The sequence below is a fragment of the Xenopus laevis genome, chromosome 2S (assembly GCF_017654675.1).
Source record: "Xenopus laevis strain J_2021 chromosome 2S, Xenopus_laevis_v10.1, whole genome shotgun sequence".
In the NCBI taxonomy this organism is placed as follows: domain Eukaryota; kingdom Metazoa; phylum Chordata; class Amphibia; order Anura; family Pipidae; genus Xenopus; species Xenopus laevis.
The window spans coordinates 127981902-128102316 of NC_054374.1; the positions used below are offsets into that span (position 1 = coordinate 127981902).

General features: G+C 40.0%; 3 protein-coding genes and 1 long non-coding RNA gene across 9 annotated transcripts in view; 1 reads left to right on the forward strand and 3 right to left on the reverse strand.

Moving 5' to 3' along the window:
- Window positions 1-15722, reverse strand: part of kmt2d.S (lysine methyltransferase 2D S homeolog) — a 93622-nt gene extending 77900 nt beyond the window's left edge. Inside the window, exons 1-3 of the mRNA XM_041584753.1 lie at window positions 15585-15722; window positions 3690-3776; window positions 2722-2836 (exon numbers count right to left, since the gene is read on the reverse strand). Of these exons, the coding sequence (XP_041440687.1) occupies window positions 2722-2836; window positions 3690-3738 (164 nt within the window). The 5' untranslated portion in view covers window positions 3739-3776; window positions 15585-15722. The remainder of the gene's footprint in view (window positions 1-2721; window positions 2837-3689; window positions 3777-15584) is intronic.
- Window positions 15723-51970: 36248 nt separating this feature from the next.
- rhebl1.S (RHEB like 1 S homeolog) lies at window positions 51971-58691 on the reverse strand. Of its 2 annotated transcripts, XM_018248395.2 has the most exons (9): window positions 58548-58684; window positions 57525-57596; window positions 57366-57433; window positions 57205-57287; window positions 56793-56849; window positions 56048-56099; window positions 55754-55801; window positions 54708-54792; window positions 51973-54282 (listed from the first exon to the last, which is right to left on the reverse strand). In XM_018248395.2, the coding sequence occupies exons 2-9, from the start codon at window positions 57543-57545 to the stop codon at window positions 54193-54195; spliced, it is 504 nt and encodes a 167-aa protein (XP_018103884.1). In that variant the 5' UTR covers window positions 57546-57596; window positions 58548-58684; the 3' UTR covers window positions 51973-54192.
- A 179-nt stretch (window positions 58692-58870) lies between these two features.
- Window positions 58871-96059, forward strand: LOC108709818. Of its 5 annotated transcripts, none has more exons than XR_005965899.1 (6): window positions 58871-59584; window positions 63232-63553; window positions 73436-73567; window positions 75417-75484; window positions 83465-83737; window positions 93230-96059. It is a non-coding gene; the product is annotated as an uncharacterized LOC108709818 (long non-coding RNA). The 5 variants fall into 5 exon arrangements; XR_001934699.2 differs by lacking the exon at window positions 93230-96059 and adding an exon at window positions 86440-86840; XR_005965897.1 differs by lacking the exon at window positions 93230-96059 and adding an exon at window positions 86549-86840.
- dhh.S (desert hedgehog S homeolog) lies at window positions 81537-106607 on the reverse strand. The gene is made up of 3 exons (NM_001085792.1): window positions 106302-106607; window positions 83453-83714; window positions 81537-82165 (listed from the first exon to the last, which is right to left on the reverse strand). Exons 1-3 carry the CDS (start codon window positions 106605-106607, stop codon window positions 81537-81539), a joined length of 1197 nt encoding a protein of 398 aa, NP_001079261.1.
- Window positions 106608-120415: the final 13808 nt, after the last annotated feature.

Here is a 120415-nt window from a genome sequence, read left to right on the forward strand (position 1 = left end):
CAGAAAATTAAAGATTTAGAACAAAAATTGCAACTTCTCCCTTAAAACATCTATACGTCAAATACGAACAGTCACGCAACAGAAAAACAACTGCAGTGGACTAGGCAAAAATTCTACTCTTATAGCAATAAGATTGGGACAATGCTAGCCAGGAAACTAAACAAACCAACTAACCATAAACCTCCACCAACCACAATACGTACTTAAACTGGAGTCTTCACTAGTAACCCCCAAAAAATCCTACAAGAATTCTCTACTTATTACTCCAGTATTTATGCAAAACCAGATACCTTTCCATCTACAATAGCCAATAAAATAATATCTTCTCCACAACTTCCCAAACGAACAATACAAACAGAAAACATAGATGCACCTATCACAAGCGAAGACGTATTCAAGAGGTCTAATTTCATACTTCTATTGTTTACTTCTTGATATGCATTCCCAAACTCCCTTATCTATGGTAATGCGGAGGTCTATGTCCCATGCTGTGACATAAGATAAGGAAACCTGGGATAAGATATTGGAAACCACAGCCCACTGTTCTAGAAATATTTCACTAATGGAATGCTTTAGACGCTGTGGTCTAATAGGTACTGTGATGCATATCTGGTGGAACTGCCCAAATATTCAAAGATTCTGGACTCGGATCTATACTAACATATATTCGTTAACACAAGTTAATCTTAGGAAAGATCCTTTAAATGCTCTATTAAATAAAAGGATATCTAATATCAATACCAAGATTTTGATAATTTTATGTTTTTGGCTGCAAAAATTATAATAGTTAAACACTGCAAATCAGTTTGGGTTCTGATTTCACACTTTAAAGACAAGCTGAACTGGATAATGGTTAATGAAAGAATAACCAATATACTTATTGATAAATATGAGAAATTCATGAAAATATGGGAACCATCTTATAGATGTTCCTTCCCAACTACAGGAACCCATTAGATTGTCTGGAAATCACAATGATAGCAATATATATTGGTGTTTATTTTGTCATATTTTATATTTTTTTGGATCAGGAACAGTTAATACTTGGTTATATTTCAAGTATTTCCCTCAACTGTAAGCCCATAGAACTACTATATACCACTACGTTACACAGCCACTGTGTGCCATTGTAGGGATGAACTGCCATTGGATACAGTTGTTCTGTATGAGCACATCTGCACTTTGTCATGTTCTTTATCATGTTCTTGCTACTGTCATATCACAATGATGCACCCATCATGTCGGACGTTTAGCATTGTTTACTTAATATATTACATCTGCTGAGTGTGCACTGTCTTGTCCCATCCCTGCACTATGCTGACCTGCCTTGTAGGAGTTGCATATTTTTGCACTTGCACTTTTTGTCTGTTGTCCGGTACATCTATGTTGAACGTTGTTTAGTTTCACTGTGTACTGTACAAACGTATATGGATGAAATGACAAACTCACTCTTGACTTGAGAATAACTGTTTTATGATATTTAAGGGACCTCACAGAAACCACCCTAGAGCATGTAATGCTCAATAATATTTTCTTATAAAACACAATATGCTGTCAAGAGTTACTTTTGATTTAATTTTCTACTTTTTCTTTAATCGTCCCTTTCACTAGACAGAGACCGAATCTTTTGTTCTCTTCTCTTTCTTCATTTTACCTCTTCATGCAAATATCTGATGATATTACATAAATGTTACAACTACTTTCTCTAAATATGTTAAAACTTAAATAAAAACTACTAAGAAGAAAAAAAGTTAAAATGGGATTTTTTTTGCATTTACATCCCCTTTAACATCACATGAATTTAGATCTCCGACAAGCACTGCACTGGCCTTTCCCCCCCCCCCAAAGACACCTAGGATGATGCTGTGCCTATTGCTGCTTTGCTATAAGTCGGTTAAAGTAGGCAACGAGCACCTGTTTCTCTATGGTTGGAAAGATTGGCGAGTGTGGACTATTCCGTTTTGCCGCACTGCACTGGTACAATGTTTGTTTGCTTCAGAAACTCTATAATAGTTTATATAAACAAGCTGATGTGTATCTGTGGGGACAGCCATTCAAAGCTGGAAAAGGAGAAAAGGCACAGGATACACAACAGATAACAGATAAGCTCTATAGTATACAGTGGGATCCTTCAGAGCTTATCTGTTATCTACTGTGTATCATGTGCTTGAATGGCGATACAGCAACTTGTTTATACAAACTATAGTAGTGATTCTGTAGAAAACACATAGTATAAGTAAAGCCCCCCCCCCCCCTTAATCTTGAAGGCAATGATAAATATCTGTGACAGCTTTCACCCTGGGCTACAAATTATCTTTAAAAATTGCCCCTTTACTGGTGCTGCCCATAGATCGGCTACTGCCTCTATGTTTCAGATGAGGGGTGGGGGTGTTCTAACAGATTAGGCCACAAGCACGGTTAAAGGGGGATAGCCAATCACAGCCCTGCAATCACACAAGCAAGGACATGCTTCAGTTCCCTATCATGTCAATCTAGCTTCTGGTTCATATCCTACAGTACAGAATGCCTCCAGCACTGCTGCACAGCTTGGGAAAGGACGCAACAGGAAGTGAAACAGATGAGGGGAACTAATAGGGTTTTTGCATACATTTTCATTAAATCAACCTGAAACACTACATTTATAAGCACATTCCTGCTTTAAGTTTACTGCACTGGTACATTATTGCATAGCACACAATATGTCTCCTTAAATAGGAGTACCTGATGCATGGTGGGACTAAAGAAGCCGCATCCACGTCAGTTGGATTTGGTTGTTCAGGGTTAATGGGCTCATCCCCTTCTGCTTCACAGGCCCCATCAGAAGCATTTTCATCAGCTAATATACAGAAAGAAAAAGGATAATAAAACATTAGCAGAGACATCATTCAGTGGTTTTCTTAGACAACGGTGTTTAAGACCCTTACCCCTCTGTGACCAAGTCCCACTTTTCATTGGCTCATATTAACTTGCACATATATGAAACTTTAGAAAGTATACAGGACAGTAAATATGCATTCACTCCAAATCTTATCCTAACTGAAAACAAACCACTTTGATATAAACAATAATTATATTTTACCATTTTAATAAAAATTGTCAGTTGCATATACATATGCCAATTGAAAATGAATAGGCATGTCTGCATATAGCAGACAAGTCTCATCACACCACTGCTATTGACAGAACTTCATTTTCCAACTGACTGCTGCTCTGGACAATTGTAGCTGGCTCACCTGCAAGAGGGTTGTTCTGGCTAAAAGGATGCAGGTGAACCAATGAGCAATTTTAAAAGGATTGTAGATCACAAACTTGACTGTTTCACATCATGTTACATTTATATATATATATATATATATATAATATTTTGCATCCCATTTAAGCGAGCGGTAAAAATATTTTAGAATCCAAGCTTTGAAAGCTTTACAGATGATTTGTTGGCTGCTGGCAGGTTGCATCTCAAACAAGGTTCATCTTATTGTGCACAATAAATATAGCAGCGAAGGCCTGAGTGAATATTGCAATGTTGCGAATTCTTTCGCACTTAAAATTTTAATATTCAGTGTTCTAAAACTTGCAACTTTTCGCTCCTCTTTTTATCTTTATTATCTATTTGCAGAAACTAGACACATTAAAGGACATGACTGTGAGCCTTTCAAAGGCTTGTTAACCCAGCAAGTGCATGAACATACCAGATGCTTCAGATTCCTTGTCCTCACTGGATGCTTTTTGTTCATCCATTCCTGTTTCAAATCTATGATCCTCCCGTTCTGGGAGACCTGTCAAAAACAACCATTGCGCAAGAGTTAGACAGAGAGTCGCTTACAAAGATTTTGATAAAATGACATGCATGTCAATGATACTTCAAACCACACCAAAGGGCCTATTTATGAATTTTTCTGGTCAAGTTCTAAAAGGGGAAAAAATCAGAATTTTTAGAGGAAAAAAAAAAACTTGAATTTTTCATGATTAATTATGCTCTGAAGCTGCAAAAAATCTGAATCCAAAAAAAGTCTAGCTAAAACCTCTTAAATTATGCAGAAATCAATGGCAGATGGTCGCTTTAACAATTTGAACATGTTTTTTACCTTCAGGATTCTCGATAATTTTGGGCTGTTTGACATTGGTTTTCATTCGATAATCTGATAAATTTAAGTTGTTGAAGCGACAAATGATTTTGTAGTGACTTTTTCTAATAGATTGATTTGTAAATTAAGGGGATTTGGGTTTAGGAGTCTGGTCGAATTTTTTTTTTTTTTAATATAGTGAGAAACAGTTGAGTTTTAGTAAATATCCCCCCACAACCAAACATTATATATGGAGAAATGCAAAGATTATATGCACTCATAATATTGAGAATGGGGTCAGGAGGAGTGGGTATAAATGACCATAACCACCGTTTACAATTTAATACATAGCAATAGTACTATTGTTAGCTGTAAACGCAATTGCTATTGAAGGCAGTATCTGTTTGGCTGTTCATGTTATTTGCTATATTGTTTCAGGAGTCAGAACTATGAACACAAACATCTGACAGACCTAGAAAAATGTTCTTCTACATTTTCAAGAAACAAAAGCAGAGAACACAAAAGAAGCAAACATTTACTGATTTAATATTCACTGGTCACATGGCCTTACATTTACAAATTGCAAAATTACAAAGGACTAACTCTCAAACAACTAGACTGCAAATGCTAAATATCAGTGTTTCTTAAGATGTTTCTAGTTGGACTTGGCTGTTGTCACTTACAGACTCATTTAAATAGATTATATATACAGATATAAGATAAAATGTGCAATAATTAATAATCTATGAGAGCTATAAATGTGTTGATAACTCAAAGCCCAAAGCACGCTAAACAATAGCAACTTTAACAGCATAGATCATAACTGTTACTCATTACTGTTACAAAGCTGCTGAACCTGTGTGTTGGTACAATAGGCAGCGTATATAAAGTACAGATATATTAGCCATATTCATTTTTGGGCTTTAGTTCTTCTTTAAGAATGTCTTGAGTACACTGTGATAGTGGCTAAGCTGAATGACAGCAAATCTATATCCATTGCTTTCAAAGTGTTAGGTAAGAAGAGGAATAGAGAGAATCACTATGAAATTACTGCCCTGTTCAGTACAAGTGGTTCACTAGAATACCAAGCAATAAATAAAATTGCCACTAATCCGAGGAAAACCAAGCAAGTACAGGTGAAATGTTTGCTGCTGCCCCCAATTCCCTGTATTCGCAGGATATATAAACATATATTCTCACAAAGAATTAAAAGCAGTTTTGTGGATAGGTTACCATATGTAGCTATAAGACCCAGGTGTACCTTAAACCTTCAATCCTGCTAACATGTGTATGGAATTCTAAAAGACAACCTTTTATCAGACAATTATCTATCCAATAATCAGTACAATGAAAATACAGTGAAACTTCAGTGAAACTTCAATTTTACATACCCCAAGTTGTTCCTAGTTTTTGTGGCCCCACCAATATACAATGTTATATTTCTCTGATTTTAAAGCATCATCTCTGGCAACCAGCAAAATGTAAAATGGGTGTTCTACTGTTTATGTATAAACCAGGATTACAATGCAACAAATTAACCCTAGGTGGCCCTTACTGAGGTTTTGTGCAGAACAATCTACACACACTGCAAAGAACAGCATAATTCAGGCAGTTTATTATCAGATAATCTTACCAGACCATAGCAGCGGCCTATGGCTAGTGATAGCAGCAACTTGCTAACACAAGAGCAACCCAGGAAAAACAGACCGTGACTTTTGGAAGGGTCTCAATTGGCAATCCCTTGTCTATATTTAGGCATAAATCCCTAAAAACTTTTGTGGAGACTTTTCTGCACTGATTATATCAGCACTACATAAATAGAAGATGGTAATAAAAATAAAATGGCACTTGTCAACGAGCAGTAAAATGTATGCACATGGAGAGTTTCTGCCTAAATAATTAAGAGTTTGGCAGTCTACCTGCTGTTGCATGCTCTGGACAGGATTGGGATTAATTCTTCTATATGGCAAATTAATTGTATGTGCAGTTAAAGAGTGAGCCATTAAAACATCTGTCAGCTGCTATATGCAGAGCATTTCCCATTGCTTTGAATGGCAAGAGGTGGCAGGCACCATGGTAATCACTGAGCGCAAAATGCCCCGTGTACCACAACCCTAAAAAGCAGATAGGGCAAACTGTTCCCATGAAATGCAGATAAGCGACAAGTATGCCTAGATACCATGTTTTAATGATGTCTTTTCCTTTGTAAAACCTTTTTTGGCAGAACATTTTTTAACTGGACTGCATGTATAATGAGCTCCTCGTTATCTCAAAGTTTAACAAAGGCATTGGTGAAGGGAAAGGTTTACAGAATTGATTTTCTGTTTAGGGTAAGGTCACACTTGGAGATTTGAGGAGCTTTAGTCACCCGGCGACTAATTGCCTCTTCTTTGGGGCAACTAATCTCTCCGAACTGCTTCCCCCCATCTTCCGCCTGCTAGAATGAAAAATCGCCCGCGCATGGCAATCACGGCGCTTCGTTTTCTGAAGTCGTCTCACTACTAATTGCCTCAAAGAAGAGGCGATTAGTCTGTGGGTGACTAAATCTCTCTGAATTTCCCAGTGTCACCTTACCCTTATATAGAGGGAAAGGAGGTACATTTCGGGTGCATAGGGACACACACCTATGTGTAATGAATCTGTATTACCAGTAAACCTAGTTGCACACAGGCAGAAATTTGGCCAAAAAACTGCAGGTGAGACATGTCCAAACTAACTAAACCAGGGAGTTTCTTTTTGTAAAGATTTGCAATTTTGTAATGGACATATGGCATTACTAAGACAATAATAAGGATGATGCAGGATATTTTGTAGCTAGTTTCTACTGTGTGGAGCTCTATCACCCTTTTAAAATATAGTTCCACTGATTGGTATAGGTTTGAACATGCAGCACCTCGGATGCTGACAAAATGTTTCAAAAGTACCCACAAGCTTGAAAGGGGTAAATATACACACTTTCATTACATTCACTTTTAAAGAAGACAAATAGGATAAACTTAAAAACCCTAACTTGTAGGTAATGATGTCTTATATATGGTGTTTGTTTTACATTGGCCTTAAAACGATCACTTATTAAAAATTGTCTCTTTATTGGAGCTCCCTATAGATGTTCACTGGTCCCTGTCCATGTTTCAGCTGAGGGGTGGGTGTGTCCCAACAGTCCCTGCCAGAAGCACAGGGAGGGGGAACAGCAAATCAAAGCATTGCAGTCACAAAAGCAAAGAAAGACTTCGGTTCCCTATCAGGTCAGCCTAGCTGTTGATTGGTTCCTATCCTACAGTGTGCCGAGTGTCGCTGGGCTCCCCTGCACAGTCAGAGAATTCAGGGAGCAGGAAGTCGAACAGACGGGCGGGACTAGTAGGGATTTTGCAGACATTTACAATAAAATAACCAGAAACACAACTTTTTCAAGCACAAGATTCGTGTTTTTTTGTTTTGTTTTTTAATAGTCTCCTTTAACTATCAGTTCGTTAATAAATTTGTTTAATCAACAGGACATGGAAAACTTGGAAAATACATAATTTTGTGGCATTCTACTTTCTTTGTATGAGCACAATCAAAAGAAATCAGCAGTCCGCTTATGAATTGAGCTGTTCCTTAGCTAAAAGCTGCTTATGACAAATTTCTTATTTAAAGTAAGCAAAAAGTATGGTCAGCACACACCCTATTCAAATCACTGGTGCTGAGGGGTACTGCCTCTTTAAATCTAACAAAATTTATCTTAGTAGTTCCTCTTGGAACTATGGAGAACATCATAGCACATAGTCCTAAATAAATCATGTTTTTCTGTAATTAGAGTAGGAGATGTTCAGTATACAAAGAGGAGTGAGGTACAAGAAGGAGCTAAACCATGACACCATTTTACACTGACAAATAATTAACATTTTTGAATAAATATATATAAGTTGCAGAGAACTTTTTTTTTATACAGACGTTATTTGTAAATTCATATTATTTGTATTAGGGTCAGGTTAGAAGAGAAAGGGATAAACAAATTTGGATAAATTGTGTTCCATTTTCACAAGACCTTATTTTAAAGGTATAGCAGAATGAGGTGTTTTGCCCATATTAACCTGTCTTTTCCTTTTCTGGTTAAGCACTGGATTACTGCAGGATGTAGTGGTGTAAACTCAATTCATCTTAAGTCTTTGTATGGCCAGCTTCAGAATCAGCAGTTGTCTCACATTCAGATTTTATTTGTATTGCGAATGTTCGGATCTCAATTGAACGTTTTAATGCAACGAGCTAAAACTAACATTCAGATTTAAATCTTTATTTAACGGACAGACAACAAACGTGCAAAAGTCATGTCCCAGAAATAGTAATGACAGTCACCCATGCAAAGATATTATCGTTCTCTGGCAGAAAATCTCTAACCTGTCCGATAGACTAAACAACTGCGCGTCATGCTACAAAAATTGTCAGGACGATTATTCCAGTCCACACGTGGTCTGAAAAAATCAGATGAAACTTTGTTCGTACAATTATATTGGAGTGTTTATGGCCAGCTTTAGTCAATAATCTCTGCCATAAAGCAAGACAAGATTAGATTTGTGTGTTTTGACAAGAAAATAGACATTTTCAAAGGTAGCCAAGCCCACAGGATCATGTCAAAAAAATAAAATAAAAACCATACAAAAAAAAAAGTAAAAAAAAAAAGCCAAGGGGTAGAGACCACTCTAGCAAGAAATGCATTATGTAGCACCTGTGTTGCCCCATTCAGAAGATCTGGAGGCTAGAACAGGACAAAATGAAGGTGCATTGCAACAAATGTGTGCGATTTTAGATCTTATGAGGCTTAGTACACAGTACTGTTTAACTGGCTTTTTGGTAGTACAGATATGGGACCCTTTATCCAGAATGCTCAGATCTTCATAGCTTAAAGCTGGCCATAGACCCAAAGATCTGATCGTACGAATCGAGGATTCGTACGATATTCGGAACGTGTGTGGAGAGTCCCAACATTTTTCGTCCGGCGGAGATCGGTCGTTTGGTCGATCGGACAGGTTAGAAAATTTCTGTCGGCTGCCGATAATATCTCTGCGTGTATTGACGATCGTATGATTTTCAGTGGGAGACTGTCACTAGCTTTGGTTGGACATAGATATCGTACGATTGCTGTCAGGGGCAGAACATTGCTGATCTGTTCTTAACTAATCTGACTGGTAAGACTTTAATCTGACTGGTTAGTGGCGGGTCGGATGATGGGAAAGTCCGATCGTACAATGATTCGTACGATCGGATCTTTGCATCTATGGCCATCTTAAGTCTACTAGAAAATAATCTAAACATTAAATATCCCCAATAGGCTGTTTCTGCTTCCAATAAGGATTAATTATATCTTAGTTTGAATCAAGTACAAGATACTGTTTTATTAATACAGAAAAAAAGGATATCATTTTTAAAAATTGGATTGTTTGATTATAATGGAGTCTATGGAAGACAGCCATTCCATAATTCGTACCGGGTTTCCGAATAATGGATCCCATAACTATACAAGTACAAAAATGTAAAGAATGCCCCCAAACACAGAAACTGCCTTGAAAACACATACAATTTCCATTGTACAATTTTGACTGCACTGATGCTTTTAGCAGCGGATCACGGATTCGATGAAATGCTGGCAATTTATTTTTCTGCTTGCTGGTCAATGTGCCTACAGATGGCATAATATTCCACACGACCAATGTGATACTAATTCAGTGCGGCACAAACGATGATAGACATTTTTAAAATGCTTCACCCCCCATTACTGCATGTACATACTGTACAGTACTGGCACAAAATATGTATAATTTGGTATAAGTATATGCTAATCAATATAGGCAGCAGATACACAGGTTTGGGTAACATTTAAACTGTTCCATTAGGTCAACCCATATTAATGCAGACGTAACCTAAATGAATATTTGCCCAGTTCACTTATTCTATCTGCTGGAGGCAGAAAAAGCCCTAGGATATTGATGCCCATTACTAATATTTTATTAAATCAAAATACCATCCCTGTACTAACTGTGATGGCTGCATGCAGAGAGACAGATTACCACTATACAGGAGCACTGGTTACAGTTATATACTAAGGGGCATAACTCTTGTCATGAATTTTATGATGTAGTTTTTATTTCTAAAATACCTTATTCACACTGCAAATAAATCACTCTACAATATAAAATGTCATTCCTGAAGATCCCCCAAAACATCCAACATTCTACTGTCCATATTGAATTTGTCTCTATTTTGTCTTTCATATGTCCACTCATAACTTATTTAATGCGAGAAATGTAAGGTACACAAACAACCTGAGCAGACATCTCCCTAGCTGATATATGTAGCTCTGCAAATATCCTGCCTATAAATCACAAATGAATTAATCCCAAAACACAGTTAACGGAAACAAATATTTGGTTCAGTACTATAAAGAGGTGCAATATGATGTTTATTCCCCATACATCTACAATAAGGTAAAAGAATGTCATTCTAATACTCCATTCAAACACAGAATCTGTACAAGATTTTTCACCACTACTGTTACTCTGTTCAATGATATTTAATCTAAAGAAATGTGACCAAGTGCACACCCACACATCAAATAATTGAGGAAAGTACACAAATGGAAAAGTTCAGAAATGGAAAATGGGCTCAGTTAACCTTTTAGCAGATAAAGCCACCCCATATACACAACGATATGCCTATCGGTGCACGCACAACACTGGGCAGATGGGAGCATATGTGCGGTTTCTGGGTTTTCGCACCGTTGGCGCTAACATTTAATGTATTTGTAATTTTGTTTTTATATAGTACACCACTAAATGTAACTACTTTTATTTCTCTCTTTTTTTTACTGTATAATGTTTACATTTTTTTTTAAAAAAATTAATCCGTTCCATTCCTCTGCTTCCATTTCCCAGTTGCAGCTCAGTGAGAGACTGCAGACTGGTCGGTTATGTTACAAATTGATACATTTGGTACAATGCTCTGCAACATCTTCAACACCTGCTGAGCAGGCTTTACAACACAACTGTTACAACAGACATGTTTGCTAATGGGAAATTCTATAATGCTGCTGCTGACAAATGTATCAATAATGTGACCAAGTTTAACAGTTCAGAAAATGAGTGACCTGGCTTATAACGCTTATATGAAAGAGAAAACACAAAAATCTATTTTTATAAAAAAAAAACACTTGATAAAAGTAATTTGTGGTATACGGTCTGCATATGATAAGTTCTGTGACCATTAGGGAGCTAGCACACGGGCAGATTTGGGGAGATTTAGTCGCCTGGCGACTAATCTCCTCTTCTGCTGGGCGACAATCTCCCCGAACTGCCTTCCCCCTGCTATAATGAGAAAGCGTCAATGCACTTGCAGTGCTTCGAATTCCAAGTCGCCCGAAGTTGCCCCACAAGGAACCTTTGGGCGACTTTAGAAAGTGAATCACGATGAGTGCATCGGTGCTGGCATTTTCTCATTATAGCAGGCGGAAGGCAAGGGGAAGGCAGTTCGGGATCTGCCCGTGTGCTGGATCTGCCCGTGTGCTTAAACCCTTAAATTTTGCAACATTATGCTTTGGTTTTACAATAAATGGGACTTCAGAGCTCTGTTTTAGCAGACAAGTAGTTTGCATACTCGCAAAGTGCTAAAATGTGCTCTCTCTGTGTACCCTAGTTTCTGCCAACATCCCAAAAATATACAGGCAGGCTACCTGGCTTTAGATGAAACAGACCACAGTAACAGCTGTGTCAATTTTTGTAAATCTTTTTTGAGTAGTTAATGCCAATCTGATCTGTTGGGCAGTAGTGCTCAGCAGCAATGCTGTGCATTATCAGTCCAAATTCTGGCTCCTTGATGCATACCAAATGTAGGGTGAAAAGAGTCACAGAATTATTTTCCCTATTTCAATCCAACATGGAAAAATAAATTGTTAACTGAAACATATGTACCTTTAAAAATAGCAGCACACACTGGTAGAGCTAGTAGAGTCCCTAGTAGTTAGTAAATCAGCCCCTTAACTTGAAGCTATCCACATTAGGCCATTACATGAGGGAAGAATTGCTACTGGAGTACAAGCATTAGCTCAGACGGAGACTAAAAACACTGCATTACTGTGCATAAAGCTGGCCATAGACGCAAAGATCCGATCGTACGAATACTCGATTTGTACGATTTTCAGACCATGTGTGCGCAGAGTCCCGACATTTTTCGTCTCACGGAGATTGGTCATTTGGTTGATCGGACAGGTTAAAAGATTTGTCGGCTGCCGATAATTTCTCTGCATGTATTGCCGATCGTACGATTTTCAGTGGGAGACTGTCACCTGCTTTGTCGGACATAACTTTCGTACGATTGCCGTCAGGGGCAGAACATCGGCTGATCTGTTCTATTACCACATTATGTGATCATAATGGTTAGTGGCAGGTCGGGAGATGGGGAAGTCCGATCGTTTGGAGGTTTCAAACGATCAGATCTTTGCATCTATGGCCAGCTTTACTTATGTACTCATGTAGCAGATTATAGCAGACTGGACTGCAAATATAAAATACACTACAAAAAGATGAAAATAAGAGCGTATAGCCCAATGTTATTTATAGCTTAGATCACAGACAAAATTCTTAGCATGTTCCACCTTTTGCTCCACATTGACTCAGCCTTGACCCACAAGTAAAAGTATACATATATGTAGATTTTTTCTATATATATATATATATATATATATATATATATATATATATATATATATATATATATATATATATATATATATATATATATATATATATATATATATATCCACACAGTATTAAGAGGCCAGGGTCAAGCTATCCATTGTGGGACCACCAAATTAATGGAGGTGTCAAAAAGCAGGAAATTCTGCAATAGCAAAGGCACCCACCTCGTAACTGTCCTTCTCAAGCACAAGGCAACTGCTCCTATTTACCACCTTCTAAATAGGCAACAATCCCATTTGCCAAAGAGGAACTAAGGCTGGTGGCACATGGGGAGATTAGCCGCCAATCGATAAATCGTCACTGCTGCAGGCAACAAACCACCCTGAAAAGCTTTCATACAGGCAAGAATGTGAATCGCCAGTGGGAAACTTTGGGCGACCATATAAATAGTAATTTTAATTAACCAAAATTAATTTGAATTAATTTAAATCTGACACCTTAAATATTAGGATATCAAGGAGAGATCTGAAAATTCAGCACAAAAACTAAATCAAATTCTGAAAATTCAAAAAATCAAATGCCGTATTCAGGTAATTGCAAAGCTGACAGGGGGTAGATTTACTTTGCTGTGTAAAAAAATGGCATTCAGATAAAATGTAAATGCTAGGTATCATGTCTAGCGTATTTATCAAGCTGTGTACTGGCTTTAGGTGGTTGTGTAGCTCAATGTAAAATCACAGCATAAAAGCAGCTAAAAAGCTGAGCGTAACTGAGCAACCCATATTTCACCATATTTTATAGCACTCCTTACATACACCACAGACTTTAAAAAGTTGCGCCATGTCCCAGATGGTGTAAAATAAGTGTAAACAATAGCCACACGATAGAGAAAATACATTTACTATTGATTTAATTTACTAAAATGGTGTACAATCACATGATGGAGAAATACTCTGCTTTATAAATATATTTTTTACACCAAATAATTTTACACAGATTGATAAATATGCCCAATAGAGTTCTAACATATAAATTACAGCAGAACAGATCAGATATAAAGCATTACAATGACATCTACAGGAAAAAAGTGGGGAAGGCAATGTCATTTTAAACTAAATGATATTAAGGTATAAGGGGTGCCTGAGAGATGAATGGCGAGAATAATACGTTTAATCAGTAGGCTTTACATCAGTAAGGCCCATACTTTACTAATGTGAGGTCTACTTTTAGTGATGTTGCCCCATTATGATCTACATCTATACAAGTATTGCAAGCATTCTGTTTCATGGAAAATAGTACTAAAATATTATATTGAAATATATATTGACATATTTAACTAACTATTTCTATGTAACCTTAATGTAATAAATATCTGAATGAAAAGTATGAAATGGGAGGGTGATTTAGACGAGCTGTTTGTTGACAGTGTACTGAGATCTACTGATCTCCAGCTAAAGGTCTACTGGTAGATCTCAATCTACCTTTTGGACACCCCTGATTTACATTATCCAGGAATACAAAAGATAATAAAGGACCACATGGGAGACCAGCAAACAAACTTCCCTTTTTTTGATAACACATGTAGAAAGCAGTCAATATTTGGCCTAGCATAGGAAAAATGTAAGTTATATCTACAAAAATAACATCAATGTAGCCTTCCCAGCCACCAGAAGGAACAGAACGCTAAGATTTTGGAACATAAATAGGTCTCATATGCAAATTCTACACTGCAACGTAAACAATACAGATACAAAGTTTCCCAAAAAGAAGAATCACTCACAAACAGTCCAGGATAGTACCTTTTAGAACCAAAATTGCCAAATAACCCTCCAGATGGTCCTGAACAAGACTATTTTGATATTTTAAAAAGGCATAATATTTTCAGAGGGGATGAAAGTTGAAGAGCCCCCTAGAAATAACTAAGAAATTGACAAATGTTAGGTTTGGGATTGGTGACAGTCACTTACTGAATGCAACTAGCATCATTGAATGCCATCTGTCAGCCTGGTATTTCCACAAACAGTATCTGCTTCAGGGGGGCAACAGTCTCTATAGATATGCATGGTCAAGTCTCCAAGATAATTCTGAGATGAGAACTAGGAGGCAAAATCATTTTAATGGGTAGATAAATTTGGGATTTTCTTTCCTTTTTGCAATTTGCATTTCCATGGCATGTTATTCAGGGTAAGATCATTAGTGCCTGGTATCTTCATTTAATCACATTTGAGCTAAGCATGTCTCAGCCAGGACAACATCATGGGCATTAGCTATGAGATTGTGTATGCATTAGTGGTCTCCTAGAACAATAGCAGGGGCTGCTCAGGTCTGGACAGCCCATATGTGGCTGGTAGCTTGTTAAACAGGGCTAGTAAACTGGCACAGGCCTCACACTGAAAGAAGCAGTGGCACTCAGACACAAGTACAGTAGGCAAACAAGGACACTGTCCCAACAAGAATTTGAACTCAAAGTGTGTGTAGTGCCCCGGCCACTAAACAAGGATTTTAAAACAGAGAAAGGCCTGTGTGTAGAGATGAGCCTTTCCCGGGGAGCCTCCAGTTGCCGGCAATCCTCCTCTCCCAAAAGAGCCAACATGAAAGAGGAAGGGGCAGTTACACAACTGCTGGAGGGTCGCAACACACACACAGGAGACTGCCCGTACACAACAGCAGGCCACAACTGGGAGCTCCTGGTGGGTTATCTGTGGTGCAGAGAGACAGGGAAGCTCAGGCAGCCGGGAAGGCCACAGTTCCAGGGGCCGCACAAAGCCACAGCCTCCCAAGACAAGCCAGCAGGCCCACCTGAGCCACCGCCTCCTCCATGTCTGTCGCACCCAGCTCTCCCGCCCGCACTCACCTTTACAATTGCCGGGGCAGCCACGACCCCCACCGGGGTAGCATTTCACCCCCGTCACTCGATACAGAGTCCGGGAAACGAGAGGGAACCCGAACTGTGCTCCCGGCCTCTTTCAGTCCATGCCCAGGCTTACTCCACTCTGGTGTCGCCAAAGCAGTTCTCTTGTTGTCGCTTTCGCCTCTCTAGGCCTACCCGCCGCCGCTTATCTCAGGGAATGGCCGCCATCTTTCTTGCCCGGAGAAAAAGTAGTCCAGCTGAGCCGGGTGGATATCTGCGATTCGAGCGCTCAGGCCGCAGGCCCCACTTACAGCTCTTGAAGATAAGTCCCGGTAAACGAGCAAACAAATATCCGCTTTCCACGGCCTAGCGACGCTTACCAGATATTCCGTACCGGTATTTTTACACCCACAATCACCACCGGGGATTTATTAGCGCTGCAGCGGCGGCAGTAGTGGAGGAGGAGGGATACGCGCGACCGCTCGGGATGTGACTCTGCAGTGACGCGGCTCCGCACAGGATGCTTCCGCCGGGAGATTAACCAATTCACTGCCGCGCCACTCTGCATGAAAGCACGTGGGAGGGAAAGGTGTCCTCAGGAGGGGTAGGGGCAGTGCTTGTCGATGTAATAGGAGTATAAGGCCTCGCCACAAAGCGCTCTCCAATAGGTACACAGATAAACTTCTCTTGTTCTCACTACATTTCCTCAGTCTGCGTGGAATTAACGTTATGTGAGGACTGAGACTGGCTCAAACCAATACAATTGGGGCCTGTGTGTGTTGTTCTTTTCATGTTGCTGTTTGTGGGGACATGATAGTCTACCCGCACGTGTATTCTTTTTTCCTTTGTTTTTTTTCCACTGTTCCAGGAAATGCATGAATGTTCACCCTGGGTACCCGTGTGCAATGGGCTGCTCGGCAGAGGACGCACAACTGGCCAGGATGCAAGATGCACAGTCACGTGTTCAAAGGGGAAGACTTCGGTCTGATATTTCTCTTGATCATGTTCATCTCATCAGTATAGCTTGGCCAGGACAAGACAGTGTGGTGTCCCCAATATCTAAGCAGCAACCCAGGGCAACAATTTCATTGGTGGGTCCCACTGCCCCAAGGAATTGGTGATGGAACAACTAACAATACAGTGAAGAAATGGTCTACCTTTGCTGAAGGAGACATTATCCCTGTGTGTGTTGTCCTGGACCAACAGCCATGGGAGTACATCAACTAATAAATAGAAGTGACAAAGAAAAAAAAAAAAGCTGGTGGGCCCTCTGTAAGTGCGAAATTTGTCCATATTTTAAAAAGAGCCCTGGATCCACCCCAAGCCACCCTCCACTGTGAGTTGGAATTATAGCTGGGTCCCCTGTTCTGCATAGCAAGGCCTTTTGTCACCCCTAAAAGATGGCTCTGATCTCCAGTGGACACCTGGTGCTGCAAATCGTCCAACATTTGGGAAATAGAAAGAGGGACAAAAAGAATTGCAGCTCGTTGCGTGGTCACACCCCCTAATGACCATGTTCATTTTACAAAATGTGGTAGGTTATGAAAGTTTGAACACATTTCTGTGGTTCTTTTTAGTTATGATTCACTCGATAAAGGGTATTGAACCCAAAACATGTTGTGTTTACCACTGCCTGGAATAAAAAGTTGTTTGCAGTAATACTGCTGGAGTTCCTCTTCCTTCTCCTATGCTTGGATCATTCTTTTTATTTATTACAGTTTTGGTAATAAAGGTGAATTGCCCTTTAAACTGTGAGTCTTAAGTTCTCCCAAGAGACATTTTTATCTTAATTGTTACAATTACTTATTTGCTTATCTCAAAATAGTTACAAAAGAATCTCAGTGCACCTGGTGGGTGTTCTGGGCTCTCTGCCAAAAGTCAATTAAGTTAGAAACTTTGTATCTTTTTCTGGCTGTTTAGTGCAGGAGATGAGAAAGAAAGTCGGGACATTTCAGTAACAAGCAGTAATATGGACTGGGGGTTGAGCTGTCAAAAGCAGGACTGTCCCGCTCAAAACGGGACAGTTAGGAGGTATGGTGCTGTACAGTACCCAATAGTTTAGTATCCAGCCGCCAGTATTCCATGGCTGATAAACTTTGCATACTCCCAAAGCCAGTGGGATTTAGGGAGTTGTTGTTCAGCTGGAAGCCCCTTCTGAGATAAGGTTAAAACTGAGATGCAGTTGTACTTTATACCAAATTGTGAGGTGGAATACGTTTTCCCAAAAGCACAGATTGGTTGGTAATGCTGAAAAGGGAGTTATTTGACAATGGCACTCCCAGTTCCCACCAAAAGCAGAGGAGAATGTTTTGATTAATCGCAAGTGTGAGGTTGAAATGGTTTCTGTGTTGTGGGGGTATTTAGCTTGGGATCTTGCCTTCGGTTACAATGGCCAGATGGATAGAGTGGCCTGCAATAGTACATGAACAATGATTTTTTTTAACCAAAGTTACATAAAATATGTTCTGCAAAGAGCGTGAATTTATAGTCCTGTTTTATGCTGTCAGTGAGTGTAATGTGTGTTCTGTAGCTGTGGATTACAAACGGCTCTGGAGCTATGTTTCAGGTACCATTTCCATAGCACAAGGGCAGCAAGAATGAGAATTTATGATTTATTTACAATTGTGCTCATTTGGCTGTTGGGCCCTCTTCATTCTGATGGTGCCATGCCCCAGCTGAGCTGGAATTGCAATAATTACAAAGAACGTATAGGAGAAAAAAGTTAGTCCTTTAGTTGTGTTGACTCCTGACGGTCCTATTTCAGTCTCTCAGCTGTACAAAAGATTTCACAAAAAAAGTGGATCAGCGCTTAGGGCAACGGAGAAAACAAACAGCAAAGCAAAAATATGGTGTTGTATTTTTGGATAATTCGGTTTATCACCATGGGGCCCATTTACTAAGGGTCGAAGTGAATTTTAAGTGAATTTTCAAATTCAAAAACTTTGAATTTCAAAGTAATTTTTGGTTACTTCGACCATCGAATAGGCCAAAATTAAATTTGAATTGAAAAAATGTTGAATATTCGACCATTTGAAAATCGAAGTACTGTCTCTTTAAAAAACTTCGACTTGGCCACCTTAAAGCTGCCGAATTGCTATGGGGACCTCCTAGAACCTATAGAACCTAAGTTTTTAGAAATCAAAGTTTTTTTTTTGAAAATTGATCGATCGATTAAATCGTTCGATTCGAACGATGTCTACGTTTGATCGAATGATCGAACAATTTGAATTTGATCGAAAACAGCTAAATTCACTCAAAAAAACTCTGACTATCGAATTTTTACAATTCGATGTTCAAATTTCAAAGTTTTACCACTTCGAAATTCAACCCTTAGTAAATGTGCCCCCATGTATTGGAATAGGAAAAGAAAGTGATATTTTAGGTTAGTTCCCCTTTAAATTACGATCCACTACTTTCAAGGGTGAAAAGTATCCTGCGTGAGTTCCCCTTTAAATGAACCAAAAAATCTTCCATACATGCATGTGTGCTTATTTCAAAAGCTTCCACCATATCTAGCTATAATGCCAATTTACAAGATAGTAGGTTTTGTTATTGCATATAATAACCATTATTCTGAAAGATTAGGCCAAAGGCACACACAGTGGATTATCTGCTTTCCTCTACCCTCGCTTTGTACCACTATCATAAACTCTTTCCTGTAGCTCCATTGATAGGCACAGCATCATCCTGAGCAGAGCTACACTGAGCAGATACCAGTTTGAAAATGCATACAAAGGCATAGGAAAGTGGATTATCTGCTACATGTGCCTTGGCCATACATGGAGAGATCCGCTCGTTTGGAAATGTCGCCAAACGAGCGGATCTCTCCCCGATATGCCCACCTTGAGGTGGGCAATATCGGGCTGATCAGATCGTGGGCCCTAGGGCAGCTGGCCGACTTTCGGCCAGATAACGATCGCAGAAGCCCGTCGGAGGGCCCCATGCACGGGCCAATAAGCTGTCGACTCGATTTGTCAGCAACTTTTATCGGCCCGTGTATGGCCACCTTAAGGCATCATTCACACCAGTCCCTGCCCCAGTGGAGCAACAAAACACAACAATCCAGAAATACAAAAAGTAGCCACAAAAATGGTACCACTCACAATACCATTTTGTTATACCATTATCACGATTTATTTCAGAGGGAATTGCCCCTGTGACATGTCTGTGGAACTGTTGATTTTATAGCTCTTAGTTTATGGCCTGTAAAATCAGTACAAAATTTATGACCTGTAAAATCAACACAAAAAAGGACCCCTCTAGTAATTTTGCAACAATGAAAGAAATATAAAATCCCCCTCATGATATAGTGGGTGCACATGGTTTAGATGGCAGATACAGGTGTGAGATCTATTATCTGGAATTCTTAGAATTGGCTGTTTATCAAATGAGGGGTAATTCTGAAACTTGGAGAGCAGTCCTATACAGGTGGCCTTACATACCCATGGGCCTAGATTAAAGAAGGGGATATGATTCACGGGTCCAAGTGCCTAAGTGATATCAAAAGTGATGATAGTTGTGTCTTCTCTTCACTTCCTTTCAGCTCACCAATTAAATTCTTGCATCAGAACCAATAAGCCTCACGCAATCAGTGTTCTAAATGGCCCTCCAGACAGGCCATAATTACTTGGTTGATTGTGCAATATAGTTGGAACTGGCCAAACTTCCTGACCACATCTGGGCATGTATTGCCAGCTGTTAGCTTCTAAAAACATTTCTGCATTAAAATAACTGTTGGGCAGTTTTGCAAAATTCTGTCGGCTAGAACCACATTGGTGCATTGATACAGTTGTAACCTAAAACGTCTCTCTAGGTCCACAGTATGATCCAATTGTTGGCCCTTTTTTATATTATTTATTGCCATTTTTATTAACCATTATTTAGAACCTACCATGACCAGGTCCACCAGTCTTACTGACAAAATATTTGTGTTGTGGTGCATAAAATGTAGCATTCTGAGTAGGACAAAATACATGAACATAAAGCACAGACTAAGTTTGTTTGTTACTAGTGTTGAATAACATTAGTAGCATGGTGTTAGCAAATAAAAGATTAAGTGAAACAGTTAGTTTGTAGCCATTGTCCTTTTGACCTACAGAGAAGTGTTTTGTTTCACAAGGAGAGACCGTTTCAATCCCAAAAGCAGAATGTGTAATTGTTTGTCTGCTTGTGATGTAGGGTGTGAGGATGTTAATGAAAACTCACTAGATCTTGCTGTGTCTGTGTGTATCAGAGGTGGTGGAAGGCAGCTGGAGCTACTAAAGAGGTAATTTGGTTCACCAGTCATCAGCCCTTTCCCAGTGGCTTTACCGTAAAATGTGATCTATGTGCAAACATTTACGTGGTTATCAATTTCACTGGGAATCTCAGAGGACTTCCCAGTTACATTTATTTCCACAGCCCAGAATTCTAAATGCATTTGGAAATAGAAAAAGCTGGTAACCTTAAATTAACATTGGGGTATGATGCAGATTATATGTACTCAAAAAATTAGGAATAGAAAGATACCCCGTCTGTAACAATTAATTAGTATCTAGTGATAGATTAAATCCCTACCAATAAGATAGGTGATTAACTTAAATTAAAGTGCTGTGTGTGCCTACTCATTTAGTTCATCAACGATATTATATAAAAACCAATCACTTCCCATATCAATTAATTCCCAAGCCAATTCATAAATATTAAGTATGAATATAAAGTGCAAATTAGTGCATATACCCAATAACTGTTGCCCAATTAATGGTAACGATCAGTTCATTGACAATTCATGATTGGACTCGAATAAATGAAGTTAAAAAAGACCAAAATTCACTAGGAAGTGCCCATAGTTATACACAAAGTGCTTAATAGTAAAATTATGTTTCTAAAAGGGATCAAATTATGCTACAATAGTAAAGTGCCAGGCATATAAATATCTATTACTAGAAGGATAAATTAATGAGAAAAGTCTAAATCTAATAGATGATGACCAGGGATTGGGCAAAGGCCAACCAGAGAGCTACGGTCTTATAGAAAGATTGTAGGATATAATGAAAAAGTAGAGGGTGGAGCTGTCCCAAAACTAGCTGCCTATTATTTTCTAAGACTGGGACACCACAAAGAGGAGGCAGAACAGGGTAACCAGGAGTGTGGCCTTGTAAATTAACTTGCCCAGATCTTAATTGAGACTATGTTAAACCTGAAAAGCCACAAATTACTGGCCCCTTAGAATGGAAGGAAGAATGTGTAGATATAAAGTCGACAGTAGCAGCAATGGATGAACCCAGCCCAATTGAAATAAACCAAAGATAAAAAGTTTGTTAAAAACCAGAGATAATAGCAACTCGCCAACGCGCGTTTCGCTTAAAAGCTTTATCAAGGCGCAGATTATATGTAGGCATAATCTAAAAAAATGTGCAGTTTTAGGGATCAAATAACATTAAAATTCAATTTAACTGACTGTGTTTCTTATACATGTATGATATTGGTTTTGCCACAGAACTTCATTTTACTGTAATATTTTTATGTGCCTGCACACACGTGTAAGTGGCAGATCAACACAGCTGGGGCAGGGAGTGAATCTGCTTCTCAGACTGCCAAAAAAACCAAAAATGCAGTCTGAGAGCAGTGGAGCCAATGTTATGTGTGCCCTCAGCCATTCAATAGAACATGGGCATTTGTGTTGATGTCTAGTTGTCCAGTTTGCTCCAAGCTATGGGGCCAGATATTGTAGATGGTCAACCTATGCATGGCCAAATTAAAAGCGATGTGATGAAAATACAAGTTTGTAAATGGGAATTGTGTGAACTGCATTTTGGAAGGTAATACCATATCCTGCTGGACTGTGGATAGCTTTTATGGCATAATCAATCAAAACACAGGTTTAGATTTTTAGATTTATACTGCTCAGTAGCAGCAGAAGATGTCTCTGATGGGCAAGGTGGTTAGATTGTAGATTCCGGCAAATGCCAGAGGAGCTACTGAAAGATGCTGTATACTGTCACTATTACTTGGGCCTGTGGGAGGCCTCAGTGTACCTAAATGCTGGAGATTATTTTAAAAATCAATCTCATTTCTTAAAAGCATTTTGATATTAGCTTCATCCTGAACCTAAAATTTAGAGATAGTTGTGACATATTGACTGGTACCTGTGCTTTCAGAGATCTAACAAAGACCGGGCCACCTACAGCTTACTTATGCCCCCCCCCCCCAATGACTGCCATTCCTATGACTGTAAACAAAAAGAGAACACCATAATACATAATCACTACACCCCAGACCTTTACATTTTCAGCTCTTGAAACCCATTTTTATAAATGTATAATGTCCCCTATTTGCTATAATATTGTTGAAAACTGCTGCATATCTTGCTGGTGATCAGTCAGCCTTTAACTACACTGATTAGCTGTAACAAGAACATTACTTCTGGCCATAATTATAATTTCTGTAATTTCTGTAAGTGGCAGCTGCCATGTTCACTTGCTGTGACAGAGAAACATACGCCTAATTTACCAACGTAGGCGTTAAAATTAGCTAGATCACTTACTGCTACATTATTTGTTTGATCTGTCTAATACAAAGTTGAAAATGAAAGCAAAGGTCTGATTGGTTGCTATGGGTAAAGACACCAGTGTCATCTGGCACCTGTGTTAGTAAATGTGTACTTCTCTCTTTAGACTAAAAAAGAGCAACATCTGGTGGTGAAATAAAAGATTGCACAGATTTACTAAATTATTCCACGGACTCCAAAGTAAAAACCTTTAGATAATACATTTTCCGTGAATATAATAAGATGTGTTTGCATTCTTTATTATCTACATAAGAAACATAATGAAACAACGGTAAAAGTAAAATCTTCTAATAAATAGGGTGTATTACAAGACTTATAAACAAGACTTGTCATGGGGAGATGGCGAGTATATTTCTGCCCCAAACTATAGATGTATGGAAGACATGGATGCTCCTGTCGTCAGACACCCATGATTTTGTGCAGAGGGGATGAGGAGTTTTTTTTCCCATACCCCCAAAGTTACACCCCTACAGACCTGTATGCACAGGGTTCAGATTTTTGGGCTAATGGCACATGAGACATTTCAAATGTTATATCTTCTGTTACAGAAATATATTTCTTAAAGGGGAACTATCACAAAAATGAAAATTTAATATAAGCTTTATCATACAGAAATAAGAAACTTTCTAAATACAATCAATGAAAAATTAGAAATTATTTACTGTTTCTGAAATAATCAAGTTCGTCTTCACTATCCCTCTCTCAGCATCTGTTTCTCTTTATTCTGTCTTCATGCAGGAGTTGGGTGTCAGATATACATTGATAGTTAGATCCAACGATCTTATAGGGGGGGGCTCCTTTTGCCTAGAAGATTTATTAGAGCTCACTCTATTAAAATCACCAGAAAGCCTCTCTCCATGCAGAGAAACAGATGCTGAGGAATTGTGAACATAAACTTCATTATTTCAGAAACAATGCAGAATATTTAATTGATTGTATTTACAAAGTTTCTTATTTAAGTATGTTGAAGCTTATATTAAATTTTCATTTTTGCGATAGTTCCCCTTTAAGGCAGGGGCTTCAAACTAGTGATGTGCAGGCCAGTCCAAAATGTACACGACTCGTGGGTCAGGCAGGTTCGTGTTGACTTTGCCACAAGATCACCAGGTTGCAAATGGGTTTAGGTTGAGCTCTTCCTTCTGCTCTCCCTGCCCGTGACTTAACTGTGCCTTTTTCCAGTTGCTTCTTTTTATAAACTCACACCTCTCCATGATGTCTGAGCAGGGCAGGCATGGGAAATACATTGGCTGTCGGAGGTAGATGCATGAACAAACTAAACCATTCGACTTACATTCTAGCTTTAGGGGGACCAGATTTTATAGCATGCTGTGTCCTGTTGCATGATGCTGCATTATGTTGCATGCAGTTGCATGGCAAGATCAGATACAATTTGACCCACAACATCTAGCCAATATCTCCCTTAAAGGAGAAGGAAACCCAGTCGGCGCAAAAACCCTCCCCCCCGTGTGTTGCCCACCCTCCTCCCCCTGGCCTACCTGTCCCGCTGGGCAAATGCCCCTAACTTGTTACTTACCCTTCTGCGCAGGTCCAGTCCACGGAGTTCACAGGCACCATCTTCTTCCACGCGATCTTCTTCCTGCTTTGACCGGCGTTTTGGCGCATGCACAGTAGGAGCATTTTGCCGGTACGGATCTACTGCGCATGCGCCAAAAGTCACGAAGTTTTCCGATTTCACTTCATGAGTTTTGGCGCATGCGCAGTAGATTGTACCGGCGAAATGCTCCTACTGCGCATGCGCCGGTCAAAGCAGGAAGAAGATCGCTTGGAAGAAGATGGCGTCGGTGAACTCCGTCGACTGGACCTGTGCAGAAGGGTAAGTAACAAGTTAGGGGAATTTGCCCAGCGGGACAGGTAGGCCAGGGGGGAGGAGGCAGGGGAAGCAACACAGGGGGGGGAGGGTTTTTGCGCCGACTAGGTTTCCTTCTCCTTTAAGGACTAAATATCTTACTGTATTTCTTTTCTTAACAGGAGAGCAATCTTCAAGAAATAATTTTACAGGCATAATCATCTGCATAATCATCGGCAAGCCCCCCCCCTGGACTAGTACTTTATAATAAAGAACCTACAATGAGCTTATAAAAGGCTTACATCTTATGGTCAGCAACCCTTCAAATAATGAACCATCCCAATGCCTAGTCTACTGCTCAGAGCAGCTGTCCGGATTTAGCTCTGCCCCTTCCCTCTGTGAGATGCTTCCTGCTCCTCAATTGTGTTAGGAATTAGAGAATCAGAGTAGATAATCTTCTTCCTGATGAAGCAGCTCCTTTCCCAGTGCAGTGTAAATCTGTTGTGCTAAAGGAAAACTATACCCCTCAAACAATGTAGGTCTCTATAAAAATATATTGCATAAAACAGCTCATGTGTAAAAGCCTGCTTCATGTCCCTAAACCATTTTCATAATAATATACTCATACCTCCCAACTGTCCCTTTTTCAGAGGGACAGTCCCTCTTTTGACAGCTCAACCTGCAGTCCCTCATTTATACTGGAAAGTCCCTATTTTCTCTGCACTGAACAGCCAGAAAAAGAAACAAAGTTTCTAACTTAATTTGCTTTTATCAGAGAGCCCAGAACAGCTAACAGGTGCAAATAAGATACTTTGTAACAATTTTGAGACACAAAAACACAGTTTAGATAAGGAGAAATATTTTCAAACTTTCATAACCTGCCAAATTTTGTAAAACAAACATGGTAATTAGGGGGTGTGACCACAGAAAGGGGTGTGGTCAAAAAAATTGCTGCGCTATGTGCGGGAAAATTTTTTTTGTCTCTCTTTTTACTTCCAAAATGTTGGGAGGTATGCATTAGGTCTCCCATTCTGGTGCACAAACAAGATTTTGAGACGATGCAAGGTTTGTCTTAATAACAGTGTCCAAAAAATGGCTCCTTCCTTCTTGCTATCATTATGAGTTCCCAGATCAAAGAAAACAAGATTCAAATAATTTATGAAGTGTAATTAAAGTTTATTTTGCCATAAAATTGGATTTGGAATAATTTTATCAGGTGACGGGTCCCCTTTAATATGATATAAATGATCTGTTGCTCAAGTATTCATTTTGGAGGTATAGTTTTCCTTTAAGCTTAGAGTGTGAGTGCCAGTTGTATATATGTGTGTATCTGTGTGTGTGTCAAATGTACTGTATTAATTTGTGTAAGGGCAACTGTGTGTAAGAAGGTCTGACAAACCCTGTGTGTGAGTTTTAGAGACTATAAATGAACCTGTGTATAGCTGTGTAACTGCATTCATTATTGAATCTTATAGGTACTGGTTGCATGTGGGTTTTGCCTACAAACATTCTGTCAGTGTATTTGTCACAAAGCACATGAACCCTTACATTCCCCGCTGCTCTATTGAATCCCCCACCTATTCATGTCCTCATTCTATTCACTGTCCTCTTATCCTTTCCCTTCTCATTCTGCTGAGTTACCCCCACACTCACCTTTCTGTGAATAATCCTCAGCCTTCACCTATATATCTGTATAGATATCAATATCTATAATATATATATATATATATATTTTTTTTTTTTTTTTTTTTTTTTTTTTTTGCACCTCTTCTCCCTCTCCTGTCCTGTATCGACCTCATTGTTTATTTTTGGATGACTCTTATCTTTTAACCCTTCTGCCACTCTGGGAACAAAGCAGCTATCGCCTAGACTTAAAAAGAATGTATAAACATAGATTCTATACTAGTGACATTTTGTTGTGCATAACCTCTTCCTGCTGTTGTTATTCTACTTTATGTACAGTAGAATCCCCATTTTACATTTTTCATGTGACCAGAACAAATGGTGTAAAGTCAGGGAAATGTATTATGCATTATATAATGGTGGGACCACAAAAAATGGTATAACATACGGAAAAACTTAAAAATTAGGGTATGTAAAACCAAAATATGGGTTCAAGTAATTTGTATAATATGTTTTCTTTCTTGCCCCCCCACGGAAAATTTTCTGCGGACGCCCATGGGCATAATGCTGCCTGGGACAAGTTTATGGTACTACAACCACATAGAAGTTTGCTTTGGCTAGTCAACAAATCCTGCAGAGGGACGCAACCAATTTCCTTTGAACTGGCATTAGCCAAAATAAAATGGGCTAATTTACAAACACAACTGCAAGTGCGCTCACCTTAAAGTGACACGATATGCCCTTATTGATACCATTCATTAAAGGTATGTGTGTCTGAAAACACTCCATGCACCTCTGTAATGTAATTGCACAATTGTAATCATTGTGTCTGTTATGTCCTGTTGGATTGAGCACAAGTGGACCTAATACCACTTAGGAAACCTGAAATCATCCCAGGATTCCCTCAACGTGCTGCATCAATATGAATATTTTAACTGAAAGTGCACACAATTATGCTAGAAAGGTGTTGCATTGTGGGTAAAAATGTGGCAATTTGCATCTGCAATTGCACTATGCCCATTGTACTTGCAGTAATAAATGACCTAAATCTATTATAAATGACTAAATCTATTATTTTTTTAAGCTTGGGGGAAACTTTACAAATGCATATGATGTGGAAAAAATACTAACAATTTTAATGTACTTTGAATGACTCAAAATTAAAACTATTAGGGGGGATGTTTTTCTTTTGCACAACTGTACACAAAGTTATTTGTAAAATAAAGATTTTACAAATGTTCAGCATTAACAGAAATGGCTCCTTTATATGATATTAAAAAGAAAATTATGCACTTAACAAATACTAGGTTCAGTTAAAATGCAGAATCAACAGAAGAAAGTAAGAACCATTGAGTATAGTGCCAGATGGACCAAAACCTTATTATTTGCCTTAACAGGATCAAGGAGAGATCTCACTGTCTGAAGTATGTGAAGAACACGTGGATAGTGTAGGTAACCACTTTCAACCCACTGGCTGCCTATCCAGTTAAAACACCATTTGCAGGTTCCAAATGGATGTATCCCTTTACATATTTATACAGGGGGGGACAAGGTTTAGTGCATTTATGTGCACACCAACAGACTGGTTACAAGGTCATTCAAGAGGGTTTCCTAATATATACTTCTCAATGGTGTCACAGAACTAAAATACAGAAATAATTAGTAGTAGTACTGAGAAATGAGTGAATACATGATAGTAATCCATGAACTTCTACAAAACATTATAAGTTTTGGAGTATTTCATCAAAAATATTTGGTTTCTTAATGGGTTGTTCATCTTTAAACACTTTTTTTTCCAGTTCAGTTGGTTTCAGAAAGTTCAGAAATAGACTGATACTGTGTTGAACTTAGCTGGGCATCCTCTTGACAAGTAAACCAACTTTTGTTTGGGTAACACATCATGAATGATTTTTTTCCAGAGGGTAAATGCTGGAGTGGAAGTCAACAACACCTTCTGGTGTAGGCTGTAGGGTAATATGCAGCAGCATTAGTGTACCTTTTATTATTTAAAAGAAATATTTAAAATACACTCACATAGCATTCATGGTTGAAAGCATATCTATGCCACGTACCTTTGGAGCTGCACTGGAGTGTATCACCACAAAGTCTTTGGGTGTGGAGCACGTTGTTTATTTCAGTGTTTTTTTTAGATCTTGCCTATTTAGGTATGCTTCCAGGGTGGTTTTGGATACCTGCAGTGGTCTAGAGGGAAACTGGGAGTAGAAAGCATGCCTAAGTTGCAAGTAACGAAAGTACATGGTGGAGGACAGCCCAAACCTATCTCTAAGAATCGCAAAGTTTTTAAGTTCTCCATCTGATATTATGTCCCTGACTAATATCAGATACCGTTGATAAGTGGGAGAGTGCAGGGGTGTTCGAGGGGACCACGCCTGAGAGGATCCCCGTGACAGGCAAAGGGATTTCTGGAACACCGTGATCACAGTGCGCGTAGGGGTAGTGATGCAATAATGGGGCTTTACACCTCTATAGGGAAGCTTAGCCAGGGCTTCCAGAGAGTGCAGGACTGCGGCCTTGAGCCTAACTGCTGGGTTGTTCTACTCTGGTGTAAACCACCAGTGGGCAAAAACCAGTTGGCTTGCCTGGAAGTATAATCAGAAGTCAGGTAATGCCAACCCCCCTATAGTACAAGGTGCTTGTAGTATTGTCAGGTTGAGGCGTGGGTGTGCACCTGCCAAAAGGAACCATTGGGCCCTAGGAATCACTGGGGATTATGAAATAATTTTAAGTAAATTGATCCTCCCAGACAGGGTTATTGGACCATTTTTAAAAAAATCAGAATGTTAGAGGTTTTAATTTTTTTTTTTGCTACAAATTGCCCAAACAACTCAAATTTTTAAAACTTTTCGTGGTAATCGGATTTTTTTTTCCCAAATCGCTCAGCCCTTTTTTTCATTTGTACTATTTATAATCTGAACTTTTAATAAATTCCATGACAATCGTGGTTTTAGAGTTTGTGTGTTTAGTTTAGTTTCAAAACCAATACAACCACTTAATTTCCGACCTTTAATAAATAAGCCTCCACATGTAGCCTCCACATGTAGTGACACACTAGCCACTAGAGGGAACTCTTATGAAATGCTGAGATTTCATTTAATTGCCAATATGGAGACTCGAATAATCACAAATGTGCAGAGAGATGACTACCTGTGCAGAATATATCAGTATGCATTAATTACATATATAGTAGTTATGAATTCTTATACATTACTTATTACACGTTATATCAGAAAATGGTGCTAAACTCCAAGCACCAAAATACTTTTTGCAACAAAATGGGCATCCCCAAAGTCATTTATTCTTGTGGAGCAGGTTTTCTGCATATTTATATACAATATAACTGGGATTTGGCACAGTAATTGGTTTTCCTGGGGTAATGTTTACTGTAGATTGCAATATCAACAACAGTGTCTCCCTTTTGATCACTAGAGGTTCTGTTTCTTTTTATATTTATTACCATAGGGCTGAAATCCACAGAGCAATTTGGTATGATGGGTCGCGTGTCACTGAAACGCTGGTGACCAGTCGGAGCCTCTGAATATAATGGAAGTGATAGAAACATTGCAGGTACAAACTACATGTATCCGATGCGACACAACTGTCGGATGTGAACGCCGCACGCTGTGTCTTCATCCGACAGTCATGTTGTGTGTAGTTTGTACTTGCGATGTTACTATCACTTAAAGACGCAAAAATCTTTGTTGGTGAACGATCGATTTCAGTGCAATCCGACCAATCTGTCAAATTATAATGAGGTTAGTGGGAATCATACGATCGTGCATTTTACAATTTTTCGTCCGACATCAATCAGAAAATTGATCGGCCAGGTTAAAAAGCTTTTATCATTCCCAGTGCAATATATCTTAGTTTGCAGGGCCAAACAGTAGGGATGTAGCGAACGGCGGAAAAAAAGTTCGCGAACATATTCGCGAACTTGCGCAAAAATGCGAGCGGTTCGCGAACGGTTCGCGAACCCCATAGACTTCAATGGGAAGGCGAACTTTAACATCTAGAAAAGACATTTCTGGCCAGAAAAATGATTTTAAAGTTGTTTAAAGGGTGCAACGACCTGGACAGTGGCATGCCAGAGGGGGATCAAGGGCAAAAATGTATCTGAAAAATCTGCCTGTGTGTGCTTGGAAGAGATAGTGTAGGGGGAGAGCTGTTAGTGATTTCAGGGACAGATGATAGTAAGTTTGCTGGCTAGTAATCTGCTTGATACTGCTCTGTATTGGAGGGACAGAAGTCTGCAGGGATTTGAGGGACATTTTAGCTTAGGTAGCTTTGCTGGCTAGTAATCTACTGTTCTCTTTAAACAACTGCCATACGTTGACCTTGTAGGCATTGTTTGCCCAGTTTTTTTGGACGCAGCCACTGAAGCACAGTTGCCAGAAAAAATATGCCATATAAATGCTGAAAATAGTCATTTTTCGCCATACGTTGACCTTGTAGACATTGTTTGCCCAGTTTTTTTGGACGCAGCCACTGAAGCACAGTTGCCAGAAAAAATATGCCATATAAATGCTGAAAATAGTAATTTTTCGCCATACGTTGACCTTGTAGACATTGTTTGCCCAGTTTTTTTGGTTGCAGCCACTGAAGCACAGTTGCCAGAAAAAATATGCCACATAAATGCTGAAAATAGTCATTTTTTGCCATATACGTTGAGTCAACGTATGGCAAAAAATGACTATTTTCAGCATTTATATGGCATATTTTTTCTGGCCTCTGTGCTTCAGTGGCTGTGGCCAAAAAAACTGGGCAAACAACGCCTACAAGGTCAACGTCGTTGACCTTGTAGGCATTGTTTGCCCAGTTTTTTTGGCCACAGCCACTGAAGCACAGAGGCCAGAAAAAATATGCCATATAAATGCTGAAAATAGTCATTTTTTTGGTCGCAGCCACTGAAGCACAGTTGCCAGAAAAATTATGCCATATAAATGCTGAAAATATAAATTTTTTTGGTTGCAGCCACTGAAGCACAGAGGCCAGAAAAATTATGCCATATAAATGCAGAAAATATGCATTTTTTTGGTCGCAGCCACTGAAGCACAGTTGACAGAAAAATTATGCCATATAAATGCTGAAAATATAATTTTTTTTGGTTGCAGCCACTGAAGCACAGAGGCCAGAAAAATTATGCCATATAAATGCAGAAAATATGCATTTTTTTGGTCGCAGCCACTGAAGCACAGTTGCCAGAAAAATTATGCCATATAAATGCTGAAAATAGTAATTTTTTTGGTTGCAGCCACTGAAGCACAGAGGCCAGAAAAATTATGCCATATAAATGCAGAAAATATGCATTTTTTTGGTCGCAGCCACTGAAGCACAGTTGACAGAAAAATTATGCCATATAAATGCTGAAAATATAAATTTTTTTGGTTGCAGCCACTGAAGCACAGAGGCCAGAAAAATTATGTCATATAAATGCAGAAAATAGGCATTTTTTTGGTCGCAGCCACTGAAGCACAGAGGCCAGAAAAAATTAAACCAGTAGGGTTTGCACCCTAGTTTGTAACGGTGGCGGAGGGAGGAGGAGGACGCTAAAGGACAGCTGTGTGTGGAGTCATGAGGCTTGAAGAGAAGGACAGCTGCATAGAAGTCAGAACAAGTCTTCCGGCGTGCAGTAACCCTCCGAGATCCACCCCTCATTCATTTTAATAAAGGTCAGGTAATCGACACTTTTGTGACCTAGGCGAGTTCTCTTCTCAGTTACAATCCCTCCTGCTGCACTGAAGGTCCTTTCTGAGAGCACACTTGAGGCTGGGCAAGACAAGAGGTTCATGGCAAATTGTGACAGCTCTGGCCACAGATCAAGCCTGCGCACCCAGTAGTCCAGGGGTTCATCGCTCCTCAGAGTGTCGATATCTGCAGTTAATGCCAGGTAGTCCGCTACCTGCCGGTCGAGGCGTTCTTTGAGGGTGGATCCAGAAGGGTTGTGGCGCTGCCTTGGACAGAAAAACATTTGCATGTCTGACGTTACAGACTGGCCAAAGGGCTTTGTCCTTGCAGGTGTGCTCGTGGCAGGATTAGTGGCACCTCTGCCCCTGGAATGTTGATGAGTTCCTGAAGTGACATCACCCTTAAAAGCATTGTACAACATGTTTTGCAGGCTGGTTTGTAAATGCCGCATCTTTTCGGACTTGTGGTATGTTGGTAACATTTCTGACACTTTATGCTTGTACCGAGGGTCTAGTAGCGTTGCGACCCAGTACAGGTCCTTCTCCTTAAGCCTCTTGATACGGGGGTCCTTCAACAGGCATGACAGCATGAAAGACCCCATTCTCACAAGGTTGGATGCAGAGCTATCCATCTCCGCTTCCTCATTATCAAGGACTGCATCATCCACGGTCTCCTCCCCCCAGCCACGTACAAGACCAGGGGTCCCCAAAAGGTCACCACTAGCCCCCTGGGAAGCCTGCTCCTGTTGGTCCTCCTCCTCCTCCTCCACAAAGCCACCTTCCTCCTCTGACTCCACTTCTGGCACCTCTCCCTGCGTTGCAGCATGTGCCTGGGTTCGTTCTGGTGATTCCGACCAGAAATCGTGCGCTTCCAGCTCCTCGTCACGCTGGTCTACAGCCTCATCTGTCACTCGTCGCACGGCACGCTCCAGGAATAAAGCGAAGGGTATTAGGTCGCTGATGGTGCCTTCGGTGCGACTGACCATATTTGTCACCTCTTCAAAAGGTCGCATGAGCCTGCAGGCATCGCGCATAAGCACCCAGTAACGGGGGAAAAAAATCCCCAGCTGTGCAGATCCAGTCCTACCACCCAGTTCAAAAGGTACTCGTTGACGGCCCTTTGTTGTTGCAGCAGACGTTCCAACATAAGGAGCGTTGAATTCCAGCGAGTCTGGCTGTCAGAAATCAAACGCCTGACTGGCATGTTGTAGCGCTGCTGAATGTCAGCAAGGCGTGCCATGGCTGTGTAGGAACGTCTGAAATGGGCCGACACCTTTCTGGACTGGGTGAGAACGTCCTGGAATCCTGGGTACTTGGAGACAAAACGTTGGACTATTAAATTTAACACATGTGCCATGCAGGGCACATGTGTTAAATTGCCTAGTCTCAACGCTGCCAACAGATTGCTTCCATTGTCACACACCACTTTTCCGATCTGCAGTTGGTGTGGGGTCAGCCACCGATCGGCCTGTGACTGCAGAGATGACAGGAGTACAGATCCGGTATGGTTTTTGCTTTCCAGGCATGTCATCCCCAAGACAGCGTGACAACGGCGTACCTGGCACGTCGAATAGCCTAGGGGGAGCTGGGGGTGCACAGGTGTGGAGGAGGAGAAGGAGGACCCAGCAGCAGAGTAAGAAGAAGAAGAAGACGAGGTAGAGAGCGATGGAGGAGTAGAGGTGGTGGCAGAACCGCGTGCAATCCGTGGCGGTGACACCAACTCCACTGTTGTTGTTGAGCTACCCATTCCCTGCTTCCCAGCCATTACCAAGTTCACCCAGTGGGCAGTGTAGGTGACATACCTGCCCTGACCATGCTTGGAGGACCATGCGTCAGTAGTCATATGGACCTTTGGCCCAACACTAAGTGACAGAGATGCGGTAACTTGGCTCTGCACATGTTGGTACAGGTGTGGTATTCCCTTTTTAGAAAAAAAATTGCGGCTGGGTACCTTCCACTGCGGTGTCCCAATTGCTACAAATTTGCGGAAGGCCTCAGAGTCCACCAGCTGGTATGGTAAAAGCTGGCGGGCTAAGAGTGCAGACAAGCCAGCTGTCAGACGCCGGGCAAGGGGGTGACAGTCAGACATTGGCTTCTTACGCTCAAACATGGCCTTCACAGAAACTTGGCTGGTGGCAGATGACTGGGAATGGGAACAGGTGGTCAAGGTGGAAGGCGGAGTGGAGGGTGGTTCAGACGGGTCAAGGAGAGCAGAGGTAGAGCAGTAAGATGCTGGACCAGAAGGAGTGTGGCTTTTAGTTTGCCTGTTGCCTTTGAGGTGTTGCTCCCAAAGTGCTTTGTGCTTGCCGCTCATGTGCCTTCGCATAGAAGTTGTACCTATGTGGCTGTTGGGCTTACCAAGGCTCAGTTTCTGACTGCACTCATTGCAAATTACAATGCTTTTGTCAGAGGCACACACATTAAAAAAATCCCACACTGCTGACTTTTTGGAAGTGTGCGATCTGGCGGTAACAGTAGAAGTTGGCGGAGTTGGCGGTATTGGCGGCAATGGCGGGTGCGTTGGCCGGCTGAACACAGGTGCCGATACATGTTGTTGCCCTACTGATCCCTGCGGGCTGTCCTCCCTGCTTCTTCTAAGTCTTATTCTCCTACTGCCTCTCTGACTCTCCGTCTCTCCATCTGAACTACCCTCCTCTTGCTCTCTTCTACTAGGCACCCACAAAACATCAATCTCCTCATCATCATTCTCCTCAGATGCATCAATTTCTTCTGACACATCACAGAAGGAAGCAGCAGCGGGGACCTCCTCCTCATCACTCATTATGTCCATCTCTATCGTGTTCTCTGCCAGAATTAAATCTGGTGTAAGGTCCTCATCTCCTTCATCTTCTTCTGGCAATAATGGTTGCGCATTACTCAGTTCAAGAAACTCATGGGAAAATAACTCCTCTGACCCCAGTGAAGAAGGGGCACCGGTGGTGGAGGAAGTGTTACGTGGGGTGGCCATAGCAGTGGAGGATGAGGAGGATGTTGTGGTAAAGTTAGAAACGGTAGAGGATGGGGTGTGCTGTGTAAGCCAGTCAACTACCTCTTCAGCATTTTGGGAGTTCAGGGTCATTGGCTTTTTAAAACTGGGCAATTTGCTAGGGCCACAGGATTGCATAGCAGCACGGCCCCTAGCACGGCCTCTGCGTGGCGGCCTGCCTTTGCCTGGCATTATTTTTAAAAAAACAACAACAACAACAAAAACTCAGTTGGTTTTTCTGGAAACGATAATACACACAGCTAGATGGCGGGTTGAAGAAAACACTGTGCAAATAATGCCTACAAAGTCAACGTATACACTACTACAGCGGTGGATACGGATTACGTAAAATATATGAATGCTGCTTGAAAAAAAGTAACTCAAGTGGTTTTTCTAGAGACGATAATATTATCAATATTTAGACAAAATGTGAACAAGGTCACACAGCTCGATGGCGGGTTGAAGAAAACACTGTGCAAATAATGCCTACAAGGTCAACGTATACACTACTACAGCGGTGGATACGGATTACGTAAAATATATGAATGCTGCTTGAAAAAAAGTAACTCAAGTGGTTTTTCTAGAGACGATAATATTATCAATATTTAGACAAAATGTGAACAAGCTCACACAGCTCGATGGCGGGTTGAAGAAAACACTGTGCAAATAATGCCTACAAGGTCAACGTATACACTACTACAGCGGTGGATACGGATTACGTAAAATATATGAATGCTGCTTGAAAAAAAGTAACTCAAGTGGTTTTTCTAGAGACGATAATATTATCAATATTTAGACAAAATGTGAACAAGGTCACACAGCTCGATGGCGGGTTGAAGAAAACAGTGTGCAAATAATGCCTACAAGGTCAACGTATACACTACTACAGCGGTGGATACGGATTACGTAAAATATATTATGGCTGCTTGAAAAAAGTGACTCCGGTGTTTTTTCTGGAGACGGTAATATTATGGATATTTAGACAGAATGTGAACAAGGTCACACAGCTCGATGGCGGGTTGAAGAAAACAGTGTGCAAATAATGTCTACAAGGTCAACGTATACACTACTACAGCGGTGGATACGGATTACGTAAAATATATTATGGCTGCTTGAAAAAAGTGACTCCGGTGTTTTTTCTGGAGACGGTAATATTATGGATATTTAGACAGAATGTGAACAAGGTCACACAGCTCGATGGCGGGTTGAAGAAAACAGTGTGAAAATAATGCCTACAAGGTCAACGTATACACTACTACAGCGGTGGATACGGATTACGTAAAATATATTATGGCTGCTTGAAAAAAGTGACTCCGGTGTTTTTTCTGGAGACGGTAATATTATGGATATTTAGACAGAATGTGAACAAGGTCACACAGCTCGATGGCGGGTTGAAGAAAACAGTGTGCAAATAATGCCTACAAGGCCAACGTATACACTACTACAGCGGTGGATACGGATTACGTAAAATATATGAATGCTGCTTGAAAAAAGTGACTCCGGTGTTTTTTCTGGAGACGGTAATATTATGGATATTTAGACAGAATGTGAACAAGGTCACACAGCTCGATGGCGGGTTGAAGAAAACAGTGTGCAAATAATGCCTACAAGGCCAACGTATACACTACTACAGCGGTGGATACGGATTACGTAAAATATATGAATGCTGCTTGAAAAAAAGTAACTCTAGTGGTTTTTCTAGAGACGATAATATTATCAATATTTAGACAAAATGTGAACAAGGTCACACAGCTCGATGGCGGGTTGAAGAAAACACTGTGCAAATAATGCCTACAAGGTCAACGTATACACTACTACAGCGGTGGATACGGATTACGTAAAATATATGAATGCTGCTTGAAAAAAAGTAACTCAAGTGGTTTTTCTAGAGTCGATAATATTATCAATATTTAGACAAAATGTGAACAAGGTCACACAGCTCGATGGCGGGTTGAAGAAAACAGTGTGCAAATAATGCCTACAAGGTCAACGTATACACTACTACAGCGGTGGATACGGATTACGTAAAATATATTATGGCTGCTTGAAAAAAGTGACTCCGGTGTTTTTTCCGGAGACGGTAATATTATGGATATTTAGACAGAATGTGAACAAGGTCACACAGCTCGATGGCGGGTTGAAGAAAACAGTGTGCAAATAATGCCTACAAGGCCAACGTATACACTACTACAGCGGTGGATACGGATTACGTAAAATATATGAATGCTGCTTGAAAAAAGTGACTCCGGTGTTTTTTCTGGAGACGGTAATATTATGGATATTTAGACAGAATGTGAACAAGGTCACACAGCTCGATGGCGGGTTGAAGAAAACAGTGTGCAAATAATGCCTACAAGGCCAACGTATACACTACTACAGCGGTGGATACGGATTACGTAAAATATATGAATGCTGCTTGAAAAAAGTGACTCCGGTGTTTTTTCTGGAGACGGTAATATTATGGATATTTAGACAGAATGGGAACAAGGTCACACAGCTCGATGGCGGGTTGAAGAAAACAGTGTGCAAATAATGCCTACAAGGCCAACGTATACACTACTACAGCGGTGGATACGGATTACGTAAAATATATTATGGCTGCTTGAAAAAAGTGACTCCGGTGTTTTTTCTGGAGACGGTAATATTATGGATATTTAGACAGAATGTGAACAAGGTCACACAGCTCGATGGCGGGTTGAAGAAAACAGTGTGCAAATAATGCCTACAAGGCCAACGTATACACTACTACAGCGGTGGATACGGATTACGTAAAATATATGAATGCTGCTTGAAAAAAGTGACTCCGGTGTTTTTTCTGGAGACGGTAATATTATGGATATTTAGACAGAATGGGAACAAGGTCACACAGCTCGATGGCGGGTTGAAGAAAACAGTGTGCAAATAATGCCTACAAGGCCAACGTATACACTACTACAGCGGTGGATACGGATTACGTAAAATATATTATGGCTGCTTGAAAAAAGTGACTCCGGTGTTTTTTCTGGAGACGGTAATATTATGGATATTTAGACAGAATGTGAACAAGGTCACACAGCTCGATGGCGGGTTGAAGAAAACAGTGTGCAAATAATGCCTACAAGGCCAACGTATACACTACTACAGCGGTGGATACGGATTACGTAAAATATATTATGGCTGCTTGAAAAAAGTGACTCCGGTGTTTTTTCTGGAGACGGTAATATTATGGATATTTAGACAGAATGTGAACAAGGTCACACAGCTCGATGGCGGGTTGAAGAAAACAGTGTGCAAATAATGCCTACAGGGCAAATAATGCCTAAAAGGTCAACTTATACACTACTACAGCGGTAGTAAAATAAAAAAAAGTAAAATAAAAAAAAAATGAATATTAAAAAAAAAAAATTAAAGTTGGTGCTGCTGAACTACTAGGAGCAGCAGATTAGCACACCAGTCCCACTCCCCAACACTGCTAGACTAATAGCACTGGGCTCTTTATAGTAGTAGTAGTAGTAGTAGTAGTAGTAAAACAACAAAAAAATAAATAAAAGCAGTCCTTACAAGGACTACTGTTATTGCAGCAGTCAGCAGATGAGATCAGAAGCAGGACAGCTGCCCACTGCAGCTACATACAGAGCACTGCAGTAGAAGGTAGATTACTAGCCAGCAAAGCTACCTAAGCTTAAATGTCCCTCAAACCCCTGCAGACTTCTGTCCCTCCAATAACAGAGCAGTATCAAAACGATTACTAGCCAGCAAACTTTCAACTGTCCCTGAAATCACTAACAGGCAGCAGCTCTCTCCCTACACTATCTCTTCAGCACACACAGGCAGAGTGAAAAAACGCTGCAGGGCTTCGGTTTTTATAGGGAAGGGGAGTGGTCCAGGGGAGAGCTTCCTGATTGGCTGCCATGTACCTGCTGGTCTGGGGTGAGAGGGCAAAAAAAAGCGCCAACAATGGCGAACCCAAAATGTCGAACGTCGCGCGACGTTCGCGAACTTCCGGCGAGCGCGAACACCCGATGTTCGCGCGAACAAGTTCGCCGGCGAACAGTTCGCGACATCTCTACCAAGCAGGCAGCTACCCTCAGTTTTCCTGGCAATATCGCTTGAAAAAGGAAAATTGTTCCATACTTACCGTGATTTTCTTTTCCTGGTCATCCCTATGGCAGCATAATAATAATCTTTGAGTATGCTCTCTCCCTGTTGGATAAGCAGAAGAAAACAACACGCCTCCCATACCCATAAGTACCTCCTCCTCCAACTCCCCTCGTCTTATTACTAAGCGCAAACAAGCTAGGGTGGGTATGCTGCCATAGGGATGACCAGGAAAAGAAAATTACGGTAAGTATGAAACAATTTTCCTTTTTCCTGGTCATCCCTGGCAGCATAATAACCTTTGGGTAATACCACAGCAATAAAACACAAAGGGAGGGAACATAACATGCTGAATGTGCTTTAATCAAAAAAAGCTACAAGGACAGACTGTCCAATAGAATCTCTGAAAAATAAAATTAATTTAAATTAATAAAATTAATTTATAATGCTTATGAGAGGATGCCCAGGTAGCTGCCCTGCAGATTGTCTCTGAAGAGACTTCTGCTTCTGCTGCTCAAAAAGCTGCAACACTCCTGGTAGAATGTGTCTTCACGCCTGAAGGTGATGGTCTGTCCTGCTCTGTATACACTTTGGAAATAGCTTTAGTAATCCAGCTTCTCAAATTTCTCTTAGATGCAGGTTCACCTTTTCTTGCACCTGCTGGAATAATGAATAGTCTCCTAGATTGCCAAACTTCCTCTGAATGAAGATGAAGACACCTTTTGACAACTAAAGGACTCTCTTCTCTAACTGAAGGCATAGATGGAAGAACAATAGGTTTATTAAAATGAAAATTAGACACCACCCTTGTAAAAAAAAAGACAGGACCAGTTTCAAGACCACCTTCTCCTCATGGAAAACTGTATAGGGCTGATCCACAGACAAAGCTTGCAGCTCTCAAACTCGTCTAGCCGATATCAAGGCTACCAGTAAAATAGTCTTCAGAGACAATGGGCAAAGGGAAATATCAAGACCCAGCTCAAAGGGGGCCTTAAGGACCAGAGGAAGATCCCATGGAGGAGCAATCTTTTTCAATGGAGGTCTGATTCTCAGAACTGCTTTAAAAAACTGATCAGTTAAAGACTCCTCTGCCCATTTCTCGCCTAATACCGCAGATAAGGCTGAAAATTTGAACCTTCAAAGAACTCAAACTCAATCCATAATCCAGACCAAATTTGAGAAAAGACAAGATTTCGATAATTTCGGTGTTTCAACCACCCGATCAGAGCAACCCTGTTGCTTCAGTCAAACTTTTCTCCAAGCCACTATATTGAGGGTAATATCTCTGAATTAATAAATCTTGAACCACCGGCAATTTCAAAGGTGATTGGATCGTCAGACGCCTCAGTAGTTGATCTCATGTCCTCCATGGCCAATCTGGCAGAATTACAATGGCATCGATTTGAGAGAAAAAAAATATCTTCTTCAGGACTCTGGAATTAGTGGAAGCATGGAAATATGTACGCCCAGAGATTTCCCCAACTCTGTGATAGAGCATCCACTGGTCTTGTCGATGGAAAATGGGAAGAAGAAAGTCTTGATATTGGTCTTGAAATCTGAGCCCGTCAGATCTATCTGGGGAGGCCCCAGTGAGCCACAATCCACCTAAATACCTTTGAGTTCAGCTCCCTTTCCCCCTTGTAACTTCTGCCTGATAGTTCAAGACTCGTGGAATGTGGATGGCTGTGATGTCCATTAAATGGGACTGCACCCAAGCCGTGATTGGAATAGTTTCTTTTAAGAGCATGATGCTGCCTGTGCCTCCCTGCTTCCATATATAACACACCGCTGAGGCATTGCCCAAGCTGATCTTCACTAACAGGCCCATCAGGATTGGCCTGAAAGCAATCAATGCTTTCTGAATCGTTCTCAACTCCAAAATGTTTGATGGCAGGTGTAACAAATCTTTTTTGCACACCCCCTGGGCTTCTGTACTCCTTCTGTATGGGCTCTCCAGCTTGTGCCGGATGCATCTGTAAAAACCTTTATCCATTGAGGCTCCACATGGAAAAACCCCTGAAAAGATTCACTGGGTCCTGCTACCACATCAGATGAGACTTGAACTAGAGATAGATTTTCTGTGACCAATCCTTGAGACACTGATTCCAGTGAAAGGTCATAGAATGCTTAAATGTGCTTTCCTTGTATGTTCCTGCACACTTGATAAAGGGTCCAGCCCAAAACATGTAGTGATTTTCACTTCCCCAATAAAATACTTGTGGCCTAAGACTACTGCCGTGGATTTGTCCTGCACTTCAACTCTTCTTCTGACCGATTCCAGTGAGTCAGGAACCACCTCTGAACAGGCCTCATTCTCCATCTTGCCCACTTCACAAGACTGAAGGTAGAAGTTAGAAGACCCAGAAACTCATGAGTTCCCTGGCTTGCAAAGAATTGAGATTCTGGAGACGCTTCACCTTGGAGGTAACTTCAGAATTCTCTGCTGGGATAAAGAACCAATCCCAGCCTGGTGCTGAAGAGAGCCCCCAGGAATATAATCTTTTGTGTGGATACTAGTTGACTCTTCTCTTCATTCAGAACCAAACCAAAATGTATAAGTTGACCTCATCAACAGTACCTGGTTCTTGAGCGTCTCTGGATGTCTTACTACAATTAGAAGATAGACTTCCAATTCCTCTTTCCTCAGTTTGGTAATGAGCACCACTAACACCTTGGTGAAGGTGTTGGCAAGGTAGAAAGGCAGGTAATGAAAATAGAAAATGAAACCTTTCCAGGCAAATACTAAAAAACGCTAATATTGCTCTGCCACAGGAAGGTGAAGATATGCATCCTTTAAGTCGAGAGAAGCTAACTAATCACCTGAGTCGATTACCGACTTTATTGTGGCAAGTGACTTCATCTTGATTTTCTGATGTTTTAAAAACTTGTTCATACGTCTTAATCTAGAATAGGCCATAAATCTCCTGATGCCTTTGTAACTAGGAACAAGGGTAAATAACGCCTAGACCCATTGCTGAGGGGAAACTGGCAAAATTGCTTATTTTGCAAGTAGCTGAGATATGTAGTCCTGAAAGACTGAAAAATCGACTCCACTGTTGGTTCTTCCTGAAGAAATTAAAAATTGTCTTGAGACTTTTGTAAAAAGTAGGGCCAGCCTCATCGGATTGTGGCTTTGGTTGAATTTTAGCGGATCTGGAATTCTTAGCCATAGAGGCATGAAAAAATCACAACTGACTAGAATGCAAGGCAGACTTGTATTCCTTCCCAGGCCTGTACGATCTAGCCTCCTCTCTGTGCCTGGAAGAACCCATCTTGTCTTCTCTCTTGAAAGCACTTAGTTTGGGGCAAAGATTTGGAAATAAATACTCTTATGGTGGCCATACACGGGCAGATAAAGCTGCCGATATCGGTTGTTTGGACCGATTTGACAGCTTATCTGCCCGTGTATGGGGGCTTCCGACGGGTCTTCCCGATCGATATCTGGCCACGATATCGATCGGGAAGGTTGGATTTTTACCCGACCGACCCGTCGGAGCCACTTGGCGCATCGTAATTCAATCGTTCGGCCATACGGCCGAACGTTCGAATTACCCCCGATATAGCCATGCAGTTTAGTGGCATATCGGGGAAAGATCCGCTCGTTTGGCGATGTCGCCAAACGAGAGGATCTTTGAGTCTATGGCCACCTTTAGTCTTGAAGGGAAGTTTACATATAGTAATTTTTGAAGCTGTATCCACATTCCAGGAGTGAAGCTCAATGCCCTTGCAGCCGTAGTGGTAATGAGATATTACAGGCTGCCAATCTTGATAATCTACTGTTGCCTTAGAACAATTCCGCTTCTTACTTCAATTCAGAAATGGCTTCACAGACACATAACAGCCTAATCAATGTTCTCTGCCCAAACAGGCATCGCTTTAAAAACAGAAATAGCTGCAACAACTGCAGCTTACAAGCAGCTCCTGCTGTTAACAGGGCTTTCTTAAATTATGTATGTCCATTGGATGCTTTAAAGTTGAAATTTTGTCAGTCAGAAGTGCAGTCTTTTCATAATCCTCTGAAATAAGTAATGTTAAACAACTGAGGTAGAACAAACAAGTTCTTTAGAAACCATACGTTGCCTTAGTGTATCAGCTACAGCGTTATTGATCCCGTGCATAATAGACTCCTGATTGAAGGATATAGTAGAAGTGGAAGCAGACTCTCTTTTTTTTATCATGCACAGCAAATTCCTGAAAGCATGTCTGGCAAAGTTTGTTATGCTTTATAGCAGGATTGACACAAGCCCTACAGGGTCTGAAATCTGCACTCTCATCCAACCTGTGCCCGTTTTTTTAGAAGCAGCAGGGACAGGGTCACTAAGGCATAATAAGAGTAATAATAAATGAACAGCTCTTTTCGCAGAACCCTAAAAAAATATATACGTATGCTGGTAGGGCACTCACCCAGTAGATTGTAAGGCAGTCTGGTCCATGTTGTAGCACTATAAGGACTCCATAGGCACAGAACGCTGAAGCCATGCTGTTTGAGATCAAAAGACCCACCAGTGATGTCACTTCTGGTATGCGACTGCAGGTGGCACCAGAGCACCAAAAAGTATGTATACAAACAAGCCTGCCCCGGCTGCAGGGGCCTCTGCACAGTAATATATTGGCAGAGCTTCTGGGTGGAGGGAGCTGTAGAACTGCACCCGGTGATCGGATTACAAGAATCCATGAGTGCCCTACCTGCAACTTCTAATTACCCACATAAGAAAACAAAGACAAGGGGAGTTGGAGGAGGCAGGGTCGGACTGGGGGGCCCGGGGCCCACCGGGACTCCAGTCCAGGGCCCCCCTACAGGCCCCCGTCCCCCTGCTGCAACGCGCCGTGCGGCGCCCTTCAGTGTGCATGCGCACACGGTGGCACCCTCTGTGTGTACGCGCGCACGGCGCTGCGTCTGCACGCATGCGCACACTGCGCATCGACGAAGATTTTTTTTTTTATTTCAAAAAACAAGATATCTGTTGAGGGGGCCTGGCCCGGCGGGGGCCCACGAGGGTCGGGGCCCACCGGGTTTTTTCCCGGTGTCCCGCCGGGCCAGTCCGACACTGGGAGGAGGAGGTACTTATGGGTATGGGAGGCGTGTTTTTTTCTTCTGTTTATCCAACAGGGAGAGTGCATACCCAAAGGTTATTATTATGCTGCCAGGGATGACCAGGAAATGGTCTTTTTAGTTGATGGACAAATAATTCATTTAAACAATCGTTTCAAGGTAATCGTGGTCTTGCGATAACGAAAAGATCTTTTAAATATCTTTACATCTATGGCCAGCTTTACTTTATATTCGGCGCTTCCGATTGCATTTCCAAACAATATTGGAATAAATTATAAGACTACGGTTTGGATTTAAGGGTCCCCCATTAATTATTCGTTTTTGTTTTAATTTTATGATGGCATTGGAACAGTAAATATAAACAGGCTATATTGTACTTTATGTTGTGCTTTTTAAAAAAGGTGACAGCTGCGTAAATATGCATCAAATGCTACTCCATTGAGTCAAATGGAAACCGCTGTCTTTTATTCCTACTAGGCATAAATTAGCAGATGTCCACAGGGGAAAACAAGTCCTTTCGTTATTTGGCTGAACCGTCAATACGCAGTTAGAACAGTCACTGAACTGTATGGAATCCACACAATAACGCACACATTGGCTGAAATGCACTGCAGTTTCCATTGAGTGATAGGTTTATACATACACCTGGCTGAAAACCACATTGCACTGTTCGTTGGCGCTATGTGTTTACGTATTCATGCAGTTGTCGGCTTTCTAAAATCACAATGTAAAAACGATTTAAAAATGCATGTATGACCATAGCCTAAGGCTATGGACACACAAGCTGAAGGCTTCGGCTTGTGTCAGCCTGCGTATATTTTTGCAGGCTGAGAGAAGCAGATCTGCTCAGTGCCCCTGCACCATTGATTTGAATCCAATCAGCCTGTGTGTGCACAAACGCAGCTGAGATCAGCCCAAATTCACTAAAGGAGGCTGGCTGACTTTAGCTTCAGCTCCACTGTGTATGAGCACACACAGGCTGATCAAATTCAAATCAATGGAGCAGGGGCACTTCGCAGATCTGCTTCTCTCAGCCTGCAAAAATATGCCGACTGGCAACAGCGGGAGCCTTCAGTCTGTGTGCCCATGCAGAATTGCAGGTGCATACTCAATTGCAGACACCACAACTCACAACATGTGCATAATATACCAATACAGCCACAAGCATCTGTTTTGCTAAATCATTTGCAAGCTGTGGTGCATGTCTTTTCCCCTCCATTTGTGTTGGAATTGCATTAAATCCACTGCCCTAAGGTTGCACCTGCATTCATAAATGAGCCTGCCCTTTTGTCTTCATGTTTCAAATTTACGCTTTACAAATTGTGTGACTATTCAGGTCTTTTTCATTGTTGGGATTTATGTCTGTTTATGATCTAGTCTTTTGTGCATCCCGTTTTATTCTACTTGTTTATGCTTAGTGCATGTTTGGTATATTCTGCACCCACAACAGCATTGGTCATTTTTGAAGTAATTTGCAACTGGTTAGTGTTCTTAGTGTTACAATTGATTAAATGGTTTTATGGGAAGGCTAGAAATCATGCTAGGAAGTTAGAAAGTGAGGGAGATAAGGGTCACAATAACAGGAAGTATTTCTGTATAGAAAGGGTGTGGTGAATGTATAGAATGTGCATCCTGTACAGATAGCAAGGTACAGTCAGTATGGCATGTCAACACCATTTTCATTACCATGTTCATTTTACAAAATTTGGTAGGTTATGAAAGTTTGAACATATTTCTGTGGGTTTTTTTTTCAAGTTATTACAGTTTTGCTAATAAAGGTGAATTGCCCTTTGAGCTGTGAGTCTAACTTTTCCCAAGGGATCTGTTATCTTATATTGTTACAATTACTTATTTGCTTAACTCGAAATTGTTACAAAATTATCTTATCTTCAGCTGTGACTGTTCTTGGCTCTCTGCCAAAAGCCAATTGATTTAGAAACTTTGTTTCTTTTTCTGGCTGTTCAGTGCAGAGAAAAACGGGACTTTCCAGCACAAACGGGGACAACAGGTTGAGCTGTCAAATGAGAAACTGTCCCTCTGAAAACAGGACAGTTGGGAGGTATGCAATCGTCTGATTTTGCTTCCAAAAAGGATTTATAATATGTTACTTGGAATCAAGTATAACGTATTGTTTTATTATTACAGAGAAAAGGGAAATATATTTTTAAATTCATTATTTAGATAAAATGGAGTCTATGGGAGATGGCCTTCACTCATACCTGTATAGGGCAATCTAGTCTCTCATTATATCATGCAACTAGCAGTAACATTTAATATAGACTAATGTTTTATTACCTTTCATGTGTTCATTATCTGCTTTAATACCCATAAATAAATGTGCTAATTTACAATTTAATTCCTGATTAGATGGGATTTTTACCCTATGATAAATAGCCCCAAACTATGGGCCGTCCGCCTAGAGAGGCTTGGAACAGTGGAAGGGGGAATCAGCCTGAAGGCCAGTAAGGATAACTTTGGGAAACCTGTCTGTAGGCTCTCCTAGATACACCTGAAAGCCCAGTTTGATGGTGAATATGGTGATATTTGGGATGAAAACTTTTATTGCCCTAGATATTTTTGTGACAACAGTGGCTAATAAAACCTTTTTATTAGCTAAGGGGTCCCAGCCTGAAGGGGCAGTTAGGATGACTTATTTGCTGCTGGGCTTCCCTGCCGTAGAAGGGTAAGGGTGGCCTCACCAATGTTTGGATTCCAAAGGTGCTTAAACAGAGCATTTTTGATAATCACTGCCCTAATGCATTAAAAAATGAGCTTCTTGTTTACAATTCCATGCTGGTCTTTAAAACTCTCAGACATCGACCATGATTCATTTAGTTTTGCAAGAATGCCTAGTGGTTTTCTAAGGTCAGAAAAAAAATCAGCTACAGAAGGAGGAAGTCCAAAAAATCTGTAGCCAGTTGTATGCTCTACACTGATAACACAGTTCACTTCTACTTGTCATATATGTTATATGACTGGTGATAGACTAGCAGTTACATTATGTTGAAATAGTCCTAGTGAGCCTGAGCAGTGGTATTTCTTTTTGGTTTAGTTTTGGTTGCTCCTCTGGTGAGTGTAGGCTGGCCTTTTGCCTTACCTTTATGTGAACCATGTTATGTTTTGGGTAGCCGAGGATGAGGAGAGTATAACAGTGCTTTATTAGCAGAGTCATGCAGGCATTACACAACAGTAAGCTTTCACTTTTTAAGCTGACAGGAAGTATGCACAGTATAAGTCTTGAGCACAGTGACATCTACAGGCCATTTGTATAAACACCACATATTCCTCCTATAGTAGGAAAGCATTTGGAAAACTATAATAACAGCAGCAATTAAACAGTATGCATTTTAAAACAATATTATACATTCTTCACATAACAAAGTCGTGTGCATGCAGGTAGTTTTCTGATTCTCTCAGTATGCCTTATAGGTTCACTTTCTTCAGGCCTATAATATTGCAGTTGACATCAGGAGTAGGAAAATGTTCTTCATCAAATGGAGCTTCTCCAAAGTCATATCTAACAGGAGCAAGACAACTTGCATTCCATATGCAACCATCAGACAGTTCATATCTATATGGTCCTCGCTGGCGTCTCACTTCAAGTGGTGTAGTAAATTTAGATTGTCCTTGTTTCAGTATTCCTGGTTTCTTAATTCTGACTAAAGATCCAGGCTGAAAGTGTACTTCTCTGGCACCACGTTTTCAATCAGTATAAGCCTTGCATTTGGCTAGTTTCACAATGTCAGCAGTAGATGATTTTGTAGGCACCGTATTTTGTGGAAGTTTGACATACGCATCTGTCTGCCATGTAATAATTCAGCTGGAGATGATTAAGTTGTTGCATGGCGCGTTGCTCTGTAGTTATGTAGAAACTCTGTTATAAATGCTTTCCAAGATTTCCCAGTTAGATTTGCTGTCTGTGGTGCTTCTTTCAGACTTCTCTTGAATCGCTTGATTTCTCCATTTGCTTGTGGGTAATACACTGAAAATTTCCTATGCACAATATTCCTCTCTCTCAGAAAGAATTCAAACTCATTTGAGACAAACTGTGGTCCGTTGTCTGATATTAACTCCTTTGGATTACCTTCTCTGCTGAAGACTGTAGATAGAAATGTTATTACTGTAGCTGATGTTATATGAGAAACAAATGCAATTTCAGGCCATTTACTGTAATAGTCCATCAAGGTTATAGCAAATCTGCAGGTCTATAGGAGCATCTGTAAAAGGACCGACAATATCAATAGCAAGTTTTTCCCATGCTGAATCATGTAATGGTACTGGTTTGACATCTGGTCTCAACTTAACTTTGTGTACAAAGTTCTTTGCACAGCCCAGTGAAGTGTTGCTTTGTGGTGAAATTTTAGACACTGGCTGTGTGGCAGGCACTGGTGCTGTAGTAATAAGACCATCAACTAATTGTAGGTTTAATGCAGCAAATAGATCCCTTCCAAGTATAGCAGTACCCTTATTCACAATGAAAAAGTCACATTTTGCAGTGTTTAATTCAAATTTAAAGTCACTGGCAAGCAACCAAGCACAGGGATTGGATCCTTTAAGTAAATGACCAGTTTCAGGGCAGGTGCAATAAGCAGATCTTTTGTAAAGTATTTCACGAAAATATCCTTTGGTAGTATAGAAACAGCTGAACCTGTATCAAGCATCAGGTTAATGGAGTGCCCCTTGCAGCAGAAGCAGTACTGATACTGACAGTGCATATAAACGTGTCTGGAATAAATGTACCAGCTTTATCCACACTTAATACTGTAACATTTGTAGTAGTGAGTTCATGAACATCTTTAGCAGAACTACGGCAGATCTTAGCAAAAAATCCTACTTTTGTGCAGTTGCGGCACCGTACAGCTTTTGCAGGACATGTAACATGATTTGCAGTGTGTTGTGGCAGTATTTTCTATTTGTATTTGCTGCAGGGTTTTGCAGTGAATCCCTTTCCTTAGCACTGTATTTTGCCTGTGACTGTGCATTATTAAGCCACAGTGTTGAATTCACAATCTGTACATTCCCAGCAGTTCCCTAACTGAGAGTTTTAGCCTCTGCCACTGCTGTTTCAATTTGGCTAGAAACTGTAATAGCCTTTGCAAGGGTTAAATCCTGCTCTAGGAGCAGTCTCTCTCTAATGCTAGGTGAGTTTATTTGTTCCACTATTTGGTCTCTTATCATTTCATCTGTTAGATTCCCAAACTCACAGGTAACAACCAGCTCTCTCAAAGCTGCTACAAATTGTTCTGTGGATTCGCCATTACGCTGTCCACGTTGGCGGAATTTATATCTTTCAGCAACCACATTTACTCTTGGCACAAAAAAGTTCTTTATAGCAGTAAGAGCAGTTTCATAAGTATCATCAGGTAATGGTAATGTATAGAACATACGCTGTCCCTCTGCTCCCAGGCAGTGAATAAGTAAAGCACGCTTTCTAGCAGCAGAAATCTCCCCTTGGTCAGCAGCAATAATGTAATTTTCAAACATATGGATCCAAGCAGTAAAAGGTATGGTAGGCTCACCAGGGTTTGGAAGAAAAGGTGCAGGCTGCTGCAGAGGTAGAAGAGCCATCCTTGTCGCCATTTGTTATGTTTTGGGTAGCCGAGGATGAGGAGAGTATAACAGTGCTTTATTATTACATTATATATTAATGACCATGAGGGAATCACTGTTCTTGGAACGAAAATGTATTGCTCTTAAATGTTTCTGTAGAGTTTGTTTCAGAAATGAGTCTTAATGGAAAAGTAATTAAAAACAGCATATTGTAAACACAAATTGCTTGCCGCCAAGACCTAAAGTATGTGTGGCATTTTATCATTGGCCTGCTGTAACGTTTAAATGATTTATGTGAGTAAAGGTGTCGATACACGGGCAGATTTAGCTGCTATCTGTCCTTAAGACCCCTTAAATGCCTTATCTGCCCGTGTAGTTGGCATTCTGATGGGCCTCCCTGATCGATATCTGGCTAAAAATCGGCCTATCGATGGGGCAGGTTTGATTTTTCTTTGCAATCGAGGACCACATCGGCTAGTTGATGTGGTCAGGCCCGGATTGGCAATCTGTGGGTTCTGGCAAATGCCAGAGGGGCTGCTATAAGGTCCCATAGAAAGTCAGTATTTAGTGGGCTTGTGGGGGCTGTTTGGGCCTCTGAGTGGGCTGATTGAGCCTCTGTGTACCTGAAATGACAGGGCCTATTTTAATTATCAGTCTGGCCCTGGAAGTGGTCCTCATCACCAGGGTTGCTCGCCAATGAGGTGAGTTGAGACTGTCGCCTCAGGTGGCAGCACCCCACTAGGTACCAGGGGCAGCATAAATGCTGCTCCTGGTACTTTAAGAGTGAATTTCGGGGGGAGGGGGGGCAGCAGCAACTACTGCCTCAGGCGGCGGAGGGGCCAGGATCGCCCCTGCTCATCACGCCAGTGTCCATTTCCATTGCTGTAATACGATTGTTTGGCTCTAGGTGATTAGCCCAATATCATCCTGCCTTTAGTGGGCATATCGGGGAAAGATCCACTAATTTGGCGACCTCGCTAAATGAGTGGATCTTATGGTGTATGGCCACCTTATCTCTAACTCTAACATATTCTGCTGTACTTTACAAAGATTATGCATAATACACGACCCACTGGAGTTTGCAGGATAAAGTCCCTGTCATATTCAATAAAGTACAAAAAGCTACCGGCAGGCAAGGTTCTTCCATACAAGGGCTAGCACCCTATGTTTTGTTATGAAAAAAAAACACAACTTTGTCAGGTGATAATCAATGATTAGGCACTCCAGTGTTTAAAGGAACCCATCCCCTCATCAATATGCAGGAGATCACTGCTCAGTCCATAATAATTAATTGTCCGTCTAATATGTTCAAACAGGCCCGGACTGGCAATCTGTGGGTTCTGGCAAATGCCAGAGGGGCTGCTAAAAGGTCCCATATAAAGTCAGTATTTATTGGGCTGGTGGGGGCTATTTGGGCTGATTGGGCGTCTGTGTACCTGCCAGGGCCTATTTTAATTCTCAGTCTTGCCTGTAAAGTGTGTGCTGAGGAAAACATATTTCCTCAGCACTTTATAGAGATTATACATCAATCACATCAGTTCCTGCCCTATTGGAGCTTACAATCTAAGGTCCTCACATTCACACACTATGGCCAATCAAGAGCCAATTAACCTGCCTGCATGTTTTTATAGTGTAGAGGAAACAAACTCAGGCCCAGGAAAACATACAAACTCCTTGCATATAGTGTTCAAGCTGGAATCAAATTTGGCGCTTCCCACCTCAATATAAATAATGGACAAATGGTATTTCACTTTCTGTTCAGTATATATCTCATTACTCACTCATAAGCTCTGGTCACTGGCAGCAAATCTATTTGTGACTGTACACAGCCAAAGGGAGCAAGTCACTTCTTCCAAAATAGCAGAACTTTTTTATGTGCCCCTGTAAGTGATTTCTAGTTTCCTTCAGAAATCCATCATGGACAGATTCACTACCAATGCTTGTTCCGAAGAAACTGACATTTTGAAGGAAAGGGCAGAGTCACCTTATTGAAACATAACTGGGAATACTCAAATAGCAAAACGAATGCTGTGCCATAGATCTATTAAAAGTATTTAACAATCTTTATTAGAAGAAATTACAATACAAAACAAAAGCAATGCCACATGGGAATCGGTTCAATTCAAACCATCAATGGTAAATTGAAATCTAAACAACATCAAAATAAAAACTTTCATATATAAATGATCCATGCCTAAAAAAAAACACTGTTCATGATGTTTATATACTGACAGAATTGCTTTCATGGATGGTTTAATGTTTTCCAGGCCCAAATTTGCTAAATACCCATATATGAACAAAATACAGGTTTATTCAACTAAAACTAAAGGGAAATCGTTAGAATGAAAATATGAAAGGGTTTCAATGACAAAAATAAATAAACACGGTTACCTAACCTGTTTAATAACTGTTGTTGGTTAGTATGTATGTGATGGAAATGCTGCATTCTTGCTTTAGCTCAGGTATTCTTAACAGACCTCAATATTATCACCACCATGCTGTGATAAGAAGTAAATGTACCAACCCGTTACATAAGGAAAATACTTTTAGCAAGGCAACCAGCATAGGGGCTCCTGCTTGTCAATAGAAGCAGAAAAGAATACTACTGTGGTTGTGTTAGGACCGACAAAGGTATGCTATTTATATTTCTTTTTGGGTATCCCTCTGCTATACATTTTAAAGTGTCATTCAAACCACCGCCTGGTTGTTAAGGTAAGTGGAACTGAAGAGCTGCAAACATTAAATAGATTGCAAAAATGTCTTCAAAATAAGTCTACAACAATTTTCAAGTTGATCTTAAGGAAGGATGAAAATTAAAAGGAAAGTAAACACCACTTAGAAACATCAACAATAATTTCCCTTTTGCCCATTCATGCAAAGCATCCGATTACCACACTGACAGAAATTTTTGGCTCGGTTGTAACTTTCCCTTTTTTATTAATCCGAGGCATGGCTGAAAAACCAACAGCAAATCAAGTTTCAGGATTATAAGAAAAAAGGAAACAGAAAAAAGCATCACAATTATCACAAAAAAATAAATACACAAAACTGAAATTCATTATAGAAACAATTCAAAACAAGAAAAAAAAAGTCAAAATCAGTTTTGTGCCAGAAAAATATTAATAATAACTTACACATTTACATTCTTTCTGTCCGATAAAGGTTGTCTTCTGACCATACACTGCTGGCCAGAATAACAAAAGGCACATAAATAGTCAAAGATCAAGCCATTTAGTATCTCACTAAACAGCAAGTAAACTTTTCCACATATAGGCCAGGGGCCACGTGGGCAGCTAGTTTGTCTGCTCTGGTGAGGACCTTGCTTAAAAAGCAAAAGAAAAGCAGCTGGCTGACACCCAGTTAGGGTTAGTGCAATTAGCTACACCAAAGTCTCCTGAGGCAACTTGTTGCTCTTATAATGCTCACCCTGCACAATGTCGAGCGTTGGCCCTATGGCTAATAATAGAGACTTCCAACAGGGGAATCTCCAAACAAGAACTGTGCATGGTTTAGGGATTGCCAACTGCATCATTTCACTAGGAGTTTCATTCAGTCTTCTAACTATAGCCTTAGGGACCTGCCAGGCAGACCAGGAATCTTGTGTAAACAGTTCATAAATGCATCTGCCCTTCTAATCTTGAAAGGAGCAGAGACACTGCAGCATTTCCAGGGATTATACTCAGATATCCAATGTTCAGAAAAAAATCTAAGTTCACATTACTGCAAAATCAACCCCTCCTCATTCAAGAGAGGTAACTAATGAAACTAAGTATATAAATAATCTTATCCCCTCCCTTTCCTACCCCCACCCCATGACAAATACAAGTTTTTCTTTTTAAACATAAATAGGCTCTGTAACAGGTTACACACAAAAAATATATATGTACAGGTCAACAGCATTGCTGCAAGTTTGTGCAAACTGCATGATACACAATATATCTATTAAAAGGGGTTGATACTGTAAATGCAACTGCTGTTGCAATCGGTGCTCATCCGTGACATAGCTACAGCACAAACATGGAAAACAAAATGCTATGAATCAGTTCAATCAGTTCCCATAGTGAAAGCATCAAAATGAAAGTGTTGTCGGACCCAGCAAAGGAAACATCATGTAACCCCGCTGCCGGGCCAATAAGGATTGCATTGATCGGTGCATAGGTCTGCTGCAGTAACATCACTGGACAGAGGGATCATCTGTCTCATCTGCCAGGCTTCACATATACTACTGCTACTCCTCTAGTCAGATGGTGCGGGAGGATGAATTTCACATGACGCAGCATTTCTTCTCTTCATCAAAGGATCGCTCAACGCGGTCAATTTCCTCAATCATTTTAGTAAAGATCAGCTTGCTCCTCTATAACAGACAGGAACGCATGATTATTTGGACTGTGGCATTTTTATACACACACAAGCCTACCATATACATAATATGTATATTTACACACTAATTCACAAGCCTTCCTTAAACATAGGCATCCTAGGGACCCCCCAGTGCCAACCCATTTGGCATGTGCATTACAGGAGCAGACTACATCAGAGAGGATATATAGGGCTTTTATATAATTATTTTGTAATAATCCCATGCCTTGTTGCAGTATTTACTACATTGTAGTGTTTACTACATTACCTATATTTATTTAGCAGTAATACCATACAAGAATGGTGCATATATTGGATATATGAGGCAAGAATCACAGACAAATCAATATCCTATACATTATGAATTTCAAAAATGGTCATTACAAAAATTAGGAAGCATGTAGGCAATTATCAATTTACCTCAGGGTCCTTTGCTGAAACTTCCAGGAATGCGGCACCCCAAGACTCTGCAAGCTTTTTCCCATCTTCTGGTTTCACTTCACGGCTGTGCAAAAATAGTTAAAACAACACAATTTATATAAGCTTTTGTGAGGAAGAAAAAGGCAAACATCAACAGTAACAGTAATTCTGACAGAGGGAGTCTGCTTTTGTGACCAATGCAGCTTTACCTCGTGACATGCCATGTAGCATTGTTAGCACTTGTATTGGCTTTAGGAGAAATGTCTGTTCATCCTTTAATAAATATGAACCCGATATAAGATGGCAGAGTACTGCTGTATATCTATAATTTGGGCTAGACTAGGCCTCTTGCAGTGACTGCAGAGGTTTATTAACCATGTATCTGCCATAGATCATAAAGTCTACAGCATTTGGCTGTCAATTACCTGACTGCCAGAACAGATTGACCATTCCCATTTGGCACTTTATGAGTGTTAATTATAATAAGGTTTATAAAAAAAAACAAAAAAAAAAAAAAACAACTAAATATATATACACACACACACCCTTTAAAATGTTCTATATTTATTTTACAACATTTTTATAACATTTTCTATAATTTTTTTATGAATGTGACCTAAAACATCAGCTGATTTTCAATGAAGAAAACCTAGTTAAACAAATCAAACAAAACAATTATATTTGGTCATGGATTTATTAAAAAAATAATCCAGATATCTGCATATGGCAAAGGTAAGTGAATCTTTAGGATTATCATATAATTTGATGGTAAAATCAGAGGATGGTGTGTTCAGTCAGTGGGGTGTGAGTGAGAGACCCTGATTTATTTAAAGAATGGGGATCCAGCAAAGGAGGAAACCCACCAACCTCCAAAAGCTGAAGCTGTTCTGTATGAAGGTATGGAATATTTTTTTTCAATAAATACATATAATTATTTTTGTTTCATTTGTTTAACTAGGTTTTCTTCATGTACGTTTAATAAGAGTGGATGCTTTAGAAAATAAAATGAATTATATAACGAGTGAATTAAAATCATAAGAACATACCAGTGAGTTGGCAGATCATTCTTATTCCCAACAAGGACTATAGGCATGCTGAAAAGAAAAAGGACAATAAGTTTTGAAAGACAAAAAAAAAAAAAAAAGACTCATCTTTTTAAAACTTCAAGTTTTAATAGACATTTATCCATCACATTCTCATTCAAGCAAGCCATAGATGTAGCAAATTGTTTCTCTCTAGAAGTCACCAAAACACTACGTTTTTGTCCAATTTAGCTACCCAGGTGGGGACCTACACAGACCCTTGTAGAGAACTGCATCAACAGCCGATTTGGTTCTTACCCAAATGGAGTTTTAAAGGACGTCAACTCAAAAAAAATGTGGGTATTTTTGCCTAATAAAAGAAAACGCAATTATAAGCAACTTTTCAACATGACTATTAAAAATTGTTAGTGCTTTAAAAGTTATTTGTTAATATAATTGCTACTGAAAGCAGCATTTACTTAAGTCCTGGTTGTTACTTTTTAAACAATGATGCAAATGCCAGTCTCCTCCAGCAAGACAGGTCTGTTAATCAGTTGTTTTATGTTGCATTGTTTCAAAAGCCAAAGTCACCAGAGCAGAGAATAGAAAGGGACAAACACTGCTTTCAATAGCAATACATATACAAATAACTTAAAAAACATAGAAAATATGTAATGAATGTATGTGGCAAAGTTGCTTAGAATTATGCTTTCTTGTATTAGGCAAAAAACTATTTTTGTGGTTGACATGTCCTTTAAATCTACCCGTCTGATATCTGGCCAATCTTCACCCAGATTATGAGTTGGGCAAAATGGCATTACATGTTACATATCTAATTTCACAGTGCAAAACCAGTCACCTTTACTTCTCATACTATTGTTATATTATTTAGATGTTATGCTATGTTGACTAGGACCTTTGTATCAGATAGTGGTATTATTTCTGTATGTAATCTATATGTTTGATGCATACCCCCCTTCTATTGCACAGTGCAGCAGAATATGTTGGTACATATGGTACAATTAGGTAAATGGGGCCAATTTAAAAATTAATAAATACTTACAGACACTTTCCCCGCTTGTCCACAAGAATGCTATGAATGGCACGGGCAATCTGGAAGCTGAGGGAGCAGAAGTTTAGTTATGCAGAAGAATTGCATCAAACAACTTTCAAAAGAGTTGCTGCAACTTTTGGGTGTATATACAGTATGTCAAAAAATAAATAAAAAGAAAACAATTTATCAAAAGAGATAAAATAAAGTTCTCCAGTAATATATAGTAGCATAGAATGATATTATAGTTTGTTTTTTTTAGAATTTTATTTCCTTAATAAATATACCCCTTCGCTCAACAGATTATGGCTGAAGGTTTAACATCCCTGTAACCAACAGATCAATCTGGCAATTACCTTAAGTCATCAATAGGTGGCGCACTCTCTCTACATATATAAGTCAATCCAAAACAAAAGGAACTCACCTTCTGGAGCATGCCACTGAGTAAACAACAATGTATCCATGGATCCCAAAGATGAATGACTGAGGAAGCAGAGAGTATTCATCCTTAAAAACAGAAATGACAAAAGGTTAGTTTACCCTTTAAAAATGTGAGAAAGCTCAAAAAGCTGTTAAGCAACTCACCTGCCCTGCAGTGTCAACCACATCCAACTCAAACTCATCGCTCCCCATAACAAAGGTCTTGCTCCAAGCTGCAGGAAGAGGGAGTACATTGTCATTATTATTAATGAAAAAGAAAATACAGGCAGACAGTTAGGGATCTCAGCACCGACTTTCACTTACTGTTCTCAATGGTAGGCTCATAGTCCTTAGGAAAATCCCCTTTAAAAAACTGAAGTGCGAGGGAAGATTTACCTTTAAAGAACAAGATCAGAATATTAGAAGAATGTATTACACACAGACACAGATAACATTGACAAACCCTTCAGCTGGCCATAGACGGAAAGATCTGATCGTACGAATCCTCGATTCGTACAATTTTCGGACTGTCTGTGGAGAGTCCCGACATTTTTCTTCCATGGAGATCGGTCGTTTGGACGATCGGGCAGGTTAAAAGATTTCTGTCGGCTGATGATAATATCTCTGCGTGTATTGCTGATCTGACTATATCGTTGTTAGCTTCCCTGTAGAATTTGACATTGCCTGGTCTGTTCTCTTTGCGGCTTTATTTTATCTGAATTGTTAGTGGCAGGTCGGACAGATACGAAGGTAAAATCTGCACGTCTATGGCCACCTTTAGCTATGGAGCACAAGAGGAGCCCGCCGTGCCATTATCTTTAAAGTCATTGGGTGACACCCATGGGGATGACCGTCACAATCACAGGGATTGAAGAAGAGAAAAAAAAAAAAAAGTACAATCTGAGCAGAAAATCCACTTAACATAGATAAAGTGAGTGAACTCCTTCCCCCATGTGATTGTGGAGCTGATAGGGAGTGTGAAACAGGACGAGCAGCTGTGTTTGGCCAGGTGTTCTGTGCATGGAGATAGTGCATCCAAATCACTGCTGGCTCTACTCCTCGTTGTGCATAGTCATCAGGAAACACAGCCATGTGCTGCAACAATCCTGCCTACTGCCCTACCCCCACTCATTAACTAAACATGTCAGCTCATCCCCAGCAACCCACCCTTCCCCCTGCCCACGGAAGCACTACTTCTACTACTACTACTTCTACTACTACACACAATCATGAACATTGTGCAGACAAGTCCACAGTCAGTAGTAAGTCCACATATCCCCGCCTGTAGGTACCCGCTCACACTGAAGTCAGCTGCCAGTGTCGCACCAAGGAAGTGGCAGCACTTACCTACTGAAGGGTAACCTAACATCACGATCTTGCGGTGCTTGACAGGCGCCATGGCGATGAGGACAGAAGAAAACGAAATACGGCCTTCCACCCTAAGCAAACCCCCAGTAAAAAAAAAAATCCCAAAACAAATGCCTGCACTCCGCGACCCCTTGGAATAGCCAAATCCTCCGCACACAGATCAAATACACGGGTTGTAGCAGGCCAGCCCCGCCCCGTCTCTACAGTCGGCCAATCGGTATCCTGGAAAATTAGGGCCTGATCCGGATTGGCCGGGTTGCTCAGAGGAGTTCCAATGAAAGGCGAGCCGATGGCTAGGCGCGTTTATTCATTGTTTGGGTTGAGATGGAGGAATGTGGAGGACGCCACTGTTCTGATTGGCTCTTGCGGTTTTGGCTTGGGTAGGGTTTAGCACGCAGGGAAAATGGAAACAAACTCACGTGCTGCAATTCGCTGGCGCTTGGTAGATGTGTGCGGCTGTAGCGTACGGGAATTTTTCTCTGGTGGTTAAAGTTGGGAAAGTCGGCTCGTTGGGGGGGTTGCTGTTGTGTAGTGAGCAGGCCTGGTGTTGTGTAGTGAGCAGGCCTGGTGTTGTGGCGTGTCCTGAGGGAAACCTGTAACAAACGAGGAAAAGTTGTGGGAAACCCTAGAAACAGTATTTCTGTCGGTTCCTAAAACAAACGCTGTGAAGGCAGATGTTGTTGTCAGGGAGTTTTAGGCGCTGTACCACAAAACCGGAAGTGGCTGCGTTCTATTGCTATGGGGGGGGGGGATTCTCTAGGTAAAGGAGAGATATTGTGCATTCTCTCTAAGGGGTATCACCCCGCCCTCTATTTTGTTTGGTTACTTCCGCTATCAGTTGTTTTTATAAATACCTTTCAGCGTTAGGTGTTTCTTCTTTAATCCAGTGCCAGACTGTGGTGATTTACAGCAATTAATGTTTGCCTTCATGTTCTAAACCACTTGGAGATTGACTAAAGCTTAATGGTTGCTATGGAAGCCCACACCGGTTAGCAATTCAGGCCTTGACCTCGCAGGTTTGTCATGCTGCTACCTCATTAGGGGGTTTACATTTTTGTTGAAGGGGTTTGTAGTTGCCTGAATTCTTAAAGAACCAATAAAGTCTGGAGCCATTCTCTCTTTATAATGCCCCATTCATGTTTTATAATCTAACTGGACATGTTAAAGAGAATACAGCGTCGGACTGGCCCACCGGGATACCAGGAAAACTCCCGGTGGGACCAGGTGTCAGTGGGCCTTTATGCTGCTAAACATTTGGCCTATTTCATGGCCATTCCTTATTTCTATGAGAACAAAGAGGCTAAATAGATGGAATCATAGATTAAAGTATGTAAAGAAAAGAGACTAGGAGAATAGAGGCTAAGTGAGGAGAGGAAGAATAATAAATAGTACTGAGGGTGGGCCCCTAGTCTAAAGTTTTTGGGTGGGCCCCTGGAGTCCCAGTCCAACATTGAGAGAATTAGATACTCGTGATTACCACTTGCTAATTTATCCCCTTAGAGGAATTGATGTCTGAAGATTTCAGAAAGAATTAAATTCATTTAAAAAAGAGAAAAATAACCCCTCTTCCACCTGTGTCATATTTAGACTTGCCCTAACTTATAAAGAGCTATCTTAGACTTAAAAACCACAAATCATTGGTCCCTTAGGAATCCCAGTGCAGGACTGCATATTGCGGGACTTTTAGCTTTGGTGGAAAAGGGGTTCTTTTTCTCTTTTTTTTTTTTTTTTTTTATTTATTTAATCTTTAAACATTATTTAATGTTCAGTGTGTTGGGTTGCCAATAAACATTGACTGTGCACATGCCCGTTCTGGCAAATGCCAGAGGGAGTGCTATAAGGTGCCATAGAAAGTCAGTATTTAGGGGGCTGGGTGGGCTTTGTGTGGGTTGATTGGGCCTCTGTGTACCTGAAATGCCAGGGCCTATTTTAATTCTCAGTCCAGACTGTGCAGGTTGATTAGTAGATAAAAGTGCAACACCTTGGAGGCGGGAGCAGATGCTGAAAGTTACACATCCCTCTGAGCTTTTAACCTGTTTAAACCTCCCTTGCCACACTATAACAACCAATTTTTGGCTTCTGACCTGTAAAATATAAGATCGAAATTACGGTCTATTGATGAACTTCATTTCCTCCCAATTGAATTCCAGAAATTTCTGGCGACGCCTAATATGAACATGTGCTAATATTGATTCCAAGGGCATATTATATGTTTCGGATCGATATTTTAAACTCGGACCAAATGGTTGTAGGCTTATCTGATGTTCCTGCAATTGTACATGATTTTATGAGTCTCCTAACCTTTCTATTACATTGATTGTTGTGAATTTTTTTTGGACAACTTTATAAGTGCATTCAAAGCCTTTCAATATTTCATGAACAGGAAATTGGGTTTCTTGAACTTGAATAACTTATTAGTTGTAAAGACTGTAGACTGACAAACCTTTAAATCTAACGTACAGATTTAATTAGTGATTTTGCAAGATTCATGTCAAATGGACACACTTCAGTTTGATCATGTGGATTTTTTGATTCTTCTTTGCCTGTCTCTGCCAACCAGAGTCTTCTGCTTGAAGTTTGGTGTACGGTCTCTACTTGTTTGTTTTAAGAAATAGTCGTAGTGTTTAATGCATCTGTGGTTACTTTGGTACCATCTCTGCACACATTTAACACTACCCACAACCTGAAATTAGAAGGAACTGCCTGGAAGCCTTGGCTGCTGTACACATTCTATGCTGTGCTACAATTAAGGCAGATGTTATCTCACCATACAGCTAAACATGTCGCACCATTTCCTATGTAAATTACTTGCCCTCCTAGGTCATTATTTTAGTGTAGACTAAATCACCTTTTGCCATTGTTGCCTCCCATAAGGAGTTCTTACTAATTTGTAATTCCCTGGCAGTAAAGGAGAAATTACAGGACATACAGTATCTGTCTTGTGTGCAGCTGACCGCAATTATAGCTTTGAGATGTGATGGTCCTGTAACATAATGTAAAATCTCCGTTCTTTATGCAAAATGCAAAACATCACCAAACCATAGGGTTTGTTTTCCCTTGAATGTATTGATGGTCTATACCAGTTTTTCTCAGGCCACTTTCTAGTATTCTTAAAACAATGTTTATTATTATTTGACTAAAGAGACAGGCAACATTTATTGAGTACATACTAGGTACGTACTCGATTAGCTCAGAAGTTATAATCTGAAACAAACACTTTTTTTTTTTTTTCATATACAACCACAATTTTTGGATTTGACCCAAAACAGAATCTTCGCCAAAAGTTACCTGGATGGATAGGATCTTCATTTGAATTGTAATTTAAAAAAAATACATTTTAGCTCCATCAATGAAACTGTAAGATCTAGGAATACAAATGTGAAATATTCACTTGTCTGGTCTTTAAATAGTCACAATATTATGGGTTCACATTTGTGTTTACTGAATGCCTAGAATCTGGTAGAACTTAGTTCCACCACTGCTGCAAGGTTTACTCACCCGGGGCCTGCCAGACGTTCTTGCTGACGTGAATCCGTAGCAAAAAATGCATCTGGGGGAGGGGTGATCCCGGGTTGGTTGGCTAGTTAAGTTACTGCCTTGCAGAAAGTTCTTGTATTTGATCGATTAGAATTTGTTGCTTGTCTGGTTTTGTTATTTTTATAATGAAGCTGTGACAAACTAAAAGCAATGCTCTGTTTTTGATTGGTCATTGTTTTTGGATTATCAAGAGACCTATGCACAACCGTAATGGCTTGTTGCTATCTACCTTAAACCCAGCAGGGCTACATGCCATCAGAAGAGGTGGAAAGTCGAAATGGTTTGCAGAATTGGGACTTGGACTAAACGATATATGCAAGATTGATTTATTTATTTACTTAACACTTTCATTTCTGGGAAGTTGCAGAATTTAATTGAGCCATTGTTCTGTATGTTTCCACTCTACAGTATGTAAAGAGTAAGACAATTAAATGCCTCGCATCAAGCTATACATATGTACAAGGGGCATTTTAGACAAAAACTAGCCCGTTTGCAGGGGTTACAAAATGGGTCTGTTGGGGACAATCTAAGTTTAAGCTTAATGAAAGCCCATGCTGTGACATTTAAAGTTTTGTTTGTGACTGGGGCTAAACATTTAGAAACTAATAATGTTCTTTTCCTAGGCTGCATCGAATCATTCTCCTTTGTTTTTCTGTGTCAGGATGCTGCAGCCTGGCTTCCCAATTATGACCGTAAATATTGCATCTGGAAAAATATCCTTTTGGCATAATTAAAAAATAAATGCACACAAATTGTTGCAACAATAATTCCATATGACTGGTTAAGCAGCAAGCATAGCCAAGGCATTAAAGAAGTCTGGTATGCTGCGGGTGATGCCCAAATAGAAAATGGTACAAGCAGTACAAATGTCTGTTTAATACCTCTCCTCCAGCATTTATCCTTTATCACTAAATATAACTGATGCCCTTACTAAGCAATGTTCTTGTGATTATTCTATCTTCATTGTGCTTGTCAATCCCATCAGATTGAATTTTGACACTTGTATTGGCCTGTTTTTCAGCGTTTCATGTGGATGGCTTACTCCATAGCATGTCTATTACAAGATATTAATACCTGGAACTGGAGTTAAATTTTTATATTTTTTATTTTTTTATTTTTTTTATAGTTCAGAAAGATTCAAGATTGACTTTTTGTGCTTCATTATGAAAGTGGAACCGTCATTAACAAGAAATCTTTCCCCAGCTGTTCTGGGTAACACTTCTTTGACTGTCAGGTGCCTTTTGTGTTTTACGTAAATGGAGATGATACAGGGTACATTCTGCAGGGATCCCAGTCCAGATACTTTGCCCAGGGGTTAAAGAGCTGCTACAGAGACTGTGAAAGACAATGAGACCTTACCTCCCACAGTGACTCTTCCCATCAGAGCCTCTTATGCTATCTGTATGGGGGAGGAGATGCCACAGTAGAATCAGAGCAACCACCTCATGGTAGGACTTTTCCCTCTATAAATTAAACCAGGTTGTGTGTGTGTGTGTGTATATAGTGCATCGTTTTCTATTGTGGTCTTATATCTTGGCTTCAAATGACAGGTGAATATTTAACTACTATGAACTTGTTTTCATGTTCATATCGGTTTCAATGTATTAAAATTAGATGATAGTCACATTGGATAAAGTTTAATTTCCTTGTGTTAATTTATTTTTTTGAAGTTTGCTTTCGTGTGAGTCTTTAAAAATGAAGTGGTACTTGCATATTTCTAGCTAAAGTCATGTTGATAAGTAAGGTGTAACCTTGCTTTTATTATCTAGGTTCCCCAAATACGCTTATCTTATTTAAAATACACGCTGAAATTAGTAGTAACACTTTAAAAACATTTATATTCAATTATTACATCTTTAACTAGGTTTGTGTGTTTGTAGAGTTAACACCAAATGTATGATAAAAATCTTATCTGACTAAAAATGTTTAAACATTTCACTTGTTTGCTTTTTCATATGTCCTCCAGAAATACTTTATATCCCCCAAACATTTGCAAAAAGATAACACTTTGTTAATCCCTATAAACCAATTCCAACCCCTACTCACATAGGAAGGGCACTTGTGTTTGCACCCACAGGGATTAATGATCCTGCTGTTCTTGAAACAGTCAGTTTGAAGTTTAGAGGGGCACAGTGGATTTGGGCCTTGTTTGCTGGCATTTAATATATATATATATATGAGATCTAATTCCAAGCCACCTCTGTAGGATCACCTATTCTAGTTGTTGATCTAGGAAGCCTGTCCTTGCGTTTGTATGGGAATAATCAGATCTGGTATGCAGGGATCCTGGGCTTTTGTTTGTTTATCAAGCTAGTTGATGACCTAAACATTCTTTTATTTTCAGCTAGGGTCATGGGTTTCTGTTCTCAAACGAGGGCCAAATGTCTTTCATTCTAACGTATGCCTTGAGATTGGCAAAGAAGAACAAATATAAAGGTGATATTGACTTACTTGCAATCCTTTTCTGTAATTAGTGAAATAAGCTATGATCACCGGGACTCCAATCAATCAGAAGGTGTGACGTCAACAAACCTCATAATTAATGAGCACTTTACCTGTGAAATAAACTAGTGATTTATTTGCCATTCTAACAATGACTTGTCATTGTACATCCCATCTTATCTGAGGGTGCCTTATGGAACTTTGTTTTTAATTTTTTCCTGCTGTTTCATATATACACCATCCACTGTGTATTCGAATTGACAAATATAGAAAGTTGAAACAGACTGGAACATAGACATGTTTTTCGGAAATATATCCATTCTTCAAGTGATACTTGAAAAAGGATATATACCCGAAACATGTCGCGATTTAGCACCAATAAAGATAAACCCTGCATGTTTATTAAACACACAGGGGCAAATTCACTAAAGCGCGAAGCGCCGAACGCTAGCGTTAATTCGCTAGCGTTGGCCATTTTCGCTACTGCGCATATTCACTAACGAACGCTGGCGTAGTTTCGCTAGTGTTACTTCGCAACCTTACGCCAGGCGAATCTTCGCTAGCGACGAAACTACGCAAATTCACTAACTTGCGCAGTGTACTGAATGCTACCTTTTACGCTAGACTTTCTTCACCACCTCAGACCAGGCGAAGCGCAATAGAGTAGATAGGGATTGTTTAAAAAAAAAATTTTTTCTAGGTCCCAAAAAACGCTGGCGTGTTTTCTACATGATGGCTGATAGGCTGAAAAAGATCGAAAATTTTTTGGGGCTCCCCTTCCTCCCCCCTACTTTTCCTGACTCATGGCAACTTACCTAGACAGTGGGCACATGTGTAGGGCAAAATAAAATTTTTATTTGCAGATTTGAAGGTTTTCTAGGCATTTGTAGTGCAGATACGTGTTCCTCCATTGAAATTTGAATTTCGCGCCGTATGCAAATTAGCCTTCGCTAGCGCAACTTCGCTTTATATAGCGAAACAACGCTAGCGCAACTCCGCAACCTTTCGCTACCCCTGTGCGCAACTTCGCATTTAGTGAATTTTGCGGAGCGCTGGCGAAAATTCGCCTGGCGAAGAGCGGCGAGGTTGCGCCTGGCGCAACTTCGATTCTTAGTGGATTTGCCCCACAAGGTTTAACCCGCTTTCATGTAGTCCTGTGTGCTGGTAATTTCTTCCTTTTCCTGAGGAAATCAGAGTTCCCAAAGGCAACCCACCAAGACATTATAGGGCAGATTTATTAAGGGTCGAAGTAAAAATTTTAATTTTCAAAAAAAATAATTTTGCTCAAAACTCTCAAATTCGAATTGTGAATTATCCAAACTCTATTTGCGTTTTAATTCCAATTTAAATTTTGAGCGTTATCATACTGTGCCCTTTAGGGTAAGGGTACACCTGGCGATTCTGGGAGATTTAGCCGCCTGGTGACTAATCGCCTCTTCTTTGGGGCGACTAATCTCCCCAAACGCCTTCCCTCTGTCTTGCGCTGGCTATAATGAAAAGTCGCCTTCGGCATGGCACACGCGGCCTTTTGTATTCTGAAGTTGCCTCACGAATCGCAAGGTGTGCTCTTACCCTTAAGAACTCAAATTAAGACTAATCTCCAAATTACTGTTTAAGTCAATGGGAGAGGTCTGGGGAACAATTTGGTGGTTTGAAGCCTTCCTAACATTCTTGGGGGGGGGGGAACTTGAATCAAGTTTTTTTTATTTTTTTATTTTTTTTTTTTATAATTCAAATTAAATTTGGTTTAATTTTAGGGTTGTTTGTTTGAGTTTAAACAATTTTCATTAATAAATTTAGACTAGTCCAATTTCAAATCTATGGGAGTTTGAAAAAACTCACGTGAATTCGAAATTCAATCCTTGAAAAATGTGCCTCTAAGACAGGGATCGCCAACCTTTTGAACCTGTGAACAACTTTCAGAAGTAAAAGTAGATAGGGAGCAACACAAGCATGAAAAATGTTCTTGGGGTGCCAAATAAGTGCTGTGATTGTCCATTTGCTAGCCCCTATTAGGCCGCTGGGAGCAACATCTAAGGGGTTGGAGAGCAACATGTCGCTCATGAGCTACTGGTTGGGGATCACTGCTCTAAGAGTACATACAAACCTTGATTTTCTCAATAGGCCGCTAATGGCTTTAATTCAAACTCACCATTTTTACACTTGCATTATTACCAAGTACCTCGAGTGTCCCCAGAATCTATAGGCTTTGCCAACATCTTTCCATGAACTTATCACTAGTTTAGCATTGCAAGTCATCTCCTCGCTCTACACTACTGATTTAAGAGTTTATGCCCTTTTTGGAACTGTAAATGGAAGTTAACATAACAGGTGTTGCAAACAATAGTCGATGGATAAGGAGAGCTTTGCACAAAAGCTCTTTCTGGGAGCTTGATGCAAATTAAAACAAAAGGAATTAGAATACATTGAAATGAGATAAATACTTGCCCAGGGCTTCCATATGCTAGGTAGTGTCATGGGATGGGGGGAGAAATTAACTTGTTCAACTTTTAAGGAACATTACAAAACTTAATGTGGGGCCAGTGGGTTTGTGAAACAACTGATAGGCATTGGTTGAGAAATCTTTTTTTTGGCACGTGAACATAAAACATTCTTCTTTATTCTGTTCTCAGAGGGACTCAAGATATGGAGTCCATTAACCCGTAGTTTAAGCCCCAAAGCTAAATCATATTTGGGGCACCAAATCTTCAATATATTGAAATTGCTCATCAGTCCTTAAACTTCTGAACCCCCAAGCACTTCCATTTTGCCTAATGATTAAAAATGTACATTGTTTAAATATTCAGAACCAGCAGATACAGGGTTAAAGCCATTAAAATACTTTAACTAATAATGGAAAGTTGCTTAGAATGATTGGACAACACAGTACAGGAATGGGGCCTTTTATTCAGAATGCTCGGACCTGATGTTTTCTGGAAAAGGGGATCTTTCTGTAATTGTATCTCCATACATTGTCTGCTAAAATCACTTAAAGTGGACCCGTCACCCAGACACAAAAATCTGTATAATAAAAGTCCTTTTCAAATTAAACATGAAATCCAATTTCTATTTTTTATTAAAGCATTCATAGCTGCTGTAAGCTCATTTAAACATCTCAGCTGTCAATCAAATATTGTCTGCCCCTCCTCTATGCCCGTGGCATAGAGGCAGGGCAGACAATTACTTTCACTTTCAATTCAGCACTTCTTAGATGTCACTGCTCTCCCCACATATCTCCGTTCTCTTTAACATTTAATTGTTTAGCCAGTGCATGGAAATGGACATCAGGTCCCCAATTCTGGTGGACAAACAAGATTCTGAGATGATACAAGGCTTTCCTTAAAAACAGTGTCCACAAAATGGCTCCTGCCTGCTTGCTATCATTTTGAATTCCCAGACTGAAGGAAACAAGATTCAAATAATTTATATAGTGTAATTAAAGTTCATTTTGCATGACTAATGTGATAAAATAGGATTTTGAATATTTTTTTTGGGTGACGGGTCCCCTTTAAATATGAAATAAACACAACAGGGTTGTTTTGCCTCTAATAAGGATTAATTATATCTCTGGGTCAAGACTAATGTACTCTTATTATTGCAGAGGAAAACAAAATAATTCTTGATCTGATGTATTTGATTAAAGTGGACTCCAGTAATTTGGAGCATTCTGGATAATGGATCCCACACCTGAGATACAGATTTTGGGTTAACAGCCGGTTTACTCTGGTTATAAAAGATCTGGTGTTTACAACAGGATTGGGTCATCAACTCCAAAAAAAATCATACTGGCTGATCAACTCAATTTGATTGAGTTTTTCCTGGATTCCACTCACAAATAGGGTTGCCACCTTTTAAAATAATCTATACCGGCAGGTGGAGGGGGCGGTGTTAAAAGGGCAGGGCCGTGACGCGCTATTGGCTGACCGGGTTGTGGCGTCAAAGGGGGCAGAGCCATACACGTGAATTTGGCATGAAACCCAGGAAAAAGGTAAGTTTGGAGCAGGCTGGGGGCAGGCCACGGGCTTTTTTTAGGTGTATTACAAATTTACCGGCAGCTACATTGCCGGTAAATTTGTAATACCGGCCCCGGCCTTGGCTGGTGTTTTAAAAAATACCGGCCGGGTGGCAACACTACTCACAAACCATTAGACATTTGTTCACATGGAGTCTATGTATAGCCAACACTGAATACCATTCCAGTGCAAATTATATGTAGCACTGCATGACCTCTTTGTTATGGTAATAAATAAAAACAAAAAAGCAGATTGTATTTTTTAGAATCCTTTTAGATGTGTGTAGTGATTGAATAGTGCTTTCCCAAATAATTTGCAAGTGAAAAACAAGCACATTACCAAGATAAGAGGTGTGGGTCTGGGAGATTCCAGGAACTGTAGGCTTTTACAGTGAGTAAAGATGTCCATGGGTTTCAGGCACTTGGCTCAGTTCATTTGCAGATGAAAACCTAGTTTGTTGTGGTTCCTTCACTCAGTCAATTGAGATGATACTGAATATGGAGTAAGTGTATTTATTGACATGTGTCTGCCAGTAGCTCTTTCTACTGTATCTAATTGCTGCTGGTGTGATGCTAATCGCAGAAAGACAGGAATTCCCAGGACCTGGAATGTAATGGAGGAAGCAATGGAAATTCCAGGTAGTTCCTTTTACTGACAGAGCGACCTCAAAAGCAGTTTATTCAGTTTGCTGACATGGGGGAGGGAGTGATATGTGCAATCAACACATTGCAAGAATAAGCATTACAAGCCAGCCAGTGGTTAGACCATATTCAGCATGTCCCTAAAATGTAGCTCCACAAAGGGCGAAAAATGCCCTAAATTAATGCCCTATATTTTATTGCGAGCCTGATGCATTGTCAACGTTTTAATGGTCGTCTTCAATATTATTTCATGCCCAATGTTGAAGCATCTCCCCAAATTGGCAGAATTAGATATTTATTCTCAGCAAAAAATACTTTTATCAGCACCCGTTTTACCATGTTCATCACATTAACCTAGAAATCCACACAAATGTTCTATATTGCCTAAAGCCAATATCATTTTTTTGTGATTTAGAAGTTCCATAAACACAGAACTAACAAGCCTAAGGACAAGTGTCCTAAAAACCTCAAGAAAGATCACTTGTTACCAACAGTCGGAATGTGTTTTTGGACTTTGTCTTGTTTTGCTGGTTTGGCTGTCTGATGATCATAACAAAGACTAAAAGGAGTGTTCTTTTTTTTTTTTAGTGGAAAGAAGTAGTTGTTGGGACTGATGGTTGCACATCCATTATAAGAGTAGCCCAATAATACTGAGCAAAGACTTAAATAATAAACCAAAACCATTCCAATACTTGTGTTCTATTTATGGGTGTCTTTATCTTTTCCATAATTTGGATCACCATTATGATCATCATTTATTTATATGCCAAGTTACGCAGTGCTTTACCTTCATTCATAATGGGGAGCAAATGGTGAATAACAAACGAGTACAATCGGATTAGAGGGCCCTACACATGAGAGTTTACAAACTAAAGGTTTGGGTACAATTGAGACATTAGGATTTTAGAAACAATTTTGTGATTCATGATACAGCAATGATTGATTAAGGTAAATTGAATAAGCTTGTTTAAACAGGAGGGTCTTTAAGGAGCGTTTGGAAAGAAGGAGAAAGTCTGACAGCTCGAGGCAGAGAGTTCCAGAGAAAAGCAGACGCCCATGAATTAAACCCAATAGGATTATTTTGCCTCAATAAAGATTAATTATACATTCGTTTGGATGAAGTACAAGGTACTTTTTTTTTTTTTTTTATTATTATTATTAAAGAGGAATTGCAAAGGAAATTGTTTGTAAAAATTTGAATCATTTGATAAAAATGTGAGTCTATGGGTGATGCCTTTCCTGTAATTCAGAGCTTCTTGTATAATGGAGCGTCTACCCGTGTGTATATTAAACTAGTACATTTTCACAGAATTTTATTAGTGTATGATACTAAGTGGTTCCCAAATGCTAATAATCCAATTAGTGCTTTAATACAGGTAGTTGTTTTGATGGGTCAGATTTCAAAGGGGTTAGCGACAGTAACGTTGGTAGCAGAGTGCACATAGCACAGTTTATGGCCATAAGTAGTTCATTTTTACTCAAGACACCAATACAAACACAAACATAGCAGTGTCTCTGTTGGTAAACAAATGTCTTTCTACAAGCCACCCAGTAACTGGACTTCCTACTGGAGGGGGAGGGTGGCCTGACCTCAGTCTCCTGTCTTTGTTTTGAGTGGTGCCCACGGGTGTGTGTGTGCCTGAGGAAGGTGGGGAGGGGATGTCCTAATTTAGGATGGATTAACATTATTGCCTTTTAAACTGACCAAGGAATGTTTCAGGCAGTTACTAAATGAAGAGGTTGGGGGGTGGGGTGGCAGAAGGAACTTGGAGCATTTATCATGTAATTCCAAGAATTCAAAGGAAAAGGAAGAGCACTTGGGCAGCATGTTACCTAACTGGTTGGAGCAACCAATCATAAGGTTTCATGTTGTATAGTTTATTCTTTATTTACAAAAGAAATACTAGATACAGAATGACATTTCCTTAAATTATAAATGGTAGTAACGTTTTTTTTTTAAATTTTTGAGGTGCTAGTAGAAGAAGCTAGGTGGGCTAACACACTGAACCCGGGCAGGAATTAGATGCAGGAATGGCTTGTGAGTTAAAGCAGTTCATTATATCTGTCTCTGTCATAGCTTATTGTATATCATAATTCATCTTCTTTGATGCTAGGGAACTTCCCTCGACATGATCATTCTACAAGCACCCAGTAAATGTAACTACCCAGACCTGCTAATCCATAATATTAGGCCAAGGTGAAACATACTTTTTATATCCGCAACATGACTTCATCAAATTTGTGTATTTGGAAGAGATTGAACATCACTGTATTTGCCTTTTCAACTTCCCACCAAAGCTCAGGAAAAATCTGCTTTTCTGATGAACTTTAAGGTTTTCTCTTTCTTGTTTAAAGGTTTTTTTTTGTTTTTGCAATTCCAGTATTTAGAAGGCAAGGGTTTCCTATGATAATACAATGGTATTCTGCAGTGCTATCCAATAATATAATGGGAAACTGAGGGACAATGAGTTTCTATGGGGAAAGCGCAGCAGTATCCCATCTCCATGCTACAGGTTTCAGCAATTGAAAAAAACCCAGTTTACATGCCTTGTGTTTTGTATGTATTTTCTATAAAAGGGGAAGAAAGCTCTGATTTAATGGATATGACTGTAGTCCGAGGGGGCAGGAAGAGAAGTGGTGAAAAAAACTGTTTGGGTTTACTTCTCAAGCGGTTTCCTAGGAAAAAGTCACGGCAACAAAACTGTCAGGATCAGGAAGTAGCAAATTAGTGATTGGAGAGAAACATGGTTATATCACCTCAAAACACACAATCATGCATGAAAACATGGTTCATGCCTGAGAATTACCTATGTACTATTCCCTTTTTTTTTTTTTTTTTTTTTTTTTTTTTAAAGTGAAAATAATATTTATTTTCTTAACATTGCTATATAGGGGGTTATTTATTAAAGTCCGAATGCCAAAAACTCGAAATATTCAAATTTTTTTTTTTTTTTTTACTACAGAATCCAAAATTTTAGTGAAAAAAAAAAATATTGAATTTTTTCAAGATTTATTATACCCAGAGGATGGACAACTTCCGAATCCAAAAATCTGACATCTCGGACCTGCTAAGGTTGTATATGTCAATGGGAGACGTCCCCAAGATATCCTGATCTCTGCTGGGTTGAGTGCAAAAATCCGAAGATTTTTTGGTGTTTGGGCAAAAATCCGAAAAAATTTGTACGATTCAAATTTTCATACGTTTTTTTTTTCCCCGGCACTAGAAGGTTATTTATTAAATGTATTGACAAATAAGGGGAAATAACCCGTGCGGATTTGGTAGGAGTATATTTCAGAAAATTAGATAAAATCTGATTTTGATAAATAATCCCTTAATGTAATTCAAAAACTTTTTAAGATGAATATAACTGGGTGTTAAACTGATACTTGGACCTGGAATAACGAAGCACCAATTTGCCATAATCTATTATTCAGAATGAACACTGATTCCCCAAAAGTTAGATTTTTCAAGGTCTTGTTTTTTGAGATGACGAAGTAATTTTCTCTACCCGTATAAAAAAGCAGTGATGTGACTGCCCTCTACTGGTGTCTAAAAATACAGCATCAGTCCTAGTGTTCTGTTTGTCCAACTAAAGGCACAAGTTGGAGTGTAAGTAACCGATAGCTAGACCTTTCCTTTGTTTTCCTTTTGAGGATGGAAAGGTAAAAGTAATCAGAACCATTAATCAATTTAGTGGAATGTATTGTAGCCTTTCATTTTCTTAATTTTTGCTGCCAGTTTTGGTTAAAAACTGGGCAAAATACCTCCATATTAAATTTACACTTTTTGTTTATGGAAAAAAAAATCTTGTTCTGTGTAGCGTTTATTTTTAATGTGTGTCTTAATCTTGGTTAGTTAACCTAAACATGTATGAATACTTTTCCTAAATGGACAGTTGGAAATCCTAATATGCATACTTTATTTTGATGTTTGTTCAACTCAAAAAGTGTTATTGGACATTATATCTATAAATATTTTAGTGCACTTTTTGGATGCAGGTTGATAACAAAACAAAAAAAAATCCGTCTTACAAAAATAAAAAAAAAAACTGAAAGAGTAACAGACTATTGTAGCATTGTATAAAACATATAAATACAATTCCTGCAGCCTTGAAAATTACAGAAGGCGGAAGCACTTTAGAAAGTCAGCATTATGGGTACTCCGCAAGTCAGTATTTCATTCTTATTTTCCTGTCGGTTAATCTAATATGACTTATTTGCATCTGTTATATAGAGAAAGGGGAGAAGAACAGAAGGCCAAAGATGAAAGAAAGTAAATCCGTGAGAATTGGGCTCTTTTGCAACGACTCCGGGCATGGCCCTGCAACTAGGTCTTTGCCCAGAAAAATAAGAGCATCCTGCTCAGGTAAAATACACTACAAGTCTTTCCTATTCCATTCAAATGAAAGAATAATTAATTTATGAAATTGTAACCACCATTCCAAGGTACAAAGAATAAATGCAATTTATATGACAATTCTTCCAAAGATATTTGCTCTGCTCTGAACAGTGTCCATACTTGTTCTGTAACCACCTAAGTATACAACAAGTAATACTTGTCTTTGTTTGGGCACACAATGAACCACAAGTAGTGTGGAACATGACCGTGAAATGTTTGTGAGGACAGGACACGTATAAGGCAACAACTACATAACAAATGAAGACCTGTCACGTAGGCAGAGCACTAAAAGTCAATGCCAAGGCAAAGCAGACACTATTACACCTTAACAAGATTGAAAGCAGATACACAAACCAGCATACATGTGTTGTGCTTCTAAAAGGCATGAACTATGTACTGGAAATCAAATCAAAAATATATTTTTGTTTATGCGATAATCCATATATGCCCCAGCCTTAAACAGGGGACTGTTAGATGCAAGCTGTGATTTCATGAATCTTCTAGGAAAGAAATGTGAATTCTATTCAGAATTACAGCAACCCCATGGCATGCCACATTTATTATATCACCTCACATTTCTTCTTTACTGGTGTAAGAAAACAAATTATTCTACTATAGCAACACATTTTTTTTTTTTTTTTATTCTGACATCTTGTGGCACATTGTGAATACTACAGGCTCATGCTCTGTAAATACAGTTGGCCCATATGTTGTTAATAGAGGAAGTTTGTCTCTGTACTTGATTATTTTTTTTAACTGGGTCTTCTGTTTAATTCACTTTATAGTAGATTTTGATCTATCATCATTTAAAAGAATGTTGTCCTTCTGTTAATTAACAAATGGCCACCATTCTGTAACCATGTCTCTCACCAATTCATGGGAATTCCATTATATCTATCTATCTATCTATCTATCTATCTATCTATCTATCTATCTATCTATCTATCTATATATATATATATATATATCACCAGGGACCATGGATGTTGTGACACCTATGTACATCATACAATAATTCACACACTCACCAAGTGGCTTTATAAGAGACATACATAATATAATTACAGTGGATGTCTTTTATAATATATAAGAGTAATAGAACATATTAAGAAATAATCCTGTCATATGATATGACTTTGTAAAATGCTGTGGAACCCTTATCAAACAGACATTACAGCTTTAATGGAAGAGGCAATATAAATACAGTGACTAATGATTAATATGTAACCCAGGTAGACGATATGAAACAGATTTACATAACTAGCAGTGACTGTGTATAACTATATAATATAGTGTAGTACAGGAGCTGGATGCCGCAGGCTGATCAGTCAGATTTTGTGATAACTAGAGACACCTTTTGGAAGTGCTGCTCCATCCTATTCTGGAATGGCTTATCCATTCTTTATATGGGCTCCTAAAACTGGTAGTGGTTTAATTTACCATCATTTATAATGTGATTGAAACTGGAGCTTCAAACAAATACCGACTGATATGAGTAGTGTTTAAATTATATTTGATATACTAGATTACTGTTAACGGAAAACTATAACTGGACAATGTAGGTCTCTATAAAAAAAATATACTGCATAAAACTGCTCCTATGTAAAAACCCTGCATCATGTAAATAAACAATTTTCATAATATACTTTTTAGGAATATTTGCCATTGGGTAATCCTAAATAGAAAATCATCATTTTAAGAAATAAGGGCCGACCCCCTAGGATCCTACTATTCACGGTGCACCCAACGAACCATACATGTTAGGTCACGTGAGCCAATTAACAGCCAAAGTTCTGTCTTTTGCTTCCACACTTAGAGCTGCAGATTTTCCGGTCATGTGATCTCTGAGGGGGACACACAGACCATCCTAAATGTTGATTCAAGGTAAGCAATCTAAAATGGCAATATTTTCTTAAAGAATCTTACCAAACTGGAATGTGTATTTAAAATCCCACTTAACATGATCTGAACTGTTTGTTGCTTAACTATTCATAACCAAGTGTATGTTAAAATTGTATGCAATTTAAGAAATGTGCGCAAAACTGTATGATACTTACAGAGAAGATTGTGTAAATTACATAGATTACCATTCTAAGCAGCCATGGGCTTAATGGAGATAATTCCAACATAATTACTAGGCTCAGTGCTAGGGCAAATGTACTAAAATTAGGGAGGGTGCTCTCCTTTGCAGAACCCCTGCAGTTGTCAGACAACTACTAAGAAAGACATTGCAGATTCTAGTGAGGCAATTACGGGTGACTTCGGAACACAAACCACTCAGAGTGCCTGCCCTCAGGCGATTTTCATTTTAGCCTGCGGAAGGCAGATTGGGGCGATTAGTCGCCATGAAGAAGAGATTTGTCGCCTGGCGATTAATCTCCCCGAATCTGCCCATGTGGTCAGACCCTAAAAATGTATCCAAGGCTGTGAGTCCATGAAAGGGAGTGGACCAAGCCTTCAGCTATCTATATGTAGTATTTGCTAACAGTTAACCGTTTATGATTGTTACCCAGTTAATGATTCTCTTTCTCAACTGATACCTGGCCTTTGCTTGCCAATCCTTATTCACTATTGAATCCAAGGCCTTTGTATGCAGAGTTTTTTTATTTATCTTAACTAAATGTCTTCAAGATGAAATACTGCAGAAGCCAAGCAATGCTGACTTTGCCAATAAATCTTCTTGTCTTTTGAACAGTAACAACCGAGATGGCTGACTCATAAACTAGTGGGGTAACATAGGGACTGATGTGCAAAAAATGACTGACTTTTGTGTGGGAGTCTAATACATTGCCTATGCTGATGCCTTCCTTAAGGGTAGGGGCACACTGGGCGATTCGGGGAGATTTAGTCGTGGAGGGTGGTCGCAAATGGGGAAATTAGTCTCCCAGCGACAAGTATTTTCTACTGCGGCCGACTAATCTCCCCAAATGCCTTCCCACCATCAAGAATGTGTATCACCGGCGGGATGGCATACGTAGCGTTTTGGAATTCCTGAAGTTTCCTCCAACTTGGGAAAACAAAGCAATATGTATGCCATCCCGAAGGCGATTCACATTCTTGCCGGCGGGAAGGCATTGGGGGAGATTAGTCGCCCGCAGAAGAGAAGATTTGTCGATGGGCGTCTATCTCCCCGTGTGCTATTACCCTAAAGGATGTCTATTGGCTCCATTCCTGGAAAAAATCTCCTTATGAGAGAACCCCAGATTAGTCGGCCACGTGGTCAAGAACTGACCCTGGCAGCAGTGTATAATTGTAAGTACTCTTATAGGCTAGTGTCTTGGAATTTACTAGCGCAGAAATTGGTTCCCCCAGGCTCCAAGCAATTCTGTTTTCTGCCTTCTGTTTTTATATGGGAGCTAATCTGTGGATATTGTGGAGTTGATCATAGCCTTAGTCAAGAAGGCCTGTGTCAGAAGTCTTCCCTGTGTGCAGCAACACATTCCTCTTGCAGCTAAAAACACAAATGTAAACAGAAGCCTTTCATTCTGAATCTTTCAGAAATGAAACCGCACAGAGCCATTAAAACCAGTTTTATTATTTAAGAAAACACTTTAAATAAGATTATTTGTTAAAATGGTATGTTCTGTATGTAACATTCATTGTTTCACATCTACAGGAAGCTCAAACTGTTTAAAAAAAATTAAATTACAATTTATAAGTAGAAAAATATACTCTAAGACTGATTTGGCAGCAGCAGGGGTTAAAGCAGATTTCGTTCTGAACATTATAGCATCACTTTATCTAAAAAAAAAAATAGATCTTTAATTCAAGAATATTGGCACTTTGGGATTTAGGAAACAAGGGAAAGTTGTGTTCACCACTATTTTTTAAACCTCTGGATTTAGGCACTTACCACTGTTGGTGTGTGGCACTGGTCAGCAGGGTTGCTGCCTTTGCATAAAACTAAGAGTGGCACAGGGTGGTGATGTAAATTGGGTAAGGATAGGCAGAATTATCAGGAACTGGATTGAGGTGGAGCATAATTGGGCAGGCCAGTTGGAGGTGCTTAAATTTGCTGGAAAGAAAATTTTAATACCTGCCCTGGAAACCTTCTATTGTCAAGGCCACACAAACACTGGCTGGGTGGCACCCCGATTGCTTGGCCAGTAGGGGTAGAAGATAATTAACAAGCGTTTGTGTATTTCCTTTTCTCATGTCCAGAATAAGCAGCTGATAGTAACAGCATAATGAAAAGAAAGCAAATGAATGGTTTTCATCTATGTGCACAGACCGTCTCTCCATTACACAAGAACACTATTACATTGAGGTTACTGCATGGGTAGAGCATATGACCGCGGCTGTTCCTGGCTTCCTTTATATCCATGGGGGGGGGAGTGCAACAGAGTGAGGCACAACTCTCTGCTTTCACAAAGAATTGTATGTTGGGCAAAACAGTGTGTATAGGTCAAAACACTTTGTGTCTTGCCCCAGTTTTTGTAAAGAGGCCTACTATCTAAAAATTAAATTTTTAAAAGGGTAACTTTTTGGATGATTGTATCCCATTGAATCCAAGTACACAAAATTGTTACTGAAACGAAAACATTCTCTCATTAAAAAGAATTCTAGTTATAAATGATTTTCAGAGTATTTGTGCAGCACGGTTTTAGAGGTTTAACACCTGCATAAAGGGCCCTTCCATGGTGATGCACAATGCAACAGAAGTTTGCTGGCCACTAATTCTAGATGCAACATTGTACATGTGCCAGTACTAGTATTGTCACCCACATGTAATTTTAGGGCCCCTGAAACTGTTTGAAGATGACTATTTTTCAAAAATATGTATTGACATTGCTCATCACTTCATTGTGATCACCAGTGGACAGTTTAACCCCCAGGCCACAGTGGCAGTTGGGTATTCCCTATCATTTATGATGTACATAGACATGACTGGAGTCAAATAGCTAGGAATAAAAAAAGAGAAGTATTATAGCAGATGGGGTTCATACTTTTGCGGAAAACACACAAAATATGTCAAGGTTTTTTTTTTTTTTAATTGTAGGAGAAATAGATAGAATGTGTTTTCCTGCAATTTAAGGGCACAGCTACACAAGTGTTGTGCCTTGTTTTGGCAGCCAGCAGGTGGCTGGCGCATGAGGTATTTATATACTATGCAGATTGAACAGGAGTCTTGCACTAGATGGGCAAAATTGCTCCAAGCCTCACCTTTCCCACCTGGTGCACAAGCTGTGTTATACGCCACTACCTTCTCACACCTTCTCCAGTGACCCGTTGGACAATGAAAACCCAGTTTGTGTACTTCTTTACTAGCAACTGTGTATATCCACTGTGGGGGGGGGGATACAGAATAAATGTACTCTCCCTGTGCAATCTGTAAATTAGTCTCTGTATCATCTGCCCTTCCTACTCTATCCTGTCAACAGCCCTGTTTTTACCCATGAGAGATCAGAATGATGTGGCAAGTGTGGATCTTACAGATGTAGGATAGGGTTGATTTGGGAGTGTGTCAGATGGTCTTCAGCCATAGCCATAATCACCAAAAATTGGTCTAGGAATTCTGGTAAGTATGATCTCCAGCATATTTTGAGGCAAATCAACTTGTAGGGGAAAGTGGGAGACATCAGCGTGTATAAATAAATTACTTTGCCCCCACATCATTTGAAGGAACACCCTACTATTTATTGCCCCGCTAGGCCCCCTATAACGTTTCCTGAGGTTCCCAGTAGTTACAGAATCTGCTATGTTTATAGTTCCACCCTGGACACATTCATGCCATATTGGTGATGGTAAAAAAACCAAGCAAGGCTATAATCAGCGATTGTTGGACCCCACACTAGGGAGTTAGCAGGTTTCTCCCATCCAAGGGGCCCAAAATATTAGTCAACAATTAAAGCACCCCCCTGATGGCGTCTCTGCAAATGGGATATAGATTGAGTTAAAGTCAAATTTATTTTGCCCTTTCCCTTGCCCAGCATGATTCCAATGAACACTGCTGCTTGCATTGCAATTGTGTTATACATATAGTTCTAATCAGAGAACTACTAAGAAAGGATCACATGGCAGTGGCCTCCATGTGATCTAATTGTTGTCAATGTTTGTCCATATTTGACCATGTGGGTGACCAAATTGGGCAAACACCTGCTTGTCCGGTAAGCACACCAGTGGATCAGCCTGTTTATGGCCAGTTCTAATCATATTCAAGCACTTAGTGGATGGAGAGGTTAATTTCCTAGCGCATACTGTGGAATTTAGGGTGAAAAATATATAGATTTTTGTGCATACAGGAAATGGCAATGGTTGCAAATATGCTGACTATTTGAAGTATGTTTTCTTTTTGGGGTGTAAACAATTATCTTTGTTGAATATATATTTCCATTAGCGCTGTTTCTCTACATGCCCTACTGTTTAACACAATTGATTCAGATTCCTTTCATTTTGGTGTGGTTCATTTATAAAGGACTTTGGCATTTTCCATTCTTTATTTTTGTTTTTTACTATGTTTAAGCACCTGGGACAAATAAGACACCGCAAAACAGAATACATCTGCATCTACAGAGAAATAGCTGACTTCAGTTCAATATCATAAAAGCCACTTGGATACCCTTTGTATTAGTGAAGCAGAGAGTATATATGTTTTCTACAGCAGCGGGAGCCATAATATGACTCTGATCTTTTTAACTGGTAGTTTTGGGGCCAGCTATTAGATCACCAAACTAGCAGTTATGAAAGAGAAAATAAATAATCAGTGCATAGTGACTATCAGGCCCTCCTAGCTTTACGACCCAGTGTTTTTATTTGGTACATGCATATCTGAGACCAGTTGATGTGGAGGGAGTTAATATGTGGTGTATGGACAGAAAGCATGACACACACCACTTAATGGAGAAACAAACCCATTATTGAAAAAAAACCCTACCCCATATAGACCCCCCTTCCTCCCCCCCCCAGCGTAGCTGCTACCCCGGGCAAATGCCCCCTAACTTTTTACTTACCCCTCGATGCAGATTCAGGGATCGGAGTTCATGGCAGCCATCTTCCGGGTCTGCACCGAGGGGTAAGTAAAAAGTTAGGGGCATTTGCCCGGGTATCAGCTAGGCTGGGGGTTAGGAGGCTGGGGAGTCTATGTGGGGTAGGGGGGTAGGGTTCTTTTTTTTTTAAATACAGGGTTTGGTTCTCCTTTAAGCATTACCCACTGAGCATGCAATCTCTAGCAGCATCAAAGAGGTTCACAATCATGATCCTTGCCAAAGGATCATGAAAGGGCAAGAGTAAGCCCGAAATGTTGCCTGGTTGTTTGACTTAATAAATCAAAAAAAAAGTTTTCACTTTTTGCAACAATGAGGTGCTGCAGCTGTACTTTTTTTTCTGTCTGTCTATCCAAATCCCTGGCAAGGGATTCCGGACTGCTTTGCACCCAACCTACAAGGTGGTTGAAGCAAACGCAATTTTGTCTATTTTGGAAACTTTTGATTTCGACAAAAATAGTTACTTCTTGGAAACTGATGCTTTCAGTCCTTTTCCACTCATGTCGGAAAATGGTAAACTTGGAACAGCATAGAGTGGTGTGCCCCATTCAACCGTGTGCAGTCACTCAACCTGCAGTTTAAGTATTCTTTATGTGAGCCGCCTCTGTCTTTCGCACCATATAATATATTCTCATTATAGCACTTTCTCGTTATATCTATCATTATAGCTACTTTCTTCATATGCTCATTATATGCCAACCAAGCCTAAACTTGCATCTAACCATAAGTTTTATACAGTTTGGAAGTGGGGTACTTTGGGTTCCAGTCGAGGGGAAGGATTTTGAGGCAATAGGAATAGACTGCAGAACTCTCTTGCCCAGTACACATTTTAGAGAAAAGCTTCTTCATGTATATCAGTGGGAGGAAGCAGATGAACATATTTCTCCTTGTGTCTGTGATTCTTCCCATTTTCAGCAGCATTCAGAAACACATCATCTTAATCTGTACTTAATTTAAGGCATATCCCACCAAAGAACATACTTGGCCAGCACATAGAGTATGTGACAGTACCAGTGCACCCCATCACTCGTATGTAAATCTGGAAGCATTGAAGCTATGCCTTGAAAGAGCCTGAGGGGGGCTAAAGATGCATGTGCCAGTGTGTGTGACTCCACGGTAGCATAGCACGATGTTAGCACCCCATCCACAAGTAGGGTTCCATGTTCAGTCATGGGAGCATACACTCCAGTTTGTTCATCTACGGATACCCTCACAACCTTAGAAGATTGCACCTGAGTGCCATTCACATAGATTTGAATCAGGTCTCCTATTTGAACTCTATAAGCAAAAGTTGGTTGAAATCCTGTTGATGAGCTGCTTTTTATAAACAACAGATGATTGGGTGTAACAAGGAGCTTGGTTGGGTGTCCCTCAGCTTCAATAAGCACAAACGTAGCTGTTTTATATGGGTCCCTGTGCAAGAAAAGCAGAACCACTGAATGTATCAACAGGCCTGTTTCATCTGTAGTGAAGACAGTGTCACCAAGCTTTAGTTCAGACAGCGGTTTTTTCTTGCCGGTCTCCATCATAACCATAGCTGTTCCAGGAAAACAGCCACCAGACCGGACACCCAGGGAGTTATCTGGAAAAAATAATCATATATCTTAGACATTTTTATGGATACTGTCACCTTACAGCTCTGATATAAGCCTCACAGAGAAGTCCATGCCAAGTAGTCCTGTTGGGATGCCATCTGAAGCCTACTTTTTACTCTCAGGACCATTTTGGCCCCCATATGACAAACTGAAGCATAGTAAATATTAGTTTTCTGTGCTGTCGTAGGGGCTTCTTAAAGCTGTAACCCTTGTACCTCCCAATAGATGCCCTGTCATGTCTAACTTTGCACATTGCCAACTAACGCTACAAAGGTCTAGCACATAGCTTCACCGACACACACATCTGTAATAAAATAACCCAAATCTACATATTTTGGATCAGTAGGCAACAGTCTACATAAAACATGGAGGAGTTCATCTAAAATATACAGCAGCTATATAACATCAGGCTGGGGTGGGGTATGTCTCACTACTAACAAGTAGGCCAGGAAGCAGTTATAAAATGGAACTGTGCAAAAGCAATATATTGCAGTTATAATAGAATTATTGGCTCAGAAAGGAATGCTTAACACTGAGGGCAGGATTACACGGACGATTCCGGCACGATCCGACACGTTGCACAAAAACGCAGCCGTCACGCCGGATACGAAGGAAATAAGGTAAGTAATTCTATTGTCGGATCGTGTCGCAGCATTGATGCAACGCGACTGTCGGATGCAGACGCTGCACGCTGCGTCTGCATCCGACAGTAGCATCGCATCAACAATGCAACGCAATCCGACAATAGCATTGCATACCTTATTTCCGTTGCATCCGACTTGATGGCTGCTTTTTTGTGCAGCGCGTCGGATTGCTCCGGAGTCATCCATGGAGTCCTGCCCTGAGAGGCACATTTATCTAAGGTTGAATTTCGAATTCATGGGAGTTTTTAAAAACTCCCATAAATTCAAAATTTGAGCAATCAAAATTTTTTTTAAAAAAAAATTGGATTTTTAAACTCCTGATGAATTAAATCGACCCGAAAACCTGAATCGAATTCGATTCCAATTAAAAAAACTTGATTCAAGTTTTTTCTCTGAAAAAAATATACTCGAATGTCAGGAAGGCTTCAAACAACTCCAAATTGATCCCGGGACGTCTCCCATTGACTTAAACAGCAATTTGAGTTCTTAAAGAGTGTGATACATCTCGAGAATCAAATTCAAATTTGAATAACTCCCTAGTCTAATTTGATTGTTTTGACCATAAAAAATAAATTTTGAATTTTCAGTTTGACCCTTGATAAATCTGCCCTTAATACTGTGTTCCTGTACCTGTGTTCACAGAGACATGGATGTGTGCTTTGGATTCGTAATACACCCAGTCAAAGCCAGCTTCCACTGCCAGACGGGCCAACATGCCATATTTGTTCCTGTCTCGGTCAGATGTTGTAATGTCCAACGCTCGCCCTTCATAATGCAAAGAGTCGTGAGCGTGGTGGCCGTCCTCATCCCAGCCCTCGGTCACCCGCAGCTTCAAGCCTGGCCACATGTTCATCACAGAGATAGCCAAGGCATTGACTCTGTCTTTGCAGCGCTGAAACAAGAAGACAGTCATTGGTGAGTAAAGTCTCAAGGGTTTTACTTTTAATGAGGCTATCACATTAGGTTCTGCCAGACTCATAGAAAATATGACTTTATTGCTCGTACGCAGAAAAATAATCGCATGGAACTGTTTGAGGGAACTGGCAGGCACACAAAATTGACTGTTAGATCACAATGTACCTTGTAGGCACCGCTACTATAACCTGATATAAGCAGGGCTAAAACATATAGCCATAGATTCCTCTGTGCTATTCTAAATTGTAACCCAACATGAACCTTACACAACAGAGCATCACACCGATCAGTAGAAGGCATGTTTGCCTAAACCAAGTACTATCTTTTAAACTAAAACGCTCGAAGATGAGAGAATCCTTGTTTTGCACACAAGCCCCCTGGTATATAGTTTCTAATGGGAAAACCAGAGCTAGTACTGAAATAAGCTTTCAATAGAATGTGATAGCACTGACTTGGTGCTATTCTAACCCAGTACTAACTGACCCACAGCCTGCCAGCTTACACTATGCCTATAAAAACCCTGCTTTAACCCAATAAGAATCAGACATCACAGTAAATGTGACAATAACAGTCTTTCCTAGCGTTTGTTTCTCTACTAGCATTAAAGGAACAGTAATACCAAACAATGAAAGTGTTTTAAAGGAATGACAATATAATCTAGTGTTGCCCTTCACTGGTACAACTGGTGTGTTTGGAAACACTACTATATTTTATATAAACAAGATGCTGTGTAGCCATGGGTGCAGCCATTCAAAGCTGAAAAAGGAGAAAAGGCACAAGATACACAGCAGATAACATGTAAGCTCTGTAGTATACAATGGAATCCTTTAGGACTTATCTGTTATCTGTATCCTTTGCTTGAATGGCTGCCCCCATGGCTACACAGCACCTTGTTTATATTATAAACTATAGTAGAGTTTCTCAAGCAAACACACCAGTTTTATCAGTTCAGGGCAACCGTACATTATAGTGTCATTCCTTTAAAATGCTTTAATTTTTTGGTATAACTGTTCTTTTAAGAGCTAAATTGTCAGAAACAAACTTACCTGTATCTGACAATTCGGCATCGACGTTTGGCCTTTAAAATATTTCATCCTGTCCAATCGATGAGACCACCACTTTGCCAATATCGTTTGCCTCATCTCCTACCATACATGCATACAAATATCTTTCATTTATTTATTTTTTATTAGGATAATTAAAACAATATGAAATAGGGAAGGGGGTACAAAAGGCAAAAAGGGTAGGGAGAAGGGTTAGGGAATCTATTTACATAATCATAAAAAATATGCATATAGATATATCTAAGTATGACATTGTACATAAGCTCTTTGATTTCACCATATTGAGTTTTGTGGCACAGCTTGGTAATATCTTCGTATATTAGGTAGTAAGCCATAATGCTAGTGCTATGTACTAGGAAGGTTTTATCTTATAGCTCATAAATACCTACTACCAGGACTACTATCCACTTTGGGGCAGATTTATCAAAGGTCTACCTGAATTTCCAAATGAAAAAAATTCTAATTTCGATTCCTTCATTCGTAAGATTCGAATTTAGCCGAATATAGACCTATTTGATCGAAAACTCACCTATTTGACCAAAAAAAAAACCGACTTAATTTCGGTTGGTCTTTTTTGAATTCGAATTTGAAGTTTTTTCAATTCGAAATGCCCTTAATGTGGGTAAGCTATTTTGTATAGGATATCCAGGGTCCCCAAATTTCCCAATATCTGTCACTTGTGTTATGTCTTATATGAGTGATTTCATCTAACTTCCTATTCTCCTCAACCAGGATCCGCCAATCATTGTGTTTCTTTTATTACTGTTTATTACTATAGTATCGGTAGGTGTATGGCCTCCTTAAAGGGCATGTAAAGGCAAAAAAAATAAAATCCTATTTTTACTTACTTTAATGAAAAAGAAACCTATCTCCAATATACTTTAATTAAAAAATGTGTACAGTTTTTATAAGTAACTTGACTGTATGTAGTGAAATTCTCCCTTCATTTACTGCTGTGGATAGGAATTGTCAGATGGTCCCTAACTGCTGAGCAGGGAAACAATCATACGTATGAACAGCAGGGGGAGCCCCCACCTTACCAGCCATGCAGAACTCAAGCAGCTTTGTTTATGACGAACCCTAAGCAGCCCAGACCACACTGAGCATGTGCACAGTCTTAGTCTTGCAAAGATGTTTAACAAAGTTACAAGATGGTGACCCCCTGTAGCCAACTTTGAAAGCATCAATTATTTGTTTGATAAGGCTTGTGGTGCAGTAAGTTCATGTTTATATTTAGTATACAAAATACAGCATATTTTACACTTTACATGCCCTTTAACTCTTATTGTACTTTGTTTCTTAAATGGCCAAACTTTTCTGTAAAAAATAATTTTATTTTTATATATTATTAGTTATGTCTGGTGGTACAATCCCATACACATTTCTATGACAGGCAAAAGCCTCCAAATGAACCTCCCACATTGCTTCCCAAGTATCCGGACACCACATGCTCTGAATATATTCCACTATAATCTCTTATATAATAAACACTACTAAAAAGGTTATCCCAGAGACCGAACTGGGTAGGAGCACAATTAAATACTGAATCAAATGCTATTCATAAAAATGCAGTTTCTTCCCAGTCCTCTAATGCCCCCATTTTTTATTTCCCTCCACCCATGTGTTTCTTTCTTCCAGACAATGCATGTTTTATCTAGCCATCTGCTAGGTGGTTACATTTTATAGCTGTATCCAGTTTTAGAAAATATTGTGCCCATGTCCCTTCATTCCCTATCCTCCCCAACAGCACCCACGGGCACAGACAATTATCTCTGGTATGCCAGCTCGGCAGGCAGTACCCCGGGACATTCCAGTGTTTTTCTGAATCCATCCACTGGCACTGAGAGATTTCATGAGAACTTGATTGTACACAGTTCTTCTAAGGCACAGTGAGTCCAGAGCCCTCCATTTAGCCTTGCAATGTCTTATCCAGTCTGCAGCCCAGTATCTGATGAACTGCAACTCTCTAAAATTGCTTTGTGATCACGTTTATCTGTTTCTTCAAAAAGTATGAATAAATGCCATTTTGTATGCTGCAATCCAGCTGGTTAACAGTTCTTCTCTTTTTGCATCATTTAAAATCTTGGCAGGGAAGGAGGGACTAAACACTGATGTTACAAATTGTAACAATTTCTTCACATATTACAGACAGCATGCAGGAACTACATAACCCACAATGCATTGCACTGTGATGTTACTTTCATTAACGTAACTAGAGGGGGGGCCTGGTGCGAAACGTGCAGCCGGGCCTCCGCCCCCCTCCGTACGCAATTATCTACCCGGAAATTGGCTGAGCGCGATCTGCCAGGGGTCCCTGAAGGGGTGCGGGCCCTGGCCCAATTGCACCCCCTGCTCCCCCGGTAGTTCCGCCACTGGTTACTTTCCTTATTGAAATCATGTGTGCAGTGAATTGTGGGGTTTGGAGGATGCAGGCTGAGGACAGATGGCTGTTGATACAAAGTAACAGTAGTCAGCAAGCTCAGCAAAGTAGTCGAACAGATCAGCAGGAGAGCAGGGGGCTAGGTTTAGGGAACTGTTACAAACCATTAAAAATCAAGAAAAAATCTGCATATTTTTTAATTGATGTATATTGCAAAGTTGCTTGAAATTATGTTTACATTTCAAAAAGCTAAGCCACCTTTAATTCCTTAGTTCTCTTTACAGGTTGCACACAATTTGTTTCATCACAATCCAATGTTGTGAGCTATAATTGAAGCCGGTTACACGTAAATGTAGTTAAAAAACCATGTGCCGCATCTTGCCAATAAACAACAGAGTCTTGTGAAACTGCAAGCAGAGTCATTAACACCTTGAAACTACCTTAAGGACCTACTGTATGGATCACATTTCTTGACTTTTGCCACTGATGGGCTCCAGTTATAGTGAAGGGAAAACCCTGCCTGTAAAATGGACATATTTTATTGTGTATTTGAATTCACAGAGAACTGCTGGTGGAGATTTGTTTTTATAGAAATTTTCAGGATTATTTTAGTTATAAAAAAGCAGCTTACAAAGCAAAGGCTGTAATAGTCCTGCCCCTTGATTGTTACCTTTAGGATCTGCTAGTGATAACTTTGTACAAATTATTATTAACGGATACACATGATGTTTCTTTTTATTCCGCTCCTCCATATTTCCCTTTATTTGTTTGCTCCGAAAGTTATTCAAGCCTTGGCACATTTCCAGGACCTTGGTTTAACAGGGGACCAGGCAGGCACGGTCAGTTAGAATGAAGTTTAGAATCTGTCATTGAAGCCTTTAGGTGCAGCACTGATGCTGAAGAATACTAGTTACTTCTCCGTCTGGAAGTACTGGGGCGCAGAACCGAAATAAGGGGTTAAAACGGGTACATATAAAACACTAGAGCAATGCATCTCATCAAATGTAGCTGCAGAGGCCTCCCTGATTCCTTAGTGGCAAATTTACTAAAGGGCAAAGTGACTAACGCTGGCGAAAATTTGCCAGCGTGACATCATTTCGGGACTTTGCCGATCTACTAACGGGCGCAGGCGTGAATTCGCTAGTGAAGGAGATAGACTGTAGCGCTACTTCGCACTATAATGACAGGTGAATTTTCGCTCTGGCGAATGGACGTAACTACACAAATTCACTAAGATGTGGATTTTAATGAACGTTACCTCTTGCGCCAGACTTGCCTTCGCCACCTTAGACCAGGCGAAGTGCAATAGAGTAGACAGGAGTTCCAAAAAACGCTGGCGACTTTTCATTTTTCAGGGTGATAGGCTGCAAAAGATCATACTTTTTTTTTTTTTTAGGGTACCCGGTTTCCCCCCTACATTTCCTAACATATGGCACATAAACTATACACTGGGCTCATGTGTAGGGCATTATAACAACTCTATTTAATTTTATTAAGCGTCCCTGGGCTTGTGTAGTGTAATGTATTTGCTGCAACATATACGTCCATTGAAATGTAACTTCCCGCCGTATGCAAATTAGCCATGCTAGCGCAAGTTCACTTTGCTTGCCGAATTAACACTAGCAAAACTTCACAATCGTTTGGCGCCCTGAACGCAACTTCGCATTTTAGTAAATTAGCGTTTTTTCACCTGGCGATATCGCTGGCAAACTTCCATAGGTTTGTGAATTTGCCCCTTATTCCTTGCTGAGCAATGCTGTACTGCCTGAAACCAATGTCGCCCTTATACAGGGAATTTGCACAGGGTTAATTATACTTAGTAAGTGCTAATACTAGAAATCACCTAACACTTCAACCAGATAATCACCACTAGCAGCAATTCTCCATGGACTTACAAGGAGGAAGATGATATGTGGATATTATCATGTGCAGCTGCTTTGTAAATAACTACTAATTTTCATACACATCACATAGGTTGAAAACTACTGGAAATGCACATGCACCGACCCTTTAAGGATTCTATTTGTAGAGGGAATTCTAGTTATTAGGAATTCTAGTTATGTTTTATTTAATACACACATATAATGCTGTAGGTTTTTTTAAAACCTGTGGTACTACATACCATGACTCCCAGTATTAGAATAGTTGAGAGCCAAATCTAGCCACTGGTTAATGGAAACATTCTCATATCTTGTACAGTTACTTTCTTGCAAATGAAGGCCTCGTATTCACTCGATGCACTTAGCTACGGGTGTGCGGAAATCCATGCTCCTACCTCTGCCACTCCCAAGAGCCTATAGTGTATGGCTGAATGATTTCACTTTAATAGCTGGTAATTAATTAACCTGATTTTCATGCAAATTTATAGTTTGGAATGCAAAAAATTCTGAACTTTCAAATGCTGCTTCCTGCTGCTCTCCCACTGCTGGCACTCTTCCTGAGACACCCCACACATATGCTGCATCTATTATCATACCCAGCTAGGGCCCTGTGCCAAGGTTCTTTGGCCGAGACTCTTAGGAAACTCAGCTGGTGGCCAGTCTCAACAAAACCATTGCCCTAAAAGAAGCCAAGTTCGCTCACTAAGTAGTAAAAAGGGAAGTGACACCAGCTGCAGCTAAATGTTTTAGGTAGTAGTTTCAGGTATGGTTGTACTAGACTATAGCTAAAAGGTGCAATTTATAGCATATTTAAGAAATAAGAAACTTTCTAAACAATCAAACATTCTGTACTGTTTCTGAAATAATCAAGTTTATCTTCACTATCCTTCTCTCAGCATCTATTTCTCTTCATTCTGTCTTCATGCAGCAGTTGGGTGTCAGATGAATGATCCAATATATCTTATAGGGGGGCTCATTTTGCCTAGAAGATGTATTTGAGCTCACTCTATTAAATTCACCAGAAATCCTGTCTCTTTACATGTAGAATTTGTACAAAAGGCAGTTATTTTGTTAGATTTTGTTAGTACTGGAATCAATTATTTGAGTGAGTTGTAATACATCTGCTAGGAAAGGGAGCCCCCCACTATAAAATATATTGGATAATTAATCTGACACGCAACTGCTGCATGAAGACAGAATGAAGAGAAACAGACGCTGAGAGAGGAATAGTGAAGATAACCTTGATTATTTCAGTATTCAACAGTACAGAATATTTAATTGATTGTATTTAGAAAGTTTCTTACTTCAGTATGAGGAAGTTTATATTAAATTTTCATTTTCGCGATAGTTCCCCTTTAAACTGCTATAACCTTAAGCGTACATTGTAATTCAATTATTAGAAAATGTTGAGTTATTAAGTAGGAATAGAATCTCTACAGGGCAACGTGTTGCCGACTTGAGAAATGTATCCATAATGTTTCTACTTTAGTAAGTTTGCACCCTAAAAAGGATATGAAAGTGCATTCATCTTTATGAGTCTATGGTAAAAAGCACAAAGGTTGCTCTGTTGATATGACCTATACAAGTGGCTCAATAATACTTGTATTAGAGTCCTGCGCAGAACCAATTTGTTGAACCTGGCCCGCAACCGGACCTGATTGGACAACCCGCACACTTACCCGCTACCCGACCCGCAAGTACCTTATCCGCGACCCGCTGACCATAAAGAAACAGGAAGTGCTTTCATTGTAAACCGGAAGTGATGTCATTAGAAGTAGGCATGATCAGAATAAAAGGAGTAAAACTCGCTATTGAGAAGAACCGCCGACCCGCGTCTATACCCGCTCCCGAAACTTCTACCTCCAACCCGCATGGTACCGCAAGGTCCAGTAGCAAATTAAACACTGAATTTAAACCCAGGTGATCCCACCCCTTTTCTCTTAAATCCAATCAAACATTACAGGGGATTAACCCCACTTCCTTTGTGTCATGATGCCTATGTAGGGTATTCGTACCATTTCTTTTACATTATACATTGTAACCTCGAGTTCCATTTTAGTACCATAACATTTAAAAATTCATTATTATACAGCATAATACATTAGGAATACGTAAATATCGTAGTCATGAAAGATTATAGTTAATCCAATGAGAGAGCTTTGCACAAACTTTCATTGATGTAAATATATTCTAAATAACAAAAAGCCGTCACAAGTTCATTCTGTTTGGAGTTTTTATAAGGTAAACATCGTTCTATGTCATGGGGCAGATCTTACGTGTTTAAGTATAACATGTGACTTCAAATTTGTGGTTAAGTCCCAGTGGCAGACGTGTTTCCAGATGAAAAATCCAATACACTTCTCTCCTTTCTAAAAGTTATAGATGCCCCCCCCTCACTCCTAGTCTTACTCTCTCTATCCCCTGAATAGAAAAGAGGGTTATGTCCCCTCCATTACACGATGCAAAGTGTCTAGTGATGTTACTTTTTTCTATTGCTTGGGGGTTTCTGATCTGACCCGGCTTTGTAAGAGCTGCAAATGATGCTTAATAAAGGTACTACCTTCCCATAGAGCCCATACAAGACTAGTATTATGCATTTAGTATCATAGGTCACACCATTTTGCATACAAAGGGATTTCAGAGCTTTGTTTGTTATGGATTCTAAAATAGAAGCTGGTGTGTGACTTCAACATAGCATTAAAAGTGGCACAATACTGCTTTCCATTGTTCTGGGTATGACCTTTTTCTGTGGACAAAATGTAAATAAGCATATAATGGTAATGTTTGCAGACACCTGTAACCCATATTCTAATTTTGGCAGTGATGTTGTTTCAAAGAGGTAGGGCCTAGGTGGTGGCAGTGGAAAGCATGTGATGCCTTGGGTCAACATCATGGGGAAAAGGTAGAAGGGAATGCGCTGCTTGTCACTAAAGATACAAGCTTGCGATACATTCTGCTTCAATCTAAAAGGGCCCTGCTTTGTGATAAATGGTGTTGTGTGTTTGGGAGTCTGCAACATTTAAATATTTTAAAAGCAAAAAGATGTCTGTCTATTTTTCAAAGGAAGACAATTGACGCCAAGGCATGGGGGATTATTTATTAAAGTCCGATTTTTCTTTTGGTTGGACTTTTAAAGGGGAAACCACTATTTTTCATAGAAATAAAAAACTTGACTTTTTCGTGATTTATTAAAACTCTGATGGTATTAAAAGTCAGAATAAAAAGTTCTCAGACCTGCCGAGTTCATGTAGAAGACAGATGTCCTGTTTACAATTGGAAGGTATCCTGTTATGCGCTTGGTTTTAATTAATAATCCAAAGATTTTGTGGTTTTCAAGCGATAATCTGAAAAAGTATTTTTCCACGCAAGAAATTTTCGTGAAAATGTAATAATAAGTAGGGGGGAAAGTCTGTGCGGATTTGGTCATAGTGGTTTTCAGCAAATAGTGAGAAAATTTTAGATTTTGATAAATAATCCGCCAAGCAGTCAGAAGTTTTTTTTTTTGTACACTGGCTTTTTATAAACAGATTTAGTTACTAAAAAGTATGTGAAAAATCTGGTCCATCATCCACAGATGTCTGCTACAGCTATGCAATAACGTTGGGTACAAACTATAAGCGAATTGAGAAATGAATTACCAGTGTCGGACTGGGATGCCAGGGGCCCACCCGAAAACCTCAGGCTGAGGGCCCACTTTCCAAACTATTATACCTCCTCTCCTCATTCAACCTCTTTATTCTTCTAGTCTCTTCTCTCTACATACTAAACTCTATTCTTCCATTATTAAGCCTCTTTGTTCCCATAAAGAAATAGGGAATAACCATGAAATAGGTCAAATGATTAGAAGCAAGAGGCCCACTGGCACCTGGGCCCACCGGAGATTTCCTAGTATCCCGGTGGGCCAGTCCGACACTGTGAATTTCGGTATACAAATCCTCCTCCCACCCTGTGCTGCTTCCGTTTCTTTCTCCTAAAGATGAAATTGCCTTCAGCACAGAGTAAGGGAAAAGTGCAGAACATTGGTGGATGTTGATTTTTCATTGTTATTGTGTTGCACAATAATGGTCTTTGTGCTAATCTGTGACTTACTGCACAAGCGACAAGTTTTGTCCTTTGGAATCTTAGCTGTGTTTCACACATCCTCTCCCTCCCTCCCTTGTACATTCAGTGATGCGGATGCTGACCCTCTGCCCCCAATGGCAAGGCCCATAAAAACAGAAAAGCAAATCTCAGGATTCAGAAACTGAGGAGACATTCACTATGAAGGAAAAAGGGACATGTGAGATAACAAATGGAACCAGAAAACTAATCCCGACAATAACAATTGTTCAGCGCTGTACTGAATTAAAGTTTTATCATGTAAAAGTGCACCTTTAAGAATGTTGATGTAGGAAAAAGATCTACATGTAGAATGGTCCTTGGACTTGTTGCCAAGCTCAAACAATAACCATTTTCCATCCTCCAAATGACTTAACATGGTGAGAATTTGCCAGCACAGAGTTCAGAAGCAACATAGCAGCAAACTCTCTAGCCTGCCCACAATGGAGCTTTTCAGAGACGTCACTGCTGTTAGGAATGGGCGCAAACAAGAAAAGGGCAACGTGGGACTGGAGAGATTTCTGTGCCCTATGTGCATCCTCTCCCGTTACTCCCCAACAGGCACAAATGATTCCTTGTGGGATAATCTCTGTCACTAACCTGAACTTCCTCACCCTGGGAAAATGCATCATCATCGTTAATACCCACAACACTACATTCTACTCAGCAACTCAGAGCATACTGTATCTACATGTAACTTTGCAGTGTCTGGATTGCACCAGAGTATCTGACAAGAAAACAGGCCTGGGATTCAAAATAAGCCCAGGTTTTTTATGTACACAGAGTTTCAGACAGCCCCCACCTGCCCACTAAATAGTGACTGTCTATGGCATCTTAAAGCAGCCCCTCTGGTATTTGCCAGAATCCACCGATTGCCAGTCCTGAAAGCACATGATATGTTGCCAGCGCTGCACTGCCCATTTCATCATAGCAAATAAAGAGTTATAATAAGCAGCACTCTCTTTTTGGCCTAAAACGACCTTTATTTTGCAAACAGATAATTTTGCAGGAACAATTCAAACCCAATGTACCATTATGTCAAAACCAAACCCTAGATCCATAACTCGTATGCAAGCACCAACAATGTTGCAAAAAGTAAAGGGACGAACAACTTCATATTGATACCCTTGATTTGGGAATAAGAAATTAAAAAGGCTTTTTGTAATATAGTCTCTTCATACACAGGGTATTTTTCATCAGGGTGGCATATACAGTGAATGCCTATATTAACTCTTATGTCATTTATTGACAAGGGTTGCTACCTTTTTGCCTTTCCACCACTGTTAACCTCTCAGGTTGCAGTAGAAACAGCAGAGACGCAGTGACTGTGGAAGCTTCACTTTGTAGCTCCCAAAAAGAAAAGCACAAGGAAGACACCCTGCCCTGAAGAGCTCATAATCTTATTATATCTGAGGATCAAACAAATCCTTTCCTATAACTAAAAGTTTCTGTTGTGTTGTCTTTTCCTGTTTGTTTTCCCAAGCTGCGCTATTATGGCTCTGAACTTCTTCCTGATCTATTTGGCTGTTAAGGCCATTTTAGTGGCTACTGTTTAAAGTCTGTACAGAGAATAGAATTCTAAAGGTGAGATCTCACCTGTCACCTATAAAATGGCAATATAACCTGCCTCTTTCTGCTGGTAATACAACTTCCTATACAACATGGTGTTATGTTTGCTTTTCCCATGGGTTTACAACACTGCTTGCTTGCTTTCAATTCAGCCACAATTGTGACTCCTACTTCTGCTCTGCTATTGTTGACTGAAAATTACCATTCAATCTGTATTCTTCATGTGGATTCCAGTGCCAATATGCATCACTTTGCACTTATTATTGGCATAAATTCAGGTATCTGTACTATCTAGTCCATTCCTACTCTTAGTACTTCATTGATGCTGGGCTTTACAGTAATCTCAGTGGTTGCAGGAAAAGTCCTGCCCGAGCCATATAATAGCAAGCAATTGTTAGTCAGTTAGTGGTATGCACAGACTAACCTTCATCTGAAATTAAACAATTATCTTCAGTCCTCTACTTTTGAGCAGTTTTCTGTCAAAAGTCTGCATTCATAGTCCAGTATTTAGTCAGGGCCCTATTATCTTGAAACAAGGTTACAAATATGCAATATTAATAATATTGATATTATTTTGACAGGCCCCACACTTTAGGAATCCATGTTGGGCCTCCTAAGTGAGCCAACCAGTTGAGTAACCTATGTTTTCTGGATAATGTACCTTAATTACATTATGGTTCTGCACTGCTGCAAGGGGGAAAAACCCTATAGGGGATGTAAAAAAAAATCTAAGGGTGCCTAAATGTTTTTTGCTGCCCTATTCATTACTGAAGCTAATGCACAATAACTCATAATACTAACAAAAATTCCTAAAAACACTGTTCCAGTTGATCAGTAAACGCCCAGATTAGTTAGACATGACTTTATAGCAAGAAATCCATCCTGCTCTCAATCCTTTACAGGTTTGGAATCTATTATCTAGAAAGTGGTTATCCAAAAACAAGACTCTGATTAGTTCTTTCTCTGTACTAAGGGTAGGGCCACATGATGTGGTTCTCAGCCTAGGATCCGCTCCTCCATTGCTCCTCTGTTAATTGTTGTGCTTGCACCAGGGAACATTACCACTAGGGTGTAGGTGACAAAATGCTAGATTTAGCATTTTGCACCAAAATCTTCACCCAAGCAGAGGTAAAGTTTATGGGTGCAGGCACAATGATCAACAGAGGGACAGTTTCTAAGCTTGCATTTCTCCTCCATGTTTTTTTGCACTTGGCACCCGCCCCATATGCAGATGAATGATTTCTGCTACATTGTTTTAATTAGTACCATTGCAAAAATTGTACAGTATTTAAAGGGGAACTCCGAAAGAGGCCCACATAACACAGAACCCCCTAATATACCCATCACAGTTATCGGGTTAATTTAAAAAGTATGAATACATCAAATGCCATTTTCTATGCTGAAATCCAGATGATGAACAGTTCTTCTCTTTCTGCATCATTTGAAATCCTGGCAGGGAAGAAGGGACTAAACACTGATGTTACAAATTGTAACAACTTCTCCAGAGTTTACAGACAGCATGCAGGAACTACATAACCCACAATGCATTGCACTGCGATGTTCCATTCCTTATTGAAATCACTTGTGCAGGGAATTGTGGGGATTGGAGGATGCAGGCTAAAGACAGATGGCTGCTAATAAAAAGTAACAGTAGTCAGCCAGCTCAGGAAAGTAGTCGAACAGATCAGCAGGAGAGCAGGGGGCTAGGCTTAGGGAACTGTTCCAAACCATTAAAAATCACGAAAAGTCTGCATATTTTTTAATTGATGTACATTGCAAAGTTGCTTGAAATTATGTTTACTTTTCAAAAAGCTTAAGTTGTTTTTGTGTGGAGTTCCCCTTTAAGTGTTTTAAAGGGAATCACAGGAGCCGACACCAAAGAACATTGGGACCAATTCTGGTTCATGTGAAAAACCCCCGATTTATGGTAATTCTTTTAGCATTCTTACTACCACATCTATTGTTCTTATGTATATATTGACAATGACTTGTTTAGAAGAGCAATTGTATCACTGAGTAGAGTTCATGAAGAATGCACAATGCTGGGAAAGAATTGGTGTCGGTATAGGGACTGTACAATATCTGCAGGAATCTTCCCAACCCCCCAGGTCTCTCCAGCCACCATGGACTGTGCAGATAGCTGGAAGGGGTGGAGAGAGAGATCAAGGTGCGTACCTAGAGTAAAAGAATAGAAGGGGGGTCAGTGTTTTCTGAAGGGGTGGCACATTGTGAGTTCAAGGAGTGTTGCTGGGTCACCTAGAGTTTATCACCCATAAAAAAATAAATAACACTTCAGAATCCTTGAAATGTCTGCCATTCCATTGGGCTCAGAGGAATGTATGGTAGGGCTGCGTAAAGAGAAGGGACATGGGCTATGGCATGACTAAAGTACTGCGCTTGTTTCTGTCTCTGCAATGAAAATAGGCCCAGGACGCCTGTCCCTATACACCAAGTTATCAGAAGCCAATTGCTATTTGCTGCTTTATTTACATGACACTGTCATGTTCCTATCAGTCTAATTTCCATTCCAGTCCCAAAAATGAACTAGGGACAATTCCATCAGAAACCAGTTAACCTAGAAATTTACATTGTGAACAAAAAGGTGAGAAGAAACCCACACAGACCGAAAACTGTGGCTAGAAATGAACCCAAGAAGCCAGTGCTGCGTAGCATATACTGTATGGTAACTACTGGGCCACCATTCTGTCATGTAACTAGATCAGCAAATACCAGGTCTTTTTAAATGTTTTATTTATCTCACAATGCAGTGCTATTATCCTAACCGCAAAATTGACATGTACGTGGTATAAATAAGTAAAGCTAATTCCTTACACAGTGCACATCTCCTGGTGCAAAGGAAGTCTATAAAATGTAATATATATATTCACTGGTGCACTCTCTGTACTGGGTAAATAAAGCAGCAATTTATTAAGTCACAATGTTTCGGCTGTACTTGGTTCTGCCCATGACCCCTATCTAAGCGCAACTGGTTGACCCAACCCATGTATCACTAGCCCTGTGCTTTAACCAATCTAATGACAATTTGAGAACCTTGGTATGTAGCAGTGTTTTTCAAGCACAGGTATCAAGGTTGCCTAGGTTGTAGACACTCTAAGCTGTATATGGTACAGGTATGGGATCTGTTATCCAGCAACCCAGTTATCCAGAAAGCTCTGAATTACGGAAAGGCTGTCTCCCATAGACTCCATAATAATAAAATAATCAAAATTATTTCTCTGTAATAATATAACAGTACCTTGTACTTAATCCAAGATATAATTAACTTGATCTATGATATAATTAATCCTTTTTGGAAGCAAAACTAGCCTATTGGGTTTATTTGATGTTTACAAGATTTTCTAGTAGACTTAGGGGCAGATGTATCAAGGGTCGAATATCGAGGGTTAATTAACCCTCGATATTCGACTGCCGAATTAAAATACTTCGACTTCGAATATCGAAGTCGAAGGATTTTGCGCAATTCGTTCGATCGATCGAAGGAATAATCCTTCGATCGAACGATTAAATCCTTCGAATCGAACGATTTTAATCCATCGATCGAAGGATTATCCTTCGATCAGAAAAAACTTGGAAAGCCTATGGGGACCTTCCCCATAGGCTAACATTGACTTCGGTAGCTTTTAGGTGGCGAACTAGGGGGTTGAAGTTTTTTCTTAAAGAGACAGTACTTCGACTATCGAATGGATGAATAATCAAATGATTTTTAGTTCGAATCGTTCAATTCGAAGGTCGTAGTCGAAGGTCGAAGTAGCCAAAAAAACCATTCGAAAATCTAACTATTTTTCCTCTATTCCTTCACTCGAACTTAGTAAATGGGCCTCTTAAGGTATGATGATCCAAATTACAGAAATATCTGTTATCCGTAAAACCCCAGGGGGTATATTTATCAAAGAGTGAAGTTAGAGATTACCACAGTCCTCTAGACTGAAATTCCGCCACTCTCCATTCATTTCTATGGGATTTTTAAAGAGTATTTATCAATGGGTGAAAGTTCATCCTTTGATAAATACACCTTTTAAAATCTCATAGTAATGAATGGAGAATGACAGACTTTCACTCTAGAGGACTGTGGTGATCTCTAACTTCTAAATATACCCCCAGGTCCCGAGCATTCTGGATAACAGGTCCCATACCTGTAATATCATACATAAATCAGTGTGACAGTACCATATATTGGCACTAAATGTCTCCACGCCAAAATGAATGTTAGTACAAGCGGGAGATGTCCTGTTGCATATCTCAGCTGAGACATTCTCTGTAGCATATTTATTTGAGACAGGTTGTGCTGTTATACCAAATAAAATGGAGACTTTCTCAGCTGAGGCAGTGAATATGACTGCAAATAATTTTGTGTGTACGAAATAGTATTGATTCAACTAAGTCTAGTCTAGTTAACTATAAACAAATTCTCAATATTTTAGGGCATGTAGGTTTCCCTTTAGCTTGCAGTGAGAAAAGTACCATTTTACTTTTAGCTGCCAAATTAAAAGAACTGCAAAGAATCTTGGTCTGTTAGCTTTTTAACAGTACGTCCCAAATAATGTTGCCTGCAACACAGGACTGATATTTGTAGTCGGTTGATTGAGAGTAGCTCGTCTATTGTGCCTTGCATGTCAAACAAACATACAGACGTTGCAGTCACGAGAAAGCAGTTTCGCCTACAGTTGTCCCCAGTTCCCTCACACTTCCATATCAGTATAAAGCTCTGTGCCTTGTGCAAAAGGAGCAAGCTGAGCAGCCTTTGTGAAAGCAACTCCTGCACAAGGCTTTGTTTCTCTAACCATATTAGGATCTTATATAATAAGAATAAAGTACCACTTATTGTAAAATATAAATATATTATAATGCTTTTATACAGGTCATGGAACTCTGAGGTTACTTCTAATATCTTCATATTTTCCAACAAGGGGTATTTTATGTATTATAATACACATGTTTTAGTGAGTTGTGTAGGAAAAATTATATATTTTACAGGATATTCATGGCGTTTGTGTAATAAATATATATATATATATCCATAGGTATGATGACATGTTCACCAATAACAACAGCAATTTGATATCGACCTGATCAAAAATATGCCCCTATGCTATATCAAGTACAGGTATGGGACCTGTTATCCAGAATGCTCGGGACCTGGGGTTTTCTGGATAACGGATCTTTCTGTAATTTGGGTCTTAATGCCTTAAGTCTACTAGAAATTCATTTAAACATTAAATTAACCCAATAGGCTGGTTTTGCTTCCAATAAGGATTAATTATATCTTTGTTGGGATCAAGTACAAGCTGCTGTTTTATTAATACAGAGAAAAAGGAAATCATTTTTAAAAATTTTGATTATTTGGGTAAAATGGAGTCTATGGGAGACAGCCATTCCGTAATTCGGAGTTTTCTGGTTATCGGGTTTCCGGATAAGGGATCCTATACCTGTATTCCAAACCCCAGCCACCATGTCATTCTAAGATTTTTACTTCCTTCCACAGTATCAGCAACTTGTTCCCCCTGTAAGTTTTTTCTTTTTATTTCTACTCCCACAGAACAACTATTGTCTGTATAATTCCCCACAGCTTTCCATCTTACACTTTCTATTCCTGTTCTGGTAAGGGGATTATTTTAGAAAAGCATTCCATCCATTCCTGTTTTTTTTTTTTCTAACAATATACTTATGAACTATGTTTCTTGAATGCATATAGACCTGGAAGTGTGGGACTTTGTAAACTACTTCTGCCACACTCCAGGGCAAACAAATCCAATGCATTGCGTCTTGCAACTCGTGTGCTGAGCGGATTTCCTACTTACAGTGGGGCTAAAGATTACACACACCACCCTGCACAGCTCACTGCTGACGTGACTCACACATTCCCAAGGGGATCACCAGAAACATTGATCCTATTTAAACCCAGAATTAGGAGGTACAGTTAGAGGGGGTTGCTATAAACTGCACAACAGGAAAGAAGCTGACAATTCGCATCATCTATTTACATTTATATACAGAACTATCCAAATATTTCATTGTAGCGTTTAACAATAAATCTAGATTATTGTCTGATTAAGTTTCAATCAAACTGCATAATCATCTGTACATATATGGTGCCTTTGTGCAGTAGATTATGCTAAATAGTCATAGGCCAATCACAAAATGATTGCAATTGCATAGATCAGGGTACTTTGGCCATTCGTGTGTGTGTGTACAGCTTGCACCATCATCCATAATGACTAACCGTTTGAATTGTTTAGCTCAAAGCCTCAAGACTTGAATATAGTACAATATGGCCACTCCCACAAGAAATGGAGGTCACACAAGTTACAAGATTAGGGCAGCCATGGAATTCTGAGGTCAGATCATGACTTACATAAGCACCAATCAAGGTGAACTGAAATGGCTTTTGGATTTTTTTATTCTACTGTATAAGATTTAAAGTTGCCTTTGGTAATTGATCAGTGATCGGTGACACAGAAAAATGGCTGGCTAAACTAGTAAAGCAAGTGTGTGTCCAACTGTTATGTCTGCTTATTAGGCATAACTAGTAACAAGCAGCTACACACACATGGGGAATATATGTTGGTTGTTATGCCACTCTATGCATGTTTAGTATGTCTATATTTACAGTTCCAGGTGCATTGGGAGTTTACAGCTTCAGACCTTTCTGATTTATATTTAGTGCATGATTACGCACCATTCATATCCGTCAACAGCAAAGCCAAAGTTCAAGTCCCACCCATGTTCTTTTTCAGGGTTTGCAACAGGACAATGCATTCAGCTATACACAGAACCTGGCTTTCAATTCAATTTTTTTCGGCACTGTACCATGTTTCTAATGCAGTTACTTGCAGAACATGAACCTGATTGGAAGTGTGAATATCCAAATATCTATAACAAACAAGGGAAAGTTGTGCTAATTTTTAAAACCATTAGGCGGGGGTGCAATGAGGCTGTGACCACAAAATACATATAGTCAAATACAAGAGTCCTCTGCACTCAACCCATTATCAATATATTTGAGATATTGTGTGCATACAGCTACTAAAAAATTAGCTGGATTACTGGATTTCATTCTTATGCATGAAGTTTCCAGTTCCAAGCATGTCTAAAACCTATACCTGAGAAAGGGAAATGGTAATAACCAAGCTTTTCATTCCAATATTGATAGCAAGATAAGCATAACACTATGGGGCAGATTTATTAAAGTTTCGAATTGAAAATTCAATTTTTTAAATTTTTTTATGGTCAAAACTGTCAAATTCGACTAGAGAGTTATACAAACTCGATTCGAGTTTCTTTAAAATTAGATTCTTCAAGATTCATCATACTCTGGCCCTGTAAGAATTCAAATTCGGCTATTCGCCACCTACTGAATTACTGTTTAAGTCAATGGGAGAGGTCCAGGGATCAATTTGGAGATGTTTGCAGCCTTCCTGACATTCGAGTTTTTTTTGGCAAGTCGAATTTCTAATTTATGGGAGTTTTAAAAACTAACCTGAATTAGAAATGCCGACCCTTGATAAATGTGCCTCTATGACGTGGTGAATGTGGCTAAATAATGACAAGGTTGGATGACCAGATCTATAAATACCCAGTTCAAGAAATCAGCAAATAAAGGATAATATTAGGATCACATTTTGATACGTAATGGGGCGATGTATGCAATGCAGACCTTAGGAGCATGAGTGGGTTAAAAAAAGACTAAAAGAAATAAGACTTGGGGGCTGATTCACCAAGGGTCGAATATCGAGGGTTAATTAACCCTCGATATTCGACTGGGAATTAAAATCCTTCGACTTTGAATATCGAAGTCGAAGGATTTTAGCGAAAATAGTTCGATCGAAGGATCGAAGGAATAATCCTTCGATCGAGCGATTAAATAATTCGAATAGAACGATTCGAAGGATTTTAATCCAACGATCGAAGGATTATCCTTCGACCAAAAAAACTTAGGAAAGCCTATGGGGACCTTCCCCATAGGCTAACATTGACTTCGGTAGCTTTTAGATGGAGAACTAGGGGGTCGAAGTTTTTTCTTAAAGAGACAGTACTTCGACTATCGAATAGTCGAACGATTTTTCGTTTGAATCCTTTGATTCGAGGTCGAAGTAGCCCAAAAAACACTTCGAAATTCGAAGTTTTTTTACTTCGAATCCTTCACTCGAAGTTAGTGAATCGGCCCCTAAGTGAAGCACAAGCATGTAAGGTGAAGGTTGGGTAATATAGTACAGAGATGGGAAAATATAAGCAGATGGAATAGACAGCTAGAAGGTAGATGAAGTAGATGCACTTAATATGTAATAGTGAACTACCAGCAAAACACACACACTACAGGGACTTTTTTTGATTTAAAAACAGATGGAAATAAATTGATTAAAACCAAATACTCATTAAAGCCCAAAATAATCAGTGAGGAATGAAATGGGAGCTCTATGACCAGTCACCAAATGTACACAATCTGTCTCCAACCTAACAGCTCAGCAGAATGCCTTGGATGATAAAGATGTGATAAACAATGTGTGCTGAGATTCCTTCAGCAGCAGGTTAATAGAACATTCCATCAGTATTGCATTATTTGTTACCATATATACAGTTTCACTACATAATGTCCCTATGAACAGGACGGCAGAGCATGTTGCAGCTATGCTGATGCCAAGAATGCACTGGCTGGATCTATGTAAGTAGCGATGTTCGGAGTTACATGGAGCCAAGGCCATGCAAGCGATAAGTTTCTCAGCATCTGACTTCAGCTTTGGGTCTCTGTAGAACAATGAGCTTACCACAGACATACTAAATGGAAACAAACTGCCGGCTTGAACTAAACTGGGAGTTAAGGGGAGAGAGATATTGTCAGTACATAACCAAATGAGTCTAATGAAGTGGCTGCTAAACCACTGAAACATTCTGATTTTTGATAAGCTTTTTCATTATAATACTAAATGAAAGTATTGATGTCTCTGTCTCTTGTCACATTATCTGGGTCTTTCCCTTCCTCTCTAGAATTAGCTGAATGCTGACCCTTCCTGACTTTGTGGATGGATGCAACCTCCTAGCCATCCTCAGCACACACCATGTATTTGCAAAAGATAAAGAATTGCTCGTACGCCTATTAAATTGTAACTAACATGGCTCCCTACAATGTGATACCAATCTAAATGCAAACTTTTTAGGAATTAAAACAACAGATAAGCTGTTTAGCTATTGTTCCCTAGAAGTTCAGCTATTCCTTAAAGACTGTGGTCAAAGTTCAGAAGGTGAAGGTAAAAAAGAAACTTAAAGTGAAATGTTGAATTATTTCTGTGGCATGACACTGGTATAAAACATTGTAGCACGTCAAAGCTAAAGGATTGCTGCTGATTCTGGTGTGTTAGGACATTCTTGCAGCGGGCAAGCATTCCATCTAATATGAGGTCCCATTAGGTACACTCTACAAGCGGCAGCTTTATATAATGCTAATACAGATTTCTCTAAGGCAGTGATCCCCAACCAGTAGCTCGTGAATAACATGTTGCTCTCCAACTCCTTGGATGTTGCTCCCAGTGGCCTCAAAGCAGGAGCTTTTTTTTGAATTCTAGGTTTGGAGGAAAGTTTTGGCTGCATAAAAAGCAGATGTACTGCCAAACAGAGCCTCAATGTAGGTTGATAATCCACATAGGGGCTACCAAATGGGCAATCACAGCACTTATTTGGCAGCCTAAGAACATTTCTCATGCTAGTGTTGCTCCCCAATGCCTTTTACTTCTGAATGTTGCTAACGGCTTCAAAAGGTTGGGGATCCCAAAGAGTGAAGCACCTGAAATACGTTAGATCCCTTGTCCCAGGCTTGTTGCTAAGTAAAGGATATTGTTCTTTTATCCAGAAGTGTTAATTTTTTAATTGAGGTATCTTCTGCAAAACCTCATTAAGGACTCTCATAAGCCTAGTTGCCTCTCTACTTTTTGTATTTATGTGTATTTTTTATTTACTCCCTACCATTGCCATGCTTAACATATAATAGTTAGCAGAAACTTCCCCTTTATGCTGCCATTATGTACCGGAGTATATTTTACACCAACACCTTGGGTTGAAAAAAGACCAAAGTTCATCAAGTTCAACCCCTCCAAATGAAACCCAAATGAATTGAGAAATATCATTCTAAGCAACTCTCCCATATAAATAAATTACTAACTTTCTATGGTTTTAAAGTTACTTGTAAATGAAATAGCAGTTAAGAGGAGTAGTCATCTCCTTCTGCACTGCTGTTTCTGTCTCTTGAAATAATATAGCTGAAACCAGCAGATTAACAGCCATGGATGTTGGGAAAGCAGCTTCTGTGATATTATTTCAAAAGACAGACACAGCAGTGCAGAAAGGGACTGCTTTGAACTGCAGTTACATTCACCACCGACCAAAACTCAAAGTGGAAGGTTGTTTAGTAGGCAAAGCCTTATTTTGAGTTTTACATCTCTTTATGTTTTCCAGGTTGAATGGGTATAGTTCTCTCTGAATCTTACTAGAGGTAGGGATTTCTCAAAGATAAAACTAAGTTAATACAGAAGTTAATGATTTCCTTCCAGCTCATGCAAAGCTGCATTTCATAGGTTCTACTTTCTGCTAAGGCTCCACAACTGCCAAATGCTGCATATAAATCTGGCCTTGTTACGAAGAAATTCTTCAAATAACATTTCCACTGTAATTAAAAAAAATATTATTTTTCTGAAACAGTCCATATATAATGACTTGCTCACAACTAGCATTTAGCAGTAACTCTTCCATGCAAAAACACTGATATCTCCTAACTCATCAGAAAGAAATGTCCTGTATAATGTATCGGCATTTCATTTTCCCAAGGAAAGCCAGTGGCCCCAGCAAATACACAGCCCATCAATATTGTGTTAATTTCTAGCCTTTGGGTAGTCTTCCTTCCTTGATTCAGCTGTTACATATGAATGATTATAAGAAATGTCTATTTCAGTTCTCTGTGGCCTTGGAATGGAACTGTCCAACAGATAAACACAAATGAGCACATTGTGAATGGGGTTTTCAATGAGAAACCTTTGTTAGAAGTTGCCGCTAATGAGCATTCATTGATGAGATTAGTTGTGTAGGCGTAGGTTAAACATGGATTTCAAAACAATGCTGCGTTAAGTAAACCTACCTTTTCATTACGCCTTCCAACAAGTTGGACCTTTGTTGCTACCACTGTAAGTCCCTGCTATCATCACAGAGTAATCATGGGTCTGATTTGCTATAGGGGTTCCGCTGCAAGTCCCATGATTCCCCCCCAAACACAATTGTACATTTTTCGCCAGTATACTGTGTGTGCATATTTGTCTGTTAAATCTGCTCTGTGTACATGCGCATCATGGCCACAAAATATAGTCCCAGGTGTAGTAATAGGGCTTAGGTGCACTGTGGGCTGCTCTTGTATATGGACAGCAATGGGGATACTGTGCACACACTGTTCCTAAACATGACATTTCCCACTAATTTAATGGCCAGCTTAGAAGTACTGTAGACAAATAAAACAGCAGTTGCAGCCCTTTAGTAAATGAGCCCCAATATGGATATATATTCCTAGCTTGGCATACCTCAGTCATGAGTCGGTCAGCTCCTGTGTTCTCTTCATCCTTGAAGATGATGTCTGGGTTGTAGTTGGGGACCAACTTGATGAACCTTTCCGAACCCCGTCGGATCTTGCCCTCTGACTTGCCACTGGCCCCTAGAGTCTTCTCTGGCACATTAGGCACAAACTGCTTGTAAAGCAGTGGGACCAGTCTCCTCATGTAACGGCGCCGGCCGCCAACCGGCCCCCGGCCAGGACCACAACAGCGAACTGGGAGCAGGAGAAGCCAGCAGCAGCAGGCAGCTAGTATCAGAATCCGGACTGCTGGCATGTCCCCTCTGGTCACTGGTAGCCGGGCATCCCGCTAATGGCACACTGACCAAGGTAGCCAATGGCTTATAAATAGGCGTCCACTTCTTTGGCAGGTGGCTCTAACTACAGAGCAAAGGCCTGTGTGGAAGCCAGGGGTACAGGTGTGTCACTCCCAGGAGTACAACTGAACTGGCTGCACATAGACTGGTGAACAATTGAACAACTGAAGAAATGGCTGGACAGGACCCAGCTGAGGCACTCGCTGTGCAAAACTAAGGGGAATGCAGGAGTGAAGGTGAGTGTCTGCGCTGAATGCAGAGGAATAGGACAGACACTGGCTGTGCAGAAGTGAGAGTCAGTGATAGGTCAGGGTGTCTGTCAGTAGAGGGTTAGTCGGGCCCAGTTGCTGGTCTGATGTTGCGCACGGAAGAGCCCGGGGCAGAGATAAAGTCAGGGAGGCGGTATAGGCACTTAATGACAGTAATGGAGAGACAGTCCTTTGGAAGCTGAGGGCAGTGTCAGTCAGGTCTTTCCATAGGGTATAGGAGGCAGCAGGTCAGTCCCAGGCAGGTGCCTTCTCCCAACACCTGTCACACACAGGCGGACCACTTTCCGTCTCCTGGAACGGCCTCTGTACGTTTCAATGATCCCTATCGAGCCCCTTCCACGTGACTCTTGAACACTTCTATAGCACGTCCCATAATGTATCCCAGCACCGGCTGTGTGCCGCTCCCCCGCCATCCTGAGCCCTCATATAGGGACAAGGACAGTGCGCGTCCCCAGCTCACACCCCCGTCACGCCCCTCCTGCCTGAAAACCGCGTTCTCGCGCCCTGCTCGTGCCCGCCTCTGAGGGGCAAAACTTGTCAGGCGCAAGCGAAGCCTAAAACTATATTCCTCTTTTACTGTCGGACTTACTAACCGGCTGTGCCACTGGAAGAGTTTGCTGCCAAGTTTACTTCAAGGGATTCTAATATCACCTGTTTCCTCAGTTTTCCTATTAAAATGTTTTCTAGTCCATCATGTATCTCGGTGAAATGCGCTATCTGCACACAGTTGCTATAGGGAAGCTGGGTGAGGCCTAATGGCTGCGCTTGTGAGGGAGCTGTACCCATTCCTGACTTGGTAGCAGGTCCGAACTGAGAATTAAAATAGTCCCTGGCATTTCAGGTACACAGAGGCCCAATCAGACCAAAAAGAGGCCCAAACAGCTCCCACCAGCCCACTAAATACTGACTTTCTATGGGACCTTATAGCAGCCCCTCTGGCATTTGCCAGAACCAACAGATTGCCAGTGCGGGCCTGCTTGGTAGATGCCACGGGGCACTTACACAATGCCGGGAGATACCATTATAAAAGAGGGCCAGCACTTATGCCCCATACTCCATACTTGCCCCTCGGCGCAGATTCTTCCAGCCTAGTTCCACGCATCCATCTTCCGCGTCCTCTGTAAACTGGGAGATTGGTATTTCTGTGCATGCGCAGTTGGAGCAGTTTGCTGGTTTGCGACAACTGCACATGCGCGGAATTACCTGGAAATTGCCAATCTCCCAGTCAGTTTACCAAGGACGCGGAAGATGGATGCGTGGAACTCCGCTGGAAGAATCTGCGCCGAGGGGTGAGTATGGAGTCTGGGGTATTTCCCCTGGGATTAGTTAGCCTGGGGGTAATTAGCATTTATTGATGAGATTAGTTGTGTAGGCGTAGGTGATACCTGATGAAGGGGGAACTGCCCCTGAAACGTTGTGCTGACTAATAAACTACGTAAGGGGCCAGTCCCCTGCTTAAATTCGCCCTGTGTGCCGGTACCTGTATCTTTTGTTCCTAAATATATAAGGGGATCATATAATAATCTCTCTAATGCTTTATTTACCAGTAGGTCTTTCCAGCTGATGTGAGTTCACCCATTCTGATTAGAAGAAAAGAGGTTCCGTCTAAATATTCTTACAGTGAGAGCTGTGAAGATGTGGAATTGTCTCCCTGAATCAGTTGTACAGGCTGATACATTAGATAGCTTTAAGAAGGGGTTGGATGGCTTTTTAGCAAGTGAGGGAATACAAGGTTATGGGAGATAGTTCATAGTACAAGTTGATCCAGGGACTGACACCTTTGGAGTCAGGAAGAAATTTTTTCCTCCTCTGAGGCAAATTGGAGAGGATTCTGATGGGGGTTTTTTGCCTTCCTCTGGATCAACTGGCAGATAGGCAGATTAAAAAAAGAGTTAAAAGGTTGAACTTGATGGACGTGTGTCTTTTTTCAACCTAATTTACTATGTTACTATGTCGATACAACTGGCTGGATTTGTGTCCAGTTTTCTCAATGTTTTGAGCCAGATGAAATCCTTTCATTTCAGGTATGGGATTAGGTATGGGATTAGGGTTGCCACCGGCCTGGCTGGTAAAAATGATGTTTGATGTTGATGTTAATAGGAAAAAACTGCAAAAATATATATCCAGCTTTGAAATAGCAATGCTTATTTATATTTTTTTATTTTTGATAAGAAACTAAGCTATGTTGAGGTGAGTATTTAAATGTTTTTTTTTATTATTGGCCACTTTAAAGTTGAGACCCGAACAGGCCTTAGGAAAAACTGTTCAGGTCAAATCCGAACAGGTGGCAACCCTAGCTGCAATTGTGGCCTGTGTGTTAATATTGATGCTGTGGTGCTTTTGCTTTGATACAAGTAGGATGCAATTATGCCAAAAATATTCTAATTCTGGTTGGCATTATTTACGGTGCTCCGCATGAGAGTGATGTGTGTGCCCAATTTTTTTGGTGCAAATGCTCTTCAGAAATTTATTCAGGCAAATGTGGAAACACTAGAGTAGAGCTTTCACCTGCTTCAAGGTGGCAGTACAGTAGCTCCAGGGTTCCCACAGTAGCTTGCATCAAATAAGACATGAAACTTACTTCAAACCTCCACCCCTATGATTAGGGAGTGAGATAGTTCTCTTGCTTCCCCAACCGGCTGTTTCAGAAGGCACATAAGGGCCAGAACAAGGAATAGGCAGGAGAAAGAGGTATGTGTCTAGCACCCTCCACCATTGCTCCATAGGCAAGTGCCTCTTCTGCAAACTTCTGGTTCTGGTAATATGTATAGAATTTGGGTTAATATCTTAAAATAACATTTAATTATTGCGGTGCAAGTATTTAAAAGTAGAAAAGGCATTCTAGACCCAGGGAAGTGTATTCAGGAGACACTATTCTGGAGAACATTAGGAAAACATTGCACAGAGAGTTTTTATAGCAGACGATGGACCATTTCTGCAGACAAATTGATTTGCTTCTGTTAGGAGATAACTTATAAACGGTATGAGCAGGTAATGTGGGATTCCCATTTTGCTAAAGCTTTGATGGATTTGTATCAACTAGGGGAAATCAGAAATGGAAATAATGTAAGAATATCAAATAAAAAATGTTTAGTATATGACTGTGCTAGACTGTGCTAGACAGTTGCTGCAGAGGCCAATTAAATCCTAATATTAATTAAGGGAAACTGTAATTTGACAAATACAAGCTACAAAAATGCATTTGAGAAGATTTTGGTTACACAACAACTCAAGCACAGACAAACTGAAGGTGTTTTGCTCTTTTCATGAGTTCATGTACATCTGATTTGATCAACATGTACTATATACATGTACTATATATATAAATATATAAATAAATACATATACAATACATATACACAATGTGGAGATGAGTTCTACAGGGCCAGATTTTTCCCTAGATGCGTTAGGACCAAATGGATTGATCTCTGATAATAATAATAATTGGATAGAGCTAGCCACCAGAACAAAAAAACAACAGAAAGTCCAATTAAGTACAAAGAAGATGGAATGAAGATTGAAAATGTGAAAGCTACAGAGCTGAATAAATATTTAGAGGAAAAAAATCAGAAATCAGAAAAATTCTGAATGTAAAAATATAGGACTGTGATGAATATTATATAGATAAAATTAGCAACACAACGTCTATGAAAATTTGACATAGAATAATATAACCCAATACAATGTACTTCCCACTGCACAGGAACCATTCCACACTATTATCACTATGTATGTCTGGATGTGCTATAGTTTTCCTGATAATTCTGGATAACTCATTTAAATAACCTGTATATGCAAATTAGGATTTGAATTCGGTTCGGTATTCGGCCAAATCTTTCAAGAAGGATTCAGGGGTTTGGCCAAATCCAAAATAGTGGATTTGGTGCATCCCTACTTAATCCCAACTAAGATATATCTTTACTGGAGGGAAAACAAGCTTTCCAGATAACAGATACCATACCTGTATCAGTAATATTTTATTCTCTCAATTGCTAACGAATCTCTTGGCACCCTTTCTTGAAATGAGCTTGATATTTGGAGCTGTTTTATTTCTAGATTAAGGGTAGGAAACTCGGAAATCGAAACGCTGTGAGTGCATTGCGCTGGCGTTTTCTCATTCAACTGTAACTCACTTTGGGAAGTGGGATATCAACCCTGTATGACTGTTAGATATCAGTTAGATTTCACAGCTAGCAGATACAAGATAAAGATATAAAGTTAAGTGATTGTTTGTATGTAAACTTTTGAAATCAAAGTGCGTGAATTAAGCTAAACATGCTACTGTCCAGTTAATGGAACTCTTTCACTAACACAGGGTTTTTTTGTGAGTATATAGCAGTAAGAGGCATTCATGCATTTTAACACTCCCATTGGACCACCTTCTGCCCATTGTATTCATTTTTACATCTTCCTGTCCAGACACTGCCCCTTGCCAGGTGGAAGACTATTGTTCCCTGGTGTTTGCTTTGTGGTCAGTTGTGCTGGAAGGTTTAACAGTGATGTGATCCTGCTGATCTAAGTGGCAATCAAATATTTTCAGCAAAAAAACCTAAGTGGAATATAGCCTCATGAGGCAGGGGGTAGAATTAGCAGATCTGGTGACCCCCGTCTGAGATTGCATGAATGCAAAAGGAGTGAAGGTTTGGTGAGGATCATTTAAAATCTAAATGAATGTTCCATCCTTGAGCACCAAGTGAAAAGAATCAAGAAGGACCTAAATGCTGATCTAGGATTGTGGTTGGCTCATTTGGCCATGATGATTTTCGGTATGGTGAAAGGGTTGGGCATTTATTCAAAGTACCCGCTGTACCAATGGGTATCCTACCCCTGCTGGTATGTCTTGCTACTAAATGAATGTTTAAAGCAGGAAAGTAGGCTTCTCACACAAGACCTCTAACTGAACTCTAGGGTGAGTGTAAGGCAACATTTGAAATGGCATTTTTTACTTTGCTGTCTGTTTTGTGTTTCCGCTTGTATTCGGAAAAGTGCATCCACTGGGCAGCTATTTCCTTGCATATAGCTGAGTTTCCTGCTTTTCATGATTACAGGAGGCAAACAGAGAGAAGTGCTTGGGCGTTAAAAATGTTTTATTAGTTTAGTGGGATGGGGAGGTAACACAGAATAGGCAGAGACCCAGTGCATACCCCCTGTGATGCTTTAGATTTCCTGCCTTCTGACTTGACAAAAAAATAATAATTTGGAAACAGGTCCATTATGACACTCATGCTCTGCTTTTAGTACCCCCAAAAAGCTGCAAAGAAATACATGAACATTCAATTTCATATATTTATACTGTATATAGATAAACAGATTGTCTTCCCCAAAACCTACCTGGGAAATGGTCTTTTTTTGTTTCAGGAACCAGAATAAGAGTCAAACAGATTAAAAACTGGATTCAAGCTTTGTATGGCCACACTGGGATATATGGCTAGTAGCAGAAATGTTCTGACATCTTTCAAAAGGTGGATGGCTATTATTGATTTATGCCAGACACCTTTGTGACCAGTGGCGGAACTACCGGGGGAGCAGGGGGTGCGAGCTAGCCAGAGCCCGCACCCCCTCAGGGCCCCCCGGCAGTCCGTTCACCGCTGAAAATGCGGCCAAATGTGGCCGTATGGAGGGGGACGGGGCCCGGCTGCGCGTCACGCACCAGGACCCGCCCCCCCTCTAGGATCGCTACTGTTTGTGACTTAGTAGTCCAATGGTATAAGAAGAATTACATGCCCACATTAAAAGGATTGTTCACCTTTAAGTTAACTTTTAGTATGTTATAGATTGTTCTGTTCCTAGCAACTTTGTAAATGGTCTTCATTTATTTTTTAATATTTTTTGAATTAATTGCCTTTTTCTTCTACATATTTCCAGCTTTCAAATGAGGGTCACTTTTCCCAACAGCCAAAAAGCTATTGCTCTCCTGTTCATATTCCAGTCTCTCATTTAAAACACTGCCTATTTGCAAAGGTAAACAATACCCTAGCAACCAGATTCAAATTCAAACTGGAGAGCTCCTGAACAAAAAACTAAATAACTGAAAAACCACAAAAAATAAAAATGGAAAACCAGTTGCAAATAGTCTCACAATATTCATTTCTATGTCATACTAAAAATGACTTTAAAGGTGAACAACCTAATATATTGCATTTAATGCACTATTGCTACCAAACACTGTGCCTGAAAATGTCCTGAAATATAACGCGCATAAAAACTAGTTATAGAAAATAAAGATACAAATGTGGCATCAATGTTTGCTTTATTACACACGTAAGTGGAAAGGGTGGCTGCACTGTAGTTATCGGAATCTGGCAATGAGAGTGGGGTACAAGAGGTCTGCCATTCCTTCAGCATGTTCTACCATAAACCATTGTAATGAACTAGCAATGGAATCGTCTTTTATAGAGGAATATAATGCTACAAGGCCTATTGTAAGGCTGTTGCTGCTGTCACTATGGCCTCCGTCTGTAGATGACAAGGTGATGAGTTGTCCTACACTCCGTCCGATTATCCTGCCTCGTGCCTGCCGGATGGACACAGTTGTCAGTGCAGAAAGCCGCACCCTATCCAGACAATATTTGATCAAAGGCAGGAAACCTACACAAGTTGTGTAGTCTCCCACAGCTGCCTATCATGGAAATTCAAAGGCACCATTAACAGAGAAACCATTTCTAAATAATTTCTGGACACAAATTTAAATGCATGTGACTTTTTTTTTTTAATGGGTGGTTTCAATTAAATATTTTCATAAATTTTTCCATATAGGTATTATTAGTAAGCTCATTCAACCTAGCAATGTTCCTGCTGCAAGCCTCTCTGGCATGCTCTGGGTTGCAGGAGCCATAATAAAATTATTATGTTGGAGAGGGGTGTTACTAAAGGGTCCATGAGCCCCCTGCCACACCAGCAATCCATATAAAAGTGTTGGTGGGAGCAGAGAATTGCCACCACAGTGGTGTCTGCTTTCCCATTAGCTTTGCCACTACCAATTTCGGGACACAGTGGACCAGTCTCTGTATAAAACAGAATAACCTCTGTCTGTATGTCAAATGAGGCTGCAATAAAAGCTAGGATGTAGCTGCTATGATTGACCAGTATTTCATCAGCCATGGCCCTTTAAATGGGTTGTTCAACTTCAAACACTTTTTTCAGTTCAGTTGTTTTTAGGTGGTTCAGCATAAATAAATACTTTTTCCAATTACTTTCTATTTTCTATTTGTGATCGTTTTTCTAATATTGAAGTGTGAAGTTTAATTTCTCACCTTCTAAAGCAGCTCTGGGAGAAGGGGCACTGACTCTTTAACTATTTTAAATTGATACATTTAGGGGCAGATTTATCAAGGGTCGATATGAAAATTTGAATGAAAAATATTAGAATTCTGAACTATTTATTTTGTGTACTTCGACTTGGGAATAGTCCAAATTCTATTTGAATTTAAAAAAAGAAATAATAAAGATAAAAAAAAACAAAAATCTAAATTTATCATGTACTGTCTGTTTAAAAATTTGACTTTGACCATCCCCATCTAAAACCTGCCAAATTGCTGTTTTAGCCTATGAGGGACCTCCTAGAACCTATTTGGAGTCAATTGAATCGAAGTTTTTTTTTAGAAAAAAATGAATCGAATTTGATTGAATACGATGTTACTTGGATTCGTACGATTCGAATTCGAATGAAAACGTCCTATTCACCTGAAAAAACGTGCAACTTTCCTCAATCAGGTCACCGATATCCTGATGTCTATAACTCGATTTATAAGGAAATGAGGAGAGCACTCTGCAAGCAAATTAATGCTGTGGTTATCCTTTTATTAGTCGACTACTTGTACATGACATGTTTCGGGCCTATATGCCCTTTATCACAGTAGTCGACTAATAAAAGGATAACCGCAGCATTAATTTTCTTGCAGAATGCTCTCCTCATTTCCTTATAAATTGATTCCAACTCAAAGAATGATTTATCTGGGAGCCCAGACAGACACCTTACTGGGGCTTGTTTATATTCCTCGAGAGAGGATCGACCGAATAATTCTTCAAATAACACATTTTCGACAACAGCCGACGGTGTTTAGGAGGTCTATTAGGTCTTCTAACATCAACAATAGGCCTTGTCAGATGGGCCAAATGGAAGATGAGACTGATTCCGCTTTCCTTTCTCGACCAGTGGAATTTCATAGAGCAGAAGAATTGGTCCCAGACTATCCAGATTACAAAGAGTTGCAGGAGACATCTCGGCTGGTGGAGAGTGTCCAGCAATCTCTGAAGAGGGTTTCCTCTCGAGGAGCCAGCCTGGATAGAGGTGTTTACCAATGCCTCAGGCAGAGGGTGGGGAGCAAATCTTCTGAATTTCTCAGCTCAGGGGAGATGGTTGGAGAATCTTTGCCAAGTCCCTTCCAACATCCTGGAACTCAAGGCTGTTTTCCAAGCTCTGATTTCTTTCAAAGACAAACTTCAGGGCGGTGAAGATCAGAACGGACAATGTGGCGGCTGCGGCTTACATGAGAGAACAGGGAGGAACAAGGAGCCGGTCATTATTCCGGGAAGTTCCCCCAATCATAGAGTGGGCACAGTGAGCTCAATACATTCCGGGAGTGCAAAATACAGAAGAAAACTCAGTCGGTATCTCCTATTGAAGGGGGAGTGGAGTTTGAACTTGAGGGTCTTCAGCTGGAGAACCTCCATTTGCACTCTGTCCAGGAGCAGCAGCAGTAGATGCGTTCTCTCAGAATTGGGAAGGCCTGTTTGCATACATCTTTCCTCCAATCCCGATAATTTTGAAGGTCCTTCAGAGGATCCGCTTAACCAGAATGGAAGCCATTGCAATTCTCCCGTACTGGCCGAGGAGACCGTGGTTGCTGAGGAGTCTTTCAATATCTCAACCGTTGTCGCTGCCACAGATGAAGGATCTTTTAGTCCAGGGCAAGTGGGAACAACTGGATCCAATGAGTCTCAGATTAAAGGTTTGGAGGTTGAGGAGGATCTTGAGAGAGCGGGGTTACTCAGAGTCAGTAATTGATACATTATTGAGAGCAAGGAAGAGCAATACTATGGCGAAATACCATAAAGTCTGGGACTTCTTTTGTTCATGGGCCTGGGAGAGGTCTCTCGACCCGTTAGCTCCTTCTGTGACGGTGATTTTAGAATTTCTTGAAGCAGGCCTCAATAAATGATTGAGTCTCAGTACCATAAAATGCCAAGTTTTTGCTTTATCAGCTATCCTGGAAAGGAGATGGTCTAGAGAACCATTGATAGAAAGATTTTTTCAGGCAGTAACAAGAATTCGGCCTCCATCAAGACCTATATCTCCAGCATGGGATCTTCCTCTTGTTCTAAAAGCTCTGTCTTCTCCATTTGACCCTGTAGAAAAGATTTCACTTTGGTTTTTGACCCCGAAGGTTTTCTTTTTAGTAGCTCTTACATCAGCTCGAGGAATTAGTGAACTTCAGACTCTTTCTGTAGATCCTCCATACACAATATTTCATCAGGAAAAGGTAGTTCTAAGACCAGTTCTAGAATTTTTACCAAAGGTCATTTCAAAATTCCATATTAATGAGCCAATCGTGTTACCTTCATTTAACCCTCCAACATCCTGTCAAGACCAGTCATCACCTCTAGCTATAAGAGGATGTCTCCAAACAGAACAGAGCAAATAAGGAAGACCAAGAAGTTATTTGTTATTCCAGCAGGGAAGAGGAAGGGAGAAGCGGCTTCAAAGTCTACCTTAAATTCATGGATTATCAAAGCTATATCCAAGGCTTATGAAAAACAGTGCAGTACACTACCTAAGGGAGTGAAGGCACACTCTTCAAGAGGTATTGCGGCCTTTTGGGCAGCAGAGGCAGGGTTGTCTTCAGAGATGATCTGTAAGGCAGCAACATGGGTTACCCCGAATACGTTTATTAAACATTACAAACTAAGACCTCGCTTGAGGTATCTGAGACGCCCTGAGCTTCAGAAGCCGCTTAGTTGGTTTTATACCATTCTTTTACAAGATGCCTATGACCCACTTAAGCACTTTTGCCAGAAATGGCAGCCTGACTTCCCCCAACTAGATGAAGGCTCTTGGAATGATATTCTCAGCCAAATACTCTAGGTCAATATTTCCAGCAGAGATAGTACATTCACACCAAGTTTCTCAATCGGGTGTACCTGACACCTCACAGACTGGCCCGGATCTTCCCTGGACATCCAGATGTATGCCCCAAATGTAATCTTGAGCATGGAAACTACATGCATGTATTCTGGGACTGTCCTCATATTCAGAGATTCTGGGCAGAGGTTTTGGCGTATGGTGCACTTAATCTTGGATTCCCTATGTTCGCTCCCCTGAGCTCTGTTTGTTGGGTATTACCAAAGGACTATCACTGACCCCTTATGAACGGATGAGTCTGTTGCAACTGTTACCAAGAAAGCCATCCTGATGACATGGAAAGCAACAGCAACCCCCACAATAGGCTTCTGGAAAAAGCTTATTAATGAAGTTCTCCCTAGCCAAAAACTCACCTACATGACTAGAGGCTGCCCAGACAAATTCGGGAAGATATGGGGTGGCTGGCTAGAAAGAGACCTGGATGCCTAGGTGCTCACCTCCTCGCAGGGCTGGAAGATAGAGTGACATAGTCACACTTGGCGAGCCCGTAACTAGGAACTAACCCACCCTCCCCTTTTTTTTCCTCTTTTAATCCTTTTTTTTTTACATCCCAACAGGTTGGATAACAGGACATTAATGCCATAGGCTTTGATCAACGCTCCTTACAGGGGAGCCCATCCCCCTCTCTGTGCAATCTTCTTTCTTCTTCCTTTCTCTAGCTTCAATCTTTATCCCTTTCTCCCTTTAACTTTTCTTCTCTTAATATAATCTGGTTGTAACATTTCAATAAAGAAAATCTTTCAAATAAAATTATTACAAACTAGATGTTTTGTCTAGGTCTCAGGCCCAGTTTGGGCAATCTATTATTTCTTCAGCCATGTCTGTAAATTAAACAGTTAAGCATTGGGTTGTGTTTTATTTCCCTCCCTGATTGATTGCTTGGGTACTACCCATCAGTTAGAATTTTCATGTTGACGGGGGATGGCCAAGAGAAAATTAATTCATATGATCTTGAATTTTCCCATCCCCCTGGTCAACATGCCCACCCTATTCTGAAGCTTTATACTAGACTGTTGGTAATTAGGAGGAGGGATTTATAGGATATGAAGAAGATCGGCAAGCACTCCGGAGAACTCTCTTTTGGTAAAATTCAACTTTTATTTCAACTAGTTAAAACCATTACATCCTGAAGCGTTTCGTATCTAAACGATACGTTATCATAGGAGGTGGGATTTAGAGGTTGAAAATGTAACCATTTCTTCTGTCCAGGCTTGGAACCAGCAGGAGATTAACCCATCAGTTAGATTTTTTCATGTTGACCAGGGGGGTGGCCAGGAAAAGAAAATTCCAGTAAGTATGAATTAATTTTCAAACCTCAGCCTTTGTACAGAATCTGTGCATTTCATGCATATAGCCTACTATCATGATTTGGTGCATTATAAATACATAACCTTGCAAAGATCTTTTTTTTTTATGTTACAGTCACACACAGATTAATTTCTCTGTGCATTGGACTGGGAGCTTTACAATGATTCCCTTATTAGAGTCATTCTGCAGCCCACGCAGTTCATTTACGTTGCTGCTGTATAAGTCACCATGTACAGTTGTGTTCAGAACTAAGTACTTTGATTAAAAAGTTAATTGGAGAGGGAAAAACATAAAGAAGTGCAGAAAATGATAGGCTTCTCATTAAAGATAGTCTCAAAAGCTTCAAAATTGAACAGCCTAATATTCTCTTTTCTTCACTTTCTGTAAACGAATAACACAAGTTTGATAAAAAAAAAAAAAAAAAAAATTTGATTTGGAATAAAATGTGCAGTGTTCCCAATGCATTTACGTGTATGGAAATAAAAGCTATTATAAGGATTTTTATTCACTTTTTTTAAACACACTGCTATTATTCTGAACACAATTGTACAAGCCCTTCTCAAATGTATACTTACAAATACGTAGAAAACACACTAATGTACATTTCAATGTTTCCTCTCGCTAACTCGAGCATTGTGGAGGCACTGCTTATTCCCATTTACTCTTAGAAGTGTTATACAGGTAAAGGAAAGGCCTGCTTTTGCTTAAAGATTTGTGATTTATGGACCTGTTACATGGATAAACTGAAATCATTGTAGTCTCATTTTTTCAAAATATGCATGGCCATTATATCATTCATCTTGCAAACTTTTTCATAGCTATGTAGCTATAGTGCTACTATGGTTTTTTAAAACCACTAGAGCAAGGGCCCCCAACCTATTTTTACCCATAAGCCATATGTAAATATAAAAAAAGTTGGGTAACAACATCTAATTAGCCAAACTCTGCTTGAAATCTAACTAGGGATGCACTGGATTCACAATTTTGGGATTCGAACAAATCCAGAATCCTTCATCAAAGATACCGAATCCTATGATGTGTATGCAAATAGGGCCCGTGTAAAAAAAAAAAAACAAAAAAAAAAAATTGACTTCCTTGCTTGTGTAACGAAAAATCACATGAATTTTAGGATTTGGTTTGGCCAGGCACTTAGATTTGGCAACCCTAGATCTAACTTGTCTACAGTAACTTTGCCCCATAATCCTCATTATTGACAAAAGCCTATGTAATAATTTTGAGATGGACCTAGCATCTATTTATGTGGTTGGCCAATGCAATTTAATTTGGCCAGTGACTGAACGGAGCAACAATTTATCTTTGAAATCTTTCAATAGTACAGTCTTCAATCGGCCAAAACATTTAACTAATACATGAGAAGTCCTGTCCTATATATACACTTTATATATAGCCAGGTTTGAGGATTCTTATAGGCATTATCAATGGCATGGGGCCCAATCTTTTTTTACCCATGAGCCACATTGAAATGTAAAAAAAATGTGGAACAACATGTACATGAAAGATGTCCAAAGTGGTGCCAAAAAGGGACTGTCATTTGCTTATTTTGTAGCCCCTATGTGGACTGGCAGCCTACAGGAGGATCCGTTTGGCCAAAAACTTGCCTCCAAACCAGGAATTAAAAACAAAAAACCTACTTTGAGGCCACTGGGAGCAACATCCAAGTGGTTATTGAGCAACGTTACTCATGAGCCACTGGTTGGGGATCTATGGGAACATCTGTAGTTAGAGGCATGGCTAACAAAAACTGGTTGAAAACAGAAGAGCAGAGAGAGCACCCACTTTACAGGGTTGTGGAACAGAATTTGACAGATCACTATAAAGCTTTCTCACACTTTTCAAAAATGAAACCACACAGATAAAAATAAGAGGAGTCTTTAATGACAGGAAAACAATATTCTGGCTTTTCTTTTCTCTCCAAACAAACATACATTGAATACGTGTCAAGTTTTTTATAGTCTAAACCCCTTTCACAGCAATCCCACCACTGATCATTGGTTTATAGTAAAGAAACAATATTTTTTGGCAGTTATTA

Coding starts and splice junctions, on each gene's coding strand:
- rhebl1.S (XM_018248395.2), bottom strand. CDS start 57,545: ATGAGCCTACCATTGAGAACA. Junction 56,850..57,204: donor TCAGTGGCATGCTCCAGAAG/GTGAGTTCCTTT, acceptor CTGCTCCCTCAG/CTTCCAGATTGCCCGTGCCA. Junction 56,100..56,792: donor GACAAGCGGGGAAAGTGTCT/GTAAGTATTTAT, acceptor TTCTTTTATTAG/GCAAAAATACCCACATTTTT.
- dhh.S (NM_001085792.1), bottom strand. CDS start 106,607: ATGCCAGCAGTCCGGATTCTGATACTAGCTGCCTGCTGCTGCTGGCTT. Junction 83,715..106,301: donor CTGACCGACTCATGACTGAG/GTATGCCAAGCT, acceptor TTCTTGTTTCAG/CGCTGCAAAGACAGAGTCAA. Junction 82,166..83,452: donor CCATGTCTCTGTGAACACAG/GTACAGGAACAC, acceptor TATTTTTTCCAG/ATAACTCCCTGGGTGTCCGG.